Genomic DNA, 144179 nt, shown 5'->3' with positions numbered 1-144179 from the left:
GTCATTGAATTCTATTTTTTCATTAGCTCAACCAATGATTGCATAGAATTAAAATCTTTTAAAAAAAAATTCTATACTCTAAATTTAATTTTTATTTTAAGTGATTATATAAATATCATTTTTCTTTATTCTTATCTGTTTATACTGAAAACAGTAAGTAAAAAATCAATTTTTCTCAAAAAAAAATACACATTTTTATATATTCAATACATTGTCAGCAATACTCAATTCATACAATAAAATTTGTGCATCCTCTTTGCTTGTCCTTTACTCGTTCCTTGAATTTGTCTACCTCTTCCTGCAATTAATCATTTTAATTTAAATGTGTCATCTCCATTTGTTGTAGCAAAGTCAACATCGTATTTTCATTCATGGTGTCAAATTAATTTTTACTGCTTCTTTTCTGGGGAAATAAAAAGATTACGCATATTTATTTAGACACATTATTAGTTTGTGGTACACCTGACATTTTTTGCCTAATTGATACTATCTACAATGCAAGGTTTATTAACATAGTTTTTTGTCCTATAAATATGGTTTTATATTTATACTAAAGAAACTTACATACAACTTACAGTAAGGTAGTAACAGAAACAAAATGACCATAATAGTCATTCTTTGGAACACCCATCCATGACAAAATTAAAGCATCCAAATAGAACATAGTCAAGCATCAAAACACTCATAAACCCAAATGATTAAAACCCTTACAGAGTAACAAAAAATAACTTGTATCCACAACTAATGAAGAATCCCAAATCAAAAAAGAACCACTCAAAGATCATCAATCTGACCGCCCAATTAACATACAAATCAAACAAGAGGAGGGTTTGGGCTAAAACTCAATCCAAAGATTTCTTGTGACTAATCCAATAATTATCCTTCTAAAAAAAATCTTCTTACCTCTCTTTGTATCCTCTAGTCCCATGACTTATTGCCATCCCTACTCCGCAAGTAGTCCTTGATGTAATTTCATCCTACAAGAGATTCCTTGCAGCATGCCTCTCTATACATGTTTGAACACCACACAATGAACAACCTTAGGCGTGGGATGAAATCTACAGAATGTAGTACCCCTACTCATTTGAACTCATTGGACTCATATTTTATTGGTTGTTTTCAGTGGATACATTACCATGATTTGTTATTCAGACTTATATGACATTATTTCATGCTTTATCTGGATATGAGATGCATAATTTATTTGCAATATTTTAGTACTTGTGATTTATGGCATTTTATGGATTATTGCTATGTACTAACACTTTACTCTATCTATGCAATGTGGAATTATATGTTGTGTGTCTGCGAGTGTATTGGATGCAAGGGGATGATCTTTCATTACTCATTTCGGTGAGACAGGGAACGTCATGATTCTCCTTCATCGGTGTGTATGTCGTGTTTTCTATATTATATATATGCGTGTGTGGCTCGGTGATGCAGGATATTGCAGGTACAAGTACCGGGTAGGTACGGGGTATCGTCTTCACCTGGCTCCACAGGTCTGAGCGTGCCTTATATCTTCCGATGGAAGTGGAGGAGATAGTAGTTGACCCTATTTTATTCAGTTACACTCGTGTGAGTGTCATCAGTTGGTCGTCCTGTCAGTTTGTTCGGCCTTCGTATTTTGTTGTTTGATCTTTTATGAGTAATTGCTTGAGGTTTGCTCAGTTTGTGTGTTTAATGATTTTAATTATTTCATGTTACGTTTTATTTGTCTATGAAGGGTGAAAAATTGTTAATAATGTGAATTAAATAGTGACTCTATGATTTAACGTCCTTCATGTAGAAGTAGGTGAATTATCGAAACTATATTCAATGTTTGGTTTTCAAAATTATACTATAGTTATACGTATTTTATGTGTATATTCAGACTCGATCATATACATATATGTGTGTGTGTGTGTGTGTGTGTGTGTAGGTAATTATGATTCATGTCTATTTATGTTGATTATTCTTAATATGATTATTTATAAGTTGAATAATTTGGATTTTATGACCTAACGTACTATATATCGAATGGTTATTGTCTTTCATAGAAAAAGAAATGCATCTTTATTAAGGATCGTATTGTTTACAATAATACAAATTTTATATAAATATTAGTTAGATAACTTTGAATTCGATCGTATATATATAATATATATATATATATACAATTATCGTGAAATTTGTTTACGTCACAAAATTTGTTTATACTTACGTATTCATTTGAGATTAAAATATATATATATATATATATATATATATATATATATATATATATATATATATATATATATATATATATATATATATATATATATATATATATATATATAAAAGTATTCTACAATGTATATAAATTAGTATTATATATTATTATCTATACGTTTAAAGTTTATTATTTACATTGCAACTTATAATAGAATCGTTTATTATATATTTATATATAATAAGCAAGGTGGCGGGTTTGAGTTAGACGTAGGTTAGCGACTATGTCGCATGTTAGTTAGGAGCCGATGAGGGTGGTCGACTAGGCACGTAGGCTAGCATCTATGCGCAGACTAAGAGTGTAGATAGCCATTGACGTGGATAATCATGGCAGTAAACTTAGCAGTAAAGGTAATAATCTCTCATATAACAAACACTTAAGTGTTTGTAGATGTTTTCAATGTTGCAGACCCTCCACCAAGCAAGCAATCAACCATGTTGCAAGAGACCCCTCCTCCCTTTTTCTATACAAATAAACCACATTGCAATATGCCTAAACATGTGTGCATGCATGCGTAGGGAGTATAAACCACGTTTAAAGGATAAACCACATTGCAGATCCTTCATGGTAGTAGGCGGGTTTAAAGATAAGTTATTTGAATTTAGGAAAGCGTAAACACCATCGACTACCACTCCTCCTCCATTAAATATGCTAACAAATCACGTTGCAACTTTGGTTTCTCATGAACCACGTCAACCAACCCATGTACGTGGTAGGCATTCATAACTTTTGGTCTTAGAAAACAATACGTGCACATTTGAATTTAGTTAACTTTGCATGTTTTTAGGAAGTTATTTTTAGTAAAATCGACTTAGTCTTGGAGTTAAAAGCCTCGTGGATAATCTATAAATATGGACTTAACCACTTTAGAGGTGTGGTGTCACATAAGAAGTTAATTTATAACTTTGCATGGTGAACACATAAGAATTCAAAACCATTAAGGATTGTTATGATGCAATTAGATCATGAGTGGTGTCATTTAAAATCAATCACCTCTAAGAGAGATAGCCCGAAAGTAGGAAAGAGGGTAGATGACAACACTATATATAGACCATTGAGTTGGAAGAGAAGAGGGAGGTGAGATGCAATGAAGGATTAGAGAATGGAATGAAGAAGAGAAGGTAGGAAAAGATATAGAGGAAGATAGCAAATAGCAAGTTGGAGCAGAGAGAAATAAATAAAAAGAGAGCAAGATAGAGGAGAGCAAGAACGTAGAAGAGTGACAAGAGATTAGGGAGAATGGAATAGTGGAGATTTTGATGTGTTTACGATCAAGTCGTAAAAGATAAATGATGATCATCTCTGATTTAGTGTTGAACTTAGGGGTTACGCTCTTGAATGAGTGTTAATTACTTTATTATTATCAGAGAAATTCTCAAAATATAGAAAGGGTAAGGACTCGGAATAGAGATCTCGTGAGATAGAAGAGCGTCGAGGTGGAAAGTATTGGAACCCAGACATATTACAGACAATTTGAAGTTATCAAGGATTGTAATAGCCATAGATCGCTTTTCTTGAGGTAGGCTCAAATCTAGTATGTTTTGTTGAAAGGATTTAAGAGATTAAGAATGATCTAGATTTATATTAATGAAATAGTTAGAGTCACAATATCAATCAATTTATTACAATCATGCAAGTATAGATGCATTAATGATATATTTCATGAAAGTTGGTAGATTAAACTTAGTGAAACTCTTAGAAAAATAGATCACCCAATCCTTTAGAAATAGAGTCAGAGGATAGAGAGAGAAACTCTGAAATTGAACTATCAAAAACATGAAACATTAGGTTTATGACTTATTAAATAGTGTATTAATATAGTTGTAATTCTTATTTTCTGGAAGTCTTAATTTGAAAGCTATTTATGCATTTTGTTGTTTTAAGAAAAGATTGCCTATATTAGGATCTTGTGTAAATGGTGTTTTCAGTCAAGTTTAAATTTCGTTGCAATTCTAGTTGAGTTGTCATTGTGTCCTATGTTATTATATTTCCTTGGTCAGGTGTTGATGTATAACCTTATCGATGTGAGCCATTGTGTGTTTTGTCCAAATGGTCAATCATTGGTTAGTGATTATGTATCCTTCACCTGTGGTTTGTCAGGATTAGGTATGGTTGTCTGTTTCACCATAGAGTTCTCGTAGAGAGACCTTTCCTGTAGTGTCCTATGAGAGAGAGTGGCTTTCGAGCGGGGGTCATGCCCGAAGTGGATGACAGGATAACCCGTCAGAAGTCAAATAAAAAGTGATAACCTAATAATTGATTAGGGGGTGGTTAGAATAAATATTAATTAAGATAATGTGCCTCGTGCATAGGTGTAGTGCTTGTACAGGGCTAATAATGTTACGAGAAGGCCTGGAATGGCAAACTTACCACCTTGTCTTCACAAAAGGATTGGTAGGGTCCGCATGAGACTTAGTTGGAGCCGAAAGCCGGGAGAGGTTACTAGGACAGAGAGTCGGGACCTAGGAGGCTGTACCATGATATCCATCTTAAGCTATGCGATGACACTCTCTCCTTAGAGTCACTAGTGTTTGTGAGTTGAGTCACATGGATGTTTGCGAAGTCTTGTAGTCCTTTCGTACTTGTCTTACTGTGCTTGCTTGAGGGTTTTCTACTATCTCCTAGCACGGTAGGGTGGTTCCATTTTGGGATCACATGGTCGGGTGGTAGTGCCACTTCCCATCAGATGTTCTGGAATGCATCTTCAGGCGAGGAAGGGCCTCACTGGTGTTCTTGGTTCGTGGTTCATGTACCAACTCATGTTCGTGATCATTGTTCAGTTGAGACCTTGTGGTCATTGTATCAAACTTTTGTGTAACCTTGATATTGTAACTTTGTAATCCGTGGTATTTTTGGTAACCATGTATTTATGGATATTGTAAAAGGGAGTCATTGGAATGTATGTTAATTCAGTTGCTTTAATCTTTTGTATATATGAACTATGAGAAATGAATGCATTGGAGTACTTTGATTCTTTCAATATGGAATTTAGATGTATGTGTTGTTACTACTTATCAAGTTGCTATTAGTTTTATATCCAAAGTCATTCTATATACTCTATTCGGTTACCTCTACCGAAACATTCAGTCGGTATGCACATAACAGTCAGTTAAAGAAGAAAGTATTCACAGAGCCCAGTATTCACCGAGTAGTCTACCGAGTAACATTCCATGTCTACCAAGCAGAAATAATGATACACCGAGTTGATATACACCGAGTGAAACGTGTTACCAGATTCACTGAATCTAGACACACATGGGAAAATGTGCTACAAGATCGAGGAACATAGAACCATTATCACATTGGAAATTGCACTTAAAGATTGTGTATGATTTTGAGGTCATCTAACCAATGAAATATTTTGTATAGTTATTCATTCGATAAATCATGTTTGTAAGATCAAAGCAATGAATCAGATCACCGACATAAGAGATCTATTTATTCAGCATGGATTAAGGATAAAAGTGTGATAGAACGAAATATAGAGGTGTATGAAGCAAGACATGTGTGATACATAAGAAAGCACTGAATGTTATGACTGTTACAGAGACACAGAGGTCACCGAGAAGGATTTCAGAGAACAGTTAAAGAACAGAGTAAACAGAAGGGTTTACCGAGTTATTCTATGGGTTATCGAGGTATGCTATAAGCAAGGTAATCTCATTTTGAGCACATAGAATCTGCTATAACATTCTAGATGTAAAGTTGCAGATATTTGTAAAGATTTTATTGTAATATTTTGAAGTTGTAAGAGAAACCTTTAACAGGGTAAAAGACTCTAACAAAGTCTATAAATTGTAAAGCCTTTAACCAGGTGCAGCATTTAGTTTAAATGTTGTAAAATCCTTTAGCAAGGTAGATCTAACGATCTTGATACTCCTAACAGGGTAAGCTATCAAAAATAGCTGAACATGTAGCTCTAATCGAGCAACCTTTATTATTGCAGTAGTGAAGTTATGGGTGCCATCCCCACCGCAGTTTTTCTCTCTAACCAAGAGTTTCTGTGTAACCAAAATATATGTGTTATGAAGTGAATAATGTATGATTGTTATTTATTTGTTAGCTTTATGTTATGTTACAGTAGTTTGTGGTTTATGCATAACAGTAAAGATATTGTTGATAAAAGGATTTGAAGTACTGATTCACCCCTCCCCTCTTAGTACATTAGCTTTCCATATTGGGCCTAACAATTGGTATCAGAGATTGAATCTTGGAAAAAGGTTTAACAACCTAAAGAGAAAGATCTTATCAATGGAAGGCTATAAACAATCTCAGAGAATTGTGTATCTGCAAGAAGAGTTGGATCATGCTAATCAAGTGATTGTAGACATGCAAAGACAAATGCAAAAATCATTGAAAGTTAGAAGGAGATTATCTGATGATTTGTAGAACTCTCAAGAGTTAGTGGAACAAATTGAAACATCATCTGAGAATAGTATATTTGAAGAGACTAAAGAGATGATTGAAGAACTAAAGGAAAAGAACAAAGCACTGACTGATCAGCTAAAAGCAATGAAAAGAGGACATGAACATTTCAGCACACAGATGACTGAGAATCTTGATGCACTAAGGATAGTTGAGGATAAAGTAAGAGATCTAGAAAGAGAAAAACAATAACTTGAAGTATTAGTATCTGAAAAGAATGATGAAATCACAAGGTTGACTGGGATTCAACAAAATCTGTCAGATCAATTGGGCTATGCACATCATGAAGCAAATCTGAAAGATGATGAGAATCAAGCATTGAAACTTGAAGTATCAAGGTTGAGCATTGAACTTGAAAGAGAAAAGAAATCTAAGGAAACACTGAAAAAGAGTTATGAAGCATCAAAGATGTTGGATGAGCAACTGAATACAAGAAGACCCAACAAAGAAGCGGGACTTGGTTACAAAGGAAAAGACTCTACCAAGAAGGGAATTCATACAACCGAGAGAGGAGAATCATCAAAGCAAGTTGGAAATAAGAAGAATATCAAAGGAAAGAAGCATGTTTGCAACTACTGTGGAAAACAAGGTCACACTGCTAACATGTGCCAAATCAGAAAAGGTAAGCAACCGAATGTCACTAGGTCTAATGGTTATTGTCACAATTGCAACAAATATGGTCACACATCTAACCAATGTAGGACAAAGTCTATTAACAATTGTAAGAAGGCAAATTTCAAAGGGTTTTGTAAAAATTGTAATAAATATGGACATAGTACCGAGGAGTGTTGGTTTAAGCAGAAAAACTATATGTGGTCTGCACACCGAGAAAATGCTAGAGATTACCGAACTCACACAGATCTTTACCGACAATATTCTGCAGTACCATGGGATTACAATACAAGGATATGGTGTGAATGTTGTGGAAGATATGGACATATAAGTGCCAACTACTTTATAAGGTTTAGAATGAACAACCGAAGATCATGGAAAAATCCTGGTATGGCATGTTTTCATTGTCACAAAGTTGGACACTTGGCTAGAGATTGTAGAGATCAACCTAGAGGAGACACTGAGGAAATAAAAGGCAAATTACAGATGATTTGGAAAAAGAAGGAAATTGTGTCAAATGAAGAAAGCACCTTACCTACCGAGTTAGGTGCACCTATTCCAAATTAATCAGTAAAGGTATGAAGGGACTGCATTCTCTCAAGGTTCAATCTTAACATTTCCTATTTTACTATGTACTTAATTCAAAATCTGCATAACTAAGATGTATTAGTAAGTTTGAAATTCTATCAAAGTATTTTGGAGCACTATACAGGAAGCATGTCAAGTCGGTAAATGAAGGAAGTCTGGCTACTCGGTTAAAGCGCAAAAAGTAAAGAAGGTCTAGTGGAACCGAGTGCATTTAATGTTTTTATCCTAACCTGCACGGAGCCCGATAAGGTATATTGTGTACTTAAGCATTTACGCGATCATTTTACACTTACCAAGTTTTCAAGAAAGCAGAGCAAAGCGATTCAAAGGCGATCAGACCTCCTCCAAAGCAAAATTCAAGGTATTTACATCAATCTCAACACATTGTTAAGCTGCTTTACCGATCATATCAAGTTGTTATTATCTGCTAAGTAGAAAGCATTTGTCGTTTGAAAGTCTTCAAACCCTAAAGATATTTTGTTAGTATTTATTTGAAATCTGTAATGGCACCTAAGATCCAGAATCCCGTTGTTGTTGAGAACATCGAAAAGCCCTCACTGAAATACTCTTTAACTCCCAAAATTGCATCTGAACCAGATGACAAAACTACATTTTCACTCATTCCAGATAGAGTTTTATTAGTCGAGGATGTGAGATTCCTTACTAAATGTCGAGTTGAAGAACTAGGTCACGTTGAAATCAAAGACACATATGATGAATTGTGCACCGATGGTAAAATGGATAGCAAGTATGAGCACATTAAGATCAAGGGATTGACTGAAGCCCTAACCTATCCCCGTGTATGCAAACCCCAATGGGTCAAGTTTGTTCTGAGCAAAGTTCATGATGACTTCATGTGGCTAGAAGAGCAACCATTTAAGATCACCAAGGAAATCATTCATTTGACCACCGGTTACCCTATTTATGATCATGCCCGAGCTCAGAAAATGATATCACGGAAGGAATTGATCAGTTTAACAGAGTAAAATCTGATTGCAGGGGATTGAAATTGAACAATGTCACAGATGTAGAGCTAAAGTTTGCCATTAGAGAAATAGGTTACTGTTTCTTCCAATCGGCAAGGGAAAACAGTGTACCTTGTGCAGCAGTAGACTTAGCATATAAAATTGTGAAGAAAGGCATGAAAATTGATTTATGTGAGGTATTGTTGAAAAACTTGTTTGAGAATCTCAATACCATAAGGAAGCCAAAGAAGAACAATTTGGCCAATACACTAAAGTTTGGATCACTGTTAATATGCATGTTTTTCTATTTTGAAAAATTCTTTCCATCAGTCGGTAAAGTTGTTTGGGAACTACACAGACCAATCACCCATCAAATCAATGACTTCATCAAGAAGCTAGGTGATAATTTTAATGATATTATGGATGATTATTTCAGCAAGTTTCAGGAGAAGATGCATAACATATATAGAATTCCACCCAAGTTAGTGGAGAAATACAAGGATGACATATGTTTTGAAGTTGACACTGATTATTGCTATGTTAATGTTGTGGAACCGAGAACTTGATCTTTGCCACCTATGGGTTACGAGATTGATTTTGACATCACACAACAGCAGATAGATGCATTTCTTACATTACCAAGGCATGCTACTGAGCTGAGGTATGGAACATATGAAGAAGTGAAGGAAAAAGTAAAAATGAGCATTGTAGTACCCAAGGCTACAAGGAAGGCAACAAAGATGATAAAGGCATTAACAGAGAAATTTGGAGAAGTTTCTTCCTCCACACCTATCAAGGGCACTATAGTAATTACCAAAGAGGAATCTGAAGCCCAAGATGCAGCTATAACACTGAGCACCGAATTGCCTAAAGGGAAAGTTTTGAAAAGAAAGAAATAGGATACATCCAAAGTATCACCGATTCCTCCAGCAAAGTGACCTAACACAAGAGCATCTGCAACATCACCGAGTAAGAAACCAAAGAATGTTGCCGCACCCAAGGTAACAAAAACTTACAAGAAATCTACTCGGAGACTCATTTTGGCAAAAGAGTCTAGTGACACCGAATCTAAAGATGTAAGTAAATTTCAAATTGTCAAGAGTAAGAAGGTGAATGTACATAGTGTTGAAAATTTATGTGCTAATCTGAAGCAATATGGTGGATTTGGATCATTCAGATATGTAAAATATGAATCCAGATCTGATGATGAAAAGAGACAAATAGAAGAAGCTGTCATCTGCACACTAGTGAAATTCCAATTGGTCCCATTGGAAGTATGTAAATCTCTTCCAAATGAATTATATTTGCATATTGAACATAGATGGAACTATGCAATGGACTTAGAGAAATAGATGAGAGAAAGAAATCTGGTACATCTTTTCCCAGACATGTCGGTAGATGAGATCACCGAACATTTGAAAAACTACCACACAAAATTCCTAGTCAAGCAAAGAGCCTTAAAATTGATGAATGGCCTTTACTTGGATGTAGAGAATGAGACCAAAGAAAAATGGTAGGAAATATTTTGAATCAAGAATGCTGGTGAGCAAGCTGAAGTTGAAATAGTTGATGTCACTGAGCAAGACCCTGCTGACACCATACAAGTAGACGAAGATATCATGGATACAGAGGCACCAGAACAGGAAATGATAGAAGGGAATTCTTATGCCCAACTTGTATCTAGTGAATCAGTTTTGGAACAAGTCCAGCCCTATCATTCGATCAATCAACCTATCTCAACCGAGGTCCCTCAGGATACGGAACAAGGCACAGAAGGTCACAAGTCTACAGCAGGAGAAGGTACTTCTCAAGAACAGACTTCTCAAGCTCCATCTAACACTGAAAATATTACAACTGAGACACCAAGCTCAAAGATACCAAAGGACACTACAGAGGCTAAAGAAACCGATCAAAGTGTTGCCTCTACCGAGCAACCTACCAAGGGTCAACAAGCCTCACAAGCCATTGTTTTAGTCCAACCGATGAAAGGTAAAGAAAAGAAGATGAAAAAGTATAGTTTCAAATTAGATTTGTCAAAACCAATAGTGTTGCCCAATGTTGATATATCCAAATTAAAAGGGCATGCACTCATTGAATTCGGTGAACTATGCAAAGCCAAAGCTGAACAGGAGAAGCAAATGGCTATTCAAAAGAAAAATAAAGTACTTCAAAAGGTGAAAGCACTCTTAACCGATATGCTACCTGAAGCTACAGTAACCAAAGATGCAGCCATCCACATTCAACTGGATGAACTCCTAACCAAGATAGAGACATCTAGAGTAGATGCAACTGAATATTTGAGCAAGTTAAAAGACAAGGAGCTCACTGCAAAAATGATTGAAGAGGTACAAAAATCTATTGCTATTGGCAAAGTTAAACTTGTCAAATTTATTGTTGAGTTGACCCCTCAACTCAAGCACATTCTTTATTTATTTCAGAAACTCTGTACATTCTCTTTCTTCATTAAAGATATCAAGAATAAAACTGAAGTGATTGAGAAAGAGATCACTGATCTCTCAAATAAGTTGACCATTGAGCCAAATTCCATTCAAAAAAATTTATACAAAGTTACAAAAGCTCATTGCTCAACAATTGGAACTCAAGAATGAAGAACACAAGATAAGGATGGACATAATGACACTTCAAACATTATTCATTCCTCATCTTTCCTCCGTCCAAGAACAGATCAACAAAGCTACATCCCTATCCACTCAACAAGAGGGAAGCACCTTAGATGGACTCATTTCACTGTTAGCTGACATTACCGCCCAGAATTCACTCATGGACAGTGTTAAGGATGCTCTCTCTGCCGCTCTCACCGATGCCCGAACAAAGTACAAATCCATTTTTGACCAGTTGCCACCACCGAATGGTAAGTAAGTTTTGATGTTTGTCAAAAAGGGGGAGTGAGTATCATATCAAGGAGTATCATATCAAAGTATACAAGGGAATGTAGTATACAAGGGGAGTGTATACCGAGCAAAACAGAGTATTCAAATGCAGAGTCAATTTTGACAGGGAACAGAGAACAGAGCAGTGAACCAAGTAGTTATCACAGAACATTGATCACCGAGCATGCAAAATCATAGTTTTGTACAATATATTGATAAGGGAATTATATATGAATATACTATTTCATTGACAAAAGTATATGTTGTCAGTTTTGTCAAAATTTTGTAAGTATATAGATTTTTGAGTTATGACTTTCAAAGTAGTTTTGTCAAACATCTCAACTAATGTCAAAAGGGGAGATTGTTACTACTTATCAAGTTGCCATTAGTTTTATATCCAAAGTCATTCTATATACTCTAGTCGGTTACCTCTACCGAAACATTCAGTCGGTATGCACAGAATAGTCGGTTAAAGAAGAAAGTATTCACAGAGCCCAGTATTCACCGAGCTATCTACCGAGTAACATTCCATGTCTACCGAGCAGAAATAATGATACACCGAGTTGATATACACCAAGTGAAACATGTTACCAGATTCACTGAATCTAGACACACATGGGAAAATGTGTTACAAGATCAAGGAACATAGAACCGTTATCACATTGGAAATTGCACTTAAAGATTGTGTATGATTTTGAGGTCATCTAACCAATGAAATATTTTGTATAGTTATTCATTCGATAAATCATGTTTGTAAGATCGAAGCAATGAATCAAATGACCGACATAAGAGATCTATTTATTTAGCATGGATTAAGGATAAAAGTGTGATAGAGAGAAATATAGAGGTGTATGAAGCAAGACATGTGTGATACATAAGAAAGGACTAAATGTTATGACTGTTATAGAGACACAGAGGTCATCGAGAAGGATTTCAGAGAACAGTCAAAGAACAGAGTAAACAGAAGGGTTTACCGAGTTATTCTATGGGTTACCGAGGTATGCTATAAGCAAGGTAATCTCATTTTGAGCACATAGAATCTGCTATAACATTCCAGATGTAAAGTTGCAGATATTTGTAAAGATTTTATTGTAATATTTTGAAGTTGGAAGAGAAACCTTTAACAAGGTAAAAGACTAACAAAGCCTATAAATTGTAAAGCCTTTAACCAGGTACAACATTTAGTTTAAATGTTGTAAAATTCTTTAGCAAGGTAGATCTAACGATCTTGATACTCCTAACAGGGTAAGCTATCAGAAATAGCTGAACATGTAGCTCTAACCGAGCAACCTTTATTATTGCAGTAGTAAAGTTGTGGGTGCCATCCCCACCGTAGTTTTTCTCGCTAACCAAGAGTTTTTGCCTAACCAAAATATATGTGTTATGGAGTGAATCATGTATGATTGTTATTTATTTGTTTTAGCTTTATGTTATGTTACAGTAGTTTGTGGTTTATGCATAACAGTAAAGATATTGTTGATAAAAGGATTTGAAGTACTGATTCACCCCTCCCCTCTCAGTACATTAGCTTTCCATATTGGGCCTAACATGTGTAGATTTTATCTTAAGCATTTAATTGTCCTAGTTAGCTGAACAATAGGATTAACCGTGGTGTTAACATAATTTACGAATTAATCTTTGTTGGTAACCCTTAGGAAATCATGTGTTAGTCTTTCGCTGTGTTATTAGACGTGCAATGGTTATAATTAGTGCACTTGTTCTTTTGAAAAAAATTATTACGCCCTTTTAGTTGCCTAGTTGTATTGTTTTCCTTTAGGGTTTCTGGCAGGGCATTACATAGAATGCAACCACTCCTTGCAGGTTAACACAAACCCCTCACCTGATCAAGCTATTTCCAAGAATGTGTACAACTGATTCTTCCACTCTTCCTCCACACACTCTCTCATCACCCACTTCACATCCCTTTGATCCAAGTTCCAACCCCCAAGATAAAAACATTGAAGCCATATCAACATTACTTTTGTATCTAAATTCTGATTCCATACAGTCTTTCCCAAGTAGAATATCCACCATTTGCAAAAAATTTGGATCTTCAATCTTAAATACATTCCACATTCTCTCCTCAGATATTTTCCCCAAGAATTCAAACTGCTACTTGGAAGCAACAAGAGAAAAAGTTGCTTCCATTGTTTATCAACTAAAAGGCAGAGAGACTGTTATACTTTGCGAACAAACAACTTCAAAAATGCAAAATTGCCTAAGACTTAGCTTAAAAGCTCCATCCTTACATTTCCAACATTCATGCCACCCAACTCCATCATGCATTAAAAGCTCACACAAATAACCATCATGTAATTCATGGGAATAAGCATACCACTAACTAAGTCGACCACTTTGGTGGTGTACGATAGTCCTACAACCATCTTTATAGTCACCATGAAACGATATCTCTGACATTATAGAGATACGATAAGATCTCCTTGCCTTGCAATTAATTATTGTTCAAACCTCTATCACATCACTCCACCACCTCATCTACTTCAAACAGTTGGGCACCATGAAAGTCCTCCCTCCACTCATATTTGGACTAATCACTAAAACATACACCTTCAATTTGAAAGCATGTTTGCCTCTCGATTACCCTCCCTACGAACATGAGAAATTTTGAAATCATGGAAATTATTCATTTTTAGATTAATAATGCTAATAAACTTATTTAATTTTCAGCTTTGTGCTACGCCTCTCGAAACTGCGTCAACCATGTGTTGATGATTTTTCTTGCTACCTCTAGTCCTAAGGAAAATAAAATTATAGGTTATGGGATTAAGAACCTAGAGTATACAGTCTACATGTCAATAGACTAGAGACAAGAAATTACAACACAACAAGGTCTGCGTAGCCTTCTTCACTTCGAGCTCCACCAAACTCAAGAGGGTGTTCCTATTTTCAAATCTTACAAAAATTGTGTATTCATCTTTGCACAACGGCCATAGATTGTTGAATGGTGGATAATTCTCAAATTTATCAATAATGGGTACTCTAGTTTCACTAGTCATTCAATGTTCATCCCATTTCTCTTAATTAATCATTGAGAATAACACTCATGCATCTCCATTGATATTGTGTGAACAAGTTGCATAAAAATGACATTCTCTTGACATGTTCATTTATCCTTAAATCACACTGGAGACACTTGAACACAAATCAGCATAAACAAGAAATAAAAGGGGCGGGAAAAGGGAAAGAGGAAATGAATATTTCGAAGAATCATTGGATCTAATCACAAAATCTTAGTAGACCAATGTCTAATCCATGGAACAAAGTCAATATTACATTAAATGTAAACACCTAACAACAACTCATTGAAATTAGTGGGTTGTAGTAACATTGATGCCTTACATTAGTGTAACCGCTCTTGTTACTACATAAATCATTATTTAATTACTCTAGAGAATATTTCTAAGATTACTACAACATGAATGAAGGACATGAATTTCTTCCTTGAAGAAAATCCACAAACATTGTTAGACATTCACAAAATCTTGTGAAGACAAATTACAAAAACCCTTGATATATTGTTATTCATGTAAAGTAAGAAATACACCATAAAGACAATTTATATAGAATAGTCATATAAAATCACTAACTAATTCATGTTTCCCTCTAGGAAATTTACGTTCTCCTTATTCTGGACTATTTTCATGACTTAGACCCTATTACTTTTCAGTTACATCCAAAATATGACTGACCAGAATTCTTTTCTCACAACCCTGGAATTCCTTTTATAATCACAAGGAATGCAACAAGCCTCGAGTCATTTACAACTAGCTCTTATTCCTTTCGACATGTTTCAAATTATACCCAAAAAAGAAACTCTGTTATAAAATCAGAATAAGACAAAATTGGACCATGTGCACTGGAAACCGCCTAGGTGGAGAATAAAACACCATTGAAGTCTAACTGCTATGAGTTGTGCCACCATCACCCTGATGCTAACTCTGAGAGTGGAAGACTTACATAATACTAGCTAGCAGAAGAACTCAACAAACTAGAAGAGGAGCTCCACAATGCCAAAAGGACAACATCCTCTAAACTAAAAGAGGAACTCACAAAAATAGAAAAGAAGTTATTAAAGTGGAAAGAGGAGCTCAAACGAAAATGTGGGAATCAGAAAAGAAAACCCACCAACTTTCCCTTGTTCTCCTTGCTCTCCTCCCCATTCCCTCTTCCTCCTAGTGGTTTGTCGATGAAGGGATGAAGATAGGTAGCTATTGAATGACTTTTTGCAACTGTGACTACCTTTCAATATCCCTTTAGCTACCTTTTGGATTTTCAATATCCCTCTAGCTACAAATAAATTCATTGAAATATCATCCACCCAGTATCATAGAATTTGCATCTTGTAAACACACAATCTTTCTTTGCATACGATCGCTCCATTTCTGAAATTTCTCTCAAACTAACACAAAGGGTCACTTTTATGGTCATTCTTGGCTAATACACTGGCTGTCAACTTAAGAAAAACTTGGGGGCTCTAAAAATAGCCAAGCTTCACAACACCAAGCATGCAAGCAATATTTCATGCTTTATGTCTTCTCAAAGGATTAAAGCTTATCTTTATCCATAAATCAGCCGCTAGTTCAGTTTTCTTTTATTGATAATCCATCAGTCATACTCATGCAACTTTTCATGCCACCATTCTCAATCCCTCGGGCTTATCACATATGAAGTCTTAAAAATTCAATTTGTCGGGATAGCAACATCCTTTGCATGTTATTTCTTTTATGATTCTTTTATTAATCTCTATTTCTCTCGACAACGTCAAAGAAATTTGACTATCCTTGTTAGCACTTCCTCATCCAGCATAGCACCATAAAGTAGTGGAAAACTCAGGTAATCCTTTAAAATGGAAAGAAGAACCCTTTGGTAACACAAACATGCCATGTTAGTCAATAAGGACTGCTACATATTACCCTTCATTAACATGTGTACCTACACTGAATCTACCTTGTTCGCACAGCTTCTGCAGTAATGCGGGATCACACTTCACAAGGCCTTTTTCTTTTCATCTCCCTCCCCCTGCAAACCCGCATGATCAACTGGGCAACACATCCCCACCTTGCGGGATTGTAGGGCTAGTTATATTTACTGCCTTCTATTTTATCCCCATATACCCGCATGGTGACACCAAAGACATTTATCAACAAGGTGGGGTTACGTGGCACTATCTGCTTTAACATTAACCTGCATACCCACATAATTCCACAGGGAACACTTAGCAGCAACACGGGATTGTAGGACTTCATACTTTAGGTGCACTTCTCAATCATGTGAGAAAATCAAAACTTAATGAAGGGTTGAGGGGTCATTGCAAAAAGTTTGAGGAATATAAGGACAAGTCCCAAGGATATACTTTGTTGATCGATGAATCACCTCGTCAAAACATGAGAAGGGAACGGTTATGACACAAGTACTAACCCATTGAAAGTGACTTTGCAAAAATATTTAATCGGCCAAATAATTTAGAAATAGAACCAAGGGAATCAGAAAACTTTTAGGGCTCAAAAGACGGCAAAAAATCATCAAAATTGACACCTTAGGAACTAGCCATGAATGAAGAAGCGAAACAAGGATGAAAATTACCATTCTTAACACCATGATCTAAGAATCTAATTCCAAATAGATTTTGGAAATTGATAATCTTCTAGCCAAATTGATAGCAAAATCACAACCTGAGCTTCTCCTTTATTGTTCATACCTACCTCTCATTTTTTCCTCCAGTTGTAAGAGTATTCCCAAGCTCATCTCTAGCAACACAACCTACCCCCAAGAGCCCTTTATTACCATTTGAAGCTTTATCAAAATTGATTTAACCCAACCTATATTCGATTTCTCGCATAAAATATTTTCCTTTTGCTTCTTACTAAGATCAACCTTATACTACCCATTAATGAGCCCTATTAGTATAGTTCTTACATCTAAATGATGTGACTTATCTTTGTTTGTTTTTAAATTTTTGTATTAGACGTGTGATTTTATTTTATTTATAATGTAAATTGTGTATCATAGTTTTAATATAAAACTTCCCATGCGTGAGTTTCCACCTTAGAACCTTCATTGGAAATTTCTTAGTTTTTTGTGTGTCTTGTAAATTCTAAGTGTCTAGGTGCAATTTGGGTTTACAAACCCAAATTACACCATTTTAGTCTTCCTAGTGCAAATCGGGTTTGTAAATCCGAATTGCACCTTGTAATGCCCCGCCAAGAAACCCCGAAGGGATAAAACTAAAACACAAGAATAGAGTGCAATTTTTATTTTATTTTTAAGTTAAAATAGAATAATGATACATTGAGTTAACATGAAGTTCAGATTACACAACGGAAGACTTAACTAACACTTAAAGGGTTTCCCAACATGATTACTTGATTCATCACTAACTCAACTCACGCTAATTAATCCAATTAAGTTGATTAAGCTTAATAACATAATTATACTTAAACAATGGTTAAGTTTGTTCGGTAGGTTAAAATACGGGTAACATGATTAAGTTCATCCATTGCAATTTAACCATACATTACATCCAACCTTAAATTAAAACATATGCCATGCATCTAATTTCCATACATATTTAATTGCATTAAAAGCTAATGAATACTTTGCACTTCACTAAACCTACAATCTTCATGATCCATAATACTGCATTTAATAACTTCATGCATGCATTTAAGATTAATATCATCAAATCTACATTATACATTTTAACCATAATGTCATTCATACATGCAAAATAAAAAGGAACCAGATGAACACAAACACCACATAACACCAAAATGATATCGGAGTTCACCCCTAATGGGCTACATCTTCGGGTCTGCTCAATTGCAAGACCCCTCTAATAAATAATAGGGTGAAGAATACATAAGGTTCACACCCATTACAACCTGTCAATAAGGCATACATAAATAAATAATACATATGACCACACCGATCAAAAGATACATGAATGATCCCAGAAGAAGGAAAGGATCCATCTGAAACATGATAAGAAGAAAATACAAAAGAACAATAGGAGTACCCGCGAAAATAAGTCCTCGCAACCCATCATAAGCAATCCATGGTCAAACATGAATATCAGGTACTCTCAAAGACATAAACAACCAGATATGACTCCACAACAGTGCTCCTAGCAAAGATAACACAAACTGCACACTAGTGAACATAAGGGACAAGTGTCATCACATAGCTTGGTATGGTTACCCTGGCAGGTCTCCATGGGTCCCGACCCCATCCACTAGGTTACCCTGGCAACCTTTCCCGAACCTCCAGCCCATCCAAGTCTCATGTAGACCCAACACATCCTTTCGTGAAAACAAGGTTGTTGGTTTGCTATTTTAGGCCTTCTCACTGCATTCTGAGTCTGTACTAGCACTCATCCCATGCATGAGGCACAATTATCTTACTTAGTGTTTTCATCTACTAAAGTCCCTAATAAACTATTAAGTTATCACTTATTTAGACACACTTTTGATGGGTTACCCTGCTACCACTTTGGGCGCAGCCCCCACTCAAAAGACACTCTCCCATATGACACTAAACCGCAATCAAACGAACTCCTAAAACCAAGGTATACACCAGGACAAGCATACAGAGCTTAATATGGTAGGAATACCCACTTGGTCAAACAAGTCCTCACACGAGGTGTACTAACTGATGATTATCTAACTAGAGACATGACCAACTACAGTCAACCACATAACAACATCCAACACTCGCATTAAGGACATGACCAAATACAAAAAAATCACATGAAAATAGTCAATACTCGAGATCGAGGACATAACTAGATACAAAATAACCGTATGACAATATCCAACACTCACAATCAAGGACTTGCCATTCTTTTTTTTAATCAAATGTGAATACAGAAAATTAAACACGCATTGACATAACTCTGTAATGACAATCATTTTTCCATATCATTTAAAAATACAAATCAAACAAGTTTTCTAATTGATCTAAATTGATTACAATATGTCTACCTCGTTAAGATATATGTCGTCCATGGTTTACTAATTCAACTATAATTCAATTTATATCATAGAATAATATAAATACTTCACAATGAATTTTCAAACCAAAAACCCATTTACATAATTATATTTATATGTTATACATACAAAGATATAATTCAATTTATATATTAATTAACTAAAAAATTGATATTTATTTTTCAAATAAAATCATCATTTCCATTATTTTTTGAAATAAATATCTAATCTCATTTTTTCCAAAATATGGAAATATAAACTTAAAAAGAAACTAAAATCGATGATCATTTTTCCAAATAAAATAATATTTCCTTGCATATATTTAAAAAAATATACAAACTTAAATATATATATATATATATATATATATATATATTTATTTATTTATTTATTTATTTATTTATTTATTTTTGATCGATAACATGGATTTTTAGCCTGGTCCAATCGCCAGGTGAGGCCACAAATCAGGGGGCCTCATCCCTGAGTACATTATGGTGAGGTATTAACTCTTCTGAATCTTGCATGCTCTATTTTCACCTTATCTCTCCAATCATCTCTCCTTATTGCTCCATTGTCACCTTCTGACGGGGCAACATGGACCTCAAACCTAGTGAGGCATCTGGGTTCTCAAGAACTGCGGAGTACACTAGACCAGCACGTGGTGAGGAAGACCAACACAAACCAACGAAGGAGATCACCGACCAGCATCATCAGCAACTGCAATAGACAGGGCATGAACACCCTTCCACCAGACGGTCAACGAGCACACCAACACAGACAAACCATGGTACAACACCACTTGAAATAGCATCCACCCGACCAACTGCCACGAGAAGAACCTGCACAACGCAAGAGTTTCAAACACGGGACTTCCCAATCAACAGGCTCGTGATAAACCATCACACTGCGAGGTTAACCCCTACAAACTTAAATATTAATTAATATATATTTATATATATATAATAATTAATAAATTAATGATAAAAGAAGTACTATTTAAAAAATATATTAAATTAAATATTATTTAAAACTTTTTTTCATTATATATATTTTTTTGTTTTTAAAACAAAATCCAGTGGACCCCACATTCGTGGGCACCACAGTGGGCCGTGGGTTGAGCCATGGCTCCCCACACTCAAACAATTTTTTATTTTTTTTGTTATAATATTTTTTTTTATAAATAAAACAACACCCAAAATCTTCTAAGTACTCTCAGACATATCTCTGAGAACATTTTCTGGGAAAATCTTCCAGAAAGAATTACATATATTTTTAAAAAAACCAGTATGCCCTGAATACCTAGATTGGCAAAATTTTAAGCATTCTCCACTTCCATTTAACCAAACACAAACATATTTCTTAGATTAAAACCCAAATTGAATGCATTCAAATGAAATTTTAACAAAATTTTATTGTGAACAACCAACCCCAAATTTTGTTTTTGAAATCAATTTGAACAAACAAGAATTTGATCTGGAGGTTGGGAATGAAAGCAAGGAGAATTCAAATTCGAGATTTAACTAGAACTCTTCCTTGTTCCACAAATTTATGAGATTTTCAAACAAAACCACATACAGATTTCTTCCAAAACAAATCAGTAAATTTCTTGAAAACAAAGGAAATAAACCAGAATCCTACCTCCATGTGCAATCCTGGAAGTGATTTGATGAAGAGCCCAACCTACAAGCTCAAGAATTTCTTCCAACCAAGAATCCCCAAAAATTTTCCATTCCAAAAAAAAACTCTCCCATCATTTTCAAAAACCTAGGTTAAAAGGAAATTGTTTACCAAAAGTCCATTTTTAGGTCGAAATTATTTTCCACCCCAAATAAAAATCATTTCCCAATAAATTAATATGCAAATATTGCTTTTCTTGCCAAAATTGATTTTCTCAAACAAATTAAAACTAACATTTATCTTTCCAAAATACCTAGGAGGGTAAAATATTAATTTTCCAATTTCTAATTAACCTTTCTTTCAAAATACATACAAATGAATTAACTCACAATGGAAACTACAATAAATCAAATTTGCTAGTAATATGCATAAAACAATATGATTTATTGATTAATCACACAAAGGGGTCCTATTTAATTTAATCCCTTTAATTTATGAATGCGTAAAAACACAATTAATCTAATTAAATACTTAGGATTTAATAATCAATTTTTACCAAACACACAACACGCAACTCAAGAAAACAAAACAAATACACAACCCGCATACCCAACCAAAGGGAAACTGACGGACAACTAACGATGCTCACTTGAGCATGAGTAGGGTAAAACATGGGGTCTTACGACCACCTAAACCACTTCCTATGGACCAAGAAGGTACACTCAGACCTGCGAAGTCAGGTGGCGACGAAACCTCGTACCTATGTGGTACTGTACCTGCAATCTCCTGCAACAATAAACCACACGTGCATACATATATATTCAATGAAAGTGTTAGCCCGGGGTTAATAACATGAATTAGAAGAACAACTAATCTTACATAAGAATCGATGCAAAAACAACATTTACAGGTACACACATTAAGCATAATACCTAACTATAACATTACAACATGGTAAATCAACCATCCAAGAAAACCACTTAAAAAGTCAACCAAGGTCAAACCGGGTTTAAAATTTTGATTAGGGCAGGGGTACTACACACCTCCTCCTTGCACTTTCTTTACACCTTTTGGTGTTGTTCGGGTTGGTAGACCCAAACTACACCATGTTATTGGTGTTGTTTGGGCCTACGAACCCAAACAACACCATATACCCCTTGCCATTGTTTATGTATGGGCGGTGCATGTCGGGGTTGTAGGCCCGCCATGCATCAAAAGTCATTGCTTGGTGCATGGCGGGTCTACAACCCCACCTTGCACTTTGCAACCCTTTGTGCCATAGCCTGTGTATGGTAGGTTTGTAAAGCCGCCTTACACCAAGTTTGAGTGTAATACCCACTTTTATACCAATGGAAATCACTAAGTAGTAACAACAAAAAAATAATTTAAAAGACAACCATATAAAATAATATTACTAAAAGATTATGACAATACACACTGTAACATAACAAATTATGATAAAAGCAATACTTATCTAACAAACTTGTCACCTCATGCCTAAGATTCCTCTTTTTGGTACCTCACATGTATCGGCCTGCTGCACATTCTTGCACTCAAACTTACACCACTAAATGCACACATTAGATCTATCACATGTTAGATATATGTTTAACAAGATAACTCATACAAGGACTTAAACTGGATCAAACATTGACCATATAACTCACACAAGTAAACATATAACCTAGGAAGAGCAACATGACCAACCAACACAGAAAGGCCAGACATAAGGGCTAGACCTATAGTCTTGGGGGCTCATCGCAGATGGCCTTGCCTATGTGAATGCACAAAGAATTTGTAGTTCAACTTAAAAGGACATAACAAAAGTGGGTACAACCCTTTCTAGGGCCTCATACCCCAGACAGTTCTCTCATCGGCTACCACCCACTTAGGTGAAACAGAGATGAAGTCCTAGATAAATAGATATAAAGGATATCTAAAAAACGTTTCCCTATGAAATACACAAAGGATTCCAATCACTGACTCCAACACCAATATAAACCTGGATATGATATCCTGAATCATAAGGAATATTTAGTGTTAGACTAATTTACGACTTACCTTGGAGCTAGATTAATACCAAGGAAACACATACCCAATTCATCGTAGATGAATCTTAATCTCCTTATAACATTTTCATATAAGAAAACATTTGGGATAACTAATGTTGTAAAAGGATAACCTCTATCACATAGGAAATTAGCACTCTTCATCTTGGTTCCTATTTACTCTAAACTAAAGGTTAGATGACTACAAAAAGAAGGTTTACATACTCAATTAGCTACCTCAACCAATTGAAATCAAACACATGATTCACCTAAAACCCAGGCACACTTTACCCAATACTAAAGAATCCATAAAACAACCAAGATTATTCTACAACCAAGAGAACCATAATAAGTATAACAGAAACTAATAAAACCCACCTCACCATATACAATTTCTCCAAGAGATGAACAGACTAGAGGTGATACAGTTGATGACATGACCAACTCACATTACAAGACCACTTAAAGGGAAAAAGATCAGAATTGACATAACCATCAAAACCATAACATACAATACAAAATATTTCCTAAAGCCCTATCCTCATTTAATATAACATTCAAATCATGAGGCACAAACAATTCCCTTATTAACCTTATTCTAATAAGTTTCCCAAACAATCATTTAACCAATAAACATTCTTCCCTAATGAGCAATTTACCCAAATCTAATCTTAGAGGATTACACACTCGATCCTACAGAGTACACTTTCCATCATGTAAATTAATCCAAATACATTTATGTTTTATATTTAACAGAACATATCTTGCTTACCCAAAATACATCTATATATAGCAAAATATAACTAAATATTCAAATCTTATTCTATCAATCCAAATATTTTGGCCAACGAAATATCCACATTTACTATAATGTAATTATCTAAAACACACACACACACACACACACACAGAGATATATATATATATATATATATATATATATATATATATATATATATATATATATATATATATATATATATATATATTTGTGTGTGTGTATACATATACATATACATATACATATACATATACGTATATATATGTATATGTATATGTATATGTATATACATGTATACATATACATATATGTATATGTATATACATACATATACATATATGTATATGTATATGTATGTATATGTATATATATGTATATGTATATACATGTATAGATATGTATATACATGTATACATATATGTATATGTATACATGTATATACATATCTATACATGTATATATATATGTGTATATGTATACATGTATATACATATACATACATGTATATGCATACATATATATACATACATGTATATACATACATATATATACATATATATACTTACATATATATACATATATATACTTACATATATATATATGTATATATACATATACATATATATATGTATATATACATGTATATATATATATACATGTATATATACATATATATATATATATGTATATGTATATATATACATATACATATACATAGATATACATATATATATGTAAGTATATATATGTATGTATATATATGTATGTATATATATGTATATACATACATATATATACTTTCATATATATATATGTATATCTATGTACACACACACACACACACACACACACACACACATATATATGCACACATGTATATATATGTATATGTATATATATAAACAAACATTTAATTAATCAAAAAAAAACTGATGCAACAAAATAGCGGATTGTGAAGGTGTGTGTGGGGAGGGTTTCTTCCCACAACGTGGGAAGAGCTCACGACTGTGGGTTACTCGTCACATTGTGGGTTGCTCCCCACACTATGGGTTGAGCGCCCACAACATGTGTGCTCCACACACTGTGGGTTGAGCGCCCACAACATAGGTGCTCCACACACTGTGGGTTGAGCACCCATGGTTGTGGGTCGCTCCCCATAGTGTGGTGGTGGGTTAATCCCGCCACCACCAAATTAATTAAAAACAATTAATTTATATTTAAAAAAAAATCACAGATAAATCTAAAATTTGTAATAGAAAATATTAACGTAAACCATTATACAGGCCTTAATTCCATTTTGTTATGAAAACTTTTGATATTTAAAATAAATTTTAATTACCAAGAATTAAATTTCACATAAATGAATAATCGAAAATACAAATAACAATCCTCATTTCTATAAAAAATAGAATTTACAGATAACACAATAGCTTCACAATTTTACATTTAAAAAACAATTGATTCGGTTTATGAGAAAGCATATATGAATTAAGAATTTGCAAGTTAAAGCTCTACTCGGATTCCCAAATTATAATGGAATTTACTGAAAATTTTCCAAACCCATAGAAGTCACGAATTTAAGATTTTCATTGAACCCCCAAAATATTCCATCTAAAATTACCAGAAAGAGATACAGGCAATCCAAACCAATTTTCTTTAAGGACAAATAAGATTTCTTTATGTTAAAAGATTTCACACAACAAAAGGATTTCTTTTAACCCCTATCTTAAAACGCCTTCTCGGTAATGGACCTGCGGTGAAGCTTCCAGATCCGGTCCCCGACAATGCATGATGACCCATAAAACAAATCCCAAACCTCTGCAAAAATTTTCCTTGCCAAAATCTTCCTTCCCAAAATCGGAGGATGAAAACCCACTCAACAACCCAATTACTCTGTCTAAATCCAAAACCCCTACACACCACTTCTTCCACAAAATCTAGAACAAGAAACATAAAAAATAAAAATAAAAAAATCTCAGAATAAAAAGGGTTTTTCCTAAAAATCATCCCCGAAAAAGGAAGTTTCCCCAAGAACTGACGCACGCACAGAAGGAACAAAAAGGCAATTCATTTAGAAACTTTATTAATTTAATTAAAAACTCCAATAAATTTAATAAACAATTTAATTTATTTCATCATGAAAATACAACTCATTTAACTACTTAAATAATGTTTTTATTAATATTTATATAAACCAAGCTTTATATATATATATATATATATATATATATATATATATATATATATATATATATATATATATATATTTTGTATATGTATATGTATATGTATATGTATATCTATATATATGTATATCTATATCTATATCTATGTATATGTATATGTATATGTATATGTATATGTGTATGTGTATGTGTATGTGTATGTGTATGTGTATGTGTATGTGTATGTGTATGTGTGATATATATATATGTGTGTGTGTGTGTGTGTATGTGTATGTGTATGTGTATGTGTATGTGATATATATGTGTGTGTGTGTGTGTGTGTCATATACATATACATATATAATTCACACACACATATACGTATGTATGTATATATGTATATGTGTATATGTGTGTGTGTATATATATATAATTTATTACTTTTATATATATATATATATATATATATATATATATATATATATATATATATATATATATATATATATATATATATATATATATATATATATATATATATTAAGGTATTAATGTAGTAAAAATACCTTGTTAATATATATATATATATGTGTGTGTGTGTGTGTGTGTGTGTGTGTAAACCAAGCTTTGATATTAGTTAATTTATTAATAGCTAAAATATTAATTTATTAATAAATTAACAAGGTATTTCTACTACATTAATACCTTAATAATACACACACACACACACACACACACACAATTTATTACACCTAAGTAATAATAATTGATTAAATAAATCTCAATGCTAAACAAAGCCTATAAAAAATTAATAATTAAATTTCACCAACATATTAATATATAACTCAATTAATTAATAATAAAACCTTATACAATTCAATTACAAAGCATAATTATTAATTAATTCATTTACCACTTAATATTAATTTATTAATCAGATGATTATGTATTAATCTATTCCCCTTAATATCTTTATACGTACAGACATAAATATCAATTATTATTTACTCATAAGTAATAACAACACTTAATTTAAATTAAACTCAATTATCCATATTTCTAACTATCTTGATTAACACTTAATATCAAATATATCTATTGATAACATTATTGGAAATATATAATACACAATACCTCTTTATTATGTAACCAGCCTAAAGGGGCATTACATTGAGTTCTTCCCTTATCAAGTGCATGGCAGGTTTATAAACCCACCATACACTTTGATCCTTCCACTTAGGTGTAGATTGGACATGTAGGTTCAACTTACACCTGGTTTTGATATGCACTTTTTAGGTGTAAATTGGGCCTATGAACCCAAATTACACCAATTGCACACACATGTGAATAGGGTTCCTAGGTCCGATTTACACTTGTTCTACCATGATACAATGGGGGTTTTGGAAACCATAATGAAATCAAATTCAACATATACATGATGCTCTTCTATACAAATGATCGAGATGATTGATGAATTGCTCCTTACAAGTGTTGATGTTTTCCTAATGTTACAATGCTATTCAAATGTCAGAACCATCTCTAGGGAAAAGACAATGAAGCTCAAGAAGCAAGATTCCTATCTGCTCTTCCTCTCATCCTTAGTGACATCAAACATTGGAAACACCAGATGATTCTAAAATACAGGCGACCAGGTGGCAACAATATGAAGATTTTCTGAAGAAGGATGATCATAATAAAGATGTCTTTGAACACTTAATCATTTTTATGCATCTCTAGCATGGTGGACTTTTGTAATTCCAATCAACACCTCAAGTGTCATTTTATGTATGCACTAGTACACATGTAGGACTGCACGTGTCCTAAGTAAAATGTGATTCTACCTTTGACTTGGTCACAAATTAGTTGTAACTTTCCTAGTTTCATGTTGCACCTCTCCTCTATATATGAGGATTTTCATTGTAATGAGCATCTATCTTTTTTCAATCTTTTGGGCACTACAACAAAACTCTGTCGGTTTGGGAAGCACTCTAAAACTTTGTTTTTAGATGTAAATCAAACTGCAATCAATAAAAGAGACAAGTTGCTTTCAATCTTTGTATTGGAACAAGTTGTAATGTGACGACATTATTCAGAGTTGATTGTGAGTATTGTGGTGTTATTTGAAATAGATGTAAACCCAATCTTGTAGTCTTTGAGCTTCTTATTGTGTTTAGAATTAATGTTATATTGTCAAACTTGATCTTATAGTCTTTGATCTACTTATCACGTTTGAAGCTAATGTTTCATGCTCAAGCAAAAGACAACTTGCAGTCTTTTGGTTGCTTTTACCTTCTACATTTGTGCATTTAAGGTGAAGTGTATGTTGAAGTCTTGGAGCTATGTACGTATTTCATCTTTGTTCTTGAAGCTTTATAGGAAGTCATGGAAAGTCTTTGAGCTTTCACGAGCTTCTTGGCTAATTTTGCTTGGTTGTACTTGAAAGATTAAGGTATTGTCTCACACATTGTGGTGAAAATCCACATTTTGTAAGCTCTCTCAAGTTGACAAAATTTTCACCCAACAAAATACTAAAAAATGAATGGGATAAAATAAAATGTCAAATAAATTTAATAGAAAAAAAAATATTATTTAAAAAATATATAAATATTGAAAATTGAATAGGATAAAATTAAATGTCAAATGAATTTAATAGAACACACACACACACACACACACACACACACACATGTATATATATACATACACATACATATACACACACATATATAAATATATACACACGCATATATATACACACACACACACACACACATTTATATTATGTGTGTGTATATACATATGCATATGCATACACACATATATACATACATATATGCACACATATATACACATATATATACACATATACATATACATATGTATGCATACATACATATATGTATGCATGCATACATATGCATATGTATTATTACTTACATACATACATACATACATACATACATACACACACACACACACACATATATATATATATGTGTGTGTGTGTGTGTGTACATGCATATGTATATATGCATGTATATATACATGTATATACATATATACACATTTATATACATATACATATACATATACATATATATGTATGTATATATATATACATATATATATCCTATGCAATTTTCAATATATATATGTATATAAATGTGTATATATGTATATACATATATATATGACATATATATATATATATATGTATGTATACATATATAAATATAGATACATGTATATACATGTGTGTATACACACACACACACATATGTGTGTGTGTATTATATATGTCTGTGTGTGTGTGTATACATACATACATGTATATATATGTGTGTATATATATATACACATATACATACATATATACATACATATATACATACATACATACATATATATACATGTATGCACACATACATACATACACACATATATACATACATATATATGTATATATACATACACACATATGCATACATATATATGTATACATACATACATACATACATACATACATACATATATATATAGATATATATACATATACATACATACATGTATATATATGTGTATATACATATACATATACATACATACATGTATATATATATATGTGTGTGTGTGTGTGTGTATGTATGTGTATATATATATATACATACATACATACATGTATATATGTGTGTATATTTATGTGTGTGTGTATATATGTGTGTGTGTATATATACACGTGTATGTATATATATACATGTGTGCATGTATATATGTGTGTGTGTGTGTACACGTGTATATTTATATAAATGTGTGTATATATATATATGTGTGTGTGTGTGTGTGTGTGTGTGTGTGTGTGTGTGTGTGTGTGTGTGTGTGTACATGTATATACATGTGTGTGTGTATATATATACACATGTGTGTATATATATGTGTGTGTGTATATATACATATACATACATATATATATATATATGTATGTATGTATATATATACATATATATGTATATACATATATATGTATATACATATATATGTATATATATGTATATGTATATATATACACATATATTTGAGAAACAATGTCTCCGTTGAGTTCTAAAAATGTTTTATGTAATAATAAAGTTAAGGGACGGGTTTATATATAAATACAAGGAAAGTAATAATAGGAGTCTAATTAAAATTTGATTTATTTTATTTTTATCTTCTCATTAAATTCTTTCGTAACAAATTAATTAATATATTTATTGTCAGTTAGTAGAAATATTGATACATTGGTTAGGTTTTATTATTTGATAGCAAATGAATTAATGAGTGAAGAATTAAAATAGTTTGACAAGATTTTTCTAATATATATATATTTTGTCAAATGTATTCCACAATAATAAAATAATTATTTTATCTATGATTCTATTAGATAATAGTTATGAATAGTCATACTAGTTCCCCTATCTCTCTATCACTCTATCACAGTGCCACTTATATCTCTATTTCTCCCTCTCCCTCTATATCTATATGTATATTCCTCTCTATCTTTCTCTCTCCTTATATACTTATCTATCTCTTTATCACTTTCTCTCCATCTCTCTCTATCTTTATCTCCCTCTCTACCTCTTCCTCTCTATATGTCTATCTCTTTATCTCTATCTCTCTATTTCTATCTCCCTCCACCTATCTCTATCTATTTCTCTCCCTCTTCCTCTCCCCCTCGGTCTTCCTCTCTACTTTCATCTACTCCAAACTAACCGCACTATTGTTAGAAACTTGACACATTGTGTCTCTTGTTTGATATGAAAGCCTTGAAGGTACAAATGGTCTATGTACGTAATTTGTTAGGACTTTATAGATGCTTCCAAGTATTCTTATTAAGCCTCATGGATTTTCTACCACGTGTTAATTGTTGAACATAATACGATAATGACAAGTGTTGCCACTAGATTTCACTCATGTCTTAGATTTTATAACTAATGTGAAGCCTATAATTGAAATTTTATTTCACCCATATTTAGACCATTTCAATTCTAGATTCTCTTGGATTCTCTTGTGGACATTTAACCAATTTTCTCCTCAAACATGGAGATTTTTTAAAACTAGATTTAATTTGGACCATATTCATCTAATTTTTTAGTAGTTTTATATGAGTGAGTACTATTTTCATGACATCTATTTAATAGTCCATTTGAATATTTGCCACATAACTTGATTGTGTATAATAATTTGATCACTTTAATTATCTAGACAATACAATATTTTAGAGAGTAGGACAAGTATATGATACTAAATGATGGTGATAGACACTCAATGTTGAAATATTAGGATTGTGTTGTGAACACCCATTAGAGGTAAAATTGAATTGTTCAATGAAAGTATATACAAGCTATATGAAAGAAGTTTTAAAAGTGTGATGGAAATAAAACCATTGTAAAACTTCATCAACGAAAGTTTTTCTAAATGCTTGCATTAGAAACAAATCATTATAATCATCAACATGTGCATAATATTTGACTATAAATTAAACTAACATGTAAATATGAACCATTATGATATCATTTTTTATCACAATTAAATACATCAATCAAGAAATATCTAGTAATAAGATTACTATAGAGAATTAGATCCAAAACATAATGGGATATACAAATATTTTCGATGTGTGTATCATGAGCATTAGTTGAGAAGAATGATCCTCATGCGCAACACCATGTCCTAAAGAAAATAAAACATCATCATCAAACAACCAATTATCATAAAGATTATATTATATAAATCATTAAGAGATAAGCAACAATAAAATTATCATATGGAGGGAAACCCTGGACGGGAAATATTCTGTTTCCTCAACTGTGGCTATTCATAATGATCTGGTGGAAGATATTCCCATCTAGGCTAAAGTCTGGAACAAGAAGTTAGTTCCAAAGGTTAATATCTTCTTTTGGATTTTCATCCAAAATAATGTTTTAACCCTGGATAACCTTTATAAGAGAGGTTTTGTTTTTCCTAATAGGTGTTCTCTTTGTTGCAGAGAAGAAGAGACGGCTTGCCATATTCTCAATCAGTGCACTTTTAGTCAGGATATCTGAAAAATCATCTTAAGCGGGTGGAACCTGAGCTGGGTTTTCCCAAACTCCCTAGGGGATTCCTGGCAGCAATGGCACTGCCCTAATTCTAATCCTAAAATTGTGGAGACTTGGAGACTTACTTTGTCGATTGTTATCTGAATATCTGGAAAGAGCGTAACAATAGGATTTTTAGGGATAAAAGGGCTATTCCTAAAGTAGTGGCAGATAAACTTTACAGGAGTATATTTGAATGCCTCTATGGCACTGATTATGGACCTGTTGCTAAAGATGACTTCAAAGACAGGTGGAAACTCTCTAACACTACTACCAGCAAGGAGAAAGGAAGAGAAGGTCTCGTCTGGTGTTTTCCTCCTCAGGCGTGGATTAAGGCTAACTTTGATGGGGCCTCTAAGGGGAATCCGGGTAAAGCTGGTTATGGGGGCATTGTCAGGAATTTTGCTGGAAGTTGTTTAAAGGTGGTGGCTAGTCCTCTGGGAAATCAAACAAGCCACTTTGTTGAAGCCTCAGCTGCCCTGAACACTTTAATTATAGCCAAAAGACTTAATTATGATAAATTATGGCTCGAGGGAGATTCACTTAATATTATTAAGTGTCTGAAGGGGGAGTCAGAGCGTTCTTGGTCAATTGAAAATATCATCATGAAAGCTAGGGAGATCATTGCAAGTTTTAAATAAATTATTATTCAACATGCCTTCAGAGAGAAAAATAGTGTGGCGGATTGTCTAGCGAATATAGGGGTTAATTCTGACTCCCAATTGATTTGGCATGGGGAAGATCTCAATTTAAACATTAAAGAGCTCCTTAGAAAGGACCGTCGTATGGGGAGAGAAGGACAACACAATCATGATAGGGATTATGAATAATTTATGCCTTGATGGAAAGGTCATCATTACTTGGGAAAGCGACAAACCCCCAACAATCTTTAATAATTTGCCACATGCTTTGTGGGTAGCTCGGTTCAAAATCTCGAGCAACATCGGGAAAGGAGGGCTTAGTTTGTAGAGAAACAGAGCAGATAGCTTGAATCTGAAGATGGGAGGAGACCTAAGCAGGGAGGAACCAGACAATATGTCGACTTGGAAAGCGATGCCGAAAGTGTGGGCGAAACTGGAAAAGGGTTCTCTCACAAGCTTCATGGAGAAGCTCGAGGACTATGATAAAGGTAGGGTAAACCTAGCCGTTTCCAAGATTTCTGAAAACTGGTCTAATGGCTCCTTTAAAATCTATGGAGTTAAGTTCAAGGTGGACGTTGGGCTCATATCTACAGTGACTGGAATGCCCCACACTAGGCTTAATTTCTTTCGAGACCTTAAAGTCTCCAACAACGCGGTCAATATGTTCCCGCTGAAAAAGAAAGAGAGGGTTAGAATTGGCAAAGCCACGGGGGGCTACTACGAAGCTGCTAATATCAAGAAACTTTGGGGCTAGGTTTTAAATGCAATTATGGAATACATCACAGTTGAAGGTCGATTCTCCAGGGCCCACACCTACCACTTTGTTCTCTTAAACTATTTTAGACACGGCAAAAAGGTATCTCTGCCCTACTACCTTTTTAGGTCTCTTTCCAGGTCCCTCAATAAACACAGTAAAAACCCTTCTAGCCCGATTTTTCCACTGCAGGATTTTGCTGCTCATCTATGAGCATTGCAAAACCCTCACCCTGCTGGAAAACAAGAGGATTTCTGCCTCTCCAGGTAAGAGAAAGATGGAAGGAGGAGACTCCAGCAAGCAGAAGGCATCCTCTAGAAAAAAAAGAAAAAGTGCCCCTGGGATGGAAACAAAGGAAAATGAAAAGGAAAGCAGTGAAATGGAGACGGATGACTCCAATGGTGAAGACAGTTGGAACGATGAGGAGCAGGGTAATGAGGAAGAAAGTGGTGATAATGAGCCTGGTAATGAAAGCCCTATCCTCAGTGATTGCACTGGTAAGGACAACATCCATCTGATGGAGGAAGTGGATTTCAAGGATAATGAGGAAACTGATGTGAATTATGAGAGGGAAATGAACAAAGACTCTGAGAAGGACTTGACTAAGGACAGGGTTAGTGACGATAAGGAAAGTGTGGGTAAAAGGTTACTCTTGGATAACCTCAAGAAACTCTATGAGGCGAGAATGGATTATGACAGATAGACCTATGAGCTCCTGAAGAACATGGAAAAAAAGGGGAAAAACATGGATGAGAAGAGGGAGGATGACAACAGAGAGCAGATAAAATGGAAGCAGAATATGGAGGATAAGGTTAAATCGTTGGAAGAAGGGAGAGAGGCGATGAAAAATCTGATGTGCGTTATCCCGAGTATCCTATCAGCTGTCACTAAAAACTTGGAGGATATTGCTAAGGTCTTTGATCATACCAGCTCTCCAAAACCAATTGTGGAACTTGACCTGGATGAAGAGACTATCCAGACTAGTAGCGGTGAAGCTACTCCGGTTGGTGGTGCTGTGAAGAGGACCAGGGCTAGTGTCAAGAAAGTTGTGGCTGCTTCTGCAAAGGATCTCCCTAATCTCAAGGATAACATCAAAGAGCTACATGAAATTAGCAACACCCTGGCAAATGCCTTGGAAAAAATCAACTAGTTTCTCTTCTGGAATCTGGATGGCCTGCTGGCTTTGTGGGGCTTTTTTTGGTTTTCTTTGGTTTTCTGTTGGCTTTTCGATGGACTGTTCCTTTTTGTATCTCGTTGCTTTTGATGTTTAAGTTCTGCTTGTAAAGGGTTTCGGGGCCCCTTCAAAACCTTCTTTTACCTTAATCAAAAACAATAAAATTATCATTGATAACATTGGTATTTGTCTACAGTAAAAAATGGAATGATAAACCATTATAAAACCAACAAAGATCCAAATACATAAAACCCTAGTTCTACAATTAACTAGAATCCACCATAAACCAATGAAGAACTAAAAGATGCAAAACATCAACAAAATAGAAATATTATACCATTCACATGCTCAGTAGGGTTTGATCTCCATTGTTTCCTATCTCCATTGATCTTGTTTGATATGATTGCTCTAAGATTTTGTATTATGCACAAGATCTCAACAAAGAACAAATTGTGGTTGTGTAGACGCTTGATTTCTTGATCCCATGAAAGTAGATTGGTCACATTGGTTAGTTGACACATTATGGTTGATAAGGATGAACGAATCCTCTTATATAGAGAATGCCTTAGAAAATGGAGGGATAGGATTAAGAGGTGAAAGGATAAATGGCCAGCTAGGATTAAAGGGTAGTTAGAGGAAATAACAAAATATGAAGGGAGTAGTTAGGATAAAATCAAGAGATGAATGACAAGTGTCATGGAGGAAAAAAGCTAATGAATTAAGTAAAAAAATAAAGATCTATTTAATTAATAGAGGAAGTGGGAGCAATTATATAAATAAAAAATTTATTTAAATAGGGAAAGGCTAGAAGAGGATAAATTAATTAATTAAATAAATAAATATCTATTTAATTAATATAAGGCTTGGGATAAAATAATTAAATAAATAAAATATTTATTTAATTATGACAAGACAATTTTAGGTGTTTATAGTATCAAATGAATCATAGTCAATATAAATGAGGTCTAGAGAACTAAATGTATAATAGAAATCATGAATTAAATCATCATCACATAGTGTAAGAGGATATGAAGATTGGAGATCTGTGGTAAATGAATTATGAACAAACACAAGCATGTACATTGTGCTTTCTAAGGCACAACACTATATGATTAGAGATATAAGGGTGAGTTCACAAAGATGTTGTACTAAAAAGATGTCACTTTTTTTTTTTTCATAAAAATGCATCATTGGCATGAAATGGTCATCCAACCCAAAGGGTTGGTGTTTTCCAATGCAAAATATTTGGTGAGTGCCAAATATGGAATTCACCAAATTCAAAAAGTGTATTTTTAAAATTTGGTGAGTGTCAAATTTGGAACTCGCCAAATGTTATGCATTGACAAATTCAATGAGACGTTGTGAATTGACAAATGTTATGGTTTGGACACATTTAGATCCAATCCCCAAAGAAGAAGATTTACATAAAAAATAATATTTAAAAGTATAATTCAATATTTTAAGTTATATTTCATATATATATTGGAATTTTTTTTGAGTGGTTTCGGATCTCTAGTAGTTATAATGTAGATTCTAGGTTTTAGAAGATCATATTATTTTTAGACTTAGTCAAATTTTAGTAATCAAGATTCTCCTATCAGTATTCTCTCACTCTCTTTATCTCCCCCGAAATCTAGACCTATAAATCTCTCTCTATTACTCTTTCTATGTCCTCTTTCTACCTCTCTCTACCTTACTCTCTCCTCTCCCCCTCGATATCTAGCACTACCTCTCTACCTCTATCTCTTTCCCTTCACTCACTACTACATGTCTCCTCTTTCTTTACATGCCTCCCCTTCACTTTCTCCCTACCTCTATTTTTATAGGTCTCTCTCGCCCTCTCTCCCTTTGTACCCCACCTTCCCTCCTTACCCCCATCTCTATCCTTGCCCCCCTCCCTCTCTCTTCTTCTCTCTCCCTCTCTTATTGTTTCTCTCCCCTATATCTCCAGTTTCTCGATCACTACCTTTCTCTCCCACTTTATCTCTTCTCATCCCTAAATTTCTCCTTTCCTCCATGTTTACCTCTCCCTCCATATCTCATTAATAACCTCTCTCTCTATCCCTCTCTCCCTCTCCCCCTAGGTCTCTCACCCTCTCTCTCTATGCTCTAAGACTCTCACCACTATATTTCTCCCCTCTCTAGTTCTTTACCTCCCCCTCCACCTTTTGTCCCTACCTCCCTAGCCCTCCTCTCTTTGTAAACTTCTCTCTCTCCCTCACCTCTCTACCTTTATGCTCTCCAGGTCTCTCAATCACTCCCTATCTACCACTCCCTCGCTTCCTCCTTATCCTTCTCTTTCTCTTTGTTCTTCTCTCTCTCACTTTCTCTCTCCCTCCCCTTATCAATCATCTCATCTCCCTCCCTTGTATATGGTTTAGGGAATATAGTGTAGGATATAAGGTTTAGGTACAAGGTTGAGGGTATAGGGTTGAAGGTATTGGTATAGGTTTTAGTGTACAAGATTTATGGTATGGGGATTAGGGTATATAAGGTTGAGATTATTGCCCATATTGATACCCTCTCTCACCTCTTTCTCACGTCTCTCCCCTCTCTAGGTCTCTCCATTCATTTATTCTTCACTCCCTCTCTATATCCCCCTCCCTTCTTACCCCCATATCTATCTCCCTCACCTACTCTCTCCTTTTCCATTCTCTCTCTCCATTGTCTAGGTTGTCATCTTTCTCTCCTACCCTCTTTCTCTCCCCTTTCCAGGCTTCTCCCTCCCTCCCTCTCCATCCATGTCTCATTAATAACCTCTCTATATCCCCATCTATTTGTCTCTCTCCTCTCTCTCCCCATCTATGTATTTGACCTCTATCTCACCCTCTAGGTATTTGACCTCTCTATTTTTCCCCTCTCCACCTCTCTCTCCATCACCCCTTACTTCTCTCCCTTTATTAAATCTCTCTACTTCTCTCTCTCCCCTCACCTCCTTAATTCCCCCAATCTTTAAACCTATTATCTCCCTCTATTATCTCCTTACCTTTCTCCCCTCTCTAGGTCTCTCCCACCCTCTCTCCCTCTCTCACTCACCTTCCCTCCTTACCTCCATATATATCCCTGCTTCCCTCCATCTCTCTTCTCCTCTTATTGTTTCTCTCTAGCCTATCTCCATTCTCATGATCACTAGCTCTCCCTCCCAATCTCTCTCTCCCATCCCAAGGTCTCTCTATCCCTCCATCTTTACCTATATACCTCTCTCTTCATATCTCATTTTCCACCTCTCTCCTTCTCTATATCTCCACCCTAGGCCTCTCAACCCTCTCTCCCTATCCTCTAGGTCTCTCACCTCTATATTTCTCTCCTCTAGTTCTTTCACACCCACTCCACCTCTCTCTCTCTCTCTCTCTCTCTCTCTCTCTCTCTCTCTCTCTCTCTCTCTCTCTCTCTCTCTCTCTCTCTCTCTCTCTCTCTCTCTCTCTCTCTCTCTCTCTCTCTCTCTCTCTCTCTCTCTCTCTCTCTCTCTCTTTGTGAACTTATCTCTATCATTTTCTTTCCTCTCTCCTTCACCTCTCTATTTCTTCCCTCTCTAGGTCTCTTAGTCACTCCATGTCCACCTCTCCCTCTCTCAACCCTCTGTTTTTATTTATTCTCCTCTCTCTATTCTTCTCTCTCCCTCCCCTCTCTAGGTCATCAACTTTCCCTCCCTTTTATAGGGTTTAGGTAATAGGTTGTAGGATAAAAGTTTTAGGGTATAGTGTTTAGATTACAATATTTATGGTATAGAGTTTATGATACATAGGGTTGAGGGTATTGTCTGTATTGATACTTCACTCTTTCTCTTACCTCTCTCTCCCCTCTCTAGGTGTCCCCTCCCTTTCTTTCTCTCTCCCTCTCTATATCACCCTCCCTTCTCGCCACCATATCTATCTCCCTACCCCACTCTCTCTTATTATCTCTCCCTCTTTTATTGTCTCTCTCCATTGTCTAGGTCATTATCTCCCCCTCCCACCCTATCTCTCTCTTCGCTCTCTAGGTTTCTCCCTTCCTCCCTCTCCACCTCTCCAATTCTCCATCCATGTCTCATTAACCACCTCTATCTCACCTCCTCTATTTATCTCACCACTCTCTCTCCCCTTAAAGGTATCTCACCCATCCCCCCTTACCCTACTCTCTCCTTCTCTTCTCTCCCTCTCCCCCTTCATTTCTCTATCTCATGCTTCCCTAGGTCCCTCACCCTATCCATGTATTCCTCTCCCTCCATCCTTTATTAATCCTCTCTCTCTATTATTTTGTCTCTCCTTCTCTCCCTCCCTTCTCTCTTTAGGTCATTACCTCTCCTTCTAATTTATATGGTATAGGGTTTAGGGCATATACATTCTTTAGGTTACAGGTTTTAGGAAATAGGGTGGAGAGAGTGAGTGACCAAGGGAAGGAGGAGATAGAGAGGTGATGGAATAAATAGATGAGAATGAAAGAGTTCATAAAGGGAGAGGTAATGAGGGAGTGAGAGAGAGGTGGAGATGGAAGGAGAGAACTAGGGAGGGGATATATAGAGAGGTAAGAGACCTAGAGGGGGGGAGATAAGTGAGAGACTTAGATGAGGAGAGAAATGGATGATATCTAGATAAATTCAGATAGAATAGAAGAGAGGTGATGACCTAGAGAGAAGAGGGGGAGAGAAGAGGAGAGAGATAAAATAGAGAAAGAGAGGGATAAGGAGGGAGGGAGGGAAGGAGAGCTAGACAATGAGTAAGAGACCTAAAGAGGAGAGAGGTGGGTAAGTAGAAAAAGGATGGAGAATTAAAGAGGTAAAGAGGGAGGGACGGAGAGACTTAAAGAGGGGGAGAGAGAGGGTGGGGGAAAAAGATAGTGATCAAGAGAATGAAGAGAGAGGGGATTGAAATAATAAGATAGGGGGCGAGAAGAATAGAGAGGGGGGAATGCAAGGTATTGGGGGAATGCAAGGTATTGAGGGAAGGAGTCAGGGAGGAAGTCAAAGGTAAAACCTCAACTATCCATCATCAATGATAAACCCTAAACTCTAAGCCTTAGTAGAGATATGAGATATGAGATAAAGAGAGGTGGAGAGGGAGAGAGATAACAAGATATGGGGAAGATAGAGGTATGAGATACCTATATATGGAGAGGGATGGGTGAGATATATGGAGGGAGATAGAGAGAAGGGGGTTAATGAGATATGGATGGAGAGGTAGAGAGGGAGGGAGGGAGAAACCTAGAGAGGGGGTGAGAGAGGGTGGGAGGGAAATATTATGAACTAGACAAAGGAGAGAGAGAATAAGAATCCTTGGGGAAGGGAAAGAGAGATGGGGGTAAGAAGGGAGGGGGAGATATAGAGGGAAAGGGGAAGGAAGGGAGGGAGGGGCCTAGAGAGGAGAGGGAGGGAGAAGAGGAGAGGAGAGAAATAAGAACAAGAGAGAGAGGAGTAAGAGTGGATGGAGGGATGGGTAGACATGGGGGGAGTGAGAGACCAAGGAAGGAGGAGATAGAGAGATGAGGGGAGAGAGAAAATAGGAAATGAGAGTTCATTAATGGAGAGTATTAAGTGGGGAGAGAAATAACTATAGAGGAGGCGAATAGAGATATGAGATACCTAGAGGGGGAGAGAGAGGTGAGGGACCTAGATGAGGAGAGAGAGGTATGAGATAGATGGAGGGGTATAGAGAGAGGTAGGTAATGAGATATGGATGGAGAGGTAGAGAGGTGAAAAGGGAGGAAGGGAAAAACCTAGAGAGAGAGAGAGAGAGAGAGAGAGAGAGAGAGAGAGAGAGATAATAAGAATTAATGGGGAAGGGAGAGGAGATGAGGATAAGGAGTGAGGGGGAGATAAAGAGGGTGAGGGAAAGAAAGGGAGAGAGATACCTAGAGAAGGGAGGGAGGGAGAAGAGGAAATCCTAGGGAAGGATGAGATAAAGAGGTGAGAGGTGAGAGAGAAGATAAAGAGAGAGTTGTTAAAGGGATATGAGGGAGGGGGGAGAGAGAGAGAGGTGGAGAGAGGGAGATAACTAGAGAGGGGACAAATAGTTAGGTGAGAAACCTAGAGGGGGAAATAGAGGTGAGAGAGAGAGGTGAGATAAATAGAGTGGGATAGAGAGAGGTGAGTAATGAGACATGGATGAAAAGGTAGATAGGTAGGGAGGAAGGGAGGGAGAAACCTAGAGAGGGGAGAGAGAGGGTGGGAGGAAGAGGTGATGACCTAGACAATGGAGAGCGAATAAGAGAGGAAAATAGAATAATTGAGAGTGGGGGAGGGAGATAGATATAGGGATAAGTAGGGGAGAGATAGAGAGGGTGAGGGAAAGAAAGGGAGGGAGATACCTAAAGAGGTGAGGGAGGGACAATAGGAGAGACAAAAGAAAAAAGACAGGAGTGAGAGGGGATGGATGGAGAGGTAGACAGGGAGGAAGTGAGAGACCTATAGAAGGATGCGATAAAGAGGTGAGGAGAGAGAGAGAGAATATAATGAGAGTTCATAAAGGGATAGGGGACATATAGATAGGTGAGAGACCTAGAGGGGTAAAGAGAGGTAAGACAAGGTGATATAGATAGAGGGGGATAGAGAGAGGTGTGTGATTGTAGAGTTGTAGAGAGAGAGAGAGAGAGAGAGAGAGAGAGAGAGAGAGAGAGAGAGAGAGAGAGAGAGAGAGAGAGAGAGAGAGAGAGAGAGAGAGAGAGAGAGAGAGAGAGAGAGGTGGAAATCTAGATAGTGGAAAGAGAATAAGAGAGGAGGAGAGGACAACAAAGAGTGGTGGAGGGAGATAGATATGAGGGTAAGGAGGGGGGGATAGAGAAGGAGAGGGAAAGAAAGGTAAGGAGATACCTATAGAGGGAGGGAGGGAGGGAGAAGAGGGGAGACAATAGAACAAAGAGAGTAGTAAGAGGGTATGGATGGAGAGGTAAACAGGGAGGGAGTGAGAGACCTAGGAATGAAGGAGATAGAGAGGCAAGGGGAGAGGGAGAGGAGGAGAGAGTTCATAAAGGCATAGGGGTAAGGGGGAAGGGAGAGAGTGGTGGAGGGAGAGAACTAGAAAGGGGAGAGATAGATAAGTGAGAGACTTAGAGGGGGAGAGACAAGTGGGTAATGAGATAGGGAGGGGGAGGTAGTGAGGTAAAGAGGGAGGGAGGGAGAGACCTAGAGATGGGGAGAGAGAGGATGGGAGGCATAATTAGTGATCAAGATAATGGAGAGGGAGGGGAGAGAAATGATTAGAGAGGAAGAGAGAAGAAGAGAGAGGGAAGGAGATAGGGACAAAGATGAGGGTAAGGAGAGAAGGAAAGGTAGAGAGGGTGGGAGAGACCTAGAGAGGGAAGAGAGAAGTGAAAGAAACAAGAGAGAGAGAGATATGTCTAGAGTTTGGGGAATATAAAGAGAGTGAGATAGAAAGATAAAGAATGTTGATAGGAGCATGATGATTACTAAAATTTGACTATCTAAAAATTTATATGATCTTCTAAAACCTAGAATCCACATTATAACTCACAGAGATCTAAAACCTCTCTCAAACATATATTTGGTTGTACTCTCCATTAGGTTTGCACGTGTTTCAATGCAAATTAAAAATACCATAGTGATGCTAATATCTCTCTTAGCTATCCAACCATATAATATTTTTCACATCTTGATTTTGTTAAGGCTTTCTTCTTTAATTTCTTTTGTTAGTGTGACCATTTCTTGTCAAAAACTAACATGTGCTATTTTGGGTATAGTTTTTTATTCGCTGATTGAATTTTGAAACAAATTACATTTTTAGAAACTAGATTCCATTCTACACATTAAAAAAAAGGTGTTTATCTTTTATTAGTTTTCAATAATTTTAGTGGGGGGACATGCTCAAATTTCTATTTTACAAGATGCACCTACTTTGAAAAATAGTAAAAAATAATGTACTCAACAAAAAATTAGCCAAAAAATTCGGCATAAACTACATGGTGTTAGTTGATTTCTCACTAGAGTGATTTTCAAAATTCTTTGGGAGCTATGTTATATTTTTTGGATAAACAAGATCACTTTTTGTGGCCCCCCTTTTTGAAAACCTTAATCTCCACCATTTTCTAAAAAGAATAGTAATTTAAAAATTATATTCAAAGAACTACAACTCTCATTATTGTTGCATCTTCAAATTTGGAGTGCAACTATGTTCAATTTGTTGTTGAAGTTTAGACTTTGCTGATTTTTTTTAAAAAGTGGCATCTTAAGACCCTGTTTTGGTACCACATCTTGGTGCACATACCTATACATACCTATTCACTCTAACAACAATCTCCTCTCAAGTCCAAAACAGGTGAAAGGTCCTTGGTCTTCATGTTGAAACTACAAACCATCTCAACAAAAGTCTCTAATCACAAGAGAACACCATCATCACCTATCTCTCCAAGTATCCATGAGCACCTGTAATCGATCAAATATGCCATACTCCAAATGCAACATAACACCATCATGAAGTAATTAGGCAAATGATCATGTAATCAATACAAAGAGAACCACCTAGGATCACTGCCAAAGCTCCAATCTCGAGAAATGGAAACAAAAACATGACAATATGATCTAACTGTCTCCTTCTAGGAGACCACATGCTTAGTATGAACATATCAAATAAATATACCATGCCAAAAATCTAAACTAGTAATCAAGAGTATACCATGACACAATAGTAAACCATGAAAACATGTCAAATGAAAGCATAAAACACACCTCAACCAAAGACTCCAAGAGTCCTCCATGGCTCCAAGATGTTAACCATTCTTAATCATCATAAAGATTACTATCCTCTACTAGTGAACCTACACATACATGAAAAACCCTTTTGCAACAACACGATCAAGAGATCCTCCAAACATTTGCAACACTCAAGAAGATCATTCACCATCAAATGGTGAATTTATGTCATTGCAGACAACTCCCATTGAACCATGATACTGAGTCACACATGGAATTGTGACAACCATCTCCTAAATGAAGATCATCCAAGTAGATACACACATACATCTGATAAAGTCAATAACATCAAGTGTAACAAGTTCTCCATGCTAATAAGGTACACACAACCACCAAAAAATCGCCAAACAAGAGTCAATCCTACACCATCATTACATCACTAACAAAAGTTCCCATTGAAAGCGTAACCAATAAATAATCGAGTTATCATGAGACCATGATAATCCACATGCTAAAAGTCCCAATGCCAACTATCCAAGTACTATAAACATCATACAACCTCTCATCTCAAAGCAAACATACCAATACACTAATTACTACAGGCAAGGCCAACTAACAAATTTTGCATAGCCATTGAATCAAACTTGACGGATATAGATAGTCCACACGTGAGTCATCCCATTGCAGTAGAATAGGTGATCAACCACACAACTATATAACTCATAGGTCAAACATTGAAACATGCAAACTCATGATCATATTACTAAACTACAAATTGAGATATCAAAGAGACCAATCCTGTAGACCATGTAGTACCCCTACTCGTTTGGACTCATATTTTATTATTGGTTGTTTTCAGTGGATACATTACCATGATTTGTTATTCAGACTTATATGACATTATTTCATGCTTTATTTGGATATGAGATGCATAATTTATTTGCATTATTTCAGTACTTGTGATTTATGGCATTTTATGGATTATTGTTATGTATTGACACTTTATCTATGCAACGTGGAATTATGTGTTGTGTGTCTGCGAGTGTATTGGATGCAAGGGGACAATTTTCCTTCACTCATTTCAGTGAGACAGGGAACGTCGTGATTCTCCTTCATCGGTGTGTATGCCATGTTTTCTATATTGTATATATGCATGCGTGGTTCGATGATGCAGGATATTACAGGTACAAGTACCGGGTAGGTACGGGGTATCATCTCCACCTAGCTTCACAGGTATGAGCGTGCCTTATATTTTCCGATGGAAGTGGAGGAGATAGTAGTTGACCCTGTTTTATTCAGTTACACTCGTGTGAGTGTCATCAATTGGTCGTCCTGTCAGTTTGTTCGACCTTCGTATTTTGTTGTTTGATCTTTTATGAGTATTTGCTTGAGGTTTGCTCAGTTTGTGTGTTAAGTGATTTTAATTATTGCATGTTATGTTTTATTTGTCTATGAAGGGTGAAAAATTGTTGATAATGTGAATTAAATAGTGACTCTATGATTTAACGTCTTTTGTGTAGAAGTATGTAAATTATTGAAACTATATTTAATGTTTGGTTTTCAAAATTATACTATAATTATACGTATTTTATATGTATATTAGGACTCGATCATATATATATATATATATATATATATATATATATATATATATATATATATATATATATATATATATATATATACGTAGGTAAATATGGTTCATGTTTAATTATATTGATTATTTTAATATGATTATTTGGAAGTTGAATAAATTAGAGTTTAGGACATAACGTACCATATATCGAATGATTATTGTCTTTTGTAAAGAAAGACATCTTTATTAATGATCGTTTTTATATTGATGCAAGTTAAATATATTTGGTAGTTAATAACCTTGATTTTATCGAACACACACACACACACACACACATATATATTTTGAGGTGAATTTGTAAATTAAATTTATACGATCATTGTTTTACGATATAAACATAATTATTCATAAAACATGTTTATGAATATTGGCATATACGTAAATTAGAATTATATATTATAGGCACGAAGGTGACTTTTATTTATGTGTATTTATTTTAAAACTATGCTTAAATGATTACTTTATCATTAGATAATCTCGTCAATTCAAGATATTATGTTTTTGAATACGCACATATATAATTTGGAATTATATATATATATCCTATTTTATTAGGTTTTTCTTGAATATATCATATATTTAAAGTCATGTAATTATTATGTATCATATTTGAAAAGGTGGCGGGTTATAAGTTCGACAGTTATTGAAATGGTGGTTGAGCCGATAGGGAAGCCGATGTAACTAATCGACTCGTCACCCCACGGCCCACGGTAAGCGACAAAGTCGACTTGGAATCCCATGACTGCAGTGAACAGCAAGTCGATGGTCTATGGACAAACCGAGAGACATGGCAACAAAGGTATTTAACCACCCCTCCTTCCTTTTTAATGAAAGAAAACCACGATTGCTAGTAAATGACAGAGGAACCAATGAAAAGAGGTCAACCTGGCACCAAGACTCACAGTGAAACGACAGACTAGGGTTGGCATGTCGATATCCATTGACATAGGCAAACATGGCAGATACTTGGCAACAATAGCGGTAAACATGCAAGTGACAAACACTTAAGTGTTTGAAGATCAAATCAAACTCTGCATGCTATCGATAGGTTAGTAGAGGAGGTCAATAGTCTTGAAACGGTATCATCTACTAAACTACAGAAATTGTGAGATAGTGGATCTTCATTATATCAAACACTTGTTGTTGTATCAAACATTAGTTAGAATTCAAAGAGAACACTTCAACGTGGAGTAGTAGTAATAAATCCTATTAAGGTTTAAAATGATATTTGCAAAGCTTGGTCGACATGTGGACTATCTTTGATAGGATTGAAACTATTTTAATTAACAGATGTGGCTACCGAGATGGTTAAAAACTCTGAGTCAAAGCCAGAAGAATAGCAGCTAACATAGGAGGATAGTAAGATAAATAGCGGTATGAGCTCGAGAGAGAGGGGGGACAATAAAAGATTAGAAAAAAATAGAGATGCAGGATTGAAAAGAAAGACACACATTCACAAGCAAGGAGAAACGATAGACTCACGAAGGAAAGAAGAGAATAGTAGAGGGAATAGAGAAGATACTCTTATAGTATCGAAGAAAGAGAGAAGAGAATTGTTTTAAGAATAGAGTGAAAGGATGGATTGGAGAGAGATTTGCAAGCAAGGCGTAGTTCTATTTGGCAGAAGAGCGTCAGAAGTCTCACAAACTAGCTCAAGCTTACAAAGAGGTCGGAATTTCTTTTGATTTTGGTTATTATTTAAGGAAGTGTGAAATTGGAAGTTTTAGATATAGGTTACGATTATTTATATGATTTTGCTTATATCGTTGTTTATTGAAAATGTATTATTAATCGTTTGAAATAGAGGAATGAAAATCATAGAGAAATAGATGTTAATTAATTTAATTGCTATAGTAGTGAATAGGGGTATTTAATCTCTTAGTTATATTATAAGGTTAGTTGTTAGGGAGCATGATAGAAGTTACGAAAGTTGTAACATTGCAAATATGTTTCTTTTTTGCTAAGAAATATCGACATTTCTTATGGTTTAAAATTATAAGTTTATATCGCCTAAGCTCTCTATATTCCCATGTGTCCTGGATCATTTACCTCTTTTCTCAACAAATGACAACATTGATTTATTTGTATTAATATAGTTGTAATTCTTATTTTCTGGAAATCTTAAATTGCAAGCTATTTATGCATTTGGCTGTTTTAAGAAAAGATTAACTATTTTAGGATCTTGTGTAAATGGTGTTTCCAATCAAGTTTAAATTTCGTTGCAATTCTGGTTGAGTTGTCATTGTGTCCAATGTTATTATATCTCCTTGGTCAGGTGCTGTTGTATAACCTTATTGATGTGAGCCATTGTGTTTTGTCCAAATGGTCAATCTTGGGTTAGTGATTGTGTATCCTTCACCTGTGGTTGTCAAGATTAGGTATGAATGTCTGTTTTGCCATAGAGTTCTCGTAGAGAGACCTTTCCTGTAGTGTCCTATGAGAGAGAGTGGCTTTCGAGCGGGGGTTGTGCCCAAAGTGGATGACATGATAAACCGTCGAAAGTCAGTTAAAAAGTGATAACCTAATAATTGATTTGGGATGGGTGAGATAAATATTAATTAAGATAATGTACCTCGTGCATAGGTGAGTGCTAGTACAAGGCTCATAATGTTACGAGAAGGCCTGGAATGACAAACTTACCACCTTGTCTTCACGAAAGGATTGGTAGGGTCCGCATGAGACTTAGCTAGAACCAGAGGTTTGGGAGAGGTTACCAGGATAACCCGAGATGGGGGTCGGGACCTATGGAGGCTGTACCATGGTATCTATCTTAAGTTATGCGATGACACTTTCTCCTTAGAGTCACTAGTGTTTGTGAGTTGAGTCACATGGATGTTTGCAGAGTCTTGTAGTTCTTTCGTATTTGTCTTACTTTGCTTGCTTGAGGGTTTTCTACTATCTCCTAGCACAGTGGGGTGGTTCCATTTCGGGATCACATGGTCGGGTGGTAGTGCCACTTCCCATCGGATGTTTTGGAATGTATCTTCAGGTGAGGAAGGGCTTTGTTGATGTTTCTGGGTTCGTGGTTCATGTACCAGCTCATATTCATGATCATTGTTCAATTGAGACCTTGTGGTCATTGTATCAAACTTTTATGTAACCTTGATATTGTAACTTTGTAATCCGTGGTATTATTGGAGACCATGTATTTATGGATATTGTAAAAGGGAATCATTGGAATGTATGTTAATTCAGTTGCTTTAATCTTTTGTATATATGATCTATGGGAAATGAATGCATTGGAGTAATTTGATTCTTTCATTATGGAATTTAGATGTATGTGTAGATTTTATCTTAAGCATTTAATTTTCCTAATTAGCTGTACAATTGGATTAACCGGGGTGTTAATATAATCTACGAATTAATCTTCATTGGTAACCCTTAGGAAATCATACGTTATAATTTCATTGTGTCGTTAAACGTGCTATTGATATGATTATGCACTTAATTTACAAAAAAAAAATTATTTACGCCCTTTTAGTTGCCTATTTGTATTGTTTTCCTTTAGGGTTTCTGGCGGGGCATTACAGACCACATGACTCAAACACCACATCAACATCCGATTTGATTTACCGAACATGCCCACTTATAATTACCATAGTCAAGGAACCAACTAAGCATCAAAGAGATAAAAACAACCTCATATCACTAAACCAAATCACCACAAACATAATCATGTTGTGTTAATGCAAAAAGTGTACTTGCATAACCATGCCACCATAATCATCACCAACCTTGTACCTACACTCAACTATCACTCATATGAGACTTCAAGTCTCAAATTATGTCCAACCATGACTTCAAATCAAAGACAACCTGTGTACCTGTCACCATCAATGTCCATCTCTGAAAAATACTTATAAACATATGCTAGGAAGCATTATCTAACAATCAATTGTAGCATCATAAATATCTCATAAAAAATGCACTTCCTCAAGGTTTTGCCTCTTGACTTGTCTGGATGATCACACACACCTCAAATCTCAAGCACCTATAAGTGATCAAACAAGTACACAACTCTCTAAACTCATCAAACTGATAAACTAGTAGCACAATTGTGTAGTAGATTGAGCATGCTCTCCAATGCTTATTCCAAATCGAAAAAATTGATTTCATATGCAAAAGATATGGCTAAAACTGTGTAAAGGAGAATATTTGGCTTCTATCCCATAAAAATTGATCAAAACAACAAAATCATGGAATCAAACCTATACCAATGCGTAGTGCTCATAACAAGCTATCTAACGAGTATAAGAAGTTGAAAATTTGACATCTTGTGTGAAAGTTATGCTTGTTTGAAGAACATGTCCAATTTGGCTATACAAGGCACTTTGGTGAGCTTCAAAAATTTACTCAAGCTAGTTAATTCCAAAGTTAAAAAAAAAAGTTATAAGGAGGGGTGGGGTTGGCCTTAGATCCACCCCCTTACAAAGTTTGTTTTAATTTCCAAATTGTTGAAAGGGAAGATTTATTTGATTTCCAAAATGAATATATGAAAAACATTTAATAAAAAAGTTCTATTTTAAAATGGTGGTTCAAGTTTAATTTGGACGCTAGTATTATTTTCCACCTCATGGTGGCAGGGCCATTATCGATGGTACTTGGTCCATCAATGCGAGGGGGTTGGGTGGGTATTTCAATAGAACTTTTTTTTTTATTGGTCCTACTATTTATTTTTTTCATTTTTTCTTTTTTCTTTTGTAGGTATAGTAAAAATTTGATGGAATATATTTTTTTTAATCTCTCCTTTTTCCTTGTAGATAATTTTGGTTATTGTATGGCTATCAAAATAAAAAAAATTGTATTTTTTAAACTGTGGCCAAAGTAGGACAAAAGTCATCGCTCACCCAACTTGGATTCATTGGTGAGGTCTATTTCGTATCAAAAGGTCATCTACAACACTTCTCCCACAAAACCCTCATATGAATGCATATACAAAAAACCCATTTGACCTAATATTTTCCAAATTCTAAATCTGCAATTAACCCATCATAACAACAAACCCAAAACCCTCATATCTGCAATAAAACAACCTACAAGTGTGTTCCATACCTTGTAATGTCTCAATCCTTTCATGCATAGCCATGACTTCTACTTTGCACCTTCTCCACTCAAGCTAGGGTTTAACTCCGAAACAACCATGAAAGCTCCAATACCACTTGTTAGGAAAAAATGCTCATACCTAGAATTGTTTAATCCATTTCCTATGTAAACCATGAGAGAAAACATGCATACAAACTTGCATAATCACCATTATGTAAAGATCAAATAGTCAAGCCACGATATACCACAAGATATACCTTGGGAAAACCCTCATGAGGGAAAAACTTAACCTCCAAAAGAATCCATACTCCATTGTATTATTCAACCATAATGCACTACAAAGCACTTACAGAGCTACAATGAATACTTCAAAACCATCAAGCCCTTCAATGCATTATCATGTGTCCAAGCATAAATCCACACATCCCATGCCATGCTCCACAAATATAGTCCCCCAAAGGACTCAATACTATGATAGCCCAGATCACCAACCACCCTTAACCACTAAACATGTGTTTTCTTTTATAGACTCAAGATGACACAAATACAACTAGTGGTAGAGTAAAACCATGTGCCACACAACCATGTGAGCACAAAACTATTGTCCCCTCATTTAATATTAGGCACTAAGTTTTCACTTTTTAAATATATTTTCCCAATGTTAAATAATTAGAATATAATAGTACAATGTTACAATACAACTCATCAAGTGGCTCCAAGGATATTTCAAATGAAATGTCTATGTGCTACACGTCTCCTAGGAGCAACACACATAATAAATAAATAATACATGATAAACATTATGAAAAGGTGTACAACACCTTTCTTCCTAACAATTATAAGACACGAAACACAAAATTTATAGCAATAATTAATCTTTGACTTAACATCATATACATGCAAGTAAAATAAACTCATCAAAGTACATTCATGTATGAGAATCATCAAAGTTATCCTAATCAGAGTTGTGAAACATAAGTGTATCATAAAAATCACACAACTTACAAGGGGAGAAATACAAGATATCAAAGGAGAAAACAATATGGAGATGCAATCACTATGTATCAAGTCATCATGAAGGGGTATACACATTAATGAGAAGGAATAATAAATCATGCCTATCCATTGTAAAATGACACATCAAAGGATTTAACAATGAGTACAAACCAAGATAGGCTATATTATAAAGGTGACAACTAACTACAAACCAAAACTTAGGTGAAGCACTAGATGTACAAGGAGTAAAACAAAAATTAAGAAAAACTACAACACAGAGATATGAAATGGAGAAAAGAAAAATATATGACCATAAATGATAGACATTCAAGTTACAAGTTGATGAAAATGAAGAGGTGAAAAATAAATCCTCTAAAAATTTCAAGGCCATTGAATCATTTAATTTATTTAAAGGAGTTGAGTTTATACACAAACTTAGATGTGGAAATGAAATAAAAGTAGAATGACTACAATATTGTGGAAATAAAATAGAAGTAAAATGACTACAATATATATATGTACCTTGATGTTAGAGGTCAAGAGAAATTGATATGATTGTGATAAAGACCTGACACCTAAAATCTAATATTAGAACATAAATTAAACTATTGTGAAAATTATGCATTGCAAATTCTAGAATCGTAAGAAGAATTTGATTGAGGATGAATTATGTAACCTTGAACCTTCTAGACATGCCTTTGACCTTGGAAATGTAGCCTTGAACCTTTTGGGTAACACTAATTCTTGATGAATTTAGTCATCCTAAATATATATATCACTTGAAATTGGAAATGTTGGGAGCATAATGATGAAATCCCCTCGTGTAAGTGCCAATATTCTATTATTCAATTTGATACATAATTCTTCCATTCTCTCAACATTCTCCTTATTAAATAAATTATGCAAAGATGTTATTACTAAATTACTTATGTATTTAATCTATATATCTTTGTATGCATTGCAATCTAGAATAAAGTGTTTTCTATTTCTACTATCTGTGTTGTGCAAAAAACACATACTCTCTTTTCCTAGTTTTTTTGGGCTTTTCCATCTACTCATTTCACACTAAAGATGATGCAAGTTAGTCATTTGAAAAGTGAGAATCTTTGAGCCTCATGAGATATTGCCTCTAGACACGACTTTGGCCAAAAATTAGGACATAGGAATGATCTCATCCCTTATGATGTGGAGGCCTTTACTCAAGAAGATTTGATTTTTGAAATGTTTATTCAAAACCAGTCAACTCCATCAAGAGATCCAAAATCCATTGACTCTTCAATAAGCATTGTGCTTGTGTTAGCTAGGGGAGAGAACCCAGTAGTTGAGCGCGTTCCAATTGTTGTGATAGAAGTTTGATTTAATACCCCCATATTTGCTAAATTAAAGTCCATTTTTTGTACAACATTGCACCAATAGTTGTGACTTTAAAGTTGTTATTGCTGATGATGAGTACCAATAATTGAATGAAATAACCCTTTGTTGTAAAAGGAAACCAATCATGTGATGCCACATCGACTGCACAAGTATTGAGACACCTTTTGCACACCTATTGGTCTCACTTTTTTTTTGGCTTTTTTGGACACCTTGGCAAAGAGCATGCTAATGTGGCATCATATTTGATGATGTGGCCTTGAAACCTTAGTTATAAGTAGGGGACTTGCCAAGTAAGTTGCTATATAATATTGGGAGTGATTTGAAATTTCCATGTAAGATTTTGAGAAGCCCAAAATTAAGATGCACAACTTCTGAGTCATCTCCCCTAAAAAAATCTCTTTAAGAATTGATGCTTTTAACTTCAATTTCCTAGTCCGGGTGCATTTTTGAGTTCTCCACTTGAAAGAACACTTGAAGGCTCTAGAACATTTTTGCCAAGAGGCGGGGATGCAGGTGAACACTAGCAAAACCAAGGTCACGATCTTTACCTTGAAAAGAAAGAAGGTCCATAGAGAATTTGTCTTTGAGGGAAACACCTTACAAGTGGTCAATGAATATAAATACCTTGGCCTAGATTTCCACAATAAACTCAGCTGGGAAACATGTAGCGCAAAAAGGATCCAAGGAGGATGAAAAGCCTTATACTCACTCCAAAATAGATACAAGAGAGTGAAATTATGGGATTGGAAAACTAAGAAAACTCTTTTTGGGCTTCTTGTGGTTCCAGTGGTATTATATAGATGTGAGGTATGGGGCAACAACACTTTAACAAGGAAATGGAGGCAAATAGAGAGATTACAAAAACATTTAATTACAACTAGTCTCAAGATTAAATCATTATCCCATATGAGATTGTCCTAATGGAGGCGGGGGCTTTCCCTATTGAGGCATTAGCTATGTTCCGACTACTAAGTTACTTAAGGAGGTTAGAAAACATGGACATACATTGCTGGCCAAAAATGGCAGCAAGTGAGAAGCTAGACAGAAGGAAGAGCACATGGATGAAACAAAACATTAAATTGATGAATAAATGGAGTATTAACCTACAAGATTGCCCAAATAACAATGGAGAAATAAAAAAATACGTACAAGAAAAATTCAAAGAAAGCATGTGGGCAAATCAAATAAGGAGAAAAAAAAAAATACTATATCAAACACTTCAATCCTACGCATGACCACACTCAAAAGAACTACATAGGAATGGACATAAAATGAAAGGCAAAAATGTTAATTGCTCAAATAAGGACCAACTCACATCAACTTAGATGCAAAACTGGGAAATGGATGATACCCAAAGAGGAATGGGAAGATAAAAGATGTAGATATTGCATGCAAGAGGTGGTGGAGACTTAATGACACCACATCCAAAGTAATAATGTTGAGACACTAAATGTGAACACCTTGTGTAATCTATTTGACGAAGAAAAGTTTTCAAGAGTTACAGATTTCCTAATGAAATTACTGAGCAAAGATCTAAAATGAAGGAGGAGAAGGAGAAAGAGTTTTAATAGTTTAGATTTGTTCATGCTTTGCATGCTCTTTTGCTAGCTATATGTGAATTCCATAAACTATTCGACCTTATGGACGTCGTTAAAAACATTCATTCATCCTTGCCTGCATTCATTTTTCCTTGAAAATAATACTGACCCAAATTTCGCATCCATAAGGCACCACCGGAATGTACGCACTCACTGTGAAAGCAATAACATCGAGGCCTCTTTAACAGTTGCACTGTCAATCTCGAGCTGCAAAGAAGGGCTTGTATCATTTCCCGAAAACAATGTCGTCAGCAGCAAACGGCAATGCAAGCCCGAGACCGGAGAAGATGTCGTTAGAGGGAGCTGATGAGGAGGACGATTATTCTGTCAGATGGGAGTTCCTCAAGACACTTCCACACAGGTTCTATTATCAATCCTTTCCACCCCATGTTTTGTTAAAAACTGTTATAAGCATCTGGTCAAGCACTTCTCGTCGTCGAGACTTAAGGTTTGCCATCTGGGTGCGAGAAATTTCTTGATCAGACCAGTGAGGACTTTAACCCAGACGCTGCCACTAAGATACTGTCCCTTCGTAGGTTATGTTTTTTCCAGGGTTTAGGTCAAACCACCAAGGCTGTTTTGGAAGTTAAGCAGAGCTGAAATGCTAGTTACAGGTGGTGTGTCATGCAGATATGTGATTTTAGGCACCATGTTCTGAGCCATGCTACAATCGTATGCAGCTTGACGGGGCACGTTATCCTTTGCAATGTATATACCGCAGTGCAATGCTTGTGGGCACTGACCCTGCATTTGTCTTCATGGATATGAAAAAGTTCTCATTTTTTGGCACTATGTGAAGTAAAGCAGATTGACAATGCAGAGACCAATAGCCCGAGTTTATTGACGGAAGTTAAAAGAAATTAACTTTTCAAATATGTTCCAGTGTTTTTGTATGGCGAGCCGTTGTTTTTGGGATCCGCAAGTGTTAGCAATTAATATTTTTTTTTTAAAGATATGAACAATGAAAGTTTTACAACTATTACTATACATGACATTAAATTCCAGTTCTAGATGTTAACATAATTGATTAAATTTTCTGTTTTATAACGGCAGAAGACTCAAAGCTGCTAAATGTCTAGTAACCGCAGCAACAAGATATAAGGATATATAATAGCTATGCTTAATAATAAATTTAGCAGAAAGATATAAATACACAATAACTGGACGTCACAGCTATATATTGTTTGGGGCTGGGCTATCAATATAAAAATCAACCTTTTGACTCTAGGTCACTTCTAATCTCAACTCCCCACTTATTTAGTGGGAACCATACAGTCTGATAGGCACCTCTTTCTCCTCATCAATTTGTGTAGCATTTTAATGACAAACATGAAACATCTCATTGTGTGGCTAGAGTTTGCCAATCCTGAAATTGCAAGTTATGATTTGCAAATAATTTCTCCATTCATTTAGAGGTAGGGTTGTTACTTTTGATTGGGTGGTTGAAGCTTGTAGTGTTTTAATTTGTTATTTTTATGGCAATATAAAATGGAAGTTTGTAGTGTTTTATTTTGTTACTTTTATTGCTCAATAATTAAAAGCAGATAAAAGAATTCGAAACAGCATTAGAGATTCAGAAATCATAAACGATATATGGTGGTTCATCGAATGGCTACATCCAGTTACAAGTAAGGCAATAACTTCTATTCACTGTTGTCAGATGCATAATCTGTACACTTCCATTTATACAAATGTTTAGTTCTTCAAATATGAAGAGGCAACAAAGAAATGAGAAGGCAGGAAGAAGAGGATAAAGAACAGACAACCATTGGACTCCACATTCAACAATCTCCCACTTGAAATCCAACCGCTTTGAACACTGATGTCCCCTGCTTTTGCAATCTTAATAAAATACTTTAACTCCTCTAAATTCTGATCAAGAGTGCTTCTAAGTCTTTCCCAAGTGATCAGGGAGTCAAAATATCTCTTATCGAAAAGATCTTCTCTTACTACAAGCTCACTCATTAATGCACAATCAGGAACACCACTCTCTGTAGGATTAAAAACCACTCCTCCATCCATAGAAGAACCCTTCAACAAATACACAACATGGTCACCTCCTCCTGTCCTCCCCTTCTTTGCAACCTTGAACAGAGCATCTAGAAGATAATCATATACACCTCTTTGTATAGTCATGTGAATCTTCAATTGCTCAAGACGATACGTGCATACTTCAGAGCACACTCCTGCAGTCACACATGAGACAGGGCTTTTACCTGCTAAATTCATGACATACCATGATTCGTATTTTTCTAGGCCTGATAAAAGAGCCGCATCACCAAAGGGACTACCCCTTATCTCAAGCTTACAGAGATTTGTACAGCCTGACAATATTCACTGCATACCAAGGTTACTCTGACCCACAGAAAACATCTCCAAACACTCGAGTCAATCAATTGAAAAACATCCACATCCAACAGAACGGCCGCCTAGATTCACCTGGTTCCAGACTGTAATCTTCTCCAGTGGCCTCCTCATTGCTAACGTACTCATCTTCCATCTCCAACTGCTTCAGCACCTGACCCTGTGCCAACCTTTCCTCCCTCGCAATCTTTCTTTTACGACTAGCTTTGTTCTTTGCACGGCTGGCTTTAAACTGATCAAATAATGTCTTCTCTCTAGCTTTTTCTGCTTTGGACTTGTGAATGCTTTCCATTAACACACATTTATTCTTGAAGACATTACCCTTCACTGTTATGTACATGTCATGGTACTTGTGTTTATCTTTATTCATAGCCTCTCTATATTTACGCAATAGTTGCCACAGAACCCTCATCTGCCTTATTCATAGAATCTTAGTAGGCAGCCTAGCCTCTCTTGTAGCCATTTTGCAGCTTGCTTACCATGTCCAGAATGGTGTCCCTTTCTCTTGGCTTCCAAAGCACGGCGAGCACAAGCATGGGAATAAATTTTCATAGGCTTCCATACACCAAGAGATCTGGGTGTATTATGTGTAGCATCATTAGCTGCTCGAATACACAAAATACCAACATTATGCTAACTGCTGGAAATGAGATGTGGAATTAGAAATTGCAAACATTCTGGATGAATTTCAGCTCCCAGCATTCCTTCAGAGATTTCATTTTCCAGACTTGATTTCATGTGAATGTTGCTGTGTCTTTTCTAAATTTTTACATCTCCCAAGAGGGTTTTCATTGCAATCTTCCCAACTTGATATTCCAGACTTCAAGTGAAGATGCTCGTCAAGGTTTACTTTGATGTAAATTGTTGCAGGTGAAGAGTTATCTAGGAACGACTGGCATCTCTCATTTGTAATCTTTTTGACATTTAGGATGGCATTTCTACTGTCATCATTACCTAATCCCTCATTCTCAGACTTGGATGCATCTTCTTCAGCAGCAGCTTGCAACTCAGCAACCCAATATTCTGTTGTGGGTTCCAATGAATTTTTTTGTTCATGAACACTTTAATCAGATTCCAACATGCTAAGAAAAACCTCAATAACAGAATCAGCTTCATCATCTAATTGATCCAACTATCTCTTCCGAGCAGCCAAAACCTCACACAATGCCTGAGATTGCATAGGCATGGAAAAAACTGACATGGATGGACAACTCCCACTTTAGCATGACCCTCTACTACATACAAGGTGCCTAATTGTTATGACAAGTAAATGATCTATATTCTGATGTTATATCTTTGCTTGCTGTTTATCCTGATTTTAAAAAAAAAATCTTATACTTTTAGTTTGCCAATTTTTTGCCCGAAAGATTTTTGCTGCTATAGGCAGGAAAAAACAAGCTCTGATACCGCTGTAATGTACACCCCTAATTTTTTTATTTCTTTTGCAAAACAACTTAACCACAATCAAGATAAGATATGAATTTTCACTGCTGTAGCATTAGTTATATTTTCTGACAATGTTAACAAGGGTTCCCTGCTAATGCATTTTTCTGATTTGATATTTTGTAATCCTCTTTCAAGTGCTTACATGGTTCATGAGTTTATTGCCTTTACAATGAAATAAAAAATTAGGAAGTGAAATCATGATGAACAACCAATTACTTCACATTCAAAATACCTCAAATCTAAAGTATTACATGCATTTTCAGGTATATTGCAGCAGTCCAAGTGAACAGTCAATAGAAGGTCTGAAATACAGCGTTTCATAGCCATTAAGCAAGGCTCCAAAGGCATCAAACAGGCCAAAGAAACTCCCCACATCAGCACCCAACACTCCTGATCGTTCAGAATGAATTTGCAGCCTTCCCAACACCTGAAAATATCCTCTACCAAACTGGAATCATGCTCAGAAAGTCTGCAACAGTAAAACTGGGCACTAGGTACATAACTGATTCCCACCAAACTGGCTTTCAAACAGTTTAAATTACTCAACCAAGATGCCAAATGTACTTCCCAAGGTCTTTTAACAAAGGACAGCAAGAAGACAGGTTGCTACAGCCAAGTAAAGCATGAAACCAACTTCATAACCTTGTATGGTCACTTTACAAGGGACTCTCAACATCAAAAACCCTTAAACAACTATAATATCTTGGTGGCCTTGCCTTGGAAAACTGTATGATTAATCATCCTCAAATTTAAACCCTTTCTAGCTTCTTTTTTTAATGCCAAAAGGAGGTTCTGCAACTAGGGCATCACCCTAAACCCTCAGTTGTACAGCCAGCATTAAGAGCACCCGAAAACACCAAAAAACACCCAAAAATCTTTGCCAATCACTAAAAAGCAAACCCATAAATCTGCAATCAAAATACCTTGTATATTTTCATTTTTTTCAAACCCCGATTCCAAAAATTTGTGAAAACAAATGTGTTTCTTGTGTGAAAACACCAAACCAGCTAGGGAGGATCTTTCACCACTGGAATTAGTGTATTTGATGAGGGTTTTCGTCCTCAACAACACATAAGAAATTCCTTTGTTTATTCAAACAACATTCTATTATGTGTGCAAACTTTGTATGAAGAAATGAGAGCCCAAACTCTAATTTATAGACTTTGGAGGAAATTAGGGCACATGAAAAAATTCAAATATTTAATTTCCCTTAAAAAAGCTCTCAATAAGCTTTTAAGCAACCTATATTTTATTTCCCCCACAACCTAGGCGTCCAACTTTGGGGTCAACACTAAGCACTTTATTATTTAACACTCAAGCAAATAATTTAAAGTCACTTTATAACTTTAGTGTAAATATTGAAATTAGTGTAAATATTGAAATAATATCCATCAGCTTACAAAACTTGCCAAGACATTGAAAATAGAAATCTGATCATGCTTGAACATAACTGAAGCTGACAGATGATAACTGATGTTGACATGAGCACATACTATAAATAGTAGTTTTCTTCAAGAACCAAAGAGAACAAACCTAGAAAAATCCAGAAAGATCAGTGCCATACAACTACTTATAAATAGTAGTGTTCTTCGAGGACCAAAGAGAACAAATTTCATCAATTTGAGCAAAACAAACTTTGTCAAAGTTAACAGTTTATTAAATGCTACTGTTCTCCCAGCACAATGTAGTAGATCTGCAACTAGTGCCAACATCATGATATCCGCCTGATGTTGACATGAGCACATACTATAAATAGTAGTTTTCTTCAAGAACCAAAGAGAACAAACCTAGAAAAACCCAGAAAGATCAGTGCCATACAACTACTAATAAATAGTAGTGTTCTTCGAGGACCAAAGAGAACAAAACCAAAAAACCCCACAAAATTCGGTGCCATGCAAGCATTTACTATAAAGCAGTGTTCTTCAGGGGCTTAGGAGAATAAACCCCAAAAAACCAGAAAGATCGGTTCCTTGCAGACACTTACCATAAATAGCAATGTTCTCTGAGGACCAAAGAGAATTAATCTAGAAAAACCTAGAAAGATTTGTACCAAACAAGAACTTATTGTAAATAGCAACTGCTGTTGAAACCCACTAAAATTGAGATATGAGCTCACCGAGAACATTGGAAGGAACTCTCCCTGTACGTTTGGAAACTATGGAAAACCCTAAAATTGGCCAATGCTCGTAGAACAGGATGGCGTAAAAATAGGGACATGACAAAATTTTATTTACTTAGAGCATAGACTAACTTGCACAAAAATGTAATGTCTCCTTCCTTATCAGTTTAGTCATAGTGGACGGTTAGCCTATTTAGTTGTTCCTTGTAGGCTAATCAGTTAGGGTTGGGGAACTTTGAAGAGAGTTTATTCAGCTGGTTGGCAGTATCAGATGTTATTTGAGCTCTGGTGATTATTATGTGCAGAACACCCTTTTTGAAGTGATTTTGGTTGGGTTTTCCAATAATTACTATTTTTAGTTTTTTGGGGACCGACTGAGCTAGTTGGCAATGTTACTATTTTTAGATATGTGGTTGGAAGTTGTGGATATCATTGTCTCAATATTTAATATAGTCTAGTGATATTAAAATTAAATAATGCTAAATTGTTACTTAAATTAAAGATTTAACTTTATTGTTATTTAAATATTCTGATGAAGATTATATGGGTGCCAATATTAAAATGTTAAGAGATAAAATTTAGTAAATAGTCCCTTTTGAGACTTGGATGCCACATTGGAGAAATAAGTGAGTTTCAAATAAATTAAAAGCAAAGGCAATGGGGTGTAGCTTTTGGGAGCTCATTTCTTATGTTGGAATTGATATTTTGATAAACTTCATTATTGGAAGAATTGGTTCTTCTTGAAGGTTTGTGAGGACGGAACCCTTTATAGGCAACATCTTCCATGTTGGTGAGAGATTTAATCTAGAGGATTTTGGTGGTTTCATCCGGAAATCGCATTGGAGCTTAATGGAGATTTGATTTAGCTTTATTTTTCAGTTTCTGGTGTTCATAATATTAGAAATCATTCACAGAAGGAGATTGAGGGGAGACATTGTATTGTTTGCAGTTTTTGGAGAGCACTTTAGGAGGCCGCACCATATCTATTGTTGGCCATACAGCCCAAGGAGTGGCGTGAACATTGGGGAAGGTGGCGATTAGGGTTTGAGGAGGTTTTTGTGGCTGTTTGAAGGCATTTTGGGTCTGCTTTGTCATTTCAATTCTCTTCGTGGTTATTGGAGGTGTTCTTGGAGAGTGGCATCCATTTCTATATAGCCATTTTATTGATTATAAGTGCCAGAACAAACTTCTTCATTGCTGCATTTTATATGTATGTCTGAAATACATTTATAATGTCATTTCATCAATTGGGTTCATACTTTTGAGAAATATTGTATCTTCAATCATGAAATTAAAATCTGGAATATTTCAGCCTTGTGGTTTCCTGAATATTGTCTATTTTCTGAGTTAGATAATTGCTGCAAGCATTTCTATTATTTGCACTCTTTATTATATAAAACAACTGCAGAACACAAAACAATACACAAAACAAGGCAGAACATGGCTGCTTAGACTAACTTACACAAAATCTCATAGACTTGTGAGACAAATTATAGGGCTAGTTACTTGCTAGTTAACTTGCTTGCGAGGTTCGTGTGATTTTTCAGTGAGTATCTTGCAAGTTAACTTGTCAATTTCACAAGTTCAACTAGAAAACTTGCTTGATGATGCATAATACAGTTAGCAATTACTAATACTTGCACTTCAGTTTTCACAATTTCTTCTTCTAGTTCTCTCTACTTTGAAATTTGTTGTATTTGCAAGTTATTTCTATGGATTTTGTGTGATCTTGGACTAATATGATGAGTGACAAGTTTCGTGGCAGCATTTGTATGGTATGTAACCTAGCAATGACCTTGTGTTTTTTATTTTTAGATTTTTGTGTTGCTTTTCCTTCTAAGGTTTTATTACTCTCTGATCTCTGATTTAAAAAAATAAGTTATTTTTTATTTTTTCTTATTCAGCTAGTTTCTAGGGTTTATATTTTTTAATCTTTAATTTATTTATTATGCTGAGGTTTCAAATTCATTTATTTGTTTGAGATATGACATTTGCTATGGACCCTGTGTGGAAGCATTGAATCCTAGAAGGAGAAATGGGAGACGAAAAGTGTAATTATTGTGGGAAGAAGGTTTGCAGCATCAATGGCTTCTTATCATTTTGCATGAATCCGTGGAAGAGATGTTTTTTGTTTGTGATGTAGGAGGGCTTGATGCTATGTGAGAGATTATGGCTCTCCTTTCTTCACATAAGGATAAGCAGCACAACAGTCGGCAATAGATGTAGTACTAGAAGATGTTATCATGTATCTGATTGCAAATGAAGTGTTATGATGCTTTTGTGGCCATTTTGATCACATAGTACATGATAGTGGACACTGGACGTTATGATGTTTGAGATTTATATTTAGATCATATGATTGTTGAACTTGACACTAATAATTAATAAGCAATAACTATGATCAATGACGTGTATTGACATAGTTTTTGATCTATGAATGAATGAAACACTTCTAGTACTTATCACTTCTCTAAAGTCAGTTTTATCATTATGTATATTTTTAAAGATTATTTTGTAAATATGTGATTTTTTATGTTTGGAAATTTTGCCATGTTTTGCTGAGTCACTGAGTCTAAGTCAAATTTGTATCTGCTGAGTTTTGCTGAATCACGAGTTTTTAAACTATGGCTTAGAGATTTTTTTGCTTAAGTTTACATGTCTTGCCTTTAAATATGCTTTTGCCAAAATTTGAAATTGTTAAATTGTTTTTGCAAAGATTGGGTTTGTAACTTCCTACACCTAGCCATTGTCACACTTGCACACATGTCAACTCACACTTTAAAGAGAAAAAAAAGAGGAATATTATAGATTAATAAAAGAAAAAAGAAAATTGACATTGGTAGTTCATGTATGGTGATGCTAAATTGTTTCACAGATATTGCTCATTTACTTGTCTGTGTGCAGACTTATAAGGGATGTTGCCTTTGTCATTGCAAGTCCTGACTTACTGCTGGCTTCTGGGGAGGTGAGAAATCGACCAACCCCTTGATACTTCCTTTCTGGTTAGCTGTTGTTCAAATGTTTTGATTATTGGGACTGTGTATGCTTAAATATGGCAGTCTCTATATGTTGCCATTTTCGTGATTTTGAATTTCCTTTGTAATTATTTACCATTTTTTATTCTTTTCACTTTTGACTCTACATGGCATTATTAGTTTCTGCTAATCTTTCAAATACTTTGAAGAATTTTGGCTCTTTAGTTTAAGACACATTATTTAGTTTTTGATTAGATTGTTTATTATGGTTTTGATCAAAACCAGGGCATTTTCATTATTTTTTGTTTGAATTATTTATGTTGGGTCAGTTTTAGTATTTCAAATAGAAAATTCTTGATTCCTTATACTATGTTTTAACTTCCATGGGTTTTAGTTACCTAGCACACAACCATTTTATTTTTGTGAAAGAAACACTTCCACTAGTTTTAACAAAGTTAGAGAGTCTTGAAATGTTTCCTTGGATATCATGTTTCTTAGACATTTGTTATTCTTAGGTATAAAAGTTCGACATATTTCTTATCTTATTTATTTTTCTGCAGTGAGTCCCACCCAAGGTCCATTTGTAAACTGCATGAGAAAAATCAAAACTAAGTTGAATGAACCTCAAAATTCTGTAAAACAGGAACTGCATTTATCATAAAGGTTACTTTTTGTTTTTCTAATTTCTAATAGATGTAGCGAGTTATGATTGTTAATATGATGTAGCATGGTCAGTCTGTCATGGTAATAATGAACAGTTAAGTTTTTGAATGAATTTGATGTTGATTCGCACACATGCATATGATGATCCACAAAAAGTTAAAAACAAAATAAACATCTTGAAGTGTTGCTATTTCTCTTCTCAACTCTCCATGGTAATCTCAAGTTGGGGATTTAAAATGCCAAGAATATGAAATTCTCTTCTCAACTCTCCTTTTTATACCCCTTACAAATAATATTTTCGTAATCTTTTATTTTCCATCCTCAAAGTGACTTTAAACTTAAATTTACTTTTTGGGTCCCGAAATAAGTCACTTTTGCAATGTTGTCCATCTTTTATTAAATTTATTTTTTATTAATTAAACGTCACCTCTAAATTTTTTTTTCTAGACAACTTAATCGATAAATTATTCCCTTGCAATATCCTAATTAACCTATGGGAATTAAAATAGGTTGAGGGCCTCAATAAATTCTTCACAATGGAAAACAGGACATTATAGTCCTCTCTTTTCGAAATTGCTTGTTTTCAAGCAATTTTAGATTTGGATGTTGAAGTTTATTCTCCTTCCCTAGTGGCATCTTCTAGAGGCAAATCCTTCCAATGGATCAAGTATTCTATGATGATTTCTGTCCTCAACCTCTTCTTTTGTACATCCAAAATAGCCTTGAGGACGAAAATCAATTCATCTTCCTAATCCAATGGTGGAAGCTCTGGAGAAGGTGAAATATGCTGTCCAAGTGCCTTCTTGAGGCATGAAACATAAAATACATTAGGAATTTTGTCGAGCAACTCAAGCTCATAAGAAACTTCTTCTGTCCTCCTTAGTACTTTGCAAGGCCCATAAAATTTTGGTTTGAGCTACTCTATGCCACTCTTCTTCAAAGAATATTGTTTGTAGGACTGCAATTATAAGAAAACCAAGTCACCCACCTCAAAAATTCTCCCCAACCTCTATTGTTTGTATAAATCTTTTGTAGATTTTGAGCTTGCTAGAGATTTTACTTAAGTATCTTTAAAATCTTCTTAAGCTCTTGGATACAATCCTTGTCTGTTGGAATCTTCCTATTAGCAATGACTAAGTTTACAAAAGAAGTGACGTAATATCTGTACAAAACTGTAAATGGAGTCTTGTTGATAGACATGTGATATGTGTTGTTGTAGCGGTGCTCATCCAAATATAAACAACTAACTCAAGCCTTTTGTTTCCTTGCTACTTCCTCAAATATCCTTCTAGCCACTTATTGACAATCTTAGTTTGCCCATCTATTTGTGGGTAATGACTAGTGCTTGGGGTTACTTTAGTACTTGCCGATCAAAAAAGCTCTTGCCAAAACATGTTGTCCTGATAATTGACAATATTTCTTGGTAGATCACGTCGTTTAAATATCTCCTTGAATTGTGTTTGCAACTTGAGGTGCTTTAAAGTTGGAGGATATGACATAAAAATGAGCATACTTAGTCAGTTTGTCTAGCGCAACAAAAATGCATTTGTTACCTTGAACCTGTGGAAGACTAATGATGGAATCCATAGATATACTTGTTGAACACAATGTACCATTGAGAGGGGGGTGAATCAGTGGTTTCCAAAAACTCTTAACCTTTTAATCCTAAGAGTGAGTATCGGTTAGCAATGCAAACACTAAGTAAACCTACAGGAGAGATAAAGGAAGACATCACAATGCAACCACACAAAGGCACATCACATGACACCGATATATACGAGGAAAACCCAAGATGGGAAAAACCATGGTGAGAAAAGCTGTTGGAGTCTACTGCTCCAATCCAGCCTCACAATGAAAACATTGGTTACAACATTTAGGGCACCAATCCAAGGGGCACCAATCCAAGGAGCACCACCCCTACTGATTTAGGGCACCAACCCAAGGAACACCAACCCGTACTAATTTATGGGCACCAACCCAAAGGAGCACCAACCCCTGCAACGAGCTCCAACTCAGTGATTACAATACATTATATCAAAACATTAGTTATAATCCGGTTACAAATGAATTCTGTAACCTCACAGATATGTCTCTTCACTGGTCCACCTCTTCTCTACTCTCTGTCGGTTCTCTTCTCACCTTCTCTGACTCTTCCTCTACTCGGCCTCTGCCTTGTCTGCTCTCTTCTCACTCTCTTCCTCTGCTCACCGCAGCTCCCTTACCGGTTCAGGCTCTACCGGTTGTCTTCCTTTCCACCTTGTTACCGGTGACTTCCACAGTACCGGTTAAACCCTGCTCTATCCTTGCTTGTTGCTGCTTCTTTCCTACCGGTTCTAACACTACCGGTTGTCTTGACTGATGCACTCTTGCAGCTTATCGGAATCTCAAACCTTTTCCGGTTAGCCCCTTGTTAAACCTTCTTACCGGTTGCACCTCCAAATGCTCAGTTGCTTAACTTTCACAGTTAGATCAACTCTTTTCTTTCAATTGGCATCACACCTTCTGGTAGCATCAATCCATCTCTGTCTTTGACGTGCACATATATGATTGAGCTTTCTCGCCAAAACCTTAGTTTGAACTTTGGCGCGCTAGGGTTTCTTCCACTGATCACGAGGAGTATCGGATCCAATCAGATCTCATTATGCACGAAGATCGATAACCTGCAAGCAATTAGACATCACCACAATATCTCCTTTCTTCCAAAGCACGTTTGCTATACTTAGCAAACATAGACTGTCCATTGGCTTGGCACTTGGTCAATCACCATAAATGGTTCGGCGGTTTGCATCACCTACTTCGATCTGCACCCAGACACTCTACATCGATCAGTGCATCCATCGATCTCCTCTGTTCGACCTGCCTCGAGCCGCACACCTTCTGCCATCAACCCTTGATTTACGGGGTCTGCATTTAATACTGATCGACTCTGTAACTACCTCGTCGATGCACACTCCATCTACCGCTTCATGCATGTTCGCCACCTCGACTCCATGTGGCACCTTTGTCGGCATCCACCTTGGTTCACTATGTCGGTCCGACTTGGTCACCGACCAATAACACACAACCGGTGTGTGCTTCTTACTACCGGTCCATCTTTGCCTACCGGCTCTCTAACCCTACCGTTATATCTTGTCTTATTGGTTAATCTTCTTGACTTCACCTTCTTTGTGCTAGTGGATCATGTCAGCCTGGTCATCACACATACTGGTCCTTAGCAGGTATCTAGGGTGGCTCACCATGTGCATTTTCATCTGTTTGAGAGCACTTCACTTTGCCTCTTGGCTCTCTTACCGGTTGTATCCTTGATGGCATCACTCCATCAATCTTCCACTGTCTTGCACCGATCTATATCTGCATTCCAGAGTGAATCTCTTGTCTACAAATGGAAAGCCTTTCCTTCTCCTTCATCTGACATGTTCTCCTCTTAGCCGGTTTGTCAAAGTGACAAACTCATCACTCCTTGTTTGTTTCGGTAGCTCATCAGCATACTCTTGCTGATTAGGTGCACATCTCTGATCTCACATGTTGGAGGGTCACACTTATCATCCGGTCGATGGAGGTAGATACACAGCGGCTCACAATCTGCCAATCAACGGTGGGAGAGGATCTATGTCACTTGCTGGCCAATGGTGTGACTTCCCTGTTATTGAGTAGATGCAACTTCCTTACAGTCCTTAGGCAACATTCTTTCTTCAGTCTTCTCTTCATCCAGAGACAACATCATTTACCGGTGGGAGTCCTGCTAGATGACATCACACTAGCATACCGGTGGCCTGTTTACTCTGCAGTCTTACCGGTCACCATTGTACCGGTTAGTACCAACATGTATACTAACATGTTCACCCACTTGTTACTGGTTTCTTCACTCCAACATCAACTTTTATACCGGTGACTCTAGCTTGCATACCGGTTGACCTCAACTGCACATACTGTCGGTTGACATCCATGACCACAATGCCGGTTGACATCAATGACAATAATTCTCTTCAATCTCTCATACCGGTTGCCATGCTATACCAGTTGACATCAATGACAACACAATGCCAACAATACTCTCCCATTTCCGCTTTGGAATAGGTGAGGGTTGCGACAGTCCTTTTGGTAAAATATGCTTTGACGCTCTCTAAGATGTTCAAGGACATAGTCCTTGAGGCCCTTCCAAGTGAACCTCTCCTTGATTTGCTTGTAAGTTATAAAGAAGCCAATATGCCTTGCTAATAGTGTGTCATGAACAAATCTCAAGATCTTCTCCTTCATCTTAGACTTTGGGACAAGGTAGATCTTGTCCTTGTATAAAATGAGATCATCCATTACCTTGTACTTGTCATCTTATATTATTCTTTCCATAACATCATAAGCAAATGCATTCTTGGAATAGTCAACCAAGAGATGAGCCTTCCAATATATGGGTATCTTGGAATAGTCAACCAAGAGATGAGCCTTCCAATATATGGGTATCTCTATCATTGAACATAAGGTAGGTTTCCTAGATAAAGTGTTTGCAACTACATTTTTCCCCCTTAACATATTCAATATCAAAATCATTGTCCTGCAATCTGCTCACCCATTCTTGTGGCATCTTGTTCAAATCTTTTTTGAGTGAGGAAGTGTTTTAGGCTATTATGATTGGTACTTACCACAAAACCTTCCTCTTGCCAGGTATTGCTAGAATTAAGCCAACACATGCATGATAGCTAACATTTGCTTGTCATAATTGTTGATTTTCCCAGGTTTTATTGGATGTATTTTAATGTATATATCTAATTCAATCTGATACTTGCATTCTTGGAATTCTATGTATTCTCAAATTGAATAACATTATACTATATATATTCCTTTGGAGAGGCATGTCCTTGAACGAACATGTCTCTCCTTTAATTATAATAATTTAATCAATATTATAATGTTTCATCAATCAATTATTAATTTAGAATAACATAATAGATTAATATTGAATATTAAATTTTATATGATTAATAATAATATAATAATATAACATAATAATATATTATTATTAATCAACATATATTATATGTATTCTAAATGATCATTCGACTCAAGCTACAAACATTAACACTCCCTCTTAGCTAGGGAGGATGATCAGACAAAATGTGTAGTGATCTCCCATGTCAACACTTATGGCCCTCACCATAGATATACAAAACATAATTAACACTCCCTCTTAGCTAGGGAAGATAAAATCAATGCAAATGTATTAAGTCTAGATTAATTATGGAATAGAAAAAAAAATATTATCTCACTATGATATCAGGAAGTATGGTATAAACAAGAATATCAAGGCACATGATATTCACCCTAACTCAAAAATATCATCTCATGATATTGGGAGTATTTGCATCAACCATATGATGCTCATCACAGGGGACCATAGTCTCAAGGTGTGAATTTGCCTCCGTCGGCGATTCTATCCATGATCTCTCACGTGGATTGCCTCAGTCGGCGATTCTATCCAAAAGCTCTCACGTAGATTGCCTTAATCGTTTGTTGTCAATGCTAACAGCTGATAGTTATCGGTGTGTTATCCTTGACAACCGATAACTATCGGTGTAGACTAACACATCGATAACTATCGGTGACTAACATAACACTACCCGATATGCAACCCGATCTAATGCAATCCGATAATATATATTAATCGGAGTCATCATTATGTTAGATCGATATTCATCTAGATACAAGATTCATTAGATAGATGAACATGAGAAAGATGCATAGTATGATTTAATCAATAGTTTGGTCATATGCAAATATAGAATGACTATCAAGGATGATTCAATTGCTTGATGGTTTTATCATAGTTATCGATATGATAAATGATTGAATGAGAGACTTCATTTATCTCTCATTCAATCATTTATCTTACCGAAGCTATTATGCATTAACACTCCCTCTTAGCTAGGTAAGATGAATGTAGACAATATATTCAAGCATCATAATTTAATAGATAGTGATCATTTTAGTCATTCATGAGAATCATACCATCTAATCATTTGGTATTTAGTATCACCTAAACACGTGATCTTGAAGTTCATCACATCAATCTTGTGATTGATAGGATATCACCTAAGCATGTGATATCAGTATTGCCTACACGCAATACTTAAGGATAATCATATGAGAAATCTTAATTTCTCACCTTATCCTAGTTGTGATAAGTGCACTAACATTTTATACAAATATTATATCACCTAAATACATGATATGAAGTATCACCTAGACACATGATACAAATGTCCATCACGTCAATCTTGTGATGACAGGATATCACCTAAGCACGTGATATCAATATTGCCTAAACACGCAATACTTAAGGATAATCATATGAGAAAGATTTAAATTCTCATCTTATCCAAGTTGTGGTATGTGCATTAACTTTTCATATGAATGTTTTACCACAACACAATCATGGCTTCATCCATGATTCACCAGAGATCCACCATGATAACTGGTTTGGACATTATAAGATCGTCACCTTATAATGTCTCCATACAAGTGTTCATTATTTTGAGAGATCGTCACCTCTCAGATATGAACCCAGGGGATAAAATCCAAAAATGTCCTGTCATGACAAAGAAGTTTACACATTAAACATGCAAATACAAATTGCAAAGAAAATTACCTTTCTATCATACCTAAACCTTTTCTGAAGTGATCAACCTTCACTCTGAAAGAGGTTTTTTTGGTTAGAATATCTGCAGTTTGATCTCCAAGGGAAAACCCCCCTACTCGAGGGAGAAGCACCCAGCATAAAATGTCTTCTTTATATATCAAATATGTCTAGCAATAATGCAAGATACGGGCCCAATATATGTTGCTTCACTCCTTGAAGCAAATTTCACAAAAGCAAATCTAATTGGCCTTCTTTAGAGGATCGATCTTCGCTAACTAATATATAAACTGCTCTTCACATAAATTGAATGGGTCAGAGAATGAGTTTGCATCTTCTATATATATGAGGGAGGTACCCTTTCACAAGGGGTCGGTCCTTAATGACACCATTTGTCTCTTCACAAGGGTGACCACTACAACATCAACACTCCCTCTTAGCTAGGGAGGAATCCTTGTTAATAATATAGTCATGAAATGACATCCACCATGGCTACTCCTAGAGAGTGGAACACGATTCATCACGGTACTCAACATGATGATATCCATCATGGCTACTCCCATGTATGAGAATGCATATGAAGTATGAACACAAGTGCCCATCACAGAGTTGCTCAACGTGATGTTTTCATCTCGTCATGATGTTCACCATGACTACTCCCAAAGGGTGGAACAAGGGCCTTCACCTCAAACTTCTCCCTCACAGAGAAGAGTGTATTAACAAGGGCTTGCTCCTCAAACTTATCTCTCACAGAGAAGAATGCATTAAGCATATTTTCATGATGGTGTGGCTCCCTCTGATATCAACCTTCGGACCTCCTTGTCTAAGGTTGCTTCTGATGAAATGTTAGACTCCCTCTGAATCTGATATCAACCATCTAACCTCATTGTCTAAGGTTACTTCTGATGAAATATTAGACTCCCTCTGAATCTGATATCAACCATCTGACCTCCTTGTCTAAGGTTGCTTCTGATGAAATGTTAGACTCCCTCTGAATCTGATATCAACCATCTGACCTCCTTGTCTAAGGTTGCTTCTGATGAAATGTTAGACTCCCTCTGAATCTGATATCAACCATCTGACCTCCTTGTCTAAGGTTGCTTCTGATGAAATGTTAGACTCCCTCTGAATCTGATATCAACCATCTGACCTCCTTGTCTAAGGTTACTTCTGATGAAATATTAGACTCCCTCTGAATCTGATATCAACCATCTGACCTCCTTGTCTAAGGTTGCTTCTGATGAAATGTTAGACTCCCTCTGAATCTGGTCTCAATCATCAATTCGTTTATAAGTATCAATTTATTTCTCCCCTTAATTCAATTTTATTGTGCTTTCGTCCTGAAGGTATGTCAGAGAGAGATTACAAATAGCTCATAAACTAAATTATCTCGAACAGAAATACCAATGATGGAAGCATACAAGATTTTACTAGCCAATATTATAGCATAAATTACAAACTCAATAATTCATGTGCCTTAATAAAACATGGAATACTTATCTTAAGTTTAAAACATTTCCTTTCATAAGGTGAGCCCATATAAGAAATATCACGCATGAATCATCTCTCATCATAATTCCCTTTGAATGATGTAGAACATTTTCATAATTTTGATTAACACTTTCATTATTATTTGCCACACACAGTCGTTAATAACTTTTGCAATTTACCAAATTTATCCAATCTCTTCGGTGAGATGTTAGAAAATCTAATTACAAACATTTCCTCCAAGTTATAGCCAGATCCAACGGTTAAAACAGAAGTTATGACATTTTTCCCAAAACTGCCAACCCTAGGTAGGGTTTCAAGTGACCTGCACCAAAGTCGTCATATCTTGCACAAAACTGAATCAAATTTGATGAGATAAACATATTTGAAAACTAGAAACACAGATCTTCCCATCCATATATTATAGTCCTCATTTTGAGGCCAACCAAGGGCCGTGCAATGGCATATTTCAGACTGAAAATTCTAAAAAAACTGAATTCTCCAACCCTCTCCAACCTCTAAATTAAACTTCACAGGCCTGAGCTCTGATAACATGTTTATTTTCCCAGGTTTTATTGGATGTATTTTAATGTATATATCTAATTCAATCTGATACTTGCATTCTTGGAATTCTATGTATTCTCAAATTGAATAACATTATACTATATATATTCCTTTGGAGAGGCATGTCCTTGAACGGACATGTCTCTCCTTTAATTATAATAATTTAATCAATATTATAATGTTTCATCAATCAATTATTAATTTAGAATAATATAATAGATTAATATTGAATATTAAATTTTATATGATTAATAATAATATAATAATATAACATAATAATATATTATTATTAATCAACATATATTATATGTATTCTAAATGATCATTCGACTCAAGCTACAAACATTAACAATAATTAGAGTACCTTCTTTCTGTTTCTTTGAGTTTTTTTCTCTCAAATGCTACGAGATGTCTGTTTTTTATTAAGATAGTTCCAATGCCCTCACCCAAGTCATCGTGCTCCAAAACAAAGGGCTGCAAAAAATATGCAATGATAAAATTGGGCATGAACTCATCACTTCTCTAAGCTCGTCAAAAACTTGCTGTGCTGCACATGTCCATGAGGAGGCCCCTTTAGTCAAATCTGTCAAGGGTGCTGCTTGTTGTGAAAAACCTTTACAAACCTCCTATTGTATTTGCACAACCCAAAGAATTCCTTCAAATGATACAATGATTTGGGTGGTAATCAATCCAGAATAACTTGAATCTTATCCCTATCCACCTTGACTCCTTTTGAACTAATCACATGCCCTAGATACAATATCTTTGTCATGCCAAATTCACATTTCAGCACCTTTGCATACAATGATTGTACCTCCATGATTCCCAGGACTTCATCAATGTGTCTCAAATGGTCTTCCCACATCTTACAACATATTAGTATGTCATCAAGGAAGACTAATACAAACTTTCTCAATTGTTTATTGAATACCTAGTTCATGCAAGATTAGAATGTGGTTGGAGCATTGGTCAACCTAAAAGGCATGACTGGAAACTCGTAGTGTCCATATTGGCACCTAAAAAGAAGTCTTGTGTATATCTTCCTCTCTCACTCTAATTTGATGATACCCTAATTTCAAATCAATTGTTGAGAAGTAAACAACCCCATGCAACTCATCAATAAATTCATTGATCTTGGGAATAGGGTACTTGTTCTTGAATGTTCTTTTGTTGAGAGCTTTGTAGTTATACACATTTTCATAATTCCATCCTTCTTGACTAAAACTTTGAAGAAACGAAAGGATTGGAACTGGGTCTAATATGCCCCGTATTAAGAAGCTCTCTGATTGCCTTCTTAATTTCTTCGTTATGCTTTTTTTGGTGGCGATAAGTAGTAGTTATAGTGGGCTTGGCTTCTTCTGCTAAATCAATTACTTGCTCAATGCCCTTGTTTGGTGGTCTATGTAAAATCCTTGGATGAATTTTGCCAAATTTTGAACTTCTTTTCTGATGTCAATGAAGGATTATTTCATTTGCCCACAATGCATAATCTTTTTTTTGTGTAATAACTGCTGTAGTCATATGTGGTATTTGTTTGGTGGTGGTTGTAGTTGAATGCCCTCACAATATATGTATATTCAAGTTCAATGAACATTAACTTAGCCATATTTTTACATTATTATGCAGCTACAAACTTATTAATAATAAAGTGATATCAAATAGACAGTGAGCAGATAAAAATCCTTTAGAATATCGAAGTCTGAAATACATTTTGAAAGTTACAAGTCTGCAACAAGGGTAGCTTATAAAGAAGCATCTATATAATTTTCTAACCTGAAACTTATTGCAACCTGTCCACACAATTGTCACGTCCCAGGCTCCCACTCTTCTCTTTCCTTCACGACAGTAGAGAGGAAAGACGTCTAGCATAGTAAGTGATTCAAACCTTTTGATATCAGTCCAATAAGGGCTCACACCTTGGCACAAAACTCAGAATGCTTTGGAAAAGCTCCCAAATTCTTCACTTCTCTTGGTGGCTAACAAAAATAGATGCAAGTTGCCCCAAATATACCCAAATAACCCTCTAAATCCAGTTGACCTGTTTTTATTTGTACGTCCAACTTAAGATTATAGTTCCTTATATTAAAGAGGTCCCAGGCTTATCGAAGGAGACTTCAACCTCCACGTGATGGCAAGAAGGTAACAGCAATGGTGATAATCCTTATCAAACACCTTTTTCCTTGCCACAATAAAATCTTCCAGCATTTAACCTTAAGAAAAAGGAAATGGCATCCAAGGTTTTCCATTCAACAATAAACATCAATATTAGATTGTCATGGCATCCTGCTGAAGCTTCCACAGTAAACAACTCAAAAATTTGTCTTTGTAGAAGACTTCACAAATTTCATTAGATTTCAACCATTTTAAATCAAGTGAGAAATCTGAGTGATCTCTCCTACACTAGCTAGGGTAGAATCTTGCACTATTAAAATCAATTTCCCTTTGGGTTTTCGTCCTAGGTTTTTTGCTCCACAAGAAGCTCTCTAGTTTCCAAATAGAAGAAAATAATTCAAGCATAGTGAAAATGAGTTCCACAACATTATTTTATATTTACCCAAGGAACATTCTTGAAAATCTTTTAAAATTCCCACTTTAAATAATTCATTGAAGTCTAGATAATAAAGTGACTTTAATATTTCCCTTTTAATGTTTCACTTAAAGTCACTTTTTGTTGCTTTACTAAGTTAATTAAATAAGTTACCCTTAAAATGTTCTTTATTGGATAACATCAAATAATTAATTTAATTTATTCCTTGACCGCTTGCCTTAAACCTATGGGAATAAAATAGGCTAAGTAGCCTCCTTGGCTACTCCCTAGAAAGGGACATTACAGAGCCTACTTGGAGAAATATCACCAAATACCATACCTTGTTTGTGTAATAATGATTGGGTATCAACATCATAAGCTTTCTCACCCTCCAAAGAGGTTTTTGCAAAGACAAAGCATCACGCTACCCGTGCAACCTCGCCCTGATGGAAAATAGCCTCCATTTTCTTTACAATAACTATCTTGGGAGCTCCATTGGACATACCTGGGAGTACTTCCTTTTTCCCATTTGCCTTGAGCTTCAATTTCATTGTCTGAAATTTTTGAGAATACTTCCCAAGAGAGTGCGACCATTGTATTCCCAAAACTACATTTGTCTTGCCAATGTCCACAACATAAAAATCATTTGTTATTATTGGAGTTGAGGAAAAATCAACTCTACAGCTCCCAAAGATCACCTGCATGCAAACCTGTCACAGAAAGAGAGAAGCAAAATAGCTATGGAGGCCAGAATTCAAAGATCTAAAAAAGAGGAGTCATATTGATTGTGCAACAAGAATGCAATTCAATAATTACAATTGTTATAAAAATACAAAGAGAGAATCCTTATAAGAGGATACTTGAAACCCTAAAGGAGAAAACCTTAAAGAATTATAAGATTCCTAAGTTTAGCTTAAGCATAGAGTATAATAGACTAATAATTAAATAAATAATTATTAGCTAATAAAAGATAACTCTAACACCCCCCCTTAAGATGAACTTAGGGAGTAGCTAAAAAACAACTAAGTACTAGAAAAACATGTAAAAAATGCAAGAAAAACGCAACAATGGGTCCTGACAACTAGGCCTGATGAGGTACCCAAGTACAATAAAATCTCTATAAAGTGGAGAAAAAAGGAGAAAACCCTGTGGGAACAAAACTCCTCTCCAAGGAGAGATGAAAGCTCAAGTGAAGGACTAAGAAGCCTCCAAACAAGAGTGTTCCAGAGGACAGGAACAAAAAAGCATGAAGAACACCATTGAGGCATGAAATAGCTGCAAGCACTGTAGAAGAGTAACTGTTGATCTGAAGAACCTCAACCGAAATAGAACATGACTAGGTAGAGAAGACTATAATTTGCATGAGTGCCCTCAAATGACACTACTCGAATCAGATGGCAAACGAAGGCAAACAATTGAACTCGAATATACAAATGGCATGAAACACCAAAGCTTGAAGCGCTGATCAATTGAACCAAGGAAGTATTAGAACAATAGGACAAACTTCCCCATAATGCTGAAAAGAGAGAGGGGCATGTACACTGAAAAGAACGGCCAACAAGAACTGCATGACGAAGAACCAGGAACATCAAAGGTGCAGAGAAAGTACATAGTGTTGTGGAAGGAACACTCACTTGACACACATCATGAGGTTAATGTCGTGGAAGGAACACTCACGTGACAAAGGTAGATGGCAAACAAAGACAAACATCAACCCCCCCATGGCACTTTATAAGTAGTGCATGTACAATAAGGCACAAGATGTGCAAGATTCCAAGTATATAATGCATGGTGACACTTTATCTCAGCGAGTTTGCATAAAAAAAAGCTACAATGATCAGAAGAGACAGAAGACTGGAAATATAGAAAAAACAGTCAAAGACGAGACATCCTACTCAAAAAAAGAGATCCCAGGACCTGAAACATCCAAGATATTCACTAGAGTGCTGAAAAGCAAAAAATTGAATAAAATATACCTAGAGCAGAATCTGGAAAGAAAACTTATATGACTGGAAAGTACACAGAACAAGCTTTCCAACGATATAAAGTTTTCGAAAAACGGAGTTCGGATGCTCAAGTTATGTCTCCCGAAGTGCAAAAATGAACCTCTGACTTTGACAGCAAAAAACACCATAAAAAAAAAAAAAAAACAAAATAAAAAATGCAAACCTCTAGATCTGGATAGAGCTCGGAAAAAGCTTTCCGACGATATAAGGTTTTTGAAAAAGCGCCTCTATATGACCAAAAGAAAAAAACCCCTCTTTTAGGGCATAAAAAGGGTTAAAAAAAAAATAAAAAAATTTATTTATTTTTTGACGAAAATTTTGTGACGCATTTGCAGGTACAGTCATACGGATTTCCATGCCTCAAAAAACGTGCCAATAAAAAATCATGTCCCAGATGCCTCTGTCATCGAAAATAGGCAAATTATATATCAAAATTCATGGAATCAGCCTTCTGAATCCAACTGTGAGGTCCTTTTGGCACCAAAATGTACCAAAAAATCAGCTACCCCCAGAAATGGAAAAAAACATCTGCACAAACCCCCGAATACACAGATCTGAAGAACAAGGCCCAAAATCTCTCATGAAGAGAACAGGGGCATGCAGATTTGGAGCTCTGATACCATTTTCGAGTTGAGGAAAACTCAACTATACAGCTCCCAAAGATCACCTGCACGCAAACCTGTCACAGAAAGAGAGAAGCAAAATAGCTATGGAGGCTAGAATTCAAAGATCCAGAAAAGAGGAGTCATATTGATTGTGCAACAAGAATGCAATTCAATAATTACAATTGTTATGAAAATACAAAGAGAGAATCCTTATAAGAGGATACTTGAAACCCTAAAGGAGAAAACCCTAAAGAATTATAAGATTCCTAAGTTTAGCTTAAGCATAGAGTATAATAGACTAATAATTAAATAAATAATTATTAGCTAATAAAAGATAACTCTAACAATTATCTTATGGTTACTCAGAGTAATGCTCAATTGTGATATCTTTCTCTTGCATGACATAGTAAGCTCAAAAGATAGTTAGAAATTACAAAAAGTAAAGGTGGAGAGATGTAATTTGGTAGGAAAGAGTTGGAAACATTAAATATCTTTGTGAGTCGTAGCCTATAATTTAGGCTTTTGTATGTAAATAGGCATCTAGAAATAAATCATATTGAGGGGAAGTGAAACATAAAGAGAAGATGGATCCATTTACACATAGAAAAATGTTGGTATTATGAACTGAAATTAGACTTGTACTAATCTGAAAGTCCTGTACTTGAAATATGTGACAAGAGATGGAAACATATTTCCAGCTATCATCCATGACACCATTACACTCGCTCTCTTGACTATAACACATATTTAATTCAAGTGCAATACCAAAGCTCAAAGGCCTCGGGAAGATTAAACAGTTAATTTTTCAGAGTTTACTAAGACAATGGTGCCCAGTTCAGGCTATTGGTGCCAAGTTGGCATCATGATAGTTGGCTTCACACTTGTTTGTTGCTGGTGCTAAGGTGGGCAATTGATATTGGTGCTAAGTGGACGGATGTTGCACAAATGCTATTGTGAGTGCTTAAATTAATGATGTCAATGTGATGGTGCGAGGGCTTCTGCTCATTGACAATTGAAAGAGGACAAGGGAAAAAATTAATGCTTTAGGCTGCCAAATGTGAACTAATATGTTATTTAGAAGCTTCTGCACCTAGATGCTACTTGAATCGCCCCTGTTGCTGTAAACAAGGAAAACTGGCCTGTTAGCTATAGCACTTATATCTAAAGAATTCAATAAAATTTTGAGAATGTCTGTCTACAGCTTTTAGATTGTGACTCAATTTAGGGCTAACATCTACTAGCTAACTCACAACTTGAGCAATACCCAAGCATTCGAAATGGTCTGATAGTATTTCACCCATCTTTAATATCCTATAAAAGCTATCTTCTGTTGAGTTGTGGGTCAATAGGAGGGTTGGTAGGCAAACCAAATTTGTGTGTACTATAATTCCATCAATAATCTTCTCTAATGCTTTTGAACCTCAAATTGTATTCTGAAAAGACAGGCGTGAGGAATTGTATTACAAAGATATTAAAACATGATTGTTTGGGTGGTTTATCTCTCTTTAGTCAATCCAAGCATTTTATTCTTTTTCTGCAAAGATCTCTCCAATGAGAAAAATCCTTTTCTATTCAAGATTAGGATGTAGCTCAAGCTGTGGTAAACTGTAATAAAACTTTTTGACTTACGTACATTTGCACTGTATGGATGTTTTAGTAAATAACTATTGATGCATATGCTTTTCTTGAATGGAGTATGCATAGAACAAAATCTCTTAATGCCTATATGTAAAGTCCCTTTTCTGGCCCGTCCCAACATCCTTGGGAACTCCCGGTTATTTGGAGAGAGCCAGTTATTTGGAGAGAGCCAGAATTATGGAGGATGTTTTCTGATAGTGTTTAAGAGTTTCTGAAGCCAAGATGAGTATAATGATAACATCATTTGCAGATTCAACGTTCTGGGAGCACTCCACACTCCATCATTTTGGGTGAGTGCCAATTTTCAAATAAACAATTATCCTATTTACTTAGGATATTGATGGTGGGCTATTTTGGGCTATTTTATTATTTTACATAACTTTGGCGGTTGAGTGGGAAATATTTAAATTAAGCTGTCTAAGTTCGAATGACTTTATTTAATTAATTATTTTACAAAACAACTTTCTAGGGTTTAAAATATAAAGTTAAACTAATAAAGTTGCTTGGGGAAAAAAAGAGAATTTTTTTTTCCTTGAAAAAAAATGAGAAAAAATGTTCTTTTTTTTCAAAAAAAGTAGCAACAAAGCATAAAGATCTTTTTCAGAAAACCAATGAAAATGGTATATAAAGAGGTGAATGAGGAGGAAAGGCATTCTTGGCATTTTATTTTACAAACCCGAATGAGAGTGAACTTGGTATATTTTACAGTTGAAGGATGCAAATGCTTCAAGCAATCATTTTCTTGGATGAAAACCCACCTACCTGACTGAGTGATTTTATCCAGAGATCATGATTGACTTGAATGTTTTATGCCCTATGTGATTTGTGTGAAGTTTCATTGAATGCTATGAGTTGCTGAGTTTTGTGTTGAATATTGAGATTGCATTTCTGGCAAAGGCAGCTGCAAGGAGGCTGTACCATATTCTTGGTATCCATACAGGCAAAAAGGGATATTGGAAAAGAAGGGAAGCATTGCTATTTCCAAGGGTGTTAGAGCCCTGCCAACCCAGCTGCCCCTACTTGATATTGCTCCATTCTCAAGTGGAGTGCAACAGCAATAAGGAAAAAATAGGTGTAGTACTGCTACACCAGTGGCCTATTTGTCTGTGCAAAGGAATTCTGGTGTTAAATTCTGAGTTTGGGCATGCATTTAGTAATTTCAATATGAGAGCCAAGGCCTATTTATAGCTCCAGTAGTGTATAGTATTTTTAATTAATTTTAGAGGGACTTATCATTGTGTGAGCAGCTCATATACTTTGGTTAAATCTACTACAGATTTAAAGGTCAGAATCACATCCATATTCAGCATATTTATATCTCTATATGTGTGTGTGCATTGAAACATTCTCAGCTGATACATAATTATTTATATTATGAATTTCTGATTTTATAAAAGCTGGCGTACATTTGATTATGAAGGTTAGAAACTTAGAAAATTGTTTATAAATGGAAATTCTGATCTTCACATACGGTGATTAATTATGTCAGCATTATTTCAGATCTGAGTAACCAATTATTTGTGAAATTGTTAATGAAAGGTTAATGCATGTCAACTGTTGTTAAAACCAATATATTAAGAGATAGTTTCAGCTGTTCCTAATCATTAAATTCAGAAATATTGATTGGTTTTCAATGTGCCATCAACTGTTTGACTAAGTGCCTGTGAGCTAAAGTTGGAAAAGTGGTAAGTTGTTGAAATTTTTTTGGTAGGGACATTATAATGCATGATGCTATTTTTAAGGCAACAATTTTGAGCACATAAATGAATGGGAAATGAAGTTTTCTTTTAGCACATCAATGAATTGGAAATAAAGTTTTCTTTTAGCACATCAATGAATTGGAAATAAAGTTTTCTTTTAGCACATCAATGAATGGAAATAAAGTTTCTTTTAGCACATCAATGAATTGGAAATAAAGTTTTCTTTAGCACATCAATGAATGGAAATAAAGTTTTCTTTAGCACATCAATGAATGGAAATAAAGTTTTCTTTTTTATGAGAAGCATATTGATTTTTTTGTATATTAATATTATTGATCCTTGGACTGTTGACCGCTTTGCTATTAATCTATATGTTAATGGATGTCAGGTTTTAATATTTTGTCTCTATGAACCTTTTTAAACTTAGCATAATCTATTTTTCTGAAGTTCCCAACGGTGAGCACAGAAATGCTGGGCGGAGACACATTGAAGTGGAAGGAGTCTAAAAAATGGCTGAGGATGTTGAATTTGCAGCATGTAACTGATTGGTTTGAAGCTCGAAAATGTGTAATGAGATTAGGTATGTTATGGAGAATTTGATTACTTTTGATTATCAACACAAATATTGATAGGCCTGTTTTGAGAATAAATAAAAAAGGTCAACAGATATTCTCTGTTGCTTCTTTTTTACCACAATTCTTGTTGGACAGTAGTTCATTTGCCTTTATTCTTATATCCTTTTGTTTTTTGTTTTGCATTTCCTCAGAATATATCAGTATTATTAATGTGCATTTAAATCAAGCATGGACATGGTGTTATGATTGTATATTTGAAATTTCCTTTCTTCTGTCAGACATCTAGTCCTACCCTATTTAGTGATTGCAAAATTAATTTATGTATTATCATTGTAAATGAGAATTTCTTCTGCTTGAAGGTCATACAGAACAAGATAGTAAACACTTACTATTGAAATGTATCTTTCTCTTGAACAAGTAAACCCTAAGGTGATTTATGTGTATTACTTTGCATTTTCTCAGAATATTTTAGTCTTTGCTTGTGTGCATTCAAATTAAGCCTGCATATTGTATTATGATTGCATGTCCTATGTTTTTTCTTGTTCTGTCAGGTATCTATATTCTACATTACTCAGAGATTGTAAAATCAAGTCACGTATTTCATTCTAAGTGCACATTTGCTTTGCTTGAAGATTTATCAAGAAAAAGATATGGAAATGCTTATTATGAAGGTATCTCTTTCATTTGAACAAGTAAAACTTAAAGGAAGGCATTTGAATTGGGACTACACGGGCTGTTATGATTACATGTCTGAAAATTTTCTTTGTTCTTTTGGGCATCTAGATCCTATCTTGTTTGGCGATTGTAAATCAGGTTATGCATTTTCATTGTAAATGCACATTTGCTTTACTTGAAGAACATAAAGAACAAAATAAGGATCTATTTACGTCAACAAATAGCTATCTTTTGAACAAGTAAAACTCAAGGGAATCACCCCTAACTATTTCTTCTGTGAAATAAAAAAGAATTATGATTTTGTTCTTCAGTATTGTCATGTCAAAGAGTGACAATTATGGTGTCAAGGTAAACAAGGCACTGCTAATTCTTGGATAGTTTGTGATTTGTTTAGTTGTTGAATCAATAGACTTGATGTCAGTAATTTCTTTAATAGAAGGATCAAGCCTTGCTTCTTCCCATAGTTTCACTTTTTTCTCCTTACATTCCTTTTAGAGATGATGAAAGAAAGGGGCATCATCCTTTTCATACTTGAAATTCTCTTTTCAACTAATAGAAGAAGGTTGGCCTGTTTTTGGCTCAAGGGGAAAATTCATGAATGGCCAAAAATAGGTTAAAGGGTTTGGAATACACGATGGGTACCAAATCAAAGAACTTGGGTAAAAAGGGCTCTATGTTGCTGTATCATTTGATTTGAGACAAGTAGACAGTTCCTAAGTTCATTGTCAAATTTGAGTTTGGTGCCCATCCGCCACATTTTGGTTGTCTCTATAGGCTCACTTTTCACATTCATAGATTTGGACCTTTGGGTGATTTTGCATGTGGGCCTACAAAAAATCCCTTCTTAGCCCTTTGCTCATCTGAGAGGCTCGCCTCTTTTGGTCCCAGTAGACAGTTGATGTTCGTATGCCAAGGACAGTTTACCCATTCAATCCATCAACATCTCTATCAACTGATTCCTTCCTTTCCATATTTAGATGCCCCTCCTCAACTTCTTCCCTCAAAGTTAATGATCATTCAGGTAGTTTGAGACGATCTATTGACAACATATCCAATTCACTTGGACCATGGGGCCTCTTAGTCCCAAGTTTGCCTTGTATGTCAAGCATTTATTGCATATCATAGATGGCATCATCACTTGACCTGCCTATCTCTAATATCATTGGTCTTACAGGTTGAGTATCCCACTTTGATAGATGAGAATATGCTTCCACAATCTTTGGATTGAGACAAACTGCCATATCTTGCGTGAAGATAGGATATGCTGATTTTACTTCCTTTGAGAGGTAGAGATGAAGGAGCACTTCATTTCCAGATTCCACATATACTACAAGATCGGGGTAGATATTGCTTGTACATAGACTCTTGTGGCTCACCATCTACTTTCTTCTATTACTTGAATCAGCATTGCTTGGGTCTGTTTTTGAGGGATGTTATCACCTTTAGGTGTGGGAATTTATAGGAGACCTCTAGGGCCATCGGGTATATCACCTCTTTTTTTCAACTTATAGTTGGTATTAGTGGCATTAGGTGCTTTTACGATGCCACGTTTTCACATAGTCTATGACATGTTAGTTGGATGACATACTTTTGGAAACACTTCCTCTGCACACACTTGGGCTAGGGGACCCCACCTCTCTCATTTGAGGCACCATGTTCTTGTGTAATAACCACACTATTTTTTTTGAGGTTTTTTAACTGAAAATGCAATGCAATGCAATGTCCTTGATCACTTTTTGATCACTTAGTTCCCGAGGTGGGCAAGGTGAGAGCATACATTATATAAGACCACACCAACCATCTAAAATGCAACAAATACTAAAATAAATACACTAGGGAATAGGGCCAGCCAAAATTTCACTTCTTCAATGAATTGCTATGCTTTAATTGAAGGTAGAACACTTTTATGCTTATCAAATGGAGTGTGCAATTATAGAGCACAGACACTCCTCACTTATGCAGTGGAGTGCAATTACAAAGGTCAAGCACTACTTGCTTATTTAGTGGAGTGCAATTTCAAAGCACAGGCACTAGTCACTACTGCTTATTTAACGGAGTGGAATACAATGATCACTGCCACTCCTTGCTTGTTCAGTAGAGTGCAATTACAAACTACTTCCACTTATTTAGTGGGATCAGTAGTTACATTAAAGTGCATGACAAAGCCACTAGCGGTACTACCATCTAGGGAATTACAAAGTTACATCAAGTGAATTACAACTCAATATAAATGCTGCAGCAACCCATAATAAGCGGAATAATCATAGATAATTAGAGTATTCAAAGTACCGAAAGATATACCTTTGATAGATGATAATAGTGGTCGATATTGGTCTGATAACATTGTGTGCTTGCTGGTAACTGTCAAAGCAGAACTGATCCATGTTGGAAACACTCTGAAAACCACTTTCCAAAAGTAAGCTAACACTGCCAAACTGCAAACTATTGAAAGGATACTTTCAACTCCTCAAACACATGCAAAAATCACTGTAAAGGAAGACATAACAAACTGATAACAAAAATCAGATCTGATCTAGAGTGTAACAGCATACTATGTTACTGTTATTGCAGGTACAACAGGTTCCTTCTTCCCCAAAACTCACCAAACATTATTTTGTCCACTTTGAAAGGTTTTGGGAGCTGCAAACATGGTTAGGGCGCCTCCAAACAAGGTAAGTTGGGCTCTAAAAACCAGGCGCTTCACTCTTGGATTCACAAACCCCCATTTCCACCTAATATGACCCGCTTATAATGATGCATAGCTCACAAAATCTAGAAATATGCACTCACACACTCGTACAACCTGCAAGGAATGACTTGATAACCACAACAACAGTAAATAAAAGGAAGATCACCTCAATCATTCAACACAATGGTACGGTTAGGAGGCTGTACAGCCTGCAAGGGAAATATGGCCTGCTATGTGGTGCAACCTCTCTTCAAATCCTCTTCACAAAACTCATCAACAACAGTACCACAATATTAGGCAATTCTGAATACATCTAAAAACCTCCATTTTCGAAAACAATTGGAAACTTTACTTTCAGGCACACTGGTGATTCCTGGATGAAATCATTCTAACTAGCTGGGGGGTTTTTGCCACTGAAACTAGTATTTTCGAGAGGGTTTTTGTCCTCAAGAAAATTCGAGATGAACATAGGTTCTCTCTAAAGTAAAAACAAATGTCATAACATGGCCAACCACACAAATAAACTCTCATCTTTAAATATCCCCTACTAGGATATTCAACCAAACTTGCAACTTTCACAATTTGTTTTGCATAAAGATTTTGTCAAACACTTTGTATGCAAGAGAATATTTAGAGTTTCTGTCTGGTTTTATTGAAAGATTCAAAACAGGATTTCATAACCCAAACACTCTCAACATTCATTGACTAATGAACATTACATCAAATAGTTGCCATACATTCATTTTGCAAATAAGAGAAGAATTTTGCAGACTGTAGTTTTCTGTTAAATGACAGATTACAAGAATAAATTTATTATTTTTCTGACCTCTTTCACTAAGCAATGTCACATATATGTTTAGCTAGTGTTCAATCATCTGTGTTCACAAGCCAGGTCTTCCAACTTCAGGGCCATGCCTCCCAACTTGTCTTGAAGCCTGCCCAAAGGTTGCACTAATAAGTAAAATGGTTTTCAGGTTCTCCATGCCAACTACTAATATCCTCCTTCCAGCCTCATGACTCCTCTAGGAAGATGGCAATCAAATTATGCAACTTCAGATGCCTTGAATATGTGTTCCAATGCAACTCCTAGCATGCTAAATGTAGTCACCCAACAATTAATAAGTCTCACACCCTACCTTAGAAGGATTTCTCCACGCCTTGCTAGTTTGTACAGGTAGCAACCGGCAATAAACAACTCTAATTGCCCAACCTTGAATGATGCTCTTGATATGGCATCCCAATTTCCACATGAATTTGGTATTGAAATTTGTAGCCAATCTTTATAAAATGGCCCTTGGAAAACAAACAAAATGATGAACCTTCACCTACAATCAAAAAACAATAATTTTCCATTTGCTTGCAACCCTTCGAAAAATTATATAAATCTTTAATCGTTCAACACTTGCGTGAAACTTGTACGATTCCACTTGCAATTTGGCTAGGGTAGATGTCTCACCACTGAAACCAATTCAATCCAATGATGCACCTGTGAATTCCGTGTGAATCTACTAAGGTTGGCTGAAATGAGTTTTCATCCAATAAACCAAGAAAGAATCCAAGGGTTTTCGTCTGAGGGTTGGCTGAACTGAAAGCAAAAGCTTGCAAAGCTTTTCAAGAAAATAATAAGTCAAGAATGAATTTCTTTTTGTCTTTAACCCATTTTGTATCCCATCTTTGAGAGAATTACTTTATTTTATTTTCCTGCTCATAAAGTGACCCACTTTATAATTTTTTCATTGACAAAAATTATTTTCACTTTATTAAAATAACCAATGTTCAAGTTCTCGTTAATTAAATATAAATAATCTTGAGAAGTTTAGGACTATTTAAAATTTATTTAACTAGTTATTCCCTTAAAATACCCGACTTAGCCTATAGGAATAAAATAGGCTAATGGTCTTCAATAAATGAACCATTCAAAAAATGGGGACATTACAATCCCCCTTTCCCAAATATTGCTTGTCCCCAAGCAATTTGAACTTGTATGCCAATACCAAGATCCCAAATGAATCTGAAGAATGCTCCACCATATATCCTTACTACACCATTATGATGCAACTAAACCTGACAACTTTGTCAATCTCTGTTACACTGTGAAGCAATCCACCCATCATAAAAATCAATGGATCCCAAAGCCAAATTGGGAGTCTGCCATTCCTAACACCTAATGACTTTTGCTGTGCCACTTTGATTACAACTAGAGAACCAATGTGCCAAGTCTCTTTTTTCTTATTTGGTATCTGTTGTGACCATTTCACACATCACCCCATCGCAAATGGGGACCCCCTCTTTTTGCTTGTTTTTCGCTTGTTTTCGCTTTCGTTTTTAGGGTTTTGTTAGTCCGGTAGTTGTCTGGATTTAGGGCTAAGTCCTAGGGTTTTAAATCTTGCCTTTTCAAGCCAAAATCCAGTCATTTTTGAGAGCTTTTGAGCTTTCTTTTCTAGAATGCAAATTTTGAATGCAATGAATTCGCCAAAATGGTCTAATTTTCAATTGGAATGTTCATGCAGAGCTTAAACTTGTCTAAATGATGACCGTCAATATGAATTTTTGTTTGATTGAATATTTTGACCAAATTTTGACTTTTTTTTGAAGTTTGATCCTGGGCATTGGAATTGATTTGTTTTCGCCTCGTGAAGTGTTAAAATGTGAAAAATCTTGTTATTTTGGCCTGTAGGAGCAAAATCGCTCCTGTCCCTCAGTGAAGGACGGGAGCTCAATTTCAAATATCTTATTGTCCTTGCAGAGTCCAGACAAATTTTACGTTTGAAGTGATAGAGAACGACAAGATCTTTCATTTGAATATAAATTGAAGATTTTCATGAGCACAGAAATGCCTCCAGGAGGAAAATCGCCCCTGTCCCTCAGTGAAGGACCGGAGCTACGATTCAAATTTCGCCTTGTCCTTGCAAGATTTTGAAAACTTAATGATTTGAGGACGTCCGAAGGAAGATACTTTGCCAAATGAATATAATTTTAGATGCAAAAACGAAGGAAAATGACCTATATTGATTAAATCGCTCCTGTCCCTCTCCAAGGGACCAGGGCGAGGTACCTTGTAGCTCTCGTCCCTCTCCTAGGGACCAGAGCGATTTCCTCCATTTTGCAAAATCCAGACAAGGGTCAAGGCAAGTTTACGTTCAAAAACGAAGGAGAACATGAGATGAATGCATTGAATATAAATTGAAGATTTTTGGGACGTCCATATCAATGCTAAATGCCTAGTTCGCTCCTGTCCCTCAGGAAGGGACCAGAGCGATTTTTGATATAATTGCCTTTTTTTGCAAAATTACAAACAATGTCAAGGCATGGGCGGATAGAGTGAAGAAGGACGACTCCGTTGAATATAAACTTGGAACCTGGCAAAGTAAGATGAAGGCCACAAAGGAAGGATCGCTCCTGTCCCTCTCCAAGGGACCAGGGCGATACAATGGTGATGATGCGTCCCTCCAAAGTTCAAGGTCGTCCCTCCAAGGTTCAAGGCCGATCCAAGTCAGGACGAAGGATGGCGAGGACATTTCAAGGCATTTCCATCAAGCGCAACGTTGCAAAGGTCATCACATGGAAGGATTGGCACTCTAAAGACCTAGATCGCTCCTGTCCCTCTCCAAGGGACCAGAGCGATATCTACATAATGGCGTAAATTTCAAAAGGCAAACAAGTTTCAAGTTACCAAAAGGGTCGAAAGGACATCATTCCACACAATGAAGATAATTGCAAGTTGGTGCAAACAAGAACAAGCATGTTATGATGAACTTCGCTCCTGTCCCTCAGGAAGGGACTAGAGCGATATTGATATATTAGATTAATCCATGCAAGATTTACGTAAAGACAAAGATACACAAGGTTACATATACTCCAGGACATCGTTTGAAGACAATTTGCAAGAGTTTTAAACGTCCAAACATTGCTAATCGAGGTAAAAGTCTCCCATCGCTCCTGTCCTTTGGACAAGGACCAAGGCGATCCTACCAAAACACTCACGTTCCTTCAAAGATCAAGGCGAAATGAGGATAGGAAATGCGAAGGACAACGTTTGAAGGACATTGCTAAGGAGATCGAAGTTTAAAAGTCGCCAAGATCAAGGAGAAATGATGGATCGCTCCTGTCCCTCTCCAAGGGACAAGGGCGATGGTCCCTTTTATGCATCCAAACACATGATGAAAGCGAATGGGAATAAGCGCAAAGGACACGAGCAATGATATTTCGAAAGACAACAATGCAAGGTGAACGTGAAGACATGGAGATCGCTCCTGTCCCTCTCCAAGGGACAAGGGCGATGTTCGACAAAACACATGATATTTTTGAAAATCACGTTAAGACAAGGACGCACAGGGTTTTAAATGACATTCAAAAGATGATGCAAGGAAAGGATCATACCAAAATGAAGAATTTCAAGCAAAAACATGGAGATCGCTCCTGTCCCTCTCCAAGGGACCAGGGCGATAATGGTCATGGGATGCACTTGCTCGCACAAGGAAGAAATTCAAGTTCGAAGGACCACCAGATGATCGATTTGGGACGTGGAAATGAAGGAGTTAAACGTCGAAAACGCAAGAATCATGCCAAAGATGGTGAATCGCTCCTGTCCCTCTCCAAGGGACCAGAGCGATGAGGTACGTCCCTCTATTTACATATTTTTTTTGGCGCCAAATTAAACAATTCGAATTTACTTTAAATGCTAAATCAATTTAAAAAATTGAAAATCCATTTGTTATTGGCATTTAATATGGCGTTAACATTTATTAATTATTTTTGCCTTATTTAAAAATCGAAATTTGCAATTAAAAAACGCAAGGCATTAGTAATTAATTATCTAATTAATAAAAAATCGATTTGAGCGCTTATATATGGAGGTCGGCCTTGTTATGTCATTGCAAATCATTTAAAAAAATGGTTTTATTTTTATTAAGTCGGCCTAAGGGGTAAAGGATGCAAGCGCTATATAAGGGGGGTAGAATTATCATTTTCTACATTATTATTTTTACCTTCCTTTATGCGAGTTGACAAGAGGCGAATATAGTGCGAGTTTCATTTATCCAAGGTGGCGAAGACACCAAGGGTGGCGCGCTTAGACATTCCAAAGGTGGTGCGACTTCAAACCAAAGGTGGCGTAGACATTCCCAAGGTGGTGTGAGGCGTGCGAAGTGTGTTGGAAGAGGTGCGAATTGCATTGAAGATCAAAGGTAGAGCGAATTTGAAGATCTATCCAAGACCACGCCTAAGGCGAATTTGCTAAAGACTTGGAGACTTATTTGTGCGGATTTGAAGATCACATTCTCTCCAGAGGTGGCGAAATCAAATTTGAGGGGATCATATTGAAGATTATCTTTATACCTCAATTTTGCCTAGGCAAATTTTGTTTTTTGCATTCTAGAGTTAGCTCTCTATCGAGGTATGGCGATTTAATTATTATTGTTTTATTCATTCATTGTCATATTTCAAATTTTGAATTTTAAATCTCTTAGCTCAATCGTTGTATTTTAGGAAATGATTACTCTAGGGACTTATCATGAGGTTTCCTAAAATCTATCTCTCTTATCTACGTTATTTATTGCAAAATCTATTTCTTATAATGAAATGTTGTGTAGGTATGGCGACCCCAAAGGCGGGAGCATCCACCAGTCGCTCGGCTCTCATGAAAGAAGATCAGAAGACTGAAGAAGTGGAGACCAAGATCGTGTCCAAGTGGAGCAACATTGGAGATACAAACTTGGGGAACTTTAGCACGAAGAAGTTCCGAGAGGTCCCTTACATCGGCAAGCCATCACCTGTCGCCCGGAGAATAATAGAAAGTGGCATCATTAAGGCGGCCGGTTTTCCTCCAGCCATTCAGTGTCACGAGTTGATGATCGAGTGTGCCCGTCATTACAATCCACAGTCCAGGACAATTGTGTCCAATGAGGGAAACATTTTGGCGTACCTTTCAGAGGAAGCCATAAGTGAAGCCTTCCATCTTCCAGAGCACAGGGACATGATATACAAGAGCATTGAAGGAGCCAGATCAGTGTACGATGATGATCCAAATGCTTGCCTAAGCATAATCAATAAGAACTGGCTACTTAAGAGTCGTCCCCGTCTGAGCAAAGTACCGAACACACCACACCGGATTGATTTCCAAGAGGAGTACAGAGATTTGATTACCATGCTCAACAGAGTTACAGGAGCACCTCATGCCTTCTATTTTGAGAAATGGATGTTTTATTTCATCCAGGTGATTGTTCAAGGAAAGGGTACAATACATTGGGCTAGGATAATTAGCCATTGCTTAGACGTACAGTTGAGAAGACTCAGGGCTACTAAGTCCTTCCACATGAGTTCATATGTCATCTATGCCTTAATCAGGAGCGTTGAGTACGCAGGATTACCTCACAGAGGAGTGATTGGAAGAGGACCCGGCGAGGTCAGAGTTTGTGAATCCTATACCCACTTGCATCATCCACCAGGGAAGAACTACAAGTTAATCAATGATACTTTCACGATGAACATCACAAGGACGTTGCAAGGAGGGATTCACAACAGATTATCTCAGGATGCCCAGGAGTTAATCAAGAGGTACGGTGCTTGGTTCATTCAGTTTCCCAAGTTCACTTACATTAGAGTGTATGGATGTCCTTTACCTCCATACATGTTGCCGAGATACCCGACAGACAGGATTGTGTTACTTGAAGTAACAAGGCAGTTGGCAGCATATGTGAAGGCATTCAGACACAGACATCAGAATGGAGTTCAGGTACCTATTATTTTGGGTAATTCAGTTGAGGTATGTCCCAATGTCTCAGCCATGGATGACGCAGAGAGGGAGTTAGCCTTGTATCCTTTTTCATCTTTTGCTTGGAGGAATAGTTTTGATCCTCATGGACATTTAGAGGAGACAGTCGGTAGAAGATTTAGACATGAGTACCAGATTGAAGATTTTATGATGAATCTCCTAGATGATCTCGAAGTGAAACGTAAGATACATTCTAGGTTGCCTTTGGATTTCATCAGGAAATGTAAGATTTACAGAGTAGCCGACCAAGCTCAGGACAACGGCAGGCACATCCAATCTTCATATGATAGAGAGAGCAAAACAATTAGTTTGAATTGGAATGAGCCCGAGGCCGTGGATTTAGATGAATTGATGGCACCAGTCTTGTCTTGTACTCGCAGATGGGTAGACATTCAACATCAGAAGTTGAGAGAACAAGGCATAGCCATGTCTTTTACTTTGGAAGAAAAGCCAACCGAAGGTGGAGCCAGTGTTAGTGAAGGCAATCCTAATCCTAGGAATTCAGGAGAAGGTAACCTTCGATGTGCCAGTGAGGGCAATCTCCATTCGAGAGGTTCAAAGAGAAAGGAAAGATCAGAAAAGAAAGAGCCTTCCAAGAAAAAGCAAGGTGCTAACAAAGATCAAACACCAGGTACTTCTTCCAGGCCAGAAGATAGAACAGTTCGAGTGGAAGAATCCATGGAATCGATGGTACAGAATGACAGACAGGAGGAAGAACAGGCACAGCATGTTTCATCCGATGGATCTCTCCAAGACTATGATTTAGATAATGATAACGAAATAACATCTCCTCCCAGACAAGAAGAAATAGTACATAAAGAAATTCAAGTTCAAGAGACAAGGTCAAATATCCCAGATTGGTTGAAGGAAAGATTGACTAAGGTGATCGTAATTGAGGACGAGGACAGTGCAATTGATTTAGAGAGCCTTGTTGGACGTTCACATATGACAACAGAGAAGAAGAAGGCTATAAAGATGTCCAAGATGATTCGAGATGAGACTGGATCTAGAAAACTGCAGATAGCTACACCGGCAGCAGACAAATATGAGGGTGAGATCCTAGCAGAAGACTATCATATACAGACTATTGAGTTAGGACCATCCACAGCAGAGCAGACTTTAGATGATGCCACCGACACATTTGAGGCATTGAAGGATAAATTTAGAGAAGAAGTAGAAAAGAATAGAAAGCTTGAGAAAGAGGTCGGTGCATGGAGAACATATTTCAGTCACATCAATGAACCTTTGGGACGTCAGGATCCAGTTAGATCACCATTGCAGGCATTGCCCCTTCAATCAATCAATGAAGCAGAAAGATTCAGGAATATGGTCCAGCGTACATGTAATTGGATGGATAGATCTCACACGGTGGCCATTGAGTTTATTACAAGGATGTCGAAGATCACCCACCAGGCTATCCAAGTTCTTGAGATAATCCACAGATTGATGGCAACAGTAGCTGCATTTGCCCATACCAAGGACATTGTCATCCCTGTCTTGAAAGTTATAAGACATACATCCCGAAGAATTTTAGCACAAGAGAGGATCTTAGAAGGTGATTCTCACAGTTTGTTTCAGTGGTCAACCTTACTCCATATAAAGAGTGTTCTCTTTGAGGACATCAGTATTAGATGTGGTCAAGTTGAGGAGGTGATCAATCCGATCCAGGACAGAGTATTTGAGGTACTTCGTACCATTCTTGGCAGAAGGATCGAGGTCGAGACAGATGTGGATTTACAAGAATTTGAAGATAGAATCAAGATCATCTTTCGCAAGGACGCAGATGTTACAGATGAGCAATATGATCAGATGTATGCTACCATGCTCCTGATTGATAGAACAAAGGAACTTGAACCTACTTGGGACACAGCTCTTCTAGATGCATTTGATCAGGTTATCCACTTAGAAGAGAGTATCAAGAATCTTCCCGAGATTCCAAGCACAGAAATCGAAGGAATCGTGACAAAATTCATTGCATATGCTAAGAAAGAGAATTGGAAAGGGAATAAGATTCTAGATGAAAGGTTGTTACAAATGACATGACATCTTATTTCTCATTGGTTGATACCTCCTAGATTTTTGTGCCAAATTTAATATTTGGCTATGTATTTAATATTGTTCAGTAAAAAGGAGGTCATTTGTAACAAACCCTAATTAGGGTTTAGGTGTCATGATCTTGTCCATTGATTTACTTTCAATCTGGACCTTTCATTGTAATTGGGGATGCTATTTATACCCCCATTTTTCATTTCATTTGTAATAGAATAGTCAATAGAAAAATAGAGAATAGAGTTGAGAGATTAGAGTTGTAAGCAATTTTTATTTTGTAGCAAGATTGAGTCTTGAAAAGAGAAGTTCAAGCAATTGTTGTATATGATGACTTGGAAATCAATAAAATATTGAAGTTATGGTGTTTTGTTGCAAATTTCTTAAGTTATCTTCATGGTTGTTGGATGTACTTGAATCACGCTCAATCAAAGTAGTTTGTTAATTTGAAAGGCTAAGTATGAGATTTGATATTTGGTAGGATTCGCAATCCAAACCACTAGCTTCTTGCTGATTGTAGGAACGCCTTGTGTGGTCGACTGGAAAACACTTTGAGTCCTTAACCTTCAAGCATTTTCGCATCTAGGATATGTACCTTCGTAGTAGTGTCCTTGGTCTTTGATGCATTGAATACCATTATTACCTTAGAAGATCGCACTAATTTCAATTAAGTTGTTATCTTATGGCAAAATTGAAGTTGGTTGAGTCTTGCCAAATCTCATTCATGCTAAGTCGTTCATAGGGTTAGGCTAGATTAGAGCTCTTAAGCCCTATCTTTTTTTTTTTTTTTTTTTTTTTTTTTTTTATGAAAGTTCTTTTTAGATTAGTGAAATCTTCGAACCATTGAATCCGTAAGAAGCCTTGAAGGAAACAGCAAATCACATCATACCACTAAAAGCTTGTCCACACGTGGAGACCCCACTAAAAGAACCTTGGAGTCCATCTAACTGATCCTTTTTGCAGATCTTCAGCAGTTAGAGACTATTTTCTCAAGAGAGGATAAGATGCCTGTCGGTATTTTATTCTGTGTATGATTGTGTACAAAAGACACGTCAACAGAATTGGCGCTAGAAGGAGGGCTCTCTTTGGTTTCAAAGTTCGAAGTCCGAAGATTTTAGAAAGAAATATTGCAAACATGATCATGAAGTACGATGGTGTTGCCGAATGAAGGACGGAATCAAGTAGTGCAACCCAATTTGCAAGTAGGCAATACCCAAGAAGACATCATTTCCGAATTGAATCAAGTAGCTTGGAACGCAAGGAGAAGTCAAGTCGAATATAACAGAGTCAGAATCATCTTAGAGCAAGAGGAAGATATAGCCGAAGAACATCAAAGGGTCATAGCTAGGAATCTTCGCAATCAAAGGAACCCACAATAATTCTTGCAAGACTTCACGCTGGATCGAATTGGTTCTTTCTCGCCCGAGAAACATCAAAGGTTGTTGAGGTCTACACCAGGCATCAAAGATCTAAGTGAACTTTAGTTTACTTCCAAAGCAAAGCGAGTTAAAAGAGAGGACACTCCCAAAGAGTTCGAACTAAGATTGGAAGGATCTCCTGAGTCATCACAAGTTCTCCAAGAACAAGTCCAAGCGGCGATCCAATCTAGTATCCAAGCAATTTCACAAACAAAGAGCCAAGCTAGTTCATCAAGTTCAGTTTCAAGGAATACAATGGCTCATCGTGCTCCACCACCACCTCCTCCTCCTCATGTACTTAATGGTGCGACGTGGCTAGTCAACAATCCATCACCGTTGGAATTTGCAGTTTATCATGATATGCCGAAGAATCCAGAACACTTTTGTTCCAAGTTCAATGTTAGTGATTTCCATCGCACGACAGAAGATCACATCAAGATGTTCGAGGACCTTCTTCGTAACAGACAAATTGAATATGGAGATGTGGCATGTAGGCTTTTTCCCTACTCATTGGGAGAAGAGGCATACTTTTGGTTTATTCATTTGCCTACAGGGTCCATCAGGACTTGGGACGCGATGAAAGACGCGTTCATTGCTAAATTTGGCATCCCAACTACACCAGCGGAGTTATATAGACAGTTTGTTGAGGTTCGAAGAAGGGAACATGAACCTATTACTTCCTTCAACGACAGATTTCACCGAGCATACACAATGCTACGTCCTCCTTATCTTATTGCAGATCCAAGGGAAATTTACTATGGAGCCTTAGATCATCTCACAGCCATGTTCGTAAGGACACATCCAACGCCGAATGATCTAAATGCGGCCTATACAAGAGCCATTGAAGTGAGTAAGCACATGGGACAAAACATCACTGGACCACTACTACATATGGGATCCGTCGCAGCACCTAACCAGATGCAGGCGGTTGGCACCGCTTTGGCCAACCAAACTCCAGTCATGAATCCAATCCCGCAAGCGACATATCCCAACGTACAGCCGGCGAATCAGTTGGTCCTTCACCCAGGAGCTCCAATTTCTCAAGCCCCACCCGCTCAACCTGTGTACCTGCAAAATGCCACAAATTCGTCAAGGACACAAGAAGAGAAAGATGAAATGAAAGAGCTGATTGAGCAAGTCAAGAAGTTATCAACTGAGGTCACCCATTTGAGGAACCAAAATAATCAACTCCAGAGCATGCAGAGGGCCAACCATGGCCAACACGCGAACAACCAGAATTTCCAAGGGAATAATAATCAAGGATTCAGAAACAATTATCAAGGAAATAACAATCAAGGTTTCCAAAGAAGACCATGGAACACGGCTCCAAACAATGGAAATGTGGTGACGCCCTTGGATAATCCACCAAATGCGCAAAGTCAAGAGAACCCCTCTTCGAGCAAAGTGTTTTTAGCCGAAGCAGCCTTGTCCAGTTGGTGCAGACTCCACAACACGAACCAGCATTCCGAGTTACAGTGCCCTGAATTTAAGATTGCGGCCGACATTTTCCAACAAGAGATGCGTACTACCAATCCGCCTGAAAACCCTCCCACCACAGGGTACGAAATTGTTCCAACCACGCAGTATGGTCAAGCCATGATCGTTGAAACCTGCAGGTATTCACAAGAAGAAACTAGTCAAGTACAAAATGGGAGATTTCCTCAAGAATCGGCCAATGGACCGATGGTACCACCAGGATCTCAGTTTCCGCCAGCATCTGCAAATGGACCTGTAGAGGATTCAGAATACTATTTCCCACCATTGAACGACAGTGTATTAGTAGAGGGAATCAAGGAAGTATTCCACCAAGCGTCAGGAGGTGCAAACCAAAGAGTTTATCACAGGAATCAGAGAAATCCTGAACCATTAACAACATCGATTCCTCCAAACAATTTTTCGACTCCGCCGGATCCCCAAGCCAGCAACGTCCCTGAATATCCACAAAACACTCAAGAATACAGACAAAGAAGAAATATTTCACCTCCTGCGGGAAATGAAATGAAAAGATTGGCCGCCTTGGTGTTAGATGAACTCAAGAAAGTCAAGGTAAGTTTACCACTCTATGAGTTGCTCAAAGTGTCTGAAATTAAAGAGGCAGTGATCAATAGTTTGAGTGAACCTAGTGCAACAAGGTCAAATGTTCAAGCCACTATCAATGTGACTCAAGAGGAAGCCGATTCTCAAGAACAACCCGAGCAAAATGAGTGCATGGTTCAAACTATAACCTTCCCAGCTAAAAAGGAAGATATGTTGGAAGGAAAAGTATTACTCAAAAGAGGCGAAACCAAGAAAGCTCAGCCTACAGTCAAAGAGAACCTCACCACTAACTTGGTTCTACCCGAGAAGGAAGTTACAATCAAGAAAGATGTGGTTAAAAAAGGAAAATCTGCAAGCCAAGCCAGTCACTCAAAAGAGGAGAGCCCAGCGAAGGAAGATCACTCAAAGATCAATCAAATTAAACATCAAGAACCAAGTGAAGAGAATTCAGTGCCTTCTCAAGGAAAGGACGAACCGGCCCCGTTCCTGCTATCAGTCAGAATATTTGGAAAATTATTGCACAATTGCCTTTATGATTCCGGAGCCTCAAGCAATGTCATGCCCTTAGCCGTTTGTCAAAGACTTGGAATAACTCCTGCACCTACCAAGAGAAAAGTCACTCAGCTTGACAAGACAGAAGTTCCAGTCATGGGGGAATTGAACAACATTCACATGCAATTGGCCGCAGACCCAAGAGTCCAGAATTTTATAGATATATCAGTAGTAGATATTCCAGATTCATATGGAATGCTCCTAAGTCGAGATTGGTCCCGAAAATTGAATGGATATGTATCGACCGATTTCGCACACATGTGGCTACCATGGAGAGGAGTCCCGAACCAGATTAAAATTGATAGCACCCCAAGGTTGAGATTGATGATAACTGAATATGGAGAGGACAACGAAGTTCTATTTTTAGAGTCCGACCTAGGAACATATAAACCCAAAGTGGAGGAAATCTTGATGATACAAGATATACAAGATGAAAATACCCAACAAGAGGTCATGGAGTCAACCGAGATCGTCATTGAAAGCGATCAAGGATCCGACCAAGAGGACGAAGGGATGTTTGAAAACTTCAGAAGGTTTGTACAAAGAAACATCCAGCAAAGTGTACAACTTGGCAATATAGCATCTGTTCGAGAGTTGCTCCTTCCGAATTGGTGTAGAATTCACAATGCCGTCCACTCAGAATTATCTTGTGCTTTATGCCAGACCGCATTGGAACAAGTGAACAAAAGAATCCCGCAGACACTAATTGTAGAGGAAGCTCAAGATTCAGAGAATGAAAGCTCTACAGACACCGAGAGTTCTGTAGAAGATGAAGTTTCGTCCGATACAACAGATGAAAGTCATGAAAGTCCAGAAACAGACAATCAAGAAAATCAGATATGGACACTAAGGTTCGACGGATCTAAGTCCAAACAAGGATCCGGAGCTGGATATGAATTAATTAGTCCTAAGGGAGAAACATACCTTGCCGCTCACAGATTGCAGTTCCCTTGCACCAACAACGTAGCAGAATATGAATCTTTGGTTCATGGATTACTGTTAGCCATCCAAAAGGGGGCAAAGATACTGCAAGTATACGGAGACTCAGAAATCGCAATAAGGCAAATCAGGAAGCAATATGTTTGCCATGACAAAAGGCTAACTAAGTATAGGAATCGAGTCTGGGATCTAATTGAAAGTTTCGATGCTTTCAATATCAATTCAATTTATAGACATCAAAATCAAGTGGCCAATTCACTTGCTCAGGCCGCGAGCTCATTAATTCCATTAGCAATGGAAGGACTAAAGAAGTTTACAATCGAGTTAATATCGGTCCCTTCAGTCCCAGATAACATCACCAATTTCCAAGTTTTCGAAGACGACAAGCATATTTTAGACTTCCTAACCAGCACGGACGTCTTCTTAACACAGATCATAGATGAAGATGAAGTAGGTGAAGCTGAGTTCGATGCCGAAGGAGTCCTGAACTTAAAGACAAACACTATTCCGAAAGGAATGGTTGAATTAGAAAGGATTTTTGATCCTGACAAGTTGAAAGAAAAGAAGAATCACAGCGTAGAAGGCAATATGTGTGACGCGATCAATCTAGGTGATGAGACACAAGTTAAAAATGTTTTCATTGGAAAGTCCTGTACAGCGACTGAAAAAGATGGAATCCTAAAGAACATGAGGGACTTCCCAGATGTCATTGCATGGAGCTATGAAGATCTCAAGACCTACGACACTGCGATTATCACTCACACAATCCCGTTGAAGCCAGGAAGCAAGCCATTCAGGCAAAGACAAAGACCCGTCAATCCTTTGTTAGAACCGCTGATATACCAAGAAGTGAAGAAGTTACTCACTGCTAAAATCATCTTCCCAGTAAGACACTCGACGTGGGTCGCCAACCTGGTACCTGTTAGAAAGAAGAATGGAGAGATCAGATTGTGTGTGGATTTTAGAAATCTCAATAGAGCATCAGAGAAAGATAACTATCCGCTCCCATCATTAGATGAAGTACTGCAGATCGTCAATGGATCGCAGATGATGTCCTTCCTAGACGGATATTCAGGATACAATCAAGTCCTAGTCGAACCTGAAGATCGAATAAAGACTGCTTTCACCACCAAATGGGGAACATTTGCCTATAAGAGAATGCCTTTTGGACTCATAAACGCCGGGGCCACATTCCAGAGAGCTATGGATATCGCTTTCAGAGATTTAATTGGTAAAAGCATTATTATATATATGGATGATATCACAGTTTTCTCTAGGCAGAGAGAAGATCATGTGGACGATTTGAGAAGAGTCTTCCAAAGATGTAGAAGATACGGTGTCTCCCTTAATCCGAAGAAATGCATATTTGGAGTCACAGAAGGAAAGCTTTTAGGACATGTCATTTCAGAGAAAGGAATATCTATTGATCCTGAAAGGGTGAAAGCCATATCTACTATCAATTTGCCAGCAAGTAAGAAAGAGCTCAAATCATTTTTCGGAAAGATCAACTTCGTCCGAAAATTCATTACCGGATTTGCCGAGATTGTCAGGCCATTGAATGAAATGTTAAAGAAAGATGCAAAGGTCGAATGGACTCCACAAGCCAGAAGGGCATTTGAAGAAATAAAGACCGCAATCATGGAAGCACCAGTTTTGATTAGCCCTGATTATCTCAAACCATTTTATTTATATTCCTTCGCTTCCGAATACACTTGTGCCGCCATTCTCACCCAAAGAAGTGAAGAGAGGGATGAAAATCCCATTGCTTTCATGAGCACCCCATTGAAAGATGCAGAACTCAGATATCCAAATGTTGAAAAGCAAGCATACGCATTAGTAAAGGCAGTGAAGAAATTCAGACATTACCTCCTGAGAGCCAAGATTTATGCAATAGTGCCTGATGCGGCAGTCAAGACTCTTCTCATGCAAAATGAATTAGGAGAGAGAAGAGGAAAGTGGGTCGCCATTATCCAAGAATTTGATATTGAGATACAGCCCATGAAACTTGTCCGAGGACAAGCTTTGGCACAGACACTAGCAATAGATGGGCCAGGATTAGTCCAACAAATTTATGAATTAGAGGATGTCACACCTGATGAATGGTACAAAGATATTGTGACATATTTGCTCAATCACAGATGTCCCGCTCATATGACACCTACACAAAAGAGAGCATTAAGATTAAAGTGTCAACATTACGTGCTTCAAGGATCTGTCCTATACCGGAAAAATTATGAAGGAGTATACCTGAGATGTGTTGGCAAAGACGAAGCAAAGCAGATAATTGAACATTTCCATTCCAAGTTTGGAACCGGACATGGAGCCAACCTCGCCACAGCTCACCAGATCCTAAGAGCAGGATATTACTGGCCTACGCTTTTTAAAGATACGTTCAATCACATTAAGACTTGCCACACATGTCAAGTCGCAGCTATTAGAGAGAGAAATCCTGCCATGCCACTGAATCCCGTGATTGAAGCCAGACCATTTGCTAAATGGGGAATGGACTTTATTGGTGTTATTAACCCCGCATCCTCAGCACAACACAAGTACATCATTACAGCTACAGATTATTGTACCAGATGGTCAGAGGCACAGGCACTTAAGGTTTGTTCCACGGAAGTTGTAATCAAGTTTCTAGAAGAGAACATAATCACAAGGTTTGGATGTCCCTATGCGTTGGTTTGCGACAATGGATCGGCATTCACATCATTGAGATTCTCAAATTGGGCTTTTGAGTACGGGATAACCCTCAAGTTTTCATCAAATTATTATCCTCAGGGTAATGGATTAGCAGAATCTACAAACAAAAATTTGCTCAGTGTTATCAAGAAATTATTAGAGAGAAGCCCCAGAGAATGGCACACCCAGTTGAGATTTGCTTTATGGGCAGACAGAATCAGAACAAAGAACGCATTAGGCATTTCGCCTTATTTTCTAGTTTATGGCCAAGACCCAGTCTTCCCCATGCAACTCAGGATTCCAACCTTGAGATTCATTCAGGAGTACATGGAAGACACTGATGCGGTGCAGGCCAGGTTGACACAGTTGATGAACCTAGAAGAGAAAAGAGATCAAGCACTGGATAACTTTGCTAAACACCAAGGAGTGGTGAAGAGATGGTTTGATCGACAAGCAAGAGTCAAGGCGTTCCGAATTTCAGATCTCGTCCTGTATTGGGACAAAGCGCATGAGAAAAGAGGAGAACATGATAAGTTTGATAGGCTTTGGAAAGGCCCTTATCAAATTTCAGAGATATTGGGAGAGAACGCATTTAGGTTGCAGACTTTAACTGGAGAAGACATCCCGTTGCCTGTCAACGGGAGATATCTCAAACATTATTTTCAATCCTAAAATGCCAAGGCCTTCCCTTGTACATAGTTAGTTTAGTTTGCTTTCGTCGTTTTCCGTTTGTTTGTTTTTCTCGCGTTGGTTTGCCTTTTGTTTTGCGTTCTTAGTTTAGGTGTTTTTTGTTTTTGTTTTAGGTTAGGTTGTTTTGTCCTGAGGGGTATCCATTTGACATTGGGTGATTTTGTTATGTAACGCTCTGACTTCCTGCCGGATTGTTGGATGCATTTGGAAAATCATGAGGTCTTTTAGAATTACTAAGGGAGTTTCTTTTAATGAAGCTTTGAGTCAGGACGTATTTGCATTGAAGTAGATTAGCTTATTGAACTCACGTATTCTGTCCTTCAGTTATTATATTTTCACATATTTATAATCTCCGAGTCATTATGGTTTACAGGCGAAGCTGTGATCAGTGAAAAATCTAAAGTCTAGCTTCAGCGCCACCGCAATCCTCAAACCCTAGTGAGTTTCACTACTCACGAGCCAAAGAATTGACAGAACCGAAAAGCAGTATCAAAAGAAAAGATGAAAAAATGAGAAAAAATCAAAAGAAAAGAAATGAGCTAAGAGGAAATATCAAATTGGCTAAAGGGAATATGCGAGTAACTCCATCGGGGCTATAGACGCCTGACTGGCAATGGAGCAATATTCGTGAGCTTGTGGCGATAACCTCGTCGGGACTATAGACGTCTGACTGGCAGCGAGGCTCTATCCAGGATGCTTTTGGAGTTTAGACCAACTACGTAGCTTATCACAGGGGAACCTGAAGATCATGATTGTCTTGTTGAGGGGAATTAACGCATTTGCACACACATGGGTAACTGTGGACTTGATACTTTGTCTCAATATGATGGTCTCTTCTTGTAAGTGTTTCTTAACTCTTGGATTTGTTGAGGGAGGTTTTCTGGGTCTTCTTTTAGAAAGATTGATTCCCAAATGTTTTGCAACATTTCTCAGTGGTGTCGCCAGATGTTGTGACCATTTCACACATCGCCCCATCGCAAATGGCGACCCCCTCTTTTTGCTTGTTTTTCGCTTGTTTTCGCTTTCGTTTTTAGGGTTTTGTTAGTCCGGTAGTTGTCTGGATTTAGGGCTAAGTCCTAGGGTTTTAAATCTTGCCTTTTCAAGCCAAAATCCAGTCATTTTTGAGAGCTTTTGAGCTTTCTTTTCTAGAATGCAAATTTTGAATGCAATGAATTCGCCAAAATGGTCTAATTTTCAATTGGAATGTTCATGCAGAGCTTAAACTTGTCTAAATGATGACCGTCAATATGAATTTTTGTTTGATTGAATATTTTGACCAAATTTTGACTTTTTTTTGAAGTTTGATCCTGGGCATTGGAATTGATTTGTTTTCGCCTCGTGAAGTGTTAAAATGTGAAAAATCTTGTTATTTTGGCCTGTAGGAGCAAAATCGCTCCTGTCCCTCAGTGAAGGACGGGAGCTCAATTTCAAATATCTTATTGTCCTTGCAGAGTCCAGACAAATTTTACGTTTGAAGTGATAGAGAACGACAAGATCTTTCATTTGAATATAAATTGAAGATTTTCATGAGCACAGAAATGCCTCCAGGAGGAAAATCGCCCCTGTCCCTCAGTGAAGGACCGGAGCTACGATTCAAATTTCGCCTTGTCCTTGCAAGATTTTGAAAACTTAATGATTTGAGGACGTCCGAAGGAAGATACTTTGCCAAATGAATATAATTTTAGATGCAAAAACGAAGGAAAATGACCTATATTGATTAAATCGCTCCTGTCCCTCTCCAAGGGACCAGGGCGAGGTACCTTGTAGCTCTCGTCCCTCTCCTAGGGACCAGAGCGATTTCCTCCATTTTGCAAAATCCAGACAAGGGTCAAGGCAAGTTTACGTTCAAAAACGAAGGAGAACATGAGATGAATGCATTGAATATAAATTGAAGATTTTTGGGACGTCCATATCAATGCTAAATGCCTAGTTCGCTCCTGTCCCTCAGGAAGGGACCAGAGCGATTTTTGATATAATTGCCTTTTTTTGCAAAATTACAAACAATGTCAAGGCATGGGCGGATAGAGTGAAGAAGGACGACTCCGTTGAATATAAACTTGGAACCTGGCAAAGTAAGATGAAGGCCACAAAGGAAGGATCGCTCCTGTCCCTCTCCAAGGGACCAGGGCGATACAATGGTGATGATGCGTCCCTCCAAAGTTCAAGGTCGTCCCTCCAAGGTTCAAGGCCGATCCAAGTCAGGACGAAGGATGGCGAGGACATTTCAAGGCATTTCCATCAAGCGCAACGTTGCAAAGGTCATCACATGGAAGGATTGGCACTCTAAAGACCTAGATCGCTCCTGTCCCTCTCCAAGGGACCAGAGCGATATCTACATAATGGCGTAAATTTCAAAAGGCAAACAAGTTTCAAGTTACCAAAAGGGTCGAAAGGACATCATTCCACACAATGAAGATAATTGCAAGTTGGTGCAAACAAGAACAAGCATGTTATGATGAACTTCGCTCCTGTCCCTCAGGAAGGGACTAGAGCGATATTGATATATTAGATTAATCCATGCAAGATTTACGTAAAGACAAAGATACACAAGGTTACATATACTCCAGGACATCGTTTGAAGACAATTTGCAAGAGTTTTAAACGTCCAAACATTGCTAATCGAGGTAAAAGTCTCCCATCGCTCCTGTCCTTTGGACAAGGACCAAGGCGATCCTACCAAAACACTCACGTTCCTTCAAAGATCAAGGCGAAATGAGGATAGGAAATGCGAAGGACAACGTTTGAAGGACATTGCTAAGGAGATCGAAGTTTAAAAGTCGCCAAGATCAAGGAGAAATGATGGATCGCTCCTGTCCCTCTCCAAGGGACAAGGGCGATGGTCCCTTTTATGCATCCAAACACATGATGAAAGCGAATGGGAATAAGCGCAAAGGACACGAGCAATGATATTTCGAAAGACAACAATGCAAGGTGAACGTGAAGACATGGAGATCGCTCCTGTCCCTCTCCAAGGGACAAGGGCGATGTTCGACAAAACACATGATATTTTTGAAAATCACGTTAAGACAAGGACGCACAGGGTTTTAAATGACATTCAAAAGATGATGCAAGGAAAGGATCATACCAAAATGAAGAATTTCAAGCAAAAACATGGAGATCGCTCCTGTCCCTCTCCAAGGGACCAGGGCGATAATGGTCATGGGATGCACTTGCTCGCACAAGGAAGAAATTCAAGTTCGAAGGACCACCAGATGATCGATTTGGGACGTGGAAATGAAGGAGTTAAACGTCGAAAACGCAAGAATCATGCCAAAGATGGTGAATCGCTCCTGTCCCTCTCCAAGGGACCAGAGCGATGAGGTACGTCCCTCTATTTACATATTTTTTTTGGCGCCAAATTAAACAATTCGAATTTACTTTAAATGCTAAATCAATTTAAAAAATTGAAAATCCATTTGTTATTGGCATTTAATATGGCGTTAACATTTATTAATTATTTTTGCCTTATTTAAAAATCGAAATTTGCAATTAAAAAACGCAAGGCATTAGTAATTAATTATCTAATTAATAAAAAATCGATTTGAGCGCTTATATATGGAGGTCGGCCTTGTTATGTCATTGCAAATCATTTAAAAAAATGGTTTTATTTTTATTAAGTCGGCCTAAGGGGTAAAGGATGCAAGCGCTATATAAGGGGGGTAGAATTATCATTTTCTACATTATTATTTTTACCTTCCTTTATGCGAGTTGACAAGAGGCGAATATAGTGCGAGTTTCATTTATCCAAGGTGGCGAAGACACCAAGGGTGGCGCGCTTAGACATTCCAAAGGTGGTGCGACTTCAAACCAAAGGTGGCGTAGACATTCCCAAGGTGGTGTGAGGCGTGCGAAGTGTGTTGGAAGAGGTGCGAATTGCATTGAAGATCAAAGGTAGAGCGAATTTGAAGATCTATCCAAGACCACGCCTAAGGCGAATTTGCTAAAGACTTGGAGACTTATTTGTGCGGATTTGAAGATCACATTCTCTCCAGAGGTGGCGAAATCAAATTTGAGGGGATCATATTGAAGATTATCTTTATACCTCAATTTTGCCTAGGCAAATTTTGTTTTTTGCATTCTAGAGTTAGCTCTCTATCGAGGTATGGCGATTTAATTATTATTGTTTTATTCATTCATTGTCATATTTCAAATTTTGAATTTTAAATCTCTTAGCTCAATCGTTGTATTTTAGGAAATGATTACTCTAGGGACTTATCATGAGGTTTCCTAAAATCTATCTCTCTTATCTACGTTATTTATTGCAAAATCTATTTCTTATAATGAAATGTTGTGTAGGTATGGCGACCCCAAAGGCGGGAGCATCCACCAGTCGCTCGGCTCTCATGAAAGAAGATCAGAAGACTGAAGAAGTGGAGACCAAGATCGTGTCCAAGTGGAGCAACATTGGAGATACAAACTTGGGGAACTTTAGCACGAAGAAGTTCCGAGAGGTCCCTTACATCGGCAAGCCATCACCTGTCGCCCGGAGAATAATAGAAAGTGGCATCATTAAGGCGGCCGGTTTTCCTCCAGCCATTCAGTGTCACGAGTTGATGATCGAGTGTGCCCGTCATTACAATCCACAGTCCAGGACAATTGTGTCCAATGAGGGAAACATTTTGGCGTACCTTTCAGAGGAAGCCATAAGTGAAGCCTTCCATCTTCCAGAGCACAGGGACATGATATACAAGAGCATTGAAGGAGCCAGATCAGTGTACGATGATGATCCAAATGCTTGCCTAAGCATAATCAATAAGAACTGGCTACTTAAGAGTCGTCCCCGTCTGAGCAAAGTACCGAACACACCACACCGGATTGATTTCCAAGAGGAGTACAGAGATTTGATTACCATGCTCAACAGAGTTACAGGAGCACCTCATGCCTTCTATTTTGAGAAATGGATGTTTTATTTCATCCAGGTGATTGTTCAAGGAAAGGGTACAATACATTGGGCTAGGATAATTAGCCATTGCTTAGACGTACAGTTGAGAAGACTCAGGGCTACTAAGTCCTTCCACATGAGTTCATATGTCATCTATGCCTTAATCAGGAGCGTTGAGTACGCAGGATTACCTCACAGAGGAGTGATTGGAAGAGGACCCGGCGAGGTCAGAGTTTGTGAATCCTATACCCACTTGCATCATCCACCAGGGAAGAACTACAAGTTAATCAATGATACTTTCACGATGAACATCACAAGGACGTTGCAAGGAGGGATTCACAACAGATTATCTCAGGATGCCCAGGAGTTAATCAAGAGGTACGGTGCTTGGTTCATTCAGTTTCCCAAGTTCACTTACATTAGAGTGTATGGATGTCCTTTACCTCCATACATGTTGCCGAGATACCCGACAGACAGGATTGTGTTACTTGAAGTAACAAGGCAGTTGGCAGCATATGTGAAGGCATTCAGACACAGACATCAGAATGGAGTTCAGGTACCTATTATTTTGGGTAATTCAGTTGAGGTATGTCCCAATGTCTCAGCCATGGATGACGCAGAGAGGGAGTTAGCCTTGTATCCTTTTTCATCTTTTGCTTGGAGGAATAGTTTTGATCCTCATGGACATTTAGAGGAGACAGTCGGTAGAAGATTTAGACATGAGTACCAGATTGAAGATTTTATGATGAATCTCCTAGATGATCTCGAAGTGAAACGTAAGATACATTCTAGGTTGCCTTTGGATTTCATCAGGAAATGTAAGATTTACAGAGTAGCCGACCAAGCTCAGGACAACGGCAGGCACATCCAATCTTCATATGATAGAGAGAGCAAAACAATTAGTTTGAATTGGAATGAGCCCGAGGCCGTGGATTTAGATGAATTGATGGCACCAGTCTTGTCTTGTACTCGCAGATGGGTAGACATTCAACATCAGAAGTTGAGAGAACAAGGCATAGCCATGTCTTTTACTTTGGAAGAAAAGCCAACCGAAGGTGGAGCCAGTGTTAGTGAAGGCAATCCTAATCCTAGTAATTCAGGAGAAGGTAACCTTCGATGTGCCAGTGAGGGCAATCTCCATTCGAGAGGTTCAAAGAGAAAGGAAAGATCAGAAAAGAAAGAGCCTTCCAAGAAAAAGCAAGGTGCTAACAAAGATCAAACACCAGGTACTTCTTCCAGGCCAGAAGATAGAACAGTTCGAGTGGAAGAATCCATGGAATCGATGGTACAGAATGACAGACAGGAGGAAGAACAGGCACAGCATGTTTCATCCGATGGATCTCTCCAAGACTATGATTTAGATAATGATAACGAAATAACATCTCCTCCCAGACAAGAAGAAATAGTACATAAAGAAATTCAAGTTCAAGAGACAAGGTCAAATATCCCAGATTGGTTGAAGGAAAGATTGACTAAGGTGATCGTAATTGAGGACGAGGACAGTGCAATTGATTTAGAGAGCCTTGTTGGACGTTCACATATGACAACAGAGAAGAAGAAGGCTATAAAGATGTCCAAGATGATTCGAGATGAGACTGGATCTAGAAAACTGCAGATAGCTACACCGGCAGCAGACAAATATGAGGGTGAGATCCTAGCAGAAGACTATCATATACAGACTATTGAGTTAGGACCATCCACAGCAGAGCAGACTTTAGATGATGCCACCGACACATTTGAGGCATTGAAGGATAAATTTAGAGAAGAAGTAGAAAAGAATAGAAAGCTTGAGAAAGAGGTCGGTGCATGGAGAACATATTTCAGTCACATCAATGAACCTTTGGGACGTCAGGATCCAGTTAGATCACCATTGCAGGCATTGCCCCTTCAATCAATCAATGAAGCAGAAAGATTCAGGAATATGGTCCAGCGTACATGTAATTGGATGGATAGATCTCACACGGTGGCCATTGAGTTTATTACAAGGATGTCGAAGATCACCCACCAGGCTATCCAAGTTCTTGAGATAATCCACAGATTGATGGCAACAGTAGCTGCATTTGCCCATACCAAGGACATTGTCATCCCTGTCTTGAAAGTTATAAGACATACATCCCGAAGAATTTTAGCACAAGAGAGGATCTTAGAAGGTGATTCTCACAGTTTGTTTCAGTGGTCAACCTTACTCCATATAAAGAGTGTTCTCTTTGAGGACATCAGTATTAGATGTGGTCAAGTTGAGGAGGTGATCAATCCGATCCAGGACAGAGTATTTGAGGTACTTCGTACCATTCTTGGCAGAAGGATCGAGGTCGAGACAGATGTGGATTTACAAGAATTTGAAGATAGAATCAAGATCATCTTTCGCAAGGACGCAGATGTTACAGATGAGCAATATGATCAGATGTATGCTACCATGCTCCTGATTGATAGAACAAAGGAACTTGAACCTACTTGGGACACAGCTCTTCTAGATGCATTTGATCAGGTTATCCACTTAGAAGAGAGTATCAAGAATCTTCCCGAGATTCCAAGCACAGAAATCGAAGGAATCGTGACAAAATTCATTGCATATGCTAAGAAAGAGAATTGGAAAGGGAATAAGATTCTAGATGAAAGGTTGTTACAGATGACATGACATCTTATTTCTCATTGGTTGATACCTCCTAGATTTTTGTGCCAAATTTAATATTTGGCTATGTATTTAATATTGTTCAGTAAAAAGGAGGTCATTTGTAACAAACCCTAATTAGGGTTTAGGTGTCATGATCTTATCCATTGATTTACTTTCAATCTGGACCTTTCATTGTAATTGGGGATGCTATTTATACCCCCATTTTTCATTTCATTTGTAATAGAATAGTCAATAGAAAAATAGAGAATAGAGTTGAGAGATTAGAGTTGTAAGCAATTTTTATTTTGTAGCAAGATTGAGTCTTGAAAAGAGAAGTTCAAGCAATTGTTGTATATGATGACTTGGAAATCAATAAAATATTGAAGTTATGGTGTTTTGTTGCAAATTTCTTAAGTTATCTTCATGGTTGTTGGATGTACTTGAATCACGCTCAATCAAAGTAGTTTGTTAATTTGAAAGGCTAAGTATGAGATTTGATATTTGGTAGGATTCGCAATCCAAACCACTAGCTTCTTGCTGATTGTAGGAACGCCTTGTGTGGTCGACTGGAAAACACTTTGAGTCCTTAACCTTCAAGCATTTTCGCATCTAGGATATGTACCTTCGTAGTAGTGTCCTTGGTCTTTGATGCATTGAATACCATTATTACCTTAGAAGATCACACTAATTTCAATTAAGTTGTTATCTTATGGCAAAATTGAAGTTGGTTGAGTCTTGCCAAATCTCATTCATGCTAAGTCGTTCATAGGGTTAGGCTAGATTAGAGCTCTTAAGCCCTATCTTTTTTTTTTTTTTTTTTGAAAGTTCTTTTTAGATTAGTGAAATCTTCGAACCATTGAATCCGTAAGAAGCCTTGAAGGAAACAGCAAATCACATCATACCACTAAAAGCTTGTCCACACGTGGAGACCCCACTAAAAGAACCTTGGAGTCCATCTAACTGATCCTTTTTGCAGATCTTCAGCAGTTAGAGACTATTTTCTCAAGAGAGGATAAGATGCCTGTCGGTATTTTATTCTGTGTATGATTGTGTACAAAAGACACGTCAACAGTATCCCAACATAATATCCATCCTGTAGAAATGAACTAGGAGACCTTCAAGATTCTGATTCTTCTGTAGAAGGAGCACCTCATGCTAGAGTTGTTCTATGTAATCTCTTATCTATCCCAATCTTGTTTGTAATCAGAAACATGGTCAAATCATTTGTATGTGGGCTGAAAGAAAAATGATTAGCATAATTTACAATGCCATCATTGTGAAATTCACCTGCTTGTCCATTGGGAATCCCAAACAATCACTTGGATTCCATATTTCGTCATTCTCATCGTATGTATCGGGAGGTGTCTCATTTATTTGATCATTAAGAGACAATTTTGCACCAAAACTGGAAGATGTATCACCATGCAAAATCTGTTTCTTGAGCCCAATGGAATTGCACTTATGATGCTTCTCCGAAGTGCTATCATAATGTCGTATATCTGTGGTAGTAGAGCTTCTGTAGTCACTGAGTAATTCTTCATCACTCCTGAGCTCATTAGTTCCTTCAATCATTTGTTTAACCTCCGTAGTCTCTGCATCACATTCTTATCCCTTTGATGTGGCTGCAACCAATGACTAATTTTCTTCTTTGTAGAGAGAAAGGTAAGCTAAACTTTCTCAAGGTTAAGCTCATCAACTTCTTTCTCCTTTTTTGTGAATGCTCTATAACTTTTCTCTATAAACTTGATGGCTATCTGAAAGCAAAAGCAAGTAATCTAATTTCATTACTTCTAAAGCATGTTTGACAGTCAGCAGATTTGATATAATGGGTCCAACCTTTAAACTCTTTTGTCTCTATTCAAATTGAGCCATCCAAAGGAGGTATTCAATGAACTTGTGTGTGCTATCAAAACGAGTTAAGGGTTGAACAACCTTTTCCTCAGTGACCAACAATTGATTCTTCAAATTTTGCAATGTATTAGGCCTTTGATCAAACTCAGCCAAGGGATTTGGCTCTTCACACAACCACATTTATGAATTGTTTTCTTTAGCATAATCTTTAAAATCAGCTACCTCTCTATTATTATCTTTGCCAAATTCCTTTATCGAGGTTAGGACAGCTCTATGCTCAATCAGTGAGTCATCAAAAACATCCATACCTTCATATGACTTATAATTAGTTGCTGATTTAGCAAACTCCAAATTAGCATATCCTTCAATGCCAGCACTGTCATGAAGACCAATGAACTCCTTTCCCCTTGAAGATGCACATGAAAAATTAGCTTCATCATCAGCTTTTGACTCATAATGGAAACTCATGTACTCATTTCCCTCTTTGTTCCATCATCTCTTTATCAGCCTCTTCTTCTATGACATGCAATTCTTCCTCTAGTAACTTCATTTCTTTATCCTTTCATATGTGGCTAGGCTCCTAGGTTTCCTTGCATGAAAAGTAAAGATTTCTTCTTTTGAGTTCATTCTTGTTGTCCTTATCCTTCCCTACAATGGAAAAACCATTTTCCTTCTCTTTTTTTTTCCCAACTGATAAGTAAGGCTTAGCATTTTTGGATGCTCTAGTAATCTTATATTTATGAAAGACTTGCAAAAAATCTATGATGAGTTCCTGATTTGTCTTCATCTTTGAAAACATATCAACATTTTGCTGAAACTGATATGTTTAAGTGTTGGCCACTTATCGGAAGCAATCTGAAAATGATCTTTTCACTGTTAACTCCTTAGACTGGCAGGATGCACAATTTTGATACACTGAAATATCCCCTACCAGGATATTTTACCAAACTTGTAACTTTCACAAATTTTCTTGCACAGACATTGTCACACTCTTTGTATGCACTATACTATGCAGAGTTTTAGTTGGCTATTTCTGGGAATGTTTTATTGGAAGATTTAGAACATGATTTCATAACCCAAACACACTCAACATTCATTTATCACATCACATCAAATAGTTGCCATTTATTCATTGTGCAAATAAGAGAATAATTTTGCATACTGTTGTTTGTTGTTAAATGATAGATTATAGGAATAAATTTATTAATTTTCTTGACTTTTTCATTAAGCAATGTCACATATATGTGCAACTGGTATCCAATCATCTCTGTTCACAAACTAGGTCTTCCAACTTTAGTGCCACACCTCCCAATTTGTCTTGAGACCTGCCCAAGGGTTGCGGTGGTAAATAAAATGGTTTTCAGGTCTTCCACACCCTTTCTGTGACTGCTATTATCCTCCTAGCCCTATGACTTCTCCATGAAAGATGGCGATCAGATTATACAACTTCAGACACCTTGAATGTGTTCCAGTGCAACTCATAGCATACTAAATGTTGTCGCCCAACAATTAATAAGTCTCACGCCCTACCTTTGAAGGATGTCTCCAAACCTTGCTGGATTGTACATGTAATGGCCAACAATAAACAACTCCAATTGCCCAACCTTGAATGATGCTCTTGATATGGCATCTCAAATTTTCACATGAATGTGGTAATTAAAATTGGTAATCAATCTTCATAAAATGGCTGCTAGAAAGCAAAAAATTGATGAACCTTCCCCAACAATTGGAAAACACTAATTTTCCATTTGCTTGCAACCTCCAAAAAATTAGATAATTCTTCAATCATTCAAAATCTGCGTGAAACCTATATGATTCTACTTGCAATTTAGCTAGGGTAGATTTCTTATCATCAAAGCAAATTTAATCCAATAGATGCACCTGTGAATCCTGTGTGAATCACCCAGGTTGACTGAAATGGATTTTCGTCCAATCAATCAAGAAAGAACCAACGGGTTTTGCCCTAGGATTTGCTGAACTGAGAACAAAGCTCTCAAATCTCTCCAAGAAAATAACAAGTCAAGAATGAATTTATTTTTGTCTCGCAACCCCTTTTATATCCTATCTTTGAGAGAGTTACTTTATTTATTTTCTTTTATTTCATTTTCCCGCTCATAAAGTGATCCACTATATAATTTTCCATTGACATAAAATAAAGTCACTTTATTGAAATAACCAAGGTTCAACTCTTAATTAATTAAATATAAATATTCCCAAGAAGCTTAGGACTATTTAAAATTTAATTAATTAATTCCTTGCCAAGACTCTCCGAGTCCTGGTGAGTCCCGAGCCGAGTGACCCTAGTTGAGTCTTAGGGACTCGAGACTCTATAGGAACTCGCTCTAGGCAAGACTCACTAGAAATTGGTTTTTTGCCGAGTCCTGCCAAGTTTTTGCCGAGTCCTGATTCAGGGTAGCCTTACCGAGTCCGCACCGAGTCCGAGTCTCGGAACTATGAGAAGAATAAAATAGGCTAGTAGTCTCCAATAAATGACTTTTTCGGAAAATGGGGACATTATAATCCTTTCTTTGTAACAATATGAAGGAAAAGTATTAATAATAAAAAATAATTATTCATTTGTAAAATGCCCCCCTTGTGCGTAGCCCCCTAGAGGCACATTTTAAAACACATTTTCAATAAATAAATATATCTAGTCACCATTTTAATATTTCTTCCTTAGAGCAACTTAACTAATAATTATTTAATAATTTAATAAACCATCCAAGTCGCAAAAATCATTGAAATGTGACAAATATGCAATTCTGACCATATCAATATGTCACCAAGGACTTAGGATGATGAACTGAAGCAATTTGCTGATTGTCTAAAATTATGTTATCAAGTTCTTTAAGGGGGTGCTCTGTGCCCATTCCAAATTTGTTTGGGTTCGGGAGTGGCAATGGGAGAGCTCCAGTCGACCTAGATTATCTGTGGGTATATAGGTCATGTACCCAAAGGGAACCTGGGGAAATTGGGGTGCTCCCTGGACGCTCCTAGGTGCTCCCAACACTCTCGCAAGTGCCCAAAGCAAGACAAAAAAACATTTTTAAAAATGCAAAAGGTTCCTATAAAGCCCTCAAATGCCCCAAAGCTAAACTTTGCCCCTATCAAGCTTCATTTCTCATTTTTCCTCACATTGCTTAGCCTTTTTCTCTTGTTTTGCATTTTGAAGGGTAGCTGGTTTTTTCGAAGGAGATCAATCACAAAGTGCCGAAAGGAGTGAAGATAGCTTGCACAAAGGAGATATAGTCATCTAAGGTAAGCATTTTAATCTAAGTTACCGATTCGGGTACAGATATGGATACGAGTACGAGTACGGATTCGCGAGTATGACAAATTTTTTTCCTTGGGTATGGATACAGCATACAGGTATGCCCGTAAGTAATAAAATAATATTAATATACAATTATGTTTCAATATTTAATAAAAAATTAAATACAAAACAAAATAAATACTAAAATATATTTAAAAATTTAAAATCTTATAATATATAATAATATAAACTATAAATATATTATAATATTACTTTAATTTAAATATTTTAAAATATTAAATATTAACATATTGAATAAAAAAAATATCAACTCTAATGAGATTTAAAACATAAAGTATAAATAAATTAAATTCTTATTTGAAAAAGAAAAATTTAAACTTACACCACTTCAGTATGTTGATAGTTTTCAAATCAGCCTATAGTAATGAATTCTTACACCACTTCAGTGTTGATAGTTCAGATGTTGAGGAAGGGTCTCCAATTCGGCAATGCCAAATGTGTATCAATTTGACTTCCAAATAGAACCTACAGAGAAGAACGTTCATGATAGCTTCAGCCTCTTTGATTTGGAAAGTGATTTGTTGAAGAGAACAACCATTCATGGGGAACACAAGGAGCATACTTTTTCAGACCAAAGCCATCAGCTCATAAGTCCATGGGATATAGGTGCATTGACACCAAAATATGATGAAGAGCAAGTTTATGATGAATTTCCTTTTGAGCATAGTGTTGTCCTAACCTCGTAACATAAAATATGCAAAGAAGATGTCATAGAGATAGCTGATTTTAAGAGTCACGTCCTTGAAGACAAATCAGAAAATAAACTACTGAGAAGTTCACCGAATATAAGATTGTTGCAGCCCTAACACATTTTGATGACACAAACAAATTCGTGGAAGATCCCTTCTAGAAGGCCTAGGTTGAGAAGAGACAAAAAGGCATTGAAGGAGGATCCTCTTGTAGATTTGCAGGAAGTCAAAGAAGCTCTAGGAACAATGAAATTTGATTACTTGAACTTACTTTCAGATAGGGATCATTCCATTGAGTTTGCTGAGGTGATCCTTGATGCTCTGAAGTGAAAAGAGGAAGAATTTGATAAGCTCACCTTTGAGCTTAAGTCTACTAAGGAGTCTTTGGAGAGTACTCAAATGGCTCTTCAAGAAGTAGAAAATCAGCGTGCTGTTACAGAACAGTTTAGGGTGGCAAGAAAATGAGGAAATAGCCAAGGGAAATCAAGTAGGTGATGGATGAGCTTGATAGGTTCCATGCAGATTTTGATTTAGAGCAGTTTCCCAAGTTTGTAGGTACAGAGTTGGAACATTAGGATGGGGGATTGGATCAAGAAAATAAAAGTGATTTCCAGTTTGTTGATAATTTTTTTTTTGAGAGGGATGCATAGTCCACTTTGATAATCCACTTTTGTAATGGAGGATGGAACACATCTCGATTTTAGTATCATGGTTGGTGACAATCACAAGATATAGGATCCAGGCGAAATTTTCAGTTCTGAGGTAATGACTTAGGATTGGGTTTCTGGATTAAAAGGAATTGAATGGATAAGAAATGATTTCTATATGATTGGCCCCTTGGCTCACACAAAGATAAGAGATTGAGCTTGAATGATGTGCATAGTGCTGTGATAAAAAAGAAACTATTCTATGGAGGGTTGTTGGGCAAGATTTCAAGTTTGGAGCTGTTATTCACCTTCCAATCAGCCAACATATGATTTTTGTTACTTTCATCCAGATGGATTGGCAAGTAATTCCAGCTAAGGAGTGAAGTGTTTTTCCATTGGAGTTGAATGGTGGAGGTGATCTAGTCATTGGAGAAGTCCTTTTAATCATTTCCATGCTCACAATTCCTATGCATACAAGAATATTTCATCATTGCAACTTCTGCCCAGTATTACAATATTGATTTCTATAAAATTAGTCAATGAGCAGATTCATTTTGAACACTTGCAGTTTTTTATGGCAGGAAATTGTTGGAGGGGTTATTCAAACATGGTTTAGTTATTTCTTCCTTCCACATTGGTGACTCATGGTTATTGCAATCATTTCATGTTTCTGATCTACATATCTTTAGATGTTGTATTGATGATTGCAGCTGTGTGTGAATTGGTATGCTCAGGACTACCTTTCTAAAACTTGGAGATTGAGTGTTAATGAGGCACTATCAGTTTATGACAGCAGAAGCATTCCTAGGATAGCTATGAATTGAATTTTCAGATCTACCACTGTTGTCATCATTTATTTTAGTCACTTTACAAGGACTAATGTGCTTAATTTCTGGGACATTGTAATGATCTATGCTGAGAACCATGCTTTTGTGTTTAATAAATTAATTTTTCTGTTGCCGAGGATCATGTTAGTCATTGGGATTGCAGATGCTAATTACACTGAGATATTTTGGCATGCGATATTCCATGTTACAAAATCCATCCCTTACTAGTATTTCGATTTGCTTCTTGGGGGTGATTTCTTTATTGGGTTACAAGAGAGGAGAGTGAAGACTTGGCATGATGATCTTCCAGTATTAATCAGAGTGGTGTAGCAACAACATGGTGGGATATTTTGGAGATTAACTTGGGATCCTGGCATCACATTTGACTTCATTTTGGATCAGTCAAGTGAATTTGAGGTTGAGTTAGCATTGTTTGAGGACGAGCAATCTTTGAGGAAGGATTGCAATGTTCTCCTTTTTGATCATTCTTGCCTTTGTGTTAGCTCCAACTTTCTTGGAGGGAGAGATCCTTATCAGTTTGAAGTTCGGTTATTGACATCAATTTCTAGGGTTCATGTTGAGCCCATTGATGCTTTCTGGGAGCAGTTTTGCCTTTTTTGGTGCACTCCAAACTTCTTGGAGGAAAATGCTATATTTGGAAAGTGTATTTTTAGTAAGTTGGATCTCCAACGAGCTCTCTAGTATATTGGCACCTTCAGATTTTGCTTTTAGACTATTTTTGCATTTTTTGTACTTTCAGCGGGTTGTGTGGGAAATAATTAATAATTAATTGTAAGTTGTCAAAAAAGGATAATTTAATACCCCCTTGGCCCACATGTGGCAGACATGTCAGTCATCCATCATGGGGTGGCCTACTTAGAAGGGGATTTCGTATCTGCTCCCCCTCCTTGTTTTTCCTTCTCTCCTCTGCCTGATTGCTTATCAGGTTATAAGTGATTGAATAATTAAAGAATAGCATTTCATATTATCACATCTGCAAAATATGTGAAGTTAAGTATCAAATCTATTATTCCATTGCATACCACAGTACTTGTAGAATACAAGCTTATTTGCAGGTTATTCAAATCCAGTCTGCTGTTATAAGTTAAGTAGATCTGATCTGATGCAATTCCTTTGTTGAATGCTGACTTTTGCCCTTGTTTGATAAGTGCAGATTAGATGATGAATGTTGTTCTTTTTTGATCTTCCTTCCTCCAATTCATCCCTTTTATATTCCCATGGATTGGAAGGGTCATAACCCTTGGTCTTTGAAGAGATGCCTCCTTTCCATGATTGGCTGCCTTTGCATTATGTCTTTACATGGTCGGCTGCCTTGGTATTATGCGCCTTCAAGATCGTCTGTCTATATATAGAGCCCTACCTTGGTCAGTTGCCTATATACTGTGCCCTACCTTGGTCGGCTGGCCTATTTATTGTGCTTTTTCATGATTTCAAGGCTTAAACGGAATTAGTATTAAGGATTACTGTAATGTCCCTACTAGGTAGAGATCACTGTCCTGCAAAACAGATTGTTAGAAATACAACAAATATACATATATCACTAATCTAATTTGCAATTAAATTTAAATTACTTAATTAATACTAATCTCAATTCTTATTTAATAAAAAGGATACAAGTGCAGTACTGGGACATGTCCTTAGGCGGTTGTGAAGCTCACCTTCTTGGAACCCATCTTGGTTCCAAGCCATCCAGGAAATCGAAAGTTAATTCGATTTCCGTCTTGGATGTAATTTCTTACACCCAAGCCATCCAGGAAATCGAAGGCTAATTCGATTCCTGTCTTGGATGTAATTTCTTACACCCAAGCCATACCAAGGAAGACCATCATATATGATCAATTCCTTGCCTTGGATGATGCATCTCATTATCCAAGTCTACCAGAGAGGACCGGCCAGATCCGTCTCTTCTTAGATGAACTATGTCAACCAAGCCATAACATATATGCATATAGATATTCAGTATATACTGCCTACCAGGGATTATCATAATCCCTCCATTAGGCTAAGGGAATTTCCTCCCTATAGCCTCCATCATACAATCACATTTATAATTTATTACTATTTTCCGTTCCATAATCTACATTTACATGTTCCTAACTTAACATGTATTCCATAACATATATTCAGAAAACATCCATTATCATATATTCATATTTATTTATTAACGTATATTCCAAAGTATTCATTACTTATATTCATTAACATATATATTAAAATATTCATTCATTAACATATATATTAAATATGCATTAATTATATTCATTAACATATATATTAAAATATTCATTCATTACATATATATATTAAATATGCATTAATTATACTCATTAACATATATATTAAAATATTCATTCATTAACATATATATTAAATATGCATTAATTATATTCATTAACACATATATTCAAATATTCATTCATTACATATATATTAAATTTGCATTAATTATATTCATTAATATATATATTAAAATATTCATTCATTACTTACTTGTTCGTAACCCGCAGCAGTGGTTTCCCGTTCCTACTTCCTATCTCTATCTCTCTTAACATTCTATTACATGCATCCTCATATATTTGTTCGATGGTCTGATGTGATCTTCTTACTTACCTCCTCCCTCTCAATCGATTCTTGCCTTAAGAATAAATATCTTCCACATACCCCTTCACGAGAGGTAGTATCTCTTGAAAGAGATATCCTTTCTAATGGACACAACCTTTGGTCGATTCATGTAAACAATTCTTATTAACTTAATACAAGTCGTGCCTTTCATCTCATGTCTATTATATGAATCACTGACTTTAATCAATGATTCTTAACAAATCTTTAAGTGCTGCCTTTACAAACATAAGCGCTACCACTAACATGATCAACTTCTTCCTTGAATTCTTTAATGAATGTATAACTATTATTTTATGGGTCGCAGCAACTTTGACTCTAAACACTGTTTTATATTATTAGGAAAGTTGGTCATCATCACAGGTTTAGTGTTTATTTACACTAACTATTAGTTTTTCTCATCACTGCTATTATACATCGTTGTCTTTAATAATTGTATTAATACCTCGTGGACTAATCATATCTCATCGAAATCCCAATCTTATCTTTGGCGCTACTTTATTTGTGTGATACTGATACAAATTATTAATTTTATATGGTGGCTGATATTAATCATATAATACGTTGCTTTTAATATTACTTATATATCCATATATTGCTGTCTATGATCGTTGTCCATGTTTTGTTGTTGAACGCTGTCATGGGAGTCTATAAAGTGATTGTCTTTGTATTTATTCTATTTCTTAATGAAAATGGAACAATACAAAAATAGCTTCAAAACCTCTAATGGTGGAGTAGAACACTCCCAATAATTAGCTGCCTCCGTATTTGCAATGATTGTCTAAGTTTTTTCTTTGCCGATTGTCTATAGAAAGTTGCACACATTTAATTGCAGTTTGTTCTTAGTTTATGATTAATGTAAATTATTTCCAAGTCCGTTCCTTCAAACAAGTCACTGCTTTAGATTGTTGAATAGTTGTCAAACCAAGAGCCTTCCTTGTTGTCGGTTGTGGGTCTCTCTTCTTTTCGACGTAGCAAAGAGTTGGAGATCTTCCACTAGGACTATGAAGTCGTAGTGGGATGGTGTGGCAGAGAACGTTGCATTGTATTTATAATGAAGTCGCTCCTTACTTTCGTGGATATAGTCGCTGCCTTTGGATATCATCACTGCCACCTTTAGTAGTAATCACATTTTGTCATTCTAAAAATAGCCACACATAACTTCCATCTTTAGTGAATTGTTATTTATATTATATTGTTATTACGGACTAATTCTTTTGTCTTCCATAAATATATAAATTATATATTTATTATTTTAAATATATAATTTTTGTTTACAATTAAGAATATGTAAATTATGTTTATAATTTATAATGTATAGATTATGTTTATAATATTAATTTATTTTTATTTGAATATTTCAAGAATATTATTAGTAATAAATATTAATTAAATAATAATATTTAATAAATAAATAAATTTCAAATAATGATTTGTTGATAATTATTATATTAATAATTATTGCCTCATTTAGGATATATATAACGATCAAGGAGGGGACATGACAATTACCATCCAACGGAATTAGTATTAAGGATTACCATCCAATAGAGAGTTTTATTCCATTGGCCAAAATTAAATGATCGTTGGCATTGGCAGGTGATTGCTATTTATGGTGGGGGCATGATAGGCCCATTGGATGTGCCATTTCAAACCCAAGCAAGAGACATTGTAGAGGAAAAAGTTGCACATTGATTTATGCCAATGGCCTTCCTTTCAATTTGGTAAGATTGCCATATTGGTGAGAAATGGTGGCAGCAATCAATAGTGCACCTTATGGTTTGATAGGTCATTGGTATGAAAAGGTATGCACACCTTATTAGCAAGAGAATTTTTTTTTTAGAGACATCACTCAAACCAATTAGGGATTCTTGGATTGAAACAGGAGTGTTTATTGTTTTTGATGAATGGAAAGATTGCAAAACTGACCTTAAATAAATATTATTGCAGTGTCCCCCAAAGGGGCAATGTTTTTGAAGGTGCTTGATTGAGGGGAGGGGCAAATCAAGGAAGCAAAATTCTTTTCTAAAATCTTCATTGAGTCCATAGAGATGGTGGGTCTTGAGAATGTTGTCCATGTCATACGACCAATTCGAAAATTGTAGGGCTAGGGCTGCAGATGCTTTAGTTGAGGAAAGGTATGGACACATTTTTTGGACACCATGCACTATGCACTCCCTTAACTTGGTGATGCAATTGGCAATCTAATAGAGTAGGTGAAAGCTATATACCATGAGGTTGAGGAGATCCAAATTTTTGTAACAAACCACCATATGTCACAAGGCATTTTTATGACTTTCTTGAATTTGGAATTGTTGAAGGTAAATATAATATAATTATTACATTTTATTTATGCTATGTTTATTTATATAATATATTTTAATGTATTATTAACTTATTTGTTTTTTGTATTCAAAGGTTGTTGAGACCTGATTTGCATCATGAACAATCATTCTGAGACAAATTGTGAAGGTGCGAGAGGTATTGGATGCCATGGTTATTAGCAACCAATAGAGTATTTGGAAGCAATCAAATTTTGAGAGGGCCTAAAAGGTCAAGTCATTGATCCTAGATGACGATTGGTGGGTGTTGTCATTTTATGACGCCCTTAGTCCATCAGTGAGAACCGATCAGAGATACGATCCATGGACCAGCGCTGCCCCAGTTGATCAAGGAGAAAAGCAATGGAATTATGAAGTGTGAAGTGTTGTCTTGTCTGGAGGAAGTCCCTTAGTCCTCAACCCTGGAACTCCAGACCCTCGAAGTTCCCAGGTTGCTAAGACTCCTTTCTCTTCCTTGGAACTCCGGAACCCCGAGGTTCCGAAGTTTCTTTGCTAAGTCTCCTTTCTCTTCCTCGGAACTCCGGAACCCTGAGGTTCCAAAGTTCCTTTGCTAAGTCTCCTTTCTTTCCTGGAACTCCGGAACCCCGAGGTTCCGAAGTTCCTTTCCTTAGCATCCTTCTCTCTTCCCCAGAACTCCGGAACCTTGAGGTTCCGAAGTTCCTTTCCTTTGTCTTCTTATCTTCCTCGGAACTCCGGAACCCCGAGGTTCTGAAGTTCCTTCCTTAGTCCCCCGACTTCGCAAACTTGTGCTTCCGAAGACTTCCCAACTTCCTTCCGGCTTGCGACACTTCTAGATGGTGTGATCAACACTCAAGGCTTTTAATGCTCCAACAACTCTTGCAACCGGTTTTCTATATAAGGCTGTTAGGCCTCATTGTAAAGGGTTCTCTCCCTGCTGGCTTGAGCTATTCTATGCTCTTTCACGTCTCTTAAAGACTTGTATATTTTGCATTTCTGCAACTGTAAGTTTGGCCATTGGCCTTTGAATGAATTGAAATCATCATTCTTGCCTTACTTCAACTTATGGATGTTGTGTATGTGTTCTTAGCTTCATTATAAGTGTATGTTTGTGGCTTTCTTTCACATATATGCTGTGTTAACCTATTTCTGGGTGTGACTTGTGGGAAACCTTCTCCCCTCTTGACATTCGGCAAGTTCTAACTTCCATACGTGCATTGAGGTCATTCATGCAACTGAAGTTTGTGCATCTACTGGGTATTTCAGTTGATTCTTTGTGCCATTTCGGGTGGGGAGAAAAACATCTCTCATCTTGGTGCATCACCTCCTTTCATTTTAAGCATTTCTCTCTTCCCTTTTCTTATGCAAGCTGTTAGGATAGGCTTAGAAGTAAGATTTGAAGTGTTGAGTTGGTTCAACACCTGCACTTGGATTGAGAAGGAAGACGGCCTTCTTCGAAGATTCAACCCCCTTGTGCAAGGTCCCACACTTCGGGGTTGTTTCCATGTTTCACGAGGTTGTTGAGTTGATAGCTCAGCAAGGGTGCAAGCTTTCGTGACAACAGTTTTTGGCACGTTCGGTGGGACTCATCTTTCATCAAGCTGAAGATTTGGTGTGTTCTTCAGTGTATTCAGCCTTGGAGACAACATTTCACACACCTGGCGACTCTAAGAGGAAATCTACTGGTCAAGCAGTCCTAAGCCCAAGCCAACTGAAGATTTGGTGTGTTCTTCAGTTCATCAAACCTTTGGAGGCAACATCTTTCAAGCACCTGGTGACTCTGCAATCATTTGGCGGATTTGTGGTATGTTATCAGTTTTTGGTTGAGAGGGTCCGTCTGCTCTTTTAAGCACTTTGTTAAACAAGCTCGATCTCTTTCAAATGCTTTAAAATAAGTTCATATCATGGGTGTAACTTCTATTCACCCCCATTCTATGAGAATGCCAACCATTTTTCCCCTCCTTACCAACAGGACCAAACTAGGACTGCTCCTAGTTTCAACCCAAATGTCTTCACTTCAGCAGCAGGTGGGTACTTTCCTAATGCTTGCCACCCACCCATTCCTACTCAACCTTCTTGGCAGCCCAACCATCCCCAAGATGATGAAAAAATGCAAATTGCAGAACTCAAAAGTGTGTTGCTTGATTTCACCAAGCAACTGGAGGAGTTCAAGAGGCAACAAGAGTGGGATTTGCAGCAGGGTCAGCTTGCTTATCAGGCTCAACTTCAACAATAGATGGGAGCCCAAAGACAACATGAGGAGTTCCTTGCAAGGCAGCTTGCCTCTGCTAGGAAGAAAGAAATTAAGCAACTAGCAGCCATAGAGATGTGGCTCATACAGGAGGAGGGTTTTGCCACTAGGGTTCCTAAGTTTGAAATCCCAAGCTTGAGGCAGGGGAGACCTTCCAAGCCTTCAATTAACCCCTCTAGTTTTAGAATTCCAAGTTTCAAGGGAGCTCCAGCTGTTGTTATACAAGAGCCTTCTCCTTGGTGCCTTTTGCAAAACGCCCCACCACCTAGGTCCTTTCCTGATGCTATCTCCCTTTTTAAGGGTGAACCTGTTGTATGGAGGACGGATGGTTCCCATCCTCATCATGAGGAAGGGGTTCAAGCAACCATTGGTGAGTCTTCATATGCTCTAAAGGAGGAAGAATCAGTGATGCTGCAGGAGGATATTGAGAATAATCAGTTGCAGCAACAGGTCATTGAAGAGGAGTGTGAAGGGAAAGAGGACACTGTTCTCTCATTTGACAATCTTCCTTTCTTTATTGATCATGAGGAGAAGGATATGTCTACACCTCCTCTGGTGGTAGCTTTGGAGCAACAAGCTAGTGTTGGGGGTAATGGTTTTGTTGCAGATTGCATGGCGGATGGATCGTGCCATGAACCCGAGGTTGTTGCATTCTATTGCTAGGTGAGGAAACAAAAACAAAGAGACAATTTGAAGATTTTAGATCTTCTTATGAGGTGTCTCATAAACCTGAGATTTGTGCTGATGAGTTGGATATCAGCACATGTGATTATGATGTATGTTGGTTCTCCCCTGTCCCTGAAAGTGATGATGTTGAATATGAAGTCTTCATTCAAGGTGAAGATGTTTCTTTTGGCATTAGGGATGATGTGCCCGAGCTTGAATGTTTCACTTGGGACCAACATACCATGTTTGATGATGTTGGGCAACAACATGTTGGTCATGCCAGTAGTCTTTTGGTTGCTCAACTTGACAGTATACCCGAGCTTCAAAGTTTCTAATGTGATGTCTATAGAGCCCCCTTGTGCTGGCCAAGACAAAGATATGGTATACTTTTCATCACCATATGAGTTCGAGGCCTTTTCCTTTGGTTTCAACTCACGCCAAGAGGAGGTCGGCTATTGGCTATTGTGGAAAAAATGATGCCCCCTTGTATAAAAAAGATGCCTTCTCTTTTGCAAGGAGTAGTTCTTTTGATGCTAGCCAACTCCTAAAAAACTCCCCCCTTGCTACTATGTGTATGATTTATGCATCCCCAGATGTCTCAGGTGGCTAATTTCAATGGCTTCCCTATGATGGCAAGGTGAATGGCGAAATGTTCTTTCACCACATGAGTAGTATGTGTGATCTAATGCATGCATACAAGAGATTTCAACCATTGCAGCTAGATGGTGAATGTAACAATGGTATGAGGGGGATCAGCTCCTTCAAAAGGTTCCTCTTTGACAGAGGAAAAAGCATCAGTTGTCTCATTTTGTAATAATGTAAATATTAATTAGGTTTCTTGTTTTCCAAGAAGTGCATGAGCACATTCTGTTCCCCTTCAGAATGGCTGATCTTGATCCTTTGCAGGTTATAGAGGAGAGAGTTTTCTTCTTTCTTGCAGTTGTGACTTTGTGCCTAATGGATGCTCAAGGCTTCTAGACTTCATGCTTAGTAGGCAAGCATCCCGCAGAGGTCGCCAAAAAATATTGTCATTTTATGACACCCTTGGTCCATCAGTGAGAACCGATCAGAGATACGATCTATGGACCAGCGCTGCCCCAGTTGATCAAGGAGAAAAGCAATGGAATTATGAAGTGTGAAGTGTTGTCTTGTCTAGAGGAAGTCCCTTAGTCCTCAACCCTGGAACTCCGGACCCTCAAAGTTCCTAGGTTGCTAAGTCTCCTTTCTCTTCCCCGGAACTCTGGAACCCCGAGGTTCCAAAGTTCCTTTGAGTTCATTAGTGAGAACCGATCAGAGATACGATCCATGGACCAGTGCTGCCCTAGTTGATCAAGGAGAAAAACAATGGAATTATGAAGTGTGAAGTGTTGTCTTGTCTGGAGGAAGTCCCTTAGTTCTCAACTCCGGAGCTCCGGACCTCCGAAGTTCCCAGGTTGCTAAGTCTCCTTTTTCTTCCTCGGAACTTTGGAACCCGGAGGTTCCAAAGTTCCTTTGCTAAGTCTCCTTTCTCTTCCCTGGAATTCCAGAACCCCGAGGTTCCGAAGTTCCTTTGCTAAGTCTCCTTTCTCTCTTTCCCGGAACCCCGAGGTTCCGAAGTTCCTTTCCTTAGCATCCTTCCCTCTTTCTCGGAACTCCGGAACCCCGAGGTTCCAAAGTTCCTTCCTTAGCCTTTTTTCCAATTCCCCGGAACTCCAAAACCTCGAGGTTCCGAAGTTCCTTCCCTTAGTCTCCTTTTCTCTCTTCCCTGGAACTCCTGAACCCCAAGGTTCCGAAGTTCCTTTCCTTTGCCTTCTTCTCTTCTCCGGAACTTCGAAACCCCGAGGTTCCGAAGTTCCTTCCTTAGTCCCCCCAACTTAGGCAACCTGTGCTTCCGAAATCTTCCCAACTTCCTTCCGGCTTGCAACACTTCTAGATGGTGTGATCAACACTCAAGGCTTTTAATGCTCCAACAACTCTTACAACCAGTTTTCAATATTAGGCTGTTAGGCCTCATTGCAAAGGGTTCTCTCCTTGTTGGCTTGAGCTATTCTATGCTCTTTCACTTCTCTTAAAGACTTGTATATTTTGCATTTCTGCAACTGTAAGTTTGGCCATTGGCCTTTGAATGAATCGAAATCATCATTTTCGCCTTACTTCAACTTATGGATGTTGTGTATGTGATCTTAGCTTCATTATAAGTGTATGTTTGTTGCTTTCTTTCACATATATGCTGTGTTAACCTATTTCTGGGTGTGACTTGTGGAAAACCTTCTCCCCTCTTGACATTCACCAAGTTCTAACCTCCATACGTGCGTTGAGATCATTCACGCAGCTGAAGTTTGTGTATCTCCTGGGTATTTCAGTTGATTCTTTGTGCCATTTCGGGTGGGGAGAGAAACATCTCTTATCTTGGTGCATCACCTCCTTTCATTTTAAGTATTTCTCTCTTCCCTTTTCTTCTGCAAGTTGTTAGGATAGGATTAGAAGTAAGATTTGAAGTGTTGAGTTGGTTCAACACCTGCACTTGGATTGAGAAGGAAGCCGGCCTTCTCCGGAGATTCAACCCCCTTGCACAAGGTTCCACACTTCGGGGTTGTTTCCATGTTTCACGAGGTTGTTGAGTTGATAGCTCAGCAAGGGTGCAAGCTTTTGTGACAACAGTGGGCTCGTGTGGACTATGTCATGAGTTTCATCAAGCCTATAATGAGTATGATTAGGTTTGTTGATATAGATTGGCCATGTTTGGGGGAAATCTACGATGCTATGAAAAATGAAGGTCATCATACCACAAAAAGGGAATGACCTCGAAGAAACATTTTTTTGAAGTGGAAAAAATCATTCATCGTTGCTGGAACAAGATGAACACACCACTGCATCTCCTTGCATATGCATTATCTCCCAAATACTATAGTGCACGGATACTTGCTTTGTCAGACATATATGCACCATATAGAGATAGTGAAGTAGCTAACAGGTACAAGTTGGCATTCAAAAGACTCTTCTTAGATCTAGAAGTGGTGGAAAATGTTAGGAAAGAGCTTGGCGGGTTCATCTCAGGACAAGATCATAGTATTTGTGCTCTTCAAGACGAATACAATGTAGATGCTTGTACATGGCAGTACCTCAATGGGAAAGATAATTTGTTCCTCCATCCTTTTGCAATAAAGATTCATCACGCGTACTTTTTATTTTTTAACATTTGTATTGTAGACTTTAATACTCACCATTTTTAATTTATTTTACATTTTTTATTTTAAGTTGTGTTGGTTTTCTCTCCAAATCAACAGGTTGCAGGTTCTCTAACTCGGAGAAACACTGATTATTATACAAATTGTGGTGGCAAAGTAAAAATAGCAGTGTCAAGATTCTAAAGAAGTATAATTGGGCCTAATCATGTCAAGTATCCTAGTGATAATGGAAGCACGTGGAGGTTTCAAAACAATGTTCAAATAATTTTCTCCTACATTTATTCTTCATGGACATACGCCTTTCTAAAGGAAGACAATGCATTAAATCACCATTTGATCCATTAGATGTTTGTTTTTCCATAGAGCTTATCCTGGGACAAAGTTGATTCTAGTCTGCCAGCTAATGTGTCTGACCTTAGCCCAAATTTGAAATAAAACTGAAATGCTTTATTAGTTGTTATGGATTGCAAAACTGGTGACTTTATTTTCTAAATACATTCAGGCTTGTGTTCATCTACATGCTGTCTGCAACAGTATAATTACAGTAGCAATGCATAAGAAATAGGCCACTTGTTATTTTAGTTCTCCGTCTACAATGATGTTCTTTCACATGATCCAGTTAGTGATCTATTTCTTTTTTGATCCCCAGGAGATCATTTCGCTGCATGCATTGAATATGTATTACGATTTTCCCCTATTGTGCAAGTTGAACAGCTTGTTATTTCTCAACAAGTAAGGCAACAAGTACCCTCTGCTGGTGTGCAGTCATTTTGTCAAAATGATGGGACAATGTTTGAAAGCAACACTCTGGAACCTGCTTCTCAGCAATCAGAAAGACCTGAATTTTCAACAAATAGGCCAGATTTATCAGACCTCAATATCTTGCAAATGAGCATAGGTGATTTTAACGACCCATTGATGGCGAAAATAGATGTTAATGTTGCTCCGTCTGCTGGAGTGCATAAACAGAAAAAAAGATTATTCAGAAAGATGAGCAGAATGAAAGCTTGCAAAACTGAAATTCGTACAATTGGTGAATTTGACTTTTTGTTTCGGCGCCCTCATTTTGATCAAAATGCATCCAAACAGTATACAAATGGCTTTGGAAGTATCAAGAAAGATACTTTGGAATTAGAATTGCCACACAAGGTTGTGTTTGAGGAAGAAGTGCACCACTGGGAAGCTTCTGTTAAATTTTTGTTGTATGCAGGTCCTTGGGAAGCATTTGGTTTTGAATCACCAGGCAATGCCACATGGAGACTGAAAAGGCTTGATGGTGCTCTTGAGGAAGGTTTCTTGTATGAGCCTCAAAATCAACGCACTCCTGCAAATCCCTCAAATCTATCAAAGTTTTCTTGGGAAAATAATGAGTTTTTAGGCTGTTTTCTTGGCCCACATGTAGGAGAGACTCTGTATGATAGAAAATGTCGACTGCAAAATCAGCTTGCTCTCTCACAAAACCCATCAGCTGCTTCATTTCTTCGCCAGACTTATGGTATTTCAGAATTACCAGAGCAGGTTGCCCATACTGGCCATTTTTCTGATAAACACACTACTGAAGAAACAAAAAAAATAATGTTGACAGAAAATATGTCTGCTCTGAAGATTGCCCCTGGTGCACTGTTGAAAGGTTTTCTGTTTTATGAGCATGAACTATGGCAACTTTTGAGAGGATCAAGAAGAAGAAATAGACCATTCGATATCTGTGGCCTTTGTTCTAGATTGACTACGAACTCTTCAAGAGAGGAGCAGGTCATGGATCCTCATATCATCATTGAAAATTGTTCTAATGGGGACGCATTTGCTTCGCACGAAACCAACTACCATTGCCAATGCTCCTGTTATAAATCAGAGTCAAAACTTAATCCAAAGCATTTTATGGGATGGTGGACTCATATTGATAAATTTGCCGAGTTTGCAGATCATGGTGCTTCCGAAAAAAGCAGGTGGTACATAATTCCAAAGCAAGAATGGCTTTCACCGGTTATCATAAATGGGTCTGATTTGGAAGGTTCTGCAAAGATACTGACATTGCAAGAATTTTTGGCTGTGGCTGCCGAAGTTGCTGAAGAAGCTGCTTTGTCAGAGATTCCACGAAAGCGACGTTTTATGGTTGCAGAAGTTTGCTGGGAAGCTGGTTTCTTATATTCTATGGAATCTCAAGCTCAATCTCAAGGCCTCTGGATTGAAGCTAGCAGAGGATTTGTAGTTGAAGAATCCTGGCCAGATACCAGAGTGTACAGGCCTCATGGTTATGTTCCAGATTTCTCCCATGGTTTGCAGCAGGACTTTAAATAAAATTGGTCCGAACCTCTGGTGAACATCTTCAGGAGTGTGCAGTTGAACACTTACCAAAATTTCACCAAGCCAAAAGTGGAGGTAATGGAGAATTTAAAGCAGGCACCTGTAGATATTGTTCACTTCAATATATTGTTTTACATGTCCAGCATAGATATTAATTATACATTTTTGTATCTTTGGATATATTTCTCCTTCTGATTGGATCCTTTATTGTAATATCTTTTAACACCGTAGTTGAAAGGACCACTAGATAGAGAGAGTTTTATTATATGCATATATTTTATTTTATTAAGATTAATAGTGATTCACTATTAATTAGTCAATAATTATTGTTTCCTTTAATATAAGTTATTAATATAAAATGAAATGCATCAATATGTATATATATGTGTTTAAAATTACTAATAATTATTAAATCATAATTTCAATTCATTTAACATAAAAATGAAATATCAATATATCTTTGTATATTTAAATGGAATATATTGTTATTATTATTTAAAATTAAAGATATATTTAAATGGAATATATTGTTATTATTATTTAAAATTTACTTTACTAAGAGTAATAGACGATTCACTATTAATTAATGAACAATTATTGTTCACCTTAATATAAATTATTAATATACAATAAAATGCATCAAATATGTATATATGTTCATTTGAATTTTAGTTTCAATTAATTCAACACAAAAATGAAATATTTATATATTTATGTCTTAAAATTCCAAGAATATATCTTTGTCTTATATTTAATCTCAACTTGTATAATGTTTCAAAGTTTGTACTTTTTATGAAATAGTCTCGTTAAATTAAAAAAAAACTATACATAAAATAAAATATGACTTCATATTCTATAACAAATCCAAATTAATGAATATACATTTGTATCTTGCTAAACTGGTTTCAATGACAGTTTTTTCCACAACCAATCCTTTTATGCTAGGTTATGTACATTTACAAACTTTTTAAAGATCTATGCTATTGTTAACTATTCTACTAGGATTTAAGGCTTTGCAAATGGAAAAACAAAAACAATTACTACATATTTAAAATTTAAATATCATACACATTCTAAAATTCAATCTTTGATCATATAAATTAAGTTCGTTCTCATTCAATTGACACCACTTTTAATAAATAGATTTGAAGTTGATGGATCGCAAATGTTTGAAATTTAGGGGGAAGAGTTTATAAATTGTAAAGAGAAGTCATTCAACCATCCCTTTTCAATGCTATCATTTTTATAATTTTGTTTAGGTCCACAATTTATCAAAATTTCTCTAGCTTAGCAAATATCATCATAATTTTGCAATGAAATTAAGTGTTTTTTTCTTTGTAAGTATTTTGATCACTCATTAGTGAATTAATAATACATTTTTTCATTTACGTTAATAATTTTAATTGGTAAATTAATATGTTGTAATTAAATAAGAGTTAACTTGTGAGAGAAGATTAAGTGTCTAAAATAAAGAAGAGTTAATTGATAAATGAAGAAGAATTATTTAGATGAAGATTGAGTCTGTAAATGAAGACTAAGTTGATATAATATTCTCTTTTATTTGGACCTTATGATTTTATTAAATAATTAAAATTTAAATTATCAAAAAATAAATAAATTTAATGACAAGTTATTTTAATTATTTAATAAGGCCAATAAAGTGACTTATGAAAGATCCTGACTAGGAGATGGCACAATTCTGATTTGTATTGTTTCAAAATCAATCTTTGACCAGCGAATTGAAGCTAGGAGTTTCCTTGAGGAAGTTTGAGTGTAATGCGTTTTTGGGTTTTTTAGACGATAGAATGTATGATGCAATGTAGAAATGCAAGCAATAACAAATGACAACAATTGAAACTAAATATTAGATTGTCTAATTTACTAACAACAATTAACAAATACAAAGAATAATTGAATTTCAATACTAACATGCCAAATTGGTCTACCAGGCAGTGATAACTTTAAGAAACCCCCCCTAAAAAATAATAATAAAATCTTGGTGAATATATATATTTTTTTGGATAAAAATATTTTTTATTGGCGATTTTTTTTACATCAAATTTTTTTGGTAGAAAATCTTGGCGAATCTTAGAAAATAATACGAGTATGCATTAATTACTATTGCAAATAATTTCATTTAAAAAAATATATTCTTATGGAAAAGTAGAGACCTAAAGTGGAAATCATTCATGAATTTAAAGGGCAGACACCTCTTTATTTAGTTACTGCCATTAATTTAAATTAATCTAATAGTCTTTGTATTTTGTAAGATAAAGTGTACTTCAAATTTGTAATACTCATGGGGCCCAAAATTGTTTTTATACCATTGATTTCTATTGAGGTCAATAATTGAAAAGCAACTCAACCCCCATGAGCATTACAACTTGTAGGTACAATTTACCTCATGGAATGCAATAAAACCCTATTGTAACTAATAATTATGTTGTATTATTAGTGAATTAATTTTATTTTTTTATAATAAATTATAAAATTTTGGTGAATTTGATCCAATCACGTATCGAATATTTTGGCTAATCTTTGAGTTAAAAAATATAATAAAATAAAATCATTGACGATTTATATAAGACTAAAATAATTTTTTGTAAAAATGTGGCGATTTAGGTCACCTTAAAACTTGAACTATTAGCCAAATTTTGATTTCCAAATTTTAAAAAATAGCCAATTGGCGAATATTAGCCACTAAAAAAATCACCGCTACTAGGGGTCCAACGCCTTGCCTGAAGGGCTTCTTTATTGACTTTATTGAAGGAAAATACTGCTACAGGAGCTTCCAAAGCGCACCAAGTTGACCCTATTGCCTGGAGAGATCACCAAGTTGACCCTATTTTCCCCTCTAATTTGCTGATATCATTCAAATGTACCTTGAATTCACAAAAGAGATCATTGATCTGCCCTAGTGACCTCCCAACAATGATTTTCCAACCAATAGCTGCTGCTAAATTCCCTTTATTAATTTATTTGCATCCCACAAGCTGATTGGGATGGTACGACTGACCTAGGAGAGGTACGACTGACATGAATAAACAATAATGTGCTGAAAGTGTCAACCAAAGTGCCCAGATCTGATTATTAGACTATAACCCTGTTGTCGCTGCTAACAAATACTGGTTTTTGGTCCTTATTGGCAAAACATGAACATTCCAGGCAAAATCAATAGCTTAAATATGAGAGGGATTTCGTCCTCTCACCCAAATTTGAAGGTTCTCGTCTCCAAATTCAGTTCAAACACCTGCAGACCTGTAAATATCAAATGGCTCTCAAAAATAATAATTTTTCAATCATAGATGTGTAAAATGAGCTCCCAAACACCTTTTATTTTCAACCCAAACCCTAATTTTGAATTAGGGTTTCATTTGCCCTTTTTAATTAATAAAATAACTTTATTTTATTTGCAAGACAATCCCTTTGGAAGTTTGAATGGCTAGAGGGATCAATTATTCATTGAATGGGGCCAAGATCACTTAAACCAACTCCTCCAAGTTGCCATGCCTAGGAAAGGTGTTATGGCTTTTATTTAATAATATAATAAGACAAGTGATTAATATAATCACCTTTTAATTATTTAATCAACTTAGAAATATTTTAATATATCCCATTTTATCCATCAAGTGCTCAAATAAACTCAGAATTGTAAAGTGATAGAAGCCACCTGCTTGTGGATAATGCTTGAGCCACATAAGCCAACTAGTAGTTTTCCCCTAAAATCTAGGGATGCTCTTAAAAAGTAGGAGACTGACCCTGACAACCCGAAACTGAACCCCAATGGTCCTCCTTTGCTGTGCGTATCTCTGGAAGGTCTGTCAGTGAACTAAGAGTTCCTCCTAAAAAATAGGAGGGCCTCCTAAAAAATAGGAGATGCACTCAAAGTCTTCAAAACATTCCCAGAGGTCTCCGAATGCCCCGTAGACCACTCCCAGTCAATCCCTAAAAAATAGGGATCCCTCCTAAATTTTAGGAAACTGATGTCAACTGCTCAGAATTGCCTACAAGGCTCATGCATGGCTCTCTAAGCCCTTGAGTTGGTTCCCTCCATGCTCTACTGGCCTACAGGAACAAGATAATAGACCAAGCTTGCTAAAAATGCTGTTACTAAGGAAGGGTAAAAATTGGGGACATGACAACTTAGTTTATGTCATAAAAATATATTAAAAAGTGAGAGAAATTGAAAGGATTTTTGAAAGCTTGGAGAGTTATAAGAAGACAATTTAGGTTTCATTTTTGTATGCTTGATTTATTAATTTCTTTTACAGAGTTCTAGAGCTTTTCAAAAAAAATCTGAAAATTGAAATCCTAGAATTCGAAACCAAATTTTGATTGGATTTTTCATTCAAGAATCTCACAAAATATTGTATAAGAGAAGTTCAATCAAATTTCTGAAATCTCATTCTGAAACAAATTTACAAAGTGAAAAAATATTTTATTGATATTTTTGGCATTCTTTTGCATTATAATATTGGATGCCATTGTGGGGTACTTTTGTTTATGAATATGAGCATTTCATGAAGAGTTCTATATTTACTGATCTTGCGGGGTTTTGAGTGCTATGAGCGTGAGTTTCCTTCAACAGAGGAAGTCTTATTGCAGGCGCTAGTTCCTTTTAGTAATTTATATCTAGTTACTTGGAATCATATAGTTGGGCGTTAGTCTCCCCTGCTATTGATGTAGATGTTGGATCACTATATTTCAGACCAGTATTCCTGCACCATCTCTTGGTCATATTACTGTTACAAGCGCAATTTATCTTATCATGCATTTTTTATGTTTAACACATGACATGAATAGTGAGCTGCTTGTGTATAGACATAAAAATAAGTGTTCTAAATATAGTCTTAATATTAATTTTTTTGTGTGTGATTATGCATGAATATGTATGTTTGTTTTTCTATTTTTATGCATGAATATGTATATTTGTTTTTCTATTTTTAGCTTATGTCAAAGATTTCTTTTTATTGAGGTAGAATTGTAATGTTTTCTTGTCTTTGTTCTCTAATCCTTGATCTTGTGATCAAGAGGATTTGTAATGCATTGAATGAATATAAAGTTTTTTTAGTTACTGAACAACAATTTTTGTGTGTTACGTAGCAATTTGTCTTTGTTTTATTTATTTTCTGGACTTCAAATAAGGTTTAGTGGGTAGTGCTATGTTTAGAAAACTAAAACATACGATAGAGTAAGATTGCATTTTTTTTTGGCAAATAGGGTAAGACCTTACAATTGGTTGAAGTGGGAAATATAGAAATTTTCAGTTTTTTAATGAAGATTAAAGAGACAAAAATAGAAAATATGAATGGCTAATTAGTTTACATTTACTTAAATAATAAAATATTATTTAATAAGTGGATAATGTGAGAATAGAAAATAGAAACTTATTAATAAATGATAAATGGATAAATGAAGATTAAAAATAGTAATTAAGGATTGATTATTAGGGGAATAACTAGATGAATATTTTAGTGTTCATATTTTGCCCCTCTTTAAAGCAATAATATTTTTGAAACAATGTTTAAAGTGTTATTTTTTCAAAAAAAAGAAAAAGTAGTAATGAAGGAATATTAGAAGCATGGATATGATTATGAGATGCTCCAATGGGTACTGGAAAATTATCACGTGCGTAAATTGTATGGATAGTCTCTCAAAAGAAGAAAGAGAAGAAGAATGTTAGTGAAAGGTGAAAAATGAAGAAAGAGAAAGATTAAAAGATGCATGCAAGAAGCATGAATATGCAATGGTGATGATATGTTATGCCAAGTTTGAGATTAGCAACTGCTATTATATATTAACAAACACAAGACTAAGGCGATGCATAGAATAATTCTCAAGAAAATAAAAGACAAAATGATACCCCAACACTTATAAGGTGTATGATACTCTTGGTGGCTTTGTGATGAGATAACCATTAAACACGACACACAAAAACTAAAGACCTTACCCCAATGTATACTATTCAAAGAACACTATGATATGAAATGATTGTGGTAACTTTATGTAGGCACAATATGGAGCAAAAGATAAAGAAATAAAGATCAAAAGATAAAAAAGATACCAAATAAAACATAAACAATAGTCAATATATATACACAACAATGCTATCTTATGCCCAAGTGTGAAAAGACTAAAGGATGGATGCGGATAATGTTTGGTTTGGGAAGGAAGCATCTCATATAAGACAAGCTATGGACTAACGGAAAATTTTACAATAACAATTGTTTGTTATCTAGGTTGATGTCAAATTTTCAGATTTTATGTTTAGAAACACACGTTTCAAGTGTGATGTTTGAAGGTTTGAAACACATGTCTGCATTTGGATATTTTCTTACATTTATTGATGCGTTGAGATATATTATAAAGACCATGACAAATGCAAATAAATGAAAAACAGACACAAGCAATCAAGCATGCATGCACAATGATGACAAACATGATTTTGCCCTAGTTAAGTTGGAAACTAATTGATTGATTGATTGATGATGATGATGGAAACAACATGTTGTAATGGGAAGGAAAAATCTTGAAAACTAGACATGAGGATTGAGAAAGATGTATCTTTAAGATAATAATGTGACAAAAGTGGATCAAGGTTTGTAATGAGGTTGGGAACAAAACTAAGGCATGTTTTGGACATGCTGGGGTAGATTGCATAGCAGGACTACATGGATTAGGATTGTTGTATTTGTATGGACTACTTTTGGGATTGGATAGGTAAAGTAGAATTTTGGAACCAATGACAAGGGAAAACCAAGTCTTAGGATACGTATGAAAGGATAATAGGTGGAGTAGAATTTTGGAACCAATGACATAGAAATACTTATTCTTCTCCAAGATATGGGTTGGATAGTGCTATGTGGGTATTTGCACCAATCTGTGACACAAAAATGGGGTCATCTGATACCACCTTTCTTTTGAAATAAGCACAGTCTGAAGTTTGATGAGAAATTGAATATAGTTACACTCAAAATATGAAGATGCAACAAGAATGAGAGTTGTAGTGATCTGAATCTACTTTCTATGGTCCTATTTTTTTAAAATGGTGGTGATTAAGGGTTCTAAAAAGGGGGCCACACAAAGTGGTCCTGTTTTTATTAGAAAAACATAATTGAACCTAGGGAAAATCAATACAAAGGTTAATGGTTAGTTTCAATCCAAATAAGCATAGAACACACAATTATACACAAAAGAACCACTATACCTTCATAAGACACTCTCTTGCTCCTCAGATTGGACCTTTGGTGAAGCCAAGGGTGCACCCCTCCTTTGCTTGATTTGATTGGTCCTTGATATGGATGTGAAATTCTATCCACTACACAACAACAATGGGATTTGATAATGTAATGGATGGAGGATGCTTGCAAAGTGGCTAAGTGTGGATGAATTTGGCTATGCTATGGATGCTATGGGAGATTTCTAAGCTTAAACTAACAACATAAGATTGCATGAACATGAGATATGGAAATGAGGGGAGGAGACCCCAATTTATAGATTTGAGGAGACCAAAATGGAGGGCCAAGATCAATGTGAAATGGAGGGTGGAGATTGAATGAAAGTGTTGAGAAGGATTGAGAGGACATGGTGTGGAGACCAAGAGATTTGCCATAAAGGCATTTCTTGTCTCCACACTCCTCTAGGTGCATGGGAAAAAGATCTCTAGGTACATTGGAAGAATAAAATGAATTAAAAATTTCTTGGGAAGGGACAAGGGAATTAAAAATCCCAAAATAGAAGATTGCATGGGGAAAAGGAAAGAGAAAAGGAATTAAAAATTTAATGGGAAGAGAGGGCAGGGGAATGTGCAAAGGATTTGAAATCCTTTGACATGACCAAAGTAAGTGCATTTAAGGTTTTGGAAGGAGGAGGGGACAAACCATTTATGGAAAATGGTTGACTTGCTCCTAATCATGATGGTTAGGATTGTGCAAATGATTAAGGAAGAAGATTGGGTGAGCTAATGAGAGATTAGAGGGCAAGTGGATAAGTTAGGAGGATTTGACAAGAGAGAATGAGTGGAAGAATATAAAATTGAGGGATAATGATAGTCATGCTTCTAGAAGAATTAATTAGGCTAAGTGAGGATTAGAAGAAGTGATTTGAAGGAATCAATAATTTAAGGGACTTTTAGAAGAAAAATAATTAATCTATTGACAAATAAATTATTGTGCTATAGTGATAAATTAATTAAAATCGATTTAATTGATTTTAAGAGGAATAAAGGATAACATAATTAAATTGAATTAATTATGTAGAAAGGCTGAATTAATTAAATTTTTAATTTAATTAATTTTAGACATCTACATTTTACCCCTCTTTTACGCAACGACAAAATTGGCAGTGGGTAAAAGACATAAAAAATGCCCCAGCATGAAGACGGGGGTGGTACATGCTCCCTCGAGATTTTAATCGGAAAATTTGAAAATTTTTCAAGAAATAATCTCGAAAAAGAAGAAAATGACATAAGGAGAATGGAAATGGGAGGAGAAAAAGTGGAAGAAAGGGAAGAATTAGGAAGAGCATGAAAAGAGGCGAGAAAAAGAGTGAAGGGATGCCCTATATAAGCCACATGGTGCCCAAGGAGGGGTCATTGTCACACACATAGTTCAAATATCCTAGAGAGCAAAGCAACCAAGAGCTATGGCCCGCATTCCACATCACAAGCATCACGCCGAGAGGGTCCATAGGCACCAAGGACATACTAAGTATGACCCACCGTTATGTACCCCAACCTTGACTTCATGATTTCCTAGATTAGTATTTAATAGGGGGCAATAAATGAGGGAAATGTTGGTGGGTGTAGATGCTGATCACTATTTCGACATCTACGCAAGGGATTAACGCTTGTGCAGGCGATCTTGCCCGTGTAGACATTGATATGTTGATCAACGTCTTCGATCACGGAGAGGGCGAAAAGCGAGGGGACTACAGATCAACATCTGCACCCTACAGATCAATGCAAGGGTTGCAGATTCGACGTCTTCACGCAAAAGGGAAAAGGGGAAAGAGAGGAAACAAGACAAGGTTCTGAGGTGTCGAAAAGATGCCCCAAGGGTAGAAGTAAGCTAGAATAGGCTAGAAATGAAGGCTAATGAAGTGGTTTAGCTAGGTGCAGGAGGATCCAGTCATCTTAACATCACGAGAGAATTGGCCTCCCACGATGGCATTATATAGGCAATTGGATTGTGCATAGCGAGCTACATTAGCCCGGTTAGGATTAGGGTACATTTCACGATGGCCGCGGATTCGCTGCCATGCAACTATGATGATTGCCCCTGTCTAGAGGTGAAACAATGAGAACTGCACATTCCACCTACCTACAAGTGAGGCCACCATCACTCTTCTCAATGCGTGGCAGATCATGAAGGTGCCATTCAGAGGGGTGATCCCAGAGTATTGACTGGAGCACGACGAGGACTATCTCCAAAGGGTATGCCTCACAGATGATCTCCCTATGGATTGCACACATAGGACCTTGCAGAGAGCGATGAAGCGATGACAGAGGATCCCTCGATTGGTTTTGTTCATCTACAGATTGATTAGTGGGAGGATGATGCCGAAGTTTAGTGGGCATGGCTTCTCTATTGGTTGGAGTAGATGTTTATATTATATGTTCGAGGATGGAATGTAGTATGCGTGGGGTGCAACCATGTTGGGCCAACTTTATCATGATATGCACATGGCTGTATATCGAGGTTATAAGAACCTTGGGATTGGTGTGAGGCTCCTACACATATGGGCATGGGAGAATATTAGAGTCACACGACCCATTGGAGCATAGGACCAATGGGTGAGATATCCTTATTTGGACTGGTACAAGGGCCTATTGTACTGTACACTGGTTGGTGCCTATTGGTTTTGGAGGCAGATATTTGATGAGATGAGGGAGTTTACCTAGTTCCCATTCAGAGACATAGAGAAATGGTGGAGGGATTATATGCTAGCTTGGGTACAGAGCGAGTGCTGGTTGTTCGACGAGACTGTACATGTGATAGATCAGTACCTCCCACATCAGGTGATGAGGAAGTTTAGGCAACAACATGATATATTGGGCCTTGAGTAGATGCACCCATGGATTACCAGGGAGACAACCACTTGGGGAGATATGATTGGACCCTTCGACGTGCATCTAAGCTAGATAGGGGCACCAATGGTAGTCTGGGACGAGAGGCCATAGATAGAGGATGTCAGATGCACAAAAGCGTACAATGCATGGTGGGATGCTCATAGGCTAGTTCAACTCATCAGGCTAGAGATCTTAGAGGAGGATGAGCTTGCACCCTCGGTGGACGAGATAGTCGAGTGAGAGGGGGATGGAGTGGGAGAGGGGGAGGAGGCGGGAGGAGCTAGAGTTTGACCACAGGTGCAGAGAGGGGGGAAGAGGAGATAGGTACCATGAGTAGAGGTACCTCTAAAGGTCCAAGCACCTGCATAGCAGATTGGGGTGCCTCATTAGGAAGAGGCGACAGGAGGGGCAGAGTCGATGGATATCCCTGAAGGAGAGGGAGGATAGGAGGGGGGACAAAGGGCAGAGAAGGAAGCAGGGCAGATACCTCAGGTTGTTCTAGATCAGACTACTTTGGAGAGAGAAACTGAGAGAGCCTAAGCACAGAGTCTACAGGATTAGCTAATAGCTGAGGGGTAGAGGTTTTAGAAGGAGAGAGTCAAGGCAAACAACATACAGGAAGAGTTGGACCGGGTGAGGGAGGAGGGAGATGCCTTGCGGTGAGATTTGGTGGCTGCTATCTCTGAGTGGGACAACTTTAGGACTGATGGAGAGACCACATCAAAGCTTCTAGAGGTAGCTAGGAGTGGGGATGTCATTAGGAAGATGAGGGAGGGGGTGTAGAGTATGGAAGAGGAGTTAGATACTCTAAGAGATAGACTAAGAAAATTAGAGGCAGAGGCAATGAGGTTCTAGGGGGAGAGGGATGTGGCATGATAGTTGTTGGTTCCAGAATGTCTGGGTCCCGTTTTTGCAGAGGTTACTAGGTCTCGACAACATATTGACAGGTTGGCACGAGAGGTTCAGTATTATAGAGATCTATATCATCAGACAGTGCCGGGAGATCAGAGAGCTCCCTCTTATACAAAGAGTACCATGTCACACAGAGCCCAAAGTCAATAGTTAGGTGGGTCTATTGGGATGAGGGTACCTCGAGCAAGACCTTCAGGTGTAGGCGATAGAGAGAGCATGGGCTAGTGCTCTTATATGTGTGACATTTTGACCCTCAGGGGCTATCATTAAACTATAGTTGGACATTATAATTTTTGATATATGCACACACACACACACACACACACACACACACAGAGAGAGAGAGAGAGAGAGAGAGAGAGAGAGAGATGTATATATGTGTGTATACATATGCACACACACACACACACATATATATATATATATGTGTGTATATAAATGTATATATGTGTGTATATAAATGTATATATGTGTGTATATATATATACATATATGTATACACACACACACATACATATACATATACATATACATATACATATACATATACATATACATATAAATATACATATACATATACATATACATATACATATACATATACATATACATATACATATACATATGTATACACACACACACACATATGTTAGACAATTCAAATAATCGAAAGACAACTGAGGGGGGGAGGGGTGAATCAATTGTCACAGATTACCAAAACATTTAGCAATTAAAACTTTAATACCGGAACCCAAAACATTAATACCGGGGTGCTTAAACTAAATACTAGAATATCAGTTAAACCAATTAAGCATAAACAATAATAACATAATAAATACCATCCACATGAAACCAAGATTTATATGTGGAAAACCCGGTAAAGGGAAAAACCATGGTGGGAAGCCTACCCAAAGTTAGATAATACTTTTGCAGTAAGCATGTGAATTACAATTGAGGAGCTTGCACCTGCATTTGCAGGAAGGCCAACAGCCTAGAGCGCACTGCTCAACACAAAAGGAGTCTCACTGACTACATAGAAATCTAGATTACAATCCGGAGAAGTGTTTGAACTGCAAAGATAACATCTCCTATGCCTGAATACAGTTTCGGTTAAGCTCTATACCGAAGGACTAAATCCTCTTACATAAACCCAATTCGATCTCCAATGATCGTCCAAATCCTCTGCCTAAATGATATTACATTATTCATACATTACATATCCATATCCCATTCCTTGACTGTATACCTATGATCTTATACCATGATGATCTACAATGAGATCTTACATCATATATATGCAAACCCTCAACCATAAACAATCAGGTTGGCCACAAGACAATAAACCAATTACAAAATTACAAAAAATGTCAGCCTTATACCAAACAAATAACATCCAACACATAAGACATTCCAGAAACACATCGAGAGGTCCAATCCACATGTTACATTAAGCTGGTCCATAACCTAGATCAACCGGGACCCAATATAGGTCCACACGCTAAAGAAATGATCTCCATCCTCCAAGTCTCAAACATGATCACCAACAACATCCCGAATCTCCACCAAAAGCTGCACCAACACCACTTATGCATATCATCAAAGATCTTCATCAAAAGCTTTGCTGGTGAAACCCTCGCCGGAACCATAAGCCAAGCTTCCAAGCAAACAAGATAGCATCTGATCACCAGACCAAAACCAACTTACTAAATATGAACATGAGTATCATGAATAAGACAATTCCATAACCAAACTATATTGGATCATACCGGATCATGCCGGATCCAAACCAACCAGAAACTACTCAACCTATCGAGACCAGAAGGGTGCCGATAAAGCATCCAAATAGCTAGCATTGGAATCAATGACAAAACATCAATGCAACACATAATCAATTACTCAAAATGGCGAACAATATATACATACATATATATTATATGATGTGCAATGGATGGGCTTAATGGCACTCTTTATTTCAAATCATGCCTTCATTACATTTCAAATTAGTGTGATTGTTTTTATTACATTCGTGTTGAAATATAGATTGTAATATACTTGTTATTGATTGTGATGTGCATATGATACGCAAATAATATAAATGATAATGATATGGATGCCATAAATGCAACTATAATGTGCAAAAATGATGATAATGATTATAAAAATGCAACTATGATCGTAAGTGACAAATGATAATGAAACTAAAATGGAACTAAAATGATAATGATTATTATGGAAATGCGTGAACCAAAAGGATTATGATAATGCAAATGTAAAAATAATTATGATAATTGTTGTCACTCAAATTGCACCCGTAATGCACAAGCTGAAAGCTCAAGAAACTTGGTAACACATGGGATAATTCTCAGGCCTGTGGGTTGCCTATAATCAGAATTAACCTCCAGATGAAGGGCTGGTTCCCTGTGAATAACTCTAAATTCTTTACTGAGAAAAGGGATAGGGAAACTAAGAATGAAAATAGAATGACTTGCAAATGCTAAACCAAGGTGAAGCATCAATAAGATATCTCAAAATGATAGAGATACAATCCTAAAAACACCAATCTACACAAATAGACCTTTGGTTCATAACACATAAGTATTTCATGCAAAGGATTTAAACTTCAAGAAATTGAAAGGAAAGAAAACTTTCACAATCAACCAAATGAGCCAATTTATCACAATGCACAACCTGTGACTTACAAATGAGACATCAAATTTAAAGGTTATCTAGACAATAACACAATAAACTAACTCTCAATCAAGAATAAGAAAATAAACTATAAAGACATAAGGCATAAGCTGGTAATTGTTATTCAAAATTCTGTCATAAAACTGCATATGAGCTACAAGAATGTATTCTCCGCTAAAACCAGCCAGAGAATCATCAAGAACTACTGAAGAAAGATATTTTTTTTTCACTTTATA

At 36.7% G+C, this 144179-nt stretch overlaps 1 protein-coding gene across 8 annotated transcripts; it reads left to right on the top strand.

The window, feature by feature from the left end:
• The first annotated feature begins 54213 nt into the window (after positions 1-54213).
• LOC131076467 (uncharacterized) lies at positions 54214-130520 on the top strand. Of its 8 annotated transcripts, none has more exons than XM_058013657.2 (5): positions 54214-54665; positions 61183-61443; positions 63138-63198; positions 81494-81607; positions 128620-130520. In XM_058013657.2, exons 4-5 carry the CDS (start codon positions 81496-81498, stop codon positions 130266-130268), a joined length of 1761 nt encoding a protein of 586 aa, XP_057869640.2. In that variant the 5' UTR covers positions 54214-54665; positions 61183-61443; positions 63138-63198; positions 81494-81495; the 3' UTR covers positions 130269-130520. The 8 variants fall into 8 exon arrangements, with proteins under 8 accessions (XP_057869640.2, XP_057869639.2, XP_057869637.2 ...); XM_058013656.2 differs by having other exon boundaries at positions 81416-81607; XM_058013654.2 differs by having other exon boundaries at positions 54215-54665; positions 81475-81607.
• The last annotated feature ends 13659 nt before the right edge of the window (positions 130521-144179 follow it).

The sequence above is a fragment of the Cryptomeria japonica genome, chromosome 5 (genome assembly GCF_030272615.1).
Source record: "Cryptomeria japonica chromosome 5, Sugi_1.0, whole genome shotgun sequence".
Classification (NCBI taxonomy): domain Eukaryota; kingdom Viridiplantae; phylum Streptophyta; class Pinopsida; order Cupressales; family Cupressaceae; genus Cryptomeria; species Cryptomeria japonica.
Note: the sequence above shows the minus strand (reverse complement) of the source record. Positions and strands in the feature narration are given on the sequence as shown.

What these genes read in the sequence shown, in the direction of transcription:
- LOC131076467 (XM_058013652.2), top strand. Translation starts at nt 54,547, where the DNA reads ATGTCGTCAGCAGCAAACGGCAATGCAAGCCCGAGACCGGAGAAGATG. An exon ending in CTCAAGACACTTCCACACAG is followed by an intron (nt 54,666 to 63,137) that starts GTTCTATTATCA and finishes GTCTGTGTGCAG; the next exon opens with ACTTATAAGGGATGTTGCCT. An exon ending in AAAATGTGTAATGAGATTAG is followed by an intron (nt 81,608 to 128,619) that starts GTATGTTATGGA and finishes TTTGATCCCCAG; the next exon opens with GAGATCATTTCGCTGCATGC.